Source organism: Carcharhinus amblyrhynchos, chromosome 24 (genome assembly GCF_965287045.1).
Source record: "Carcharhinus amblyrhynchos chromosome 24, sCarAmb.v2.hapA, whole genome shotgun sequence".
Lineage (NCBI taxonomy): Eukaryota > Metazoa > Chordata > Chondrichthyes > Carcharhiniformes > Carcharhinidae > Carcharhinus > Carcharhinus amblyrhynchos.
Window position 1 is genome coordinate 5,890,249 of NC_137347.1, and position 144,179 is coordinate 6,034,427.

General features: G+C 44.4%; 2 protein-coding genes and 1 long non-coding RNA gene across 7 annotated transcripts; 1 reads left to right on the top strand and 2 right to left on the bottom strand.

Annotated features, from left to right (window-relative positions):
- Window positions 1-26,954: 26,954 nt before the first annotated feature.
- On the bottom strand, window positions 26,955-52,320 carry lsm10 (LSM10, U7 small nuclear RNA associated). Of its 5 annotated transcripts, none has more exons than XR_013889388.1 (4): window positions 52,214-52,317; window positions 46,519-46,967; window positions 40,495-41,152; window positions 26,955-27,086 (listed from the first exon to the last, which is right to left on the bottom strand). XR_013889388.1 is itself a non-coding variant. In XM_080211487.1 (3 exons), exon 2 carries the CDS (start codon window positions 46,884-46,886, stop codon window positions 46,521-46,523), a length of 366 nt encoding a protein of 121 aa, XP_080067613.1. In that variant the 5' UTR covers window positions 46,887-46,967; window positions 52,214-52,320; the 3' UTR covers window positions 39,024-40,999; window positions 46,519-46,520. The 5 variants fall into 5 exon arrangements, 3 of the variants coding, with proteins under 3 accessions (XP_080067613.1, XP_080067611.1, XP_080067612.1); XR_013889389.1 differs by lacking the exon at window positions 26,955-27,086 and having other exon boundaries at window positions 39,024-40,609; window positions 40,690-41,152; XM_080211487.1 differs by lacking the exon at window positions 26,955-27,086 and having other exon boundaries at window positions 39,024-40,999; window positions 52,214-52,320.
- Window positions 52,321-52,330: 10 nt separating this feature from the next.
- Window positions 52,331-55,218, top strand: LOC145357917 (uncharacterized). The gene is made up of 2 exons (XR_013889390.1): window positions 52,331-52,574; window positions 54,313-55,218. It is a non-coding gene; the product is annotated as an uncharacterized LOC145357917 (long non-coding RNA).
- Window positions 55,219-58,927: 3,709 nt separating this feature from the next.
- On the bottom strand, window positions 58,928-111,999 carry oscp1b (organic solute carrier partner 1b). The gene is made up of 10 exons (XM_080211184.1): window positions 111,788-111,999; window positions 88,954-89,108; window positions 86,572-86,739; window positions 85,285-85,365; window positions 83,178-83,281; window positions 78,809-78,937; window positions 74,519-74,588; window positions 65,520-65,659; window positions 64,629-64,692; window positions 58,928-64,286 (listed from the first exon to the last, which is right to left on the bottom strand). Exons 1-10 carry the CDS (start codon window positions 111,897-111,899, stop codon window positions 64,170-64,172), a joined length of 1,140 nt encoding a protein of 379 aa, XP_080067310.1. The 5' UTR covers window positions 111,900-111,999; the 3' UTR covers window positions 58,928-64,169.
- Window positions 112,000-144,179: the final 32,180 nt, after the last annotated feature.

Below are 144,179 nucleotides of genomic sequence, written 5' to 3' on the forward strand. Positions count from 1 at the left end.
GCTAGCTGATAGAAGACAGAGGGTGGTGGTTGATGGGAAATATTCAACCTGGAGTTCAGTTACAAGTGGTGTACCTCAAGGATCTGTTTTGGGGCCACTGCTGTTTGTCATTTTTATAAATGACCTAGATGAGGATGTAGAAGGATGGATTAGTAAATTTGCTGATGACACCAAAGTCGGAGGAGTTGTAGACAGTGAGGATGGATGATACAGTTTGCAGAGGGACATGGATAAGCTGCAGAGCTGGGCTGAGAGGTGGCAGATGGAGTTTAATGCGGAAAAGTGTGAGGTGATTCACTTTGGTAAGAATGACAGGAGTACAGAATATAGGGCTAATGGAAGGACTCTTGGTAGTGTTGACGAGCAGAGAGATCTCGGGGTACATGTGCATAGCTCCCTGAAAGTTGGCACTCAGGTTGATAAGGTTGTTAAGAAGGCGTACGGTGTGTTAGCTTTTATTGGTAGAGGGATTGAATTTCAGAGCCGTGAGATCATGTTACAACTGTACAAAACTCTGGTGCGGCCGCACTTGGAGTACTGCGTACAGTTCTGGTCGCCGCATTATAGGAAGGATGTGGAGGCATTGGAAAGGGTGCAGAGGAGGTTTACCAGGATGTTGCCTGGTATGGTGGGAAGGTCTTATGAGGAAAGGCTGAGGGACTTGAGGTTATTTTCATTGGAGAGAAGAAGGTTACGAGGTGACCTGATTGAGGCAGATAAGATGATCAGAGGGTTAGATAGGGTGGACAGTGAGAGCCTTTTTCCTCGGATGGTGATGGCTAACACGAGGGGACATAGATTTAAATATTGGGGTGGTAATTATAGGACAGATGTCAGAGGTAGGTTCTTCACTCAGAGGGTAGTAAGGGCGTGGAATGCCCAGCCTGCAGCAGTTGTGGACTCGCCAGCTTCAAGGGCGTTCAAATGGTCAGTGGATAGGCATATGGATAACATTGGAATAGTTTAGGTTAGAGGGTCATTAGATTGGTTCCACTGGTCGGCGCAACTTTGAGGGCCGAAGGGCCTGTACTACGCTGTTATGTTCTATGTTCTATATAGTCATGTACAATGTGGTATGGCATTGGAAACCCCATGATTAACTTAACCAACTTGAGTTTAGTTCAAATGCCCCTTTTACCAGCTATTTTGAAATTGGGCGGATTATAAAAGCAAAAGCCAAACCTGAAGGTGCACCAGTCATGTAGGGCAATAGATAAAAATTGGAAATAAAGAATTGGTGTTGACTCTACATAAATAGCTTTAAAAATACCTATTCTGCATTTCCTCGGGGGTTCCCAATTCACCTTAGATTAAGCAAATCAACTTTTGTTTTGAAAATGATCTCTAATTTTAGTAGTTAAAAATATAACAAAATGAGAATTGAATAAATATTCCTGGTAGAGTTTACCTGAGTGGTCCCTGCATGACTTTGTGGGCAGGACCTTGATTTTTGTCTCTAACGAATCCAAGTTTCAATCCCAGAGTGTCTACAATTGACTTTCAGCCAAGAAAGGCAATTGAGTGTTACAGAAGTGCGGATAGCACTGTTTCAGGGATGGGACAGAAACAAACTCAGTCGAGAATCAACAGACGGAGAAAGATATCACAAAAGAATAATGTACATGGACCCTGACGGAACAGGTTTGATGGACTGTTATTATTCTGGACACTAATTCAGATACTGTAAATAAAAGTGTTGGCTGTTGATTTGTTTCAAGTTGCACTTGTTAACATCGATAATGAGACTGCCATCTGAATCAAAATAATTGCTTGCAGTTAGTGAATAGTGGAAGATCCATCTCAGCTTCCTCCAGGTTATTAGTGTCACAGATATCAGTCTTCAGCCAATTCAGTTCACTCCACGTAAAATCAAGAGATGGCTGAATGAACTGTATTGACAGTAGTGGTGTGGGAGATATGCTGGGCCTTGAGGTTATAAATTGTGGTTGAGTACAATTCTGCTGCTGCTGCTGATGGACCACATCACCCCTCATTTCTGCATAGTCTTGAGTTGTTTGATTTGTTGGAAGTCTATTCCATTTAGTACAGTGATAGTAGATGAGGGTAATGCATTTGATGTAGTCCATGTCAGATTGAATATGAAAGTAAAAGCCCATGAGAAGCAAGACAAAATAACAAGTTGGATCCCATTATTGGCTCAAAGATAGGAAGCAAAGAGTGATGTTAATGTGACTGAAAGCTGTTTGGAGTTCTGCAGGGTTCAGGACTAGATGTTTTGCTTTTTGTGGTTATATCAACCATTTGAACTTGCATGCAGGAGATATGATTATGAAGCTTGCGGATATGCAAAATTGACCCTGTACGGTGATAATCAGTGGACTAATCAGATAGGCAGAAAAACAGGAGTTCAATCCAGAGACATGTTTGATAATGGATTTGAGGAATGATAATAAGGCCAAGAAATACACAAAGTGAATGGAGTGTTAAATTGTATTGGTAAATCAATGGAGTATGAATCAGAGGAATTAATGTTGGAGCTGTAAGTATTCTTGCCAGACTGCTTTGTTTAAGCTTGTTATCAAGACAGAAAGGAAGTAATTCAAAGTCTGGATACGGAACAGCCAGGAGGTTGATGCCTAGAGTTAACATTAAAACTGGAGATATTGAGGCTGTTCAATATTAGAAGGAGGCTGAACTGTATGAAGAAAGGTATCTAAGATCTCACAGGGAGGGTAATACAAAAAGTGCTGTTTCAAGGGAAGTGATCAACAATTGAATCCAAAGATATAGGTTCAAAGTAATGAAGGATTCAAGACTGAAAGACTATAAGCAGAGGTTCCTGGGAGAGTCAGTCAGCAGCACCCAGAGGAGAGTGTGAGAGGAGGACACAGAGCCAGCCGTCAGTAGCACCTAAACAAGTGGGTGATACAGTGGCACGGTGGTTAGCACTGCTATCTCACAGCGTCAGGGACCCAGGTTGAATTCCTGGTTTGGGTCACTATCTATGTGGAGTCTACACGTTCTCCCTGTATCTGCATGGGTTTTCTCCAGGTGCTTTTGTTTTCCTCCCACAGTCCAAAGATCTCCAGGTCAGGTTGATTTGCCATGCTAAATTAGCCCTTTGTGTCAGGGTTAATAGGTAGGGTTATGGGGATAGGGCCTAGATGGGATTGTGGACAGTGCAGACTCGATGTGCTGAATGACCTCCTTCTGCATTGTAGGGATTCTATGACACCTAATATCAGAAGAGAAATATTAGTTAATTGGTTGCAGAGAGACTGCTGAGAGGGAAAGTCTTCAAATAGCTGAGAATTAGAATAAAGTATTCTTTTTAAAACGGGCTGTTTATATTTAAATAAGAAATTCAAACAAAAATGAAATAAAGTTGAGTTATCACCAAGTAATGTTTTATAAGTAAACCAAAGTAAAATAAAGTTAATATAAGGGAAGTAAATTGAAGCCATGGCAGAATGCATGTTGTGTAATGTGTGGGAAGTCGTGACATTCCTGTGACCACAAATACAATGTCACTAGAACCCTGAGCTGTGGGTTTTGGTGCTCAAGTATCACCTGGTGTCACTGCGCATGTCCAGCCAAGAGCTGCATGGATAACATGTCCAGAGAGGTGATCATACTGCCACTCAGGAGCCTGGAGACAGAAAGGGAATGGGTGACCACTGGACAGTGCAAGAAAACAAGGCAGGAGTCTCCTATGGTCGGTTTTCTACTTTGGAGACCAGTGAGAATGTCCTTTGAAGGAGAGCAGTCAGGAAGCTGTGCTGGAGAAAGAAGAGGGGAAGAGCAGTACTGATAGGGGATTCATTAATTATGGGAATAGAGATGTGTTCCTGTGGTCGTAGACATGACTACAGGATGGTATGTTGCCTCCTTGGTACCAGAATCAAGGATGTATTGGAGCAGCTGCAGGACATTCATCTGGGGAGGGTGATCAGCCAGAGGTCATGGTCCATGACTGAGGTAAGAAAGGGGATGAGTTCCTGAAAACAAACTTTAGGGTGCTAGGAAGGAGATTGAAAAACAGGATCTCTAAAACAGTAATCTCTGAATGACTTCCAATCCCCTACAAAGACAAATATAGAAATAGGAGAATTTAACAATTAAACACAAGGCTGGAAAGCTGGTGAAGGAGAAGCGGCATCAGATTTCTGAGCCGTTGGGGCTGGCTCTAGGGAAGGTAGACAGCCTACATCTGAACAGGACTGGGACGAAGATCCTTGTAGGAAGATTTGCTACAGCTATTAGTAATCGTGGGGTGAGGGGCTTGGGTTCGGGGTGGGGGAGTATATAGAAGGTGCGGATGTAGCATTATTGATGAAGGAATCAATTACAACTATGAGGAAGAATTATACATTAAATGAAGCATCAAATGAGGCCATTTGGGTTGAGCTCGGAAACAAAAAGGGGCAGCTACACTGCTAGAAGTGTACTATCAACCCCAAAATAGTGGAAGGGAGAAGAGCAACTATATAGAGAATTCTAAATGCAAAAAGAAGTAATCATTGGAGTATCCAACTACCTGAATGTCAATTGGGATGCAAACAAATAATAACGATAATGTATTTGGGGAAAGCTGTCAAAGCAGTGGGAGGCATTTAAAGGAGAAATTCTACAGGCACAATGTCGATATGTTCCCCACAAAGATAAAAGGTGACGGTTATCCAGAAGAATTCAGGGTAAGAGAAAGAAAGCTTATAACAGTCACAAAATGTTTGGTACTGTAGACTTTAGAAAGTACAATGGTGAGGTAAAAATGGAAATCAGGAAAGCAAGGAGAAGATACAAAAAAAACTGGCAGATAAAAATCAAAGGAAACTCAAAGGTGTTTTATCAGCACATTAAGAGCAAAGGAATAACTAAGGAAAAAATAGACCTTATCAGAGATACACTGGTAATTTGTGAATGGGCAAAGTTCTTAATGTCTCTGTCTTTGATAAGGAGGAGGGGAATGATGCAGATGCTCTACTTAAAGAGGAGGAGTATAAAATACTAGATACAATAAGTATAGTGAGAGAGGAATTACTGGAGGGCCTGGCATCCTTGAAGCTGGGTAAATCATCAGTAGTCATGATGTGGATGTGCCGGCGTTGGACTGGGGTAAACACAGTAAAAAGTCTGACAACACCAGGTTTAAGTCCAACCGATTTATTTGATAGTACACTCACTAGCTTTCAGGTTAGTCCCTTTGTCAGGTGAATGGAGAGTTCTGGCCTCAGACAGAACATATAAAGCACAGACAGTTTACAGATTACTGATTAGAATGCGAATCTTTGTGATCAGAGCTCCTTCCACTCACATTGTCAGCCACTTTAAGACTTGAACAGCAGGTTAGGTGTAAAGATTCGCATTCTAATCAGTAATCTGTAAACTGTCTGTGCTTTAAATGCTCTGTCTGAGGCCAGAACTCTCCATTCACCTGACGAAGGGACTAACCCGAAAGCTAGTGAGTGTACTATCAAATAAATCGGTTGGACTTAAACCTGGTGTTGTCAGACTTTTTACTAAATCATCAGTCAGATGGATTGAGGGTGGCATAATGGTTATCACTCACAGCACCAGGGACCCGAGTTCGATTCCTGGCTTGGGTCACTGTCTGTGTGGAGTTTGCACATTCTCCTTGTGTGTGGATTTCCTCGGGGTGCTCCAGTTTCCTCCACAGTCTAAAGATGTGCAGGTTAGGTGGATTGGCCATTCTAAATTGACCCTTAGTATCAGGGGGATTGATAGGATAAATGCACGGGGATAGGGGCTGGGTGCGATTGTGGTTGGTGCAAACTTAATAGGCCAAATGGCCTCTTTCTACACTGTAGGATTCTATAATTGTATCTCAGGCTGTCAAAGGAAGCCAGGGAAGAAATAGCAAATGCTCTGAGGAACATTTTCCAAACCTCACCAAATATAGGCGAGGTCCCAGAACTTTGGAGGTCTGCAAGTATGACATTATTTAAAAAAGCGTGTGATGGTCAGCCTGACTTTGGTGGTGGGCAAAATATTGGAAACAAATCTGAGAGACAGGATAAAACATCATTTAGGCACAGATTCACAGAAATCATAGAAACCCTACAGTCCAGAAAGAGGCCATTTGGCCCATCAAGTCTGCACTGACCACAATCCCACCCATTCCCTACTCCCATCTCCCTACATATTTACACGCTAATCCCTCTAATCTACACATCTCAGGACACTAAGGGGCAATTTTAGCATGGCCAATCAACCTAACCTGCACATTTTTGGACTGATTGTTCAAAATTGATCTATCAGTTGATCCATATTGATTAGCAATAGTCAGCATGGTTTTTATTAGAGGAAGATAATTCATATTAACTTAATAGGAATTTTTGAGGAAATAACTAGGAGGATTGATGAGGGTAGCACAGTAGATGTTACCTGTATGGATTTCAGTAAAGTATTTGACAAGATTCAACGTGGCAGACTGGTCAGGTGAGATCTCATGGAATAAAGGAGAAGGTGGCCAATTGGATCCAAAATTGGCTCAGTGACAGAAACAGGGGGGTAATTGTTGATGGATGTTTTTGCTAATGGCAGACAATTTCAAGTGGTGTTATACAGAGCTCAGTGTTGGGGCCCTTACTGTTTGTAATACATATTAGTGATTTAGATTTAAATGTGGAAGGCTTGATTGGGAAATGTGCAGGTGATACAAAACTGGGCTGTGTGATTGATAGTGAAGGGTTTTGCTGTCAATTCCAGAATGATATCAATGGCTTGGTTGAGTGGGCAGAGAAGTGCCAAATGGAATTCAATCTGGAAATTATCTTCCTCTAATAAAAACCATGCTGACTATTGCTAATTAATATGGATCAACTGATAGATCAATTTTGAACAATCAGTCCAAAGATGTGCAGGTTAGGTTGATTGGCCATGCTAAAATTGCCCCTTAGTGTCCTGAGATGTGTAGGTTAGAGGGATTAGCATGTAAATATATAGGGATATGGGATTTGGGAAGGCAAACAAAGAAATAAGCAGGATAAATGGGAAGGTGTTGACAGGGATTGAAGAAGTGAAAGACCTTGGAATGTACGTCAACAGGCCCTTGAAGGTGGAAGGATTAGTGGTTGGTTGTTGAGGCTGAAATGCTCAACTAATTTGAGGGGTCTACATCTGAAGTGCTGGAACCTGCAAGGCTATGGACCGGGCACAGGAAATGGGGTTAAAATGAGCAGGTAATTTCTCTTTTTTGCTGGCACAGACATGATGGGCTGAAGAGCCTCTTTTTGCATTGTAATTTTTCTAAGGGAGGAAGAATAGAAAAGCACCTGTCGCAAACTACATTGACGTTATCTGCGAGGTGAGACACTGGTTCATGGTGATGTATAGGTTTGTTCTGAAATGGTGTGAGGAGTCACATGAAACTCAGATATAGCTATATGGGAGATATAGGAGTGATGTCCGAGGTAGATACTTTAGTCAGAGTGGTTGGGGTGTGGAATGCACTGCCTGCTGTGATAGTGGAATCAGACACGTTAGGAAGTTTCAAGCGGTTATTGGATAGGCATATGGAGCACACCAGAATGATAGGGAGTGGGATAGCTTGATCTTGGGTTCGGACATAGCTTGGTACAACAGCCCGAAGGGCCTGTACTGTGCTGTACTTTTCTATGTTCAATGTTCTAAACCACCCTTGAGACTAAGCAGCCCAGTTGCAGTGTTACACTTACTAAAGACAATTCACTAAATTAAAAAAAAGACAAATAAATATGAACAGGACTATAATTCTATAACACAAATAAACATAAGTAATAAACATACACTGTTTTATCTACAAATTACCCATTGTTCCAGATAATATCCTCCATACTTGAACTCTAAGAATTCCCTGTTACCCAAACAACACGTAAATTAAACAAATTGAAGTCAAATCTGGTTTATTGTTACCACACCTCACCAGGAGGATGATCCAGTCTGGGAAATTCTATCTGTCTCGTCCAGCAAAGTTAAGTAAATTGGCTTTAAGAAGGGTTCTGCACTAACTTGGCAGTTAGGCTTTAAAAGTGGCCTCTATTGTCAGCTGGTTTGTTGGTTAGATGTTAAGCTGGCCTGTCTGCTGCTGCAGGGAATTGGCAATTATACCCCAGATTCTCTCTTTTTTGCTGCCACCATATATTGGGCAGAAACAGAAAATGCTGGAAAATCTCAGCAGGTCTGACAGCACCCGTGGAGAGACTAGAGCTAACATTTTGAGTCTGGATGATGCTTCATCAGAGCTGTATATTGGGCAGACTGTATATTTTGCATTCCTTGGCTCTTGAAAATTAGCATCTGTATGCCTTCATTGATCTCTTTGTCATTTAGGTTAATTACTTCCTGATGATAGAGCTAGGTGTCTGCTAATCTCATTACTTGAAAAAGGACACATTTCATCATTCCCTTTGAATGTTGATTACTGCTGTTGCCAGGCATATTCTCCCCTGTTGCTGGTTAGATTACATCCTATCATTCCCATTATTAATTCTGGGTCCTACGGTTGCTAGTAAAATCCATGACACAGCATAGTATCAAAATAAAAGAGATTGCAGAACACTGTAGTACAAAGGGATCTGGGCATCCTGGTACATGAATCACAAAATATTAGTTTGCTGATGCAGAAAGTGATTAGGAAGACAAATGGAATGTTGATGTTTAATACAAGGGGAATAGAGAATAAAAGTGGGGAATGTTTTCTACAATTGTACAGGATGTTGACAAGAACATATTCTGCATACTCTCCTTACTTAAAGGATCTAATTGCATTGGAAGCAGTGAAACTTCACTAGGCTGATTCCTGGGATGAAGTGGTTGTCCTATGAGTAAAGGTTGGACAGGTTGGGCCTGTATCCATTAGAGTTTAGGAAAACGAGAAGTGACTGGATTGAAATTCTGAAGGGACTTGACAGGATGGATGCTGAGAAGATGTTTCCCCTTGTGGGAGAGACTAGAAATGGAGGACTGTAATCATTTTACTGAGGCCAGTGTTCCATCACCATCACCCTTTAATTACAGTGTGTTTGAAGTGCTGCTCAGTAACTATAGAGTGCAGATCAGTCCCAAGTCTACTGACTGTTGGCGTGAGTGGAGCCAGGTGGTTTTAACCCCCCACTGTTCCTTCCTATTGGACAGGCTGTCACTCACTTCATAGGGGAGCTCACCAACAAGGTGTCCAAACAATTGAGGGTCATCATGACCTCTTGGACAGCTGGTAGTGAAACTGGGCTCAGGGACAATGGCAGACAACTCGGTGCATTGGCATTAGCTACCCGGGTACTCTAGAAGGTATTCATAAGCCACCAGTAACAAGGCCCAATGCTCTATCCAGATGGAGGCAATGGAGTTATTGCCTTGCCTTCTTTAAAAACTCCCAGTAGAGGTTTACAATCCGGTACTGTGATAAAGCACTGACCGTAGATGTATTGATGGAACATTTTAATGCCAAAGACAGCTGCCAATACCTCTTTCTCGATCTGGGAATACCTCTGCTCCACACCTGAGATGGTTCTAGATGGATATGCAATAGGCTTCTGTGTTCTATCTTTCCAGCAATGTGTCAGTACTGTCCTAACCTCATAACGGGAGGCTTTGCATGTCAAGATAAGGTTCTTTTTGGGGTCAAAATGGACCAGTAATTAGACAATAGAAGTTACTGCTTAATGCTGTTGAACGCTTGCACTGCGGCAACCCCAAAACCACCTTTGATGTTTCTGTAGTAGGATATGCAAGAGGACCAGTAAGGAAGCTAAATTTGGAATAAACTTCCCATAATAACTCACTAAACTCAGGCCTTTTCAATGACTCTTGCCTTGTCCTTCACAGGATGAAGATCCTTACCATCTACTCGCTAGCCCAAATACATCATGGCACTTGCTTGGAAGGCACAGTTTTCCCTTTTTAGGCATATTCTGACTTCTGAGACTCATCGAAAAATGGTGCATGCAGATGAGACCCTGAAGGGCAGGCAAGTGTATAGACCTTTGTGCATATTAATTGGCATGTACTTTTGGGAAGGTTTGGGCTCCACTGCTGTAAAGGACTCTGAGGTATTTTACTGCTACCATCATTCTCAGTTGAAAGATGAATGTTGCATGAGACCCCTCTCCCCAATCAGAGGATACTGTTGTCTGACGTCCCCTGTAGTTCCTGAGCTCAACAGGACCACTTTCTGCTTCTCATCCCCCTCAATGCCCAAATAAAGTAACGCATGCACTCTGCATATTGGGCCCAGCCTTGTATGCTTGTATCATAGACCTCAAGTTTACCAAAAAAAGGCATTTTTCTTACCCGGGGATTACTTGTCTTGACAGTAAAGATGGTTGAGAGGGAAGAAACAAACTCATTTTAACCCTCGTCGCCAATGTAATAATCTTACCAAGGCCAATCTTCCATTACCATCACCCTTTATTTACAGTGTGATCAAAGTGGCGTTCAGCAGTTACAGAGTGCATGCCTTTGACTGTCGGCCTGAGTGGAACAATGTGACTTTAAACTCCCCGCTGCTCCTTCCCGACTGGGTGAGGCTCCACTCATTTAATAGGGAAACTCGTATTTTACGAGGCCCAAAGGAAGATCTATCAATGTTTCTCTGTGGCCATCATAACAGGGACACTAGGGCATTAAAAATACGGGACCTCCCATTTAAAGGTGGAGATGCGAAGAACAATTTTCTCTGAGGGTCATTAGTCTGTGCAATTCTTCCGGAAAAAGCAGTGGAGACTGGGTCACTGAATATTTTTAAGGTGGAATCCAGTACATTCTTGACGGACAAGGGAATCAAAATGTATAGGGGGTTGAGAGGAAAGTAGAAGCCACAATCAGATCAGCTATGACCTTGTCAAATGGTGAAACTGGTTTGTCCTGCTCCAAATTCATGTGTTCATATGAAATACTTGCCACGTAATATGCTATGAAGAACAAGACTATACAAGTGAAGGCACTAACTACCCGTTAAGGGTAAACTAGGATCAAATTGATTTTGTTGCTATCAGCAATAACGCCATACATGTGTCTCTCTCTCTCTCTCCCCCATGACCTTGACCAGTCTATTCACTTCCCCAAGCTGATTAAAATTCCCTATTATAATAACTGAACAACCACTCAAAATAGTGGAGTAGGAGCTAATGCTTTTATTTCCCAAACCTTCTTGAAAATTCTGGTGAAATTCATGCAAGTGATACCATGGACTGCAATTATCAATGCAATTAGTCCCATCTGGGAACCATCAGTGTTCAGTTAACAAAGTGTAAATACAATATAGAATTCACAGCGGCGTACAACTGTACCTTCACTATCTCTATGAAAGCATTATGCAGCTGGTTCAACTGCCCTGCCACCTCCCTATAGCCTTGCACATTTCTCCTTTCCATTGAATTCTTGCAGTGGAGAAGGAGGCTATTCGGCCAATTGAATCTGCATTGACTCTCTGAAAGAGCACTTCACCCAGGCCCATCTCCCTGCGCTATCACCGTAAAGCTGCATGACTCCACCTAACCTATGCATCTTTTTAGACAGTAAGGGGTAATTTTAGCATGGCCAGTCCACCTAACCTGCACGTTTTTCAGACTTTGGGAAGAAACCAGAGCTCCCAGAGGAAACCCACACAGACACAGAGAGAACATGCAAACTCCGCACAGTCACCTGAAACCAGAATTGAACCCGTGTCCCTGGCATTGTGAGGCAGCAGTGCTAACCATTCTGCCACTGTGCTACCCAAATATATATCCAAATCCCTTTAAAATCCCTTTAAATTTGCCATCCACCATCTTTTCAGGCAGTGAATTCCAGATTACACCAGTTTGCTATGTAAGTTCTTTCTGGATTTGGTGTCCTCTGGTTACCAACCTTCCTGCGCAGGAAACAGTCTCTCCCCATCTGCTCGTAGCAAAATACTTCAGAACTTTCAATACCTCTTTCAAACCTCCCCTCAACCTTCTCTGCCCTAAGGAGGGCAAATGTCAGTTTCTCTCCTCTGCCCATATATCTGAAGCCCCTCATCCTTGGAACCATTTTGGTAAATCTCTTTTGCACAATTTTCAAAGCCTCAATATCCATCTTTCCAAAAGTATGGTGTGGAAAATCATACAGAACACCGTAGTGATGCCTTGCCAGTGATTTATAATGGTTTTAGCATACCCACCTTGCTATTGTACTCTGTGCCTGCATTTATTTAGGAACATTGCACATTTAGGAGCATTTCTCTCTGTTCCCAAACCCGTTTCTGAATTTTTACCAGTTAATTTATTTCTCCTTTTTTCATTTATGTTCCAAAATGTAATACATAATTTACTCTGGAATGATCCATTTCACCAATGTGCCTAATGCCCTCCTGAAATCTGCCACTATTTTCACAAGTAAGCTTTGTGTCATCTGTAAATAGTCAAATGCTCAAACTCGAGAGAGCCAGAATGGAAGCTCGGAAATGATTGGTAAATAACCTTGACATTTACATTAATACCAAGACATGTCCACTTGAACAACCCAACTAATGATGTAGATTGTTGTTTGTTGCCTTTGTCTGCCTTCATTAGTTTTAACTGCAGAACAGCTTCAGTAACATAGGAAATATAAGAATATGGGTCAAATAGAGCTTTGCGATTATTCACCATGGCAACACCTGCCTAGCATATTTGATCAAACATCAGGTGGAACAGTTTCTAACAGGCTCCATTCTGTGGTTGCAGTCGTAACTAACCTATTTGTTCAGTGGAAATTTACAAGGTCTCTCAGGGTCATGGTTTAAAGTGGGCGCACCGTGTACATACATTACACACTCAGTGTCACATCCTGTTTCCTGCACAAGGACATTGAATTTAACGTCATACTTGACATGCCAGCATTCATTTGTGTTGAGGGGGAATTGTTCACCCAGTACAAGAGCAGACCTGTCGTGAGCACTGCATCCACTTGCAGGTAGCCCAACGTGGAAAAAGGAGCCGAGGAAATCCTAACCATAATGAATTTTTTGGCGGGATATACTATCAATACAGGATCAGAAATACTGAGTACCAAGGCAGGATCAACCACCTCTTGAAACAGTTCCAGAGTCAAGGAATCAATTATCGCAGTGAGGCGGGATTATCATTGAATGAGGCCATGTGGGTAGAAGTAAGAAACACAACAGGAACAAACGCACTGTTGCATGTGTACAATTGACCCCCAGTCAGTGAAAGATAGAAAGTAGGATTTTCTGGCCACACTTGCTCCAGGACCATGAAAATTACGCTCGAGGTCAACAGACCTTTGCATGGTCCATCCCCCACCTGTTACAATTCCCATGGCAGGTGGGACAGGAAAATTCTGCCCAGAGGGTCAAATATGTAATTACATTTCAGAAATATGTAGGAATAAGGCATTAACAGTAGGGAATTTTAAGTACCAAAGTATCAATAGGAATAGTTGTAGTGTGCAAGGTTGGCGGGAAGCAAAATTCTTAAATTAGATCCAGGGGAGCTTTTTAGCTGTTACATAGAACGTAGAACAGTACAGTGGCCCTCGATGTTGTGTCGAGCAATGTCCAAACACTAGAACAAGCTATCCCACTCCCTATCATTCTGGTTACATAGAAAGTTCAACAAGGGAAGGGGCAATTCTAGCCTGGGCAGGTGGAAGGCGTATCAATAGGTGAGCATTTTGGAAATATTGATCATAATTCACTTAGATTTAGGATAGTTATAGAAAAAGATAAGAATGGATTGGAAATAAAAGTTCTTAATTAGGGAAATGCTAATTTTACTAAGATAAGATATAATATGGTCCAAGTGGACTGGGAATAGCTACTTGCAGATGAAACAGAGCAATGGGGGGCCCTCCCGGAGGAGAGAGTGAGAGTACAGGATGAATATGTCCCATAAAAGACAAAGGGTGGGACCAAGACATAGAACCCTGGATATCAAGGGGCTTAAAGGTCAGGATTGAGGAAAAAAGGGAAGTTTATGGTAAATACTGAGAGCCCATATGGCACAGTCTCTACAGGAGTATAAAAAATGCAGGGGGGATCTTATAAAGTAAATTAGGAAAGCTAAGAGAGTGCATGAAAAAGTTTGGTGGGTAGAATAAAGGAAAACTCAAAGGATTTTAAAAAAATATATCAAGAGCATGAGAATAACAAGGCAAAGAGTAGAGTCAATTAGGAACCATATGGGTAATGTGTGAATCTGGAAGACGAGGGTACAGCCCTCAATGAATACTTTGCATCTGTCTCCACAACAGAAAGGATAACGCAGATGTAGATATCAGGGTGGACGAGGGAACTAACAGAGAGAGAGAGAGAGAAATATTAGCAGTTTTCACTGCTTTAAAAGTGGATAAATCCACAGGCCTAGATGAGATGTATCTCCAGCTGCTGAGGAAGGAGATATGAGGGGCAGTGGCAGTAATTTTCAAATCCTCTCCTGCCATAGGTGAGGTGCCAGAGGAGTAGAGGGCTGCTAACGTTATTCCATTATTAAATCAAGGAGGCAAGGATAGATCAGGCAGTCTCACCTTGGTGGTGGGGAAGTTACCAGAAAGAATCCTGAGGGATAGAATATATATGCACTTGGATAGACACAAATTAATCAGGGATAATCAGCGTGGAATTGTTAAGGGAAGTTCATGTTTGACAGATTTCATCGTCTTTTTTGAGGCAGTAACCAGGGGTGTTGATGGGGTCTGTGTGGGCTTCAGTAAGACCTCTGATACGGTCTCGTATGGCAGACTGGTCGAGAAAGTAAAGGCCCATGAAATCCAAGCCAAAGTGGCTCATTGGATCCAAAATTGGCTGAGGGACAGAAAGCAGAGGGTGAGGGTAGAGGGATGTGTCTGTGACTGGAAGTCTGTTTCCAGTGAGGTTCTACAGGGCTCAGTGCTGGGGCCTTGCTATTTGTGGTGTACATTAATGAGTTGGACTTAAATGTAGGGGGGGCTGATCAAGAAGTTTGCAGAAGACATGAAAATTGGTAGGGTGGTAAACAGTGAGGATAGCCATAGACTGCAGAACAATATCAATGGACTGGTCTGGTGGGCAAAGCAGTGGCAAACGGAATTCAACTTAGAACAGTGTGAGAGATTGCACTTGGGAGAGCTGACGAGGCTAAAGATTACACTATGAATGGTAGGACTCTGGATAATACTGAAGATCAAAGGGACCTGGGAGTGCATATCCACAGATCCCTGAAGGTGGCAGAGTAGGTAGATAAGGTGATTAAAAAGGCATATGGGAAAATGGCTTTATTAGCTGAGGCATAGTAAGGAGGCCATGTTGAAACTGCTGGTTAGGCCACAGCTGGAGTTTTGGTCACCATATTACAGGAAGGATGTGCTTGCCCTGGAGAAGGTGCAGAAAAGATTTACCAGGATGCTGCCTGGGCTGGAGAGTCTGAGCTACGAGGAAAGATTGGATAGACACTTGGAGCAGCGAAAGTTGAGAGGTGGATAAGATTATGAAGGACATAGGGTGGATAGGAAGGCACTTTTCCATTAGTAGAGGGGACAATAACCTGGGGGCAGAGATTTAAGGAAAGGGGTGGAAGGTTAAGAGGGAAGTTGAGGAGAAACATTTTCACCCAGAAGATGGTGGGAGTCTGGAGCTCACTGCCTAAAATGTGTTTGAACCAGAAACTTGTAACATTTTAATAGTATTTAAATATTCACTTGCGCTGTCTGACACGCACCTGCCCCCCCCCCCCCCCCCCGCCCATTATATGCCAACCACATCAGTGTGAAGACAATGTGCTCAACGCTATCCTGGCCCAGTGCCTTAATGCACTGTGAGGCAAACTACGGAGGACTACCTGGGACTTCCACCCCTCTGGCCAGCCAATCCAATTGGTAAACTGCTCCATCAGACAGCCATAAATGGTCACTGATAAGAGAATTCTTTTTGTTTCACTCAGTAGCTGTATTGTTTTAAAATAATATGGTTCTTCTCGCTCAGCTGTATCCCATCGTGCCCTACAGTGTGATTAGCCAAGCTGTATGCTTTTAATACAGAATATAAAAATACATGTTTTGATTCTCTAACAGTGGCTATATGTGTTTTTATGACAACTGTACCTTTATAAATAGATACTTTGCACTTTTTCTGTATTGTATTGATTCTAAATTAGTCTATCTTGATCTATTAGTCTTTTTAGTCCCAGATTACCTCTAACATAAACTAAGGGGGTTGCCCCATGATTGGCAAAGGACAGCCCCCAAAGAGTGCCTTGCCCCCTTTCCTTCCCAGCTTTTAAATAATTGAGGTAGAAAATCAGGACAAATGTCATCAATGTAATATCAGGATCAACTGACTTGATAACAAAACTAATTGACACCTAATTGTTCAGTTGAATATGATGTACAGGCTGCCAATTTTGGCACTTGCCCACTCCCTATATTATGGGGGTGAGTCTGGAGATGGGTGGAATTGTAGTCAGATGGGCACTTATCCCATTTTACATGTTCCTCCCAGCACAAGACATTGCGTGCTACGGGCACATACAATGCAACCCCATGTTGCATTCCTCCTCCTCCTCCTCAGGAGGAGGAGGAAAAGGAAGGTGTACAAAAGGTTCAGGGAGCTAGGAGATGTTAAGGATCTTGAGGAGTATAAGGATTGTAGAAAGGAGCTTAAAAGGGAAATTAGAGCCAGAAGGGGTCATGAGAAGGCCTTGGCGGGTAAGATTAAGGAGAATCCCAAGGCCTTCTATAAATATGTGAAAAGTAAAAGGATGAGAAGAGAAGGGATAGGACCTATAAAAGGTGAAGGGGGAAAGGTCTGTGTGGAACCAGAAGAAATGGCAGAGGTGCTTAATGAGTACTTTGCCTCAGTATTCACGGTGGAAACTGATCTGGGAGATTTTGCTACAGGTTTGCAGCAAATGGAAAAGATTGAGTATGTGGATATTAAGGAAGAGGATTTGTTAGAACTTTTGAATTCTATCAAGATAGATAAGTTGCCGGGACCAGATGGGATGTACCCCAGGATACTGTGGGAGGTGAGGGAGGTGATTGCAGAGCCCCTGGCGATGATCTTTGCATCGTCAATGGAGACGGGAGAGGTTCCGGAGGATTGCGGATGTGGTTCCTATTTTCAAGAAAGGGAACAGAGATAGCCCGGGAAATTACCGACCAGTGAGTCTGACCTCAGTGGTTGGTAAGCTGATGGAGAGGCTTCTGAGGGACAAGATTTACGTGCATTTGGAGAGGTTTGGCATGATCAGAAATAGCATGGTTTTGTCAAGGGCAGGTCATGCCTTACGTGCCTAGTTGAGTTCTTCGAAAATGTGACTGAACACATTGACGAAGGAAGTGCAGTGGACGTGGTGTACATGGACTTCAGCAAGGCGTTTGATAAGGTCCCCCATACAAGACTTCTTGAGAAGGTGAGAGGGCATGGGATCCAGGGGGCTTTGGCCTTGTGGATCCAGAACTGGCTTGCCTGCAGAAGGCAGAGAGTGGTTGTGGATGGGTCTTTTTCTGCGTGGAGGTCAGTCACCAGTGGAGTGCCCCAGGGATCTGTTCTAGGACCCTTGCTATTTGTCATTTTCATAAATGACCTAGATGAGGAAGTGGAGGGATGGGTTAGTAAGTTCGCCGATGACACGAAGGTCGGTGGTGTTGTGGATGGTCTGGAAGGATGTCAGAAGTTGCAGCAGGACATAAATAGGGTGCAGGACTGGGCGGAGAAGTGGCAGATGGACTTCAACGTGGATAAATGTGTAGTGGTCCATTTTGGCAGGACCAACGGGATGAAAGTATACTATCAAGGGCAGGAGTCTTAGCAGTGTTGAAGAGCAGAAGGATCTTGGGGTCCGGGTCCACAGGACTCTTAAATCGGCCTCGCAGGTGGAGGATGTGGTCAAGAAGGCGTATGGTGTACTGGCCTTCATTAATCGAGGGATTGAGTTCAGGAATCGGGAGGTAATGCTGCAACTTTATAGGACCCTTGTCAGGCCTCACTTGGAGTACTGTGCGCAGTTCTGGTCGCCTCACTATAGGAAGGACGTAGAAGCTATTGAAAGGGTACAGAGGAGATTTACAAGGATGTTGCCTGGATTGGGAGGCATGCCTTAGGTTGAGGGAGCTGGGACTCTTCTACCTGGAGAGACGAAGGTTGAGAGGCGACCTGATAGAGGTTTATAAAATGTTGAGAGGAATAGATAGGGTGGATTCTCAGAGGCTATTTTCCCCGGGTTGAAATGGTCGCTACGAGAGGACACAGATTTAAGGTGCGGGGAGGCAAGTACAGAAGTGATGTTAGGGGTAAGTTTTTCACTCAGAGGGTGGTGAGTGAATGGAATCGGCTGCCGTCAGTGGTGGTGGAGGTGAACTCGCTGGGGTCTTTTAAAAGACTTCTGGATGAGTATATGGGATTTAATGGGATTGGGGGTTATAGATAGGTCTATGGATTGGTAGGTATTGATGTGATCGGCGCAACTCATGGGCCGAAGGGCCTGTTTGTGCTGTAATGTTCTATGTTAGTATCTGAATGGAGCATAAATATGTAAGGTTGTGAGGAAGGACTGCTTCCAAGTAAATGGTACAAATGGCAATATTCTGGTCCGGACCTTTGGTCATAAGCAATTCCCTCATCTCAACGCACAATAAGTAGGTGACAGACTTTGTACTGTGCAGTCCTGTAAGGTTCTGCATACTTCTCTTTTCTTGCCTCTGCTGATCAACACTTTACAGCGCTAAGCTGTCATGTGCAGTATGATATTATTCACACGCTCGCTGTACTGGCCACTTCCTACCACTGCTGTCCTGACTCAAAGCCTGCAGCCCAATGCTGTGCTTCCTGTTGAACTGGGTGAGATGAGGCAGTGAGCTTAACTTTTCTGCACATCTCTCAGACCTGCAGAGAATAATACTGAAGGTGGCTGAGAGAGAAAAAGATCGTGCTTTATTGTGCATGTAACATGAAAGTTCATGACCAACATTCTAGCTAACACAAACTGCGCATTGATAGAACCATTCAATATAATACAAAGAACAGCAATTTGACACTGTTGGTCAGACCATACCTGGAGTACAGTGCACATCTGGAGTACTGTGCACAATTCTGATCCCCTCACATGGTGGCTAATATGGTCTCCTTGGAAAATGTTCCGACAAGACGTGTTGGAACTTTTGAATTCTATCAAGATAGATAAGTCGCCGGGATCAGATGGGATGTACCCCAGGTTATTGTGGGAGGTGAGGGAAGTGATTGCAGAGCCCCTGGCGATGATCTTTGCATCGTCGATGGAGATGGGAGAGGTTCCGGAGGATTGGAGGATTGTGCATGTGGTTCCTATTTTCAAGAAAGGGAACAGGGATAGCCCGGAAAATTACCGACCGGTGAGTCTGACCTCAGTGGTTGGTAAGTTGATGGAGAGGATTCTGAGGGACAAGATTTATGAGCATTTAGAGAAGTTTAGAATGATCAGGAACAGTCAGCATGGCTTTGTCAAGGGCAGGTCGTGCCTTACGAGCCTAGTTGAGTTCTTTGAAAATGTGGCTGAAAACATTGACGAAGGAAGAGCGGTGGACGTGGTTTACATGGACTTCAGCAAGGCGTTTGGTAAGGTACCCCATGCAAGACTTCTTGAGAAGGTGAGAGGGCATGGGATCCAAGGGGCTTTGGCCTTGTGGATCCAGAACTGGCTTGCCTGCAGAAGGCAGAGAGTGGTTGTGGATGGGTCTTCTTCTGCATGGAGGTCGGTCACCAGTGGAGTGCGCAGGGATCTGTTCTAGAACCCTTGCTGTTTGTCATTTTCATAAATGATCTAGATGAGGATGGGTTAATAAGTTCGCCGACGATACGAAGGTTGGTGTTGTGGATAGTCTGGAGGGATGTCAGAAGTTGCAGCGTGACATAGATAGGATGCAAGACTGGGCGGAGAAGTGGCAGATGGACTTCAATGCGGATAAATGTGAAGTGGTCCATTTCGGCAGGACCAACGGGATGCAGGAGTACAATATCAAGGGTAGGAGTCTTAGCTGGGTTGAAGAGCAAAAGGATCTTGGGTCGGGGTCGGGGTCCGGGTCCATAGGACTCTTAAACTGGCCTCGCAGGTGGAGGATGTGGTCAAGAAGGCTTATGGTGTACTGGCCTTCATTAATGGAGGGATTGAGTTTAGGAGTCGGGAGGTAATGCTGCAACTTTATAGGACCCTTGTCAGACCCCACTTGGAGTACTGTGCGCAGTTCTGGTCGCCTCACTACAGGAAGGATGTGGAAGCTATTGAGAGGGTGCAGAGGAGATTTACAAGGATGTTGCCTGGATTGGGAGGCATGCCGTATGAAGATAGGTTGAGGGAGCTAAGTCTCTTCTCCCTGGAAAGACGAAGGTTGAGAGGCGACCTGATAGAGGTTTATAAAATGTTGAGAGGAATAGATAGGGTGGATTCTCGGAGGCTATTTCCCAGTGCTGAAATGGTCACTACGAGAGGACACAGTTTAAGGTGCTGGGAAGCAAGTACTGAGGAGATGTTAGGGAAAAGTTTTTCACTCAGAGGGTGGTGAGTGAGTGGAATCGGCTGCTGTCAGTGGCGGTGGAGGCAAACTTGCTGGGGTCTTTTAAAAGACTTCTGGATGAGTATATGGAATCTGATGGGATTGGGAGTTATAGATAGTTTTATGGCTTGGTTGGTATGGATGTGATCGGCGCAACTTGTGGGCCGAAGGGCCTGTTTGTGCTGTGTTCTATGTTCTATAAGAGCTCCAATTCCACCTTGAAGAATATCGGTTATCCAGATAAATCCAAGGAGCTGGCTCTATTATTTTACTCTGGAATAGACTCAGAGGTGTTCTGGTTGAAGCTGTGAAGCTCCAGCCATTATGGTCTGGGACAGCCTTAATGGAGCAGATGGTCTACTCTGGTCCATCAGCTCTGCACACTTGCGTGCGTCACTGACTAATGTTGTTAGAAGGATCTTACATTCTTTAAGCTGCAGCAGACATTGAAATTAGATCATAGAAACCCTACAGTAGAGAAAGAGGCCATTTGGCCCATTGAGTCTGCACCGATCACAATCCCACCCAGGCCCTACCCCCATGTCGCAACATATTTATGCACTAATCCCTCTAACCTACGCCTCCCAGGACACTAAGGGCAATTTTTTAGCAAATTCTGCAAGAGTTCACCATCTCCTGCCCCTCTTTCAAAAGCCAAGCCCCCAGTCAAGCAAAACAGTCTGGAAGCTCACTAGAAACTCAGATAATTGCAGGAAATGCCACAGGGTCAGACTGTCTCACTGGAGCAAGTCTCATTCCTATTCCACATCTTCAACTCAGGTTTGTGTGCCCAAGCAGTTAAGAAGTCACCCATGACTAAGTTTGTTACTGCCCTTTTTTGATTCCACCAGCACCCATTCACATTAGTGACTTTTTTCACTGTTGCTCAATGCCCAGTCCAAAATGCCTTTCTTAAAGTTTATTTATTAGTTACAAGTAGCTTACATTAACATTGCAATGAAGTTACTGAGAAAATTCCCTAGATACCACACTCCAGTGCCTGTTTGGGTGCACTGAGGGAGAATTTAGCATGGCCAGTCCACCTAACCAGCATATTTTTCTGATTCTGGGAGGAAACTGGAAAACCTGGAGAAAATGCAGACACTGGGAGAAAGTGCATACTCTGCACAGACAGTGACTCAAGCTGGAAATCGAACCCAGGTCCCTGCTGCTGTGAGGCAGCAGTGCTAACCACTGTGCCACCGTGCCACCTGTCCTGCCCCTGTTTAGTTGTCCCAGTGGGCATGTGAGGTTACACAGCTCTTCAAACGGGCATGTTACTCACAACTCTGCCCTCCAGCGAGGCACCAGAGAAAGTGTGGTTAGTGCTGTCTGATATCAAAGACGGGATGTTGCAGTTTGGCCATCAGCAGTTGCTGCAAGACCCAGAGCAGGCTCCTAAACAGCAAACTCCCTCAATTCACTGCTGCTACTGATCAAAATGAACCTTCTCCATGGTCCACTGTACTGGCCCCAGTTCCAAAAATGACTTATATTAGACATGGAAGGTACACCAGTAACCTCGCTTGTGGTTGTGATTCTCCTGTCCCGCTGCAGTGAATGGAGTTTTGGCTGAGTGCCAAATTCGAAATCATTGGCAGTGGGGCAGGAATGGACGAGATCAGTGAATCCTGTCTATGAATTCTGTTTCTCTCTCCCCACAGATGCTGCCAGATCTGAGTTTTTCCAGCACTTTCTGCTCTTGTTAGCACAATCCAGTATAGCTGTGAGAAAGAGGCTGTGTACATCTGTGTGTAGGTTATTAGCTGGAATGTGGGGAGAGGGGGTTCCTCTCAGATAGATATAAAGTTTATTAGGTTACAAGTAGGCATACATTAACACTGCAATGAAGTAACTATGAAAATACCCCAGTCACCACACTCCGGTGCCTGTTTGGGAAAACTAAGGGAGAATTTAGCATGACTGATGCATCTTTTGGACTGTGGGAGGAAACTGGAGCATCCAAAGGAAACCCACACAGACATGGGGAGAACATGCAGATCCTGCACAGACAGTGACCCAAGACGGGAATTGAACCCGGGCCCCTGGCACTGTGAGGCAGCGGTGATAACCACTGTGCCACCCCGATAAGGCCATGCCAGCATTTGACCATCACTGTGCACCTGATACCCTGTGACAGGGCTGAATTTTCAGATTGGGTGAAGGAAAACACGATTTGGGATTGTTCACAGGTCGCAAATCCCCCTGGGGCGAAATTGACATATGTCACTATTTTCATGGGGTTGATATGGAAACAGGTTTTCTGTCCAATTGGAGGCCACAGAGGCAGGAATGGAGTGGGTCAAAGGAGTAGCTCTCCTTTTAAACTCTCCATGGAAGTCACTAAAGAGGTTGCTGTTTGACAGAAGGAAGAAAGCAGTATATATTATCGGACCTTGGATAGTACTGGGACCATGCCAGAGGCCTCAGCAAAGCCAGAAGAATTGCACCCAGGGCAATTCTGCCCCAAAGGTTATCGGATGTGGAACTTGATCTCATGTTCAAGGCCATGGTGGAGACAGGGGAGATCCCCTCCCTGGAGAGTGGCTGGAGGAGGCGACCTATCCGGGATGTGGAGGCTTTGGTGTAGGTGGCATCTCAGTCAGTGGGTGGAACATGGTGAGAAAGACCTGGATCGAGTGCCAGAAAAAGCTCAATGATCTGATAGGGTCTGAACAAGGTGAGAGCAATCCCCTACCCTCAAGACAAGCTTCTGGCTACTCACCCTGCAACAGATGCATCATCTGAGGAGCCTCAGGACACATACTGCTCCTGTATATGGGTGGACATGTGCCCAGGGCACCTACTTATACTTCAGTATGACTGCTGAGAACATGTTCCTATTGAGACATACAGCTTCTAATGAAAAAACACCCATGCCATTGGACACAGGAGACAGCGGTGTCTAATCACCTCTGATATTCTTGCCGCAGAAACATACTCCACAGGAAAGGCTGAGATGACAGGAGAGGTGCCATTTTTCCCAGCAGGTATTGCAATGCAGGAGAGAGTGTTGTAAAAGCTACACTTTTTTAATTTTGAAAACATAATTTGCAAAGTTTCAACTGACTGCAAAGTTTGCAGTTTCAAATGAGGCAGAGCAAACTACTTAAAAATGCAAGGTCACCTTCCAAGATGAAAAACAAACAAGTCACTTTCAGGAAGAGAGAGACATTTCCTATAATTCAGAGACCCATCAAAATACGTCAATGTCTGAGGAAGAGACATTAAAATGTAAAGTATTGGATACTGAAACAATGGCTGCTACAGACAAACCTGCCCAAAATCAAATACACAGTGGGTGAAGTATAACAGGCCAGGGTGCGGCCATCGCAGAGATTACAAGAACATTCACAGCTGAGGAAGCAGGTAGAAAGCTGGGCTCTCTCCCCCTCTCCCTTTTGGAACAAAGATATCAACCAATTTGGAAGCGAACATTACTAGAAGTCTGTAAGGGAATTGAGATTTTATAATTATTGCAACATCTTCTATATCTGACCTTGTTTACAATATCAGCGAATCTAAATTGGCTGCAAAGTTTAAAAATCTATGTCTTAAGGACAATCAAGTGTCTTTTTTTATGGTACTTCTGATTTCTGACATCTGGGTGTTTGGCGTCGCCTTTCACTATTCTTTCCTTGTGTTTAGTGGTTTATAAATTTGCTGTTTTTTTTGACTCAAGAAAATCTTGTTTGATTGGCTCACAGCTTAAATAGTTAAATTCATTTGGATTCAAAACAGGCATCTCCTTGTGAAAAAAAACATTAAATCTTTGTTGTGTCCAATGACGGAGGTTGAATATAGAGGAGCCAGTTCACTCTTCCTCACCTGGTCATTACTAGAACCATGTACACAGCCAGGAGAATGGGAAAGGAGGAAACCCACTCTGGTGAGTTCAGAGCTCCTGGTGGAGTTGGTAATTAGAGAGGGCACTGTGGTCACGAAAGGTTCGGGGCACCCACCCTATCTGATAGTATGCTGCTTACTGAGTAACATTGAATAACCTCAGCAATGTAGAGGCTGTTGAATTAGGGTTAATCTACCTAATGCCCAACCTTATATCCTGTCTGCCAGCATCCCAGTTGCTCGATCATTGGTGAGCCCTGCGACCTCCTCTGCACACCTCCCCCCCGCCCCCCCCCCAATTTGTTGGCCTCCCAACATGTCCAGGCCCAGCCACAACCCCCCCCCCCCTCCCCACCTCTGACAGTTCCACCTCACCCCACAGTGCCAATCTCTCTCGCAACTCTGGCAGTCCCAACCCCAGTCAGCAGGTAGCAACCCCCCTGCCCCCAACACTGATGACCAGCCCCAATCACTGGCCTATCTCCATTTCAAGCAAATCCCATGCAGAGTGGTAGCGGGACTCCTCACGCTCCCACCCAGGCCCCATCCTCATCAGGCCCTGCCCCCTTGGCCCTATCTGATGCCTGGTAGGCACTGCCAAGATGCCCCCTGGGCATTGGCACTTTGCCCCTTGGGCAGTGCCAGGTGCCCTTCCCAGGGCCATCCCCTCTGCTGCCCAATCCTCTGGGAGCCTCAAATGCGCCACACCTCCCCCCCCCCCCCCCCCCACTCCACTTCACTCCAGCAGGGTCAGACTGCCAGCTCCCTGAAAGTGGGGTGCCACTGTAAACCCCGCTGGAGAGAAACACTCTAGCGGGGAGGGGAGACGCTATCGGGCCTGAAGACTTCAGCCCCGGGCCTGCTAATTATATTTAAATAGCTTTCTGCATGTCTAATGCAGCTCCGCGCCTATTTTCAGCATGGAACTAACAGCGGTGAAAATTCAGCACTGGGAGAGGCATTCGGGGCTGGATGCCCAGCGCGGATCGTGCTAATCTGGCCCTGTTGAAATCTCCTGGCCCGTTACGCCAAAAAATTAGCACAGCGGGATGGGAGAATCACCCCCCCATTCTCTCTCCTCACCTGTTCTTTGCTCCTTGCGCTTGTTAAACTGCGAGCTGTACTAGATCTCCTGTCCCTTTTTGGATGACTACTGCTTGACCTGTCCTTCCTATGACTAAACTTCCTTTCACAAGTTATTGATTTTTCCAGGGCTGTGATCACCATTAGCTCCACTGTCTGAACTTAAACTAAATTTGGGGCTTTCCACATTTTTATTTCCTTCTGCCGATCCATAGATCTGATATTCTGCCTCTATACATTCAGACGGTGTTTTGTGTTTCCTGCCCGTCCTACTATGATGGCTTCCCTTCGCTCACTAGCCCTCCCTTGGCAAAACTGCCACCCAAGTTCCAAGCTGCAGTAATGGATCTTTGTGACTAATGGTCTTATCCTGGTCGTCATTATCACTTGGCTTTCTTTCAGTTAGCTCCTTATCTGCCACAATCTGTTGTTTGTACAGGTCTGGTACGTATGTGTGCAAAGTACATGGTGCATCTTCAGTTTCCATCATCTGTTCAGGTTCCGTGAATGTGTAATCAATGTTAGTAAGCCACGTGGAATGTACTCTAACAGTCTGGTTGCCATGTTACAAAATTACCATTTTGCTATCAGAACCTACTACTTTTTCTGGGCTTTTTTAATTCTTTCCGCCCTTCACCGTGCACCCAGGCTTAAAATTCATTCCAAAGCTCTGCTGATTTATTACTGAAGCTTCCACCTTAACAAACACTTTCCTCCCCGCATGCACAGCATTCAGTTATTTGCAAAAATGAACTAATGATGGCCTCCACCAAAGGTGGGGAATAGTCCCACATTGTTGAAGGTATTTTAGGATTCCTACCATCAACTAATTGATAGGGGCTGCAGCCCCCCAACCATCTGAAACACGTTTTTTTGAATGTATTGCCCATGCCAGAACAGTTGTCAATTTGCAATTCAGTTAGTCAGCTAAAGTTTTTTTAGGAGTATTTCAGTCACTGTGATGATGTCTCTCGTGTACCCCTGCTGCTGCATTGCTACAATCTTCAAAATTTCACACCATGCTCCTGAATTCATCAGTGACCAATTCTCCTCTATTATCCATTAGCAAGTCCGCTGTTGCTCCTATCCCTGACCCTATCCACCTTTCCATTCTCTTGCTGATAATTGCTTTCCTGCCTTTTCTATTGACTGGCTAAACCTAGTCGCTACATCTACAAAATGTAGAAGAAAAATACTTTTTCTTTATCTCATACTCTGAGGCTGATCACTATGGCTTCATTAAAGTTAACCAGAATGATAGGGAGTGGGATAGCTTGATCTTGGGTTTGGACATAGTTCGGCACAACATCAAGGGCAAAAGGGCCTGTACTGTGCTGTACTGTTCTACGTTCTATATTCTCACCAATAGATGACTTACTGCTGGTTGCAATGGCATTCTCCTGTACTTGGCACGAATATCTTTTTTTTTACTAATATTCTCAATGAGTCTATTCCTCATCCAGTACCGCTGTATCCATTCTCAATCTTCAACCTATGGCCACGGGATGTTGTTGGGAAAGTCATTTCTTTCAATACTGTAAATTGTTGTTTAAATATGGAAATAAATCACGTTATCAGGACACTTGGAGACTAACCTGGAATATTTCTGGATCATAAGTTCACCTCAGATTGGGAGCAAGCCTGGCTTCTTCCAAGGAATCACCTGGCCTGATTGGCAGTTGAAGAACATTGTTGGTTTCGAACAGTAATCCCTTTAACTGATAGGAGATTAGCTGAAAGACGAGGAGAGTCACTTATGGGAAATCACACGGCAGAGACAACACTCGAGGTTTGAACCTGATGGTTTTCAAGTCAGTTGTGTGTCACAGTTGAGGTGTGATGGAAAAGAAAATATCAACTGCTGGACTACTTTATAAAGTATTTCTGTGATTTTCAAATTGCTGGACTGAAAGAATGTCTCCAGCCGCTCGCCTGATGCCTTGCAGCCGATTCAAAGTAACAATGGGCACGGTGAGTCTGCTCCAGCCACCTCTTAACAAATTGTCCCTAAATTGGACCTCCCTTAATCTGGCGCACATATAATTCTCTAAATTTGCACCCCTTTATTGTGGAGTCCAAGAGGCATAGACAAAAGTCATAGGTAGAGGAAGGATAGGAATGAGGCACTCACTGAATGTTAAAATGGGCGGCATGGGTTTGTAGGGCCGAAGGGCCTGTTTCCTGTGCTGTGTTCTTTGTTCTTTGTCTTAATCTCCCATAATGGGGCATCCAGCAGTCCAAACACAACAGTTTCAAAACAAGAGGGTTTAGTTAGTTACACCTAACCATGTCTCCCAAAAACAGAAAGGAATCCTGACTCCAGTGAAACAGCTCAAGACTCCAGCCATGGGAACATTGAGGAAGTGTGTCACACGACCTCCCCACAGCACATTTGTCACATTGTTCAGTAGAACTGAATTCGAGGAGTTATTGTGTGAGTGAAAATGGGGTGAATGTTGTGAAATCCCTCTTGTGGGCGTAAAAATAAAACAGCCCTTTTATTTGATCTTACCTGGAGTTTGCTGTGCCGATTATTAACAGAGGTTTGGAATGTTTCCAACTGTCAGGCTTGGGGAAAATACGTCAACATTTATAAAAGGAAAATCACAATAAAAAAAATCCCTGTGTTTAAGGGTGGGTAGATAGTGGAGAAATCAGAGCAATTTACAATGACCCCCTCCTGTCCATGACACTTGTTGGAGAATAAACTGAGAAGGGAAAGATACCCTACCAATATCTTTTTCTCTCTCTCTCTCCCTCCCTCTGCCTTACCTGAAACTGTGTGTGGTTCTCAACCTGCTGCCAGAGAATCCCATCTGAGTGTAATTTGTCTGCATCTGGACCTGCAAAGTTGAGACAAGAAGGATTGATCCAGTTCTATTGTCTCCTCTATGTCAAAGTTTTGTTAGTGAGAACTTCCAGGTATCCACTAGTGGTTTCTCACAAGGGAACTTCAAATCAACTGCATTGAGACCCTGTGGACTTTATCCTTTGTTTTATACTGCCTATCCTCTAAAACCCACTTCTACAGAGAGACCCTTGTTATTTATTTGTGTGTGTGTGTGCATGTGCTAGGGGAAGTTTTCGGAGGAGATAGATAATTATATCTCAAGCAAAATTGAGTGTTAGACTATTTCTTGTAACTTGTTAAAAAAGATTTTCCAGCATTTTAGACCATAGAATCATAGAACCCTACAGTGCAGAAAGAGGCCCTTCGGCCCGTCAGGTCTGCACTGACCATGATCCCACCCAGGCCCTACCCCCATATCCCTACATATTATATCCACTAATCCCTCTAACCTACGCATAACTGGATACTAAGGGGCAATTTTTTATCATGGCCGATCAACCTAACCCGCACATCTTTGGACTTTTCTCTTTCACTAAAAAAAATCAGTTTTGTTTCATAATAAACAATCATTCTGAATTTATTGAGAGATGTCTGCTCTTTTATTCAGGTACCAGTAGATAAAGGAAACAATTGGCCATTTTGGTGAATAGGTTAAGCTTTTAAAATGATGGTATGACCTGCACAGTACTGGGGTTAGATAATACACATCCTTCTGTCCACTTCTGTCTAGGTATCAAGGTTTTAAAAGAATACAATATTGCCCTGGCAAGTCTCCCAAAGGCAATCACTATTTTACTCCAGTCCAACTTCATTCGGGCCTATTTTATTGAAGGCTTATTTAACAGTAAAAGCTGCTTGATAAACATCAGTTCTGATAATGTGATTTACTCCTGCTATTTTATACTGAATTATTATTTGTTTTTAGTGATGTCAACGTGTTACCATCACTGAACCTGAAACCAGCAGAACTGTCATATTCTTTGACTTTATTTTGTTCTAGCTTACTTAATAAATCCATGTAACAGTTTAGCCAGTCCACTCCACACACTGTAGATGTACACCCACTATCTAGAACTGCGCAGTTGAATGAATCTGGACCAGGGTATTCATTACCAGACTTAAGCTTCTGGTCACTAATACAACAGCATCATCCATATCTTCCATATTAATGCATGATAGGACTTTGAGTCACATCTGAAGCAGTTGTTGACCACCCCTTGGTTATTCCTGGGGGTCCACCCCTCCTTCTATAATCGCCCAACTCCCATGCATGGTATAGCTCCCTACTGGGGCTCTGCCTTTGTACTCTATGTTTGCAATGTTTCTTTTGTACAAACATTTGGGCCTTATATTCGAACTATTGCAGAACGCTGCTGGCACTGTATCCTCCATCTTCGCTGTCACTGCTGAAAAGCTCATTTGCTCCATAAAAGTGACTTGAAATTAATGCTTTCCCAGAAATTCTTTTAAAGTTTCAGACATTTGATTCATTAGTATTTCCTTTCTTTGAATCTAACTCCTGTTAAAACCAAGAGTCTATCTATTTTGATATTCTCGCACAGTCAAATAGTTTAAAGGTAATTGCTCGTTTAGAAATCGTCAATGCTGGATCTCCGACGAGTTGCTGCAAGTTTGTACATAGTTGATTAAACCCTGTGATGAAGAATCATCCATTTTTCTAAACTGAACAAAATCTGACCAAGCTTCAGCAGTTTTCAGTAAGTTATCAATCAGTTAAATTTTATCCATGAAATTTGAGAGAATATCCAAGGCCTCTACATTGTCCAGTTCCTGAGCATCTCATTCCGGGGACACTTGTTGATCTTGCTCCAGTCCCATTCCTTGCTTTATTTTCCCCTAGAGACATAACCTGTGTCCATTCATTGATTTTATTTTTCCGATCATAAGGTCTGTTTCACAAATAGTGGGAGAAAATCACATCCAGCCAACCAGTTTCAGTCATCTTTCTTCAAAGCATCTCCAATTACAGTCTTCTCAAAGAAAGCTAACCCTAATTCTAACCTTCTGCCTGGAAGTAAACCTTAGTCTCCAATCTTCACTTTCCGGCAACCTTTCTCTGCCAGAGAAAACTCCCAAGCCTGATTGTGAAGAGACTAGGATGCTTTGGTAGAGACTGTTTATTGCTTGCCACAGAGCTTACTTTTCCACTAACACTCATTCTCTAGTGCCTTCTGATTCTCCTTTATACACACTTTTGAGTACAATTAACTGGTTTAGCTCAGTTGGCTGGTTGATGATGCAGAGTGATGCCAACAGTATGGGTTCAAGTCCAGTACTGGTTGAGGTTATCCAGGAAGCCTTCTCAATTTTGCCTGAGTTGCAGTGATCCTTGGGTTAAATCATCATTAGTCAGTTCTCCCCCTCAAAAGAGACTATGGCAACTTTACCTTTTTTTTAACCCAACACCCGTTCACCTTAAACTAGTAAATTTTTAACACCCATCCAAAGAACCTATTCAACATTAACATGCACCCCACCACACTAACACCAGCTTCTTCCAGCTTCACTCCTCCATGTCTCTGACCCTACCCTATGTCCTTCTTTGGATCCCTTTTGCACTCCTCCATGCCTCTAACCCCACTCCACATCTCTTCCTCACCCCTGCCGGTCCTGAGCCTCTGTGCAAGCTGCCATTCTTCTGCTCCCCTCCCTCGTGGCACAGAGCTCCATGAGGAAAATCTGACACAACTACGCCAAGCTGCCCGGTGAATGCCATCTCCAAACAAACAAGAGCTGGGTGTGACATTCTCACATGCTGCTGAGTTTAGCTGGAAAGTAAAACTTTATTAAGAAATGGTTTTGTGTGATGAGTATTCCCCACTTACAAATGTATTCCGAGTATGAATACATTACAGGACAGTACAAGTCCTGACACAAGACAGAAGTGTCGCTGGCTGAATCTTAACCCTGCTATCTAGATATTAAAATTTAACATCCTGCCTAATTCAATCACTCCACATGCCAGGTTTCTCGCTCTTGTGGACTCCATGAAATCCCCCCTCCTTCCCCCCAGTGTTTGTATAAATGTGAGAAACAGGTGGACCTGTGTTTTAAATGGTTTCCAAAAAGTGCAGGAGGCCATTTGGCCCATTGAGTCTGCACCAACAACAATCCCTTCCAGGTCCTTGTCCTACCCCCGTAACCCCACATATTTGCCCTCCTAATCTCCCTGACATCAAGGGGCAATTTAGCATGGCCAATTCACCTAACCTGCACACCTTTGGACTGTGGGAGGAAATTGGAGCACTGGAGGAAACCCACGCAGACACAGGGAATGTGATGGTTCTATTACCTGACAACATTATGCAGCCAAATAACGGTTCCATGGGTCAATTTGTCGATGGTGGAGCCTAATCACAGAAAGTGCAGAGAGTCTGAGGAAAAGGGGGGAGCCTTGCAAAAAAAAATTTATAAAGTTGTGCTTGTTTTAAAAAAAAACCTAATTTGTGTCATGTAATCACTTGAATTAATTTTGTGGATCCTTGCAGAATCAACCAGAAAGCCTTTAATATTTCCTGTTGTGCTGTGCTGGGTTGGAGTTAATCTATTTGATTGACAGCGGAGGATGTTTGATCCCTCTCAAAAACTGTTTTTGCACTATTCATTTTGCATAAAGCAATCCAAAGACAAACATCCCGTGGGAAAGATCAAACATCTCCAACCGCCAATCAAAGGATTAATCCAATAAAGTGAAAAGGGGATTGATACCAAGCAGCAAAGCAATTCTGCAACGATTGATTGAAGGCATGTTGAATACCTAATATTATAGTTTTGAAAAATAAATCTTTATTGTCACAAAATACCTTTATTTTTTATGCAGCAGAACTGTTTAGAGGTCATAATTGTCACACCATGCCATTGCTTACTGCTGATAACAGGTCCAACATTGATTATTAGTTTGATATGGGGGTAACAAGTTTGTGACCAATGCCCTCACTCTTGACTCTTGAGTGAATGAACGCTTTAAAGCTTGGCTGATGCTTTAGATGTTGTTCTGGTCTCTGTCCTTCAGGTTGTCAGTCTGACCTAACACTGATTACTCGCTGAGGGGGGAAATATTGTATTCCCAGTATACCAGCCATGACCTGCAAATGAACTCAAATGCTTTTAAATGTGACTCAGAATTTCAATCTGTGTAGGTCAATGTTATGACATGCACATTCTAATCCTCGTTATGGTTTACAAATGATGCTTAGGGGCAGTTTTGAGAAGATTGAGTGGACTGATTCCTGGGATGAAGGGTTTATCTTATAAAGGCAGGTCAAAGAGGTTGGGCCTGTACCCACTGGAGTTTGATGGAATGAGGGGTGATCTTATTGAAACATATAAGATCCTGAGGGGACTGGGCAGAATGGATAATGGGAGGATGTTTCCTCTTGTAGGGGAGACTACAACTTGAAGGCATGGTTTAAGAATTAGAGGCCTCCCTTTTATGTGGACAGTGAATTGAAGATTACAGATGAGGAGAATTTTTTTTCTTTGGAGGGTGGAATTCTCTGCTCTAGAAGGTAGTGGAGGCAGGATTTTTAAATGTATTCAAAGCTGATTAGGGTTGAAAGGATTCAAGGGTAATGGTGGATAGACTGGAAAGGGGAGTCAAGACTACAAGATCAGTCATGATCTAATTGAATGCTGAAGTGGACTGGAAGTGCCAAATGGTCGAGTCCTGTACCTAAGTCCTCCGTTCTTGTTACTATAAATTGTTGGCACCTTCCATTGAGTCTTATGATAAGCAAGTCAAAATACTACATTCTTTAGATTTTTAGCATGAACATAACTTTATAGTGTCTTTGTGCTAAATTAGGCAAAGTATAATATTAAACAATAACACATATTCCTTTGTACAAAAGTCAATATGCTGCAAATGTTATCATGTTGTATTCTTCTTGTGATACAGAAAATCTGTATCAGGTGAAGAGAATTGTATGAGAAGATCCACTACTTTCACACAGCATATTAGCATCAAAAGTTTGCAAACTGACAGAGGAGGAAACATTTGTACGTTTCCAGAACTGGAAAATGTATTTAGCACATTTGGTAAATACTTCTGGTAAGTGAATTGAAGATTACATCGGATTAGGACTCGTGACTGGGGAATAAAAAGTAAACGGGTCATTTTCAGAGTGGCAGGGTGTCACAGATAGAGGATCGGTGCTTTACAAACTGTTTTTCTGACATTGGTGAGGGGACTGCATGTAATGTATCCAAGCTTGCTGACAGTACAAATCTTGTTGGGAAAGTTAACCATGAGAAAAGTTTTAAACTTGATTAATTAATGTCACGAGTAGGCTTACACTAACATTGCAATGAAGTTACTGTGAAAATCCCCTAGGCGCCACACTCTGGCGCTTGGCGCCTGTTCGGGTACTCTGAGGAGGGATTTAGCATGGCCAAAGCACCCAACCAGTACGTCTTTTGGAATATGGAAGGAAACCGGAGCACCCAGGGGAAACCCACAGACACGGAGCGAATGCGCAGACTGTGCACAGACGGTGACCCAAGCCAGGAATCAAACCCGGATCGCTGGTGCTGTGAGACAGCAGTGGTTGTCTAAGAGTTTAGGCCAGTTAAGTTGGAGTTTAGAAGGCTGAGGGGGGATCTTATAGAGACGTTTAAGATAATGAAGGGGATGGATAGGGTAGAGGTAGAGAGATTCTTCCCGCTTAGAAAGGATAGCAGGACTAGAGGGCACAGCCTCAAGATAAGGGGGGCGGGGGGGTTGCAGTTTAGATCAGAGTTGAGGACGAACTTCTTCACTCAAAGGGTGGTGAATCTCTGGAATTCTCTGCCCATTGAAGTGGTGGAGGCTACCTCGCTAAATATATTTAAGTCACGGGTAGATGGGTTTCTGATAGACAAGGGAATTAAGGGTTATGGGGAGAAAGCGGGAAAGTGGAACTGATCCACTTCAGATCAGCCATGATCTTACTGAATGGCGGGGCAGGCTCGAAGGGCTAGATGGCCTCCTACTGCTCCTATTTCTTATGTTCTTATGTTAAGCGACTGAGCAAGGTAACAAAAAGATACAATATAGGGGAATTTGGAGGAAAGACTAGAAAAGCAGAAGTTTTTGGAGGGCCAGAGACTACACTGCTGGGATCAAATGAAGGATTTAAGTGTCCTTGTACACAGGTCACACAGTCAATAGGCTGGGAAGATGCGGTAGGTTAGCCTTTATTACAATGGTTTCAGTGTAAGAGGAAGGAATCCCTGCTGTAATTATAGGGAGCTTTTGCGAGAGCAAACTGTGTACAATTTATTCTCCTTATCTAATTCGCCCTAAGACAGAATTGAATGAATACACACCAAATTGATTCTTGTTGTGGGAGGGCTATTCTGGAATGGGCCTAAATGCTCGGAAGTTTAGCTAATTTTGTTAAAATGTTATAAAATGCTTAGCGGTCTTGACAGGGAGATGCTAACAGTCTGTTTCTCCTGACTGGACAGTTAAAACGAGGGATCATAATCTCAGAGTAAGTAATCAACCAAAAATATATTTATAAAGCTGTGCTGGTTAAAAAAGAACAATCTAATTTGTCAGGTAATCACTTGAATTAATTTCATGGATTTGCGAGTGCTAACACTGAGCCACAAATGCCAATGAGACTGAATCTCAGATAATGTCACATTTGATGATCTCTCAATTGCTATGTCTCAGGGCTGTGATAACACTTTGTCCTTTTTGAGTTTTGGAATTTTGCTCCAATTGCCACTGGTTGGTGTGAATGTGTTGTTTAAAATGTGCTACTTTGGTGCCACCTTGTGGTTGACATGCAAGAAGCAACACAAACTTAAACTTAAAATGTGCAAGTTCAACACGACCAAGGAACTCAACAAGATGGCAGCTGTGGCTCTGTTCTGTTGGCTCTCTTCTTTTTTTTGTGTTCCCATAGGATGGCAGACTAAAGCTTGATTGGGAGGTGATTGACGAGTCAGGTCATATGACTAGGGACAGCTATGTCTTCACAGAGAAATCCAGTTTTAATTTCAGAAGCTGCATGGAGCTGAAAGAAACAGCAGTGCTTCTCCCCTCTCTGGAGTTGGAGCTTTTGCTGTATTAGATGCTGCTTTTAAGTTCAGAGAGAGAAGTTTCTCTCATTTCTCCTCTCTGAAGTCTGGGAACTACCAGAGACTAAAATTGCTGTCAGGATCTCTGTCCAGAACTGTTTAAAAATGTGAAATCCAACATCACATGAGAATTCTTGTGTTTGTGTTCACCAATTCTGAAGAAGCGTGTATGTCTGGGGGATAGTTTTAAATTAGAACAACATAGATAGCTAGCTGTTAAGAATGTTTAAGTCTTGGAATTGGTAAAAGTTATGCAATATTTTGTGTTATATTCTGTGCTCTTAAATAAACTTTGATGATAAAAGCTTTCCAGTGGGTAATTTGATTTATATCTGGAGTGAAACACTTTAAACTCACCAATGCCAAAATCTAACATAAAATTCTGGATCTAACTAACTTTGTAAAATATCTTGGGAGTTTCTGGCCTGGGTCTTAACAACGTGAGATATCCCACCTACCAGGGAGGCTTATTGATGGGATGGTAACAGATAGAGATGATTGGCAACGACTGTATTAAGTTTCCACCTAAAAACACGTTGATCTGATGAGCTCCGCATTACAAAAGTGCATTATAAATAAGAAATGAAAAAATCCTAGTCTCCACGGTTGGGTGCCTGTTCAGGTACACTGAGGGAGAATTTAGCACCTAACCCACACATCTTTTCAGACTGTGGGAGGAAACCGGAGCACCCAGAGGAAACCCACGCAGGCACAGGGAGAACATGCAGACTCTGTGCAGACAATGACCCAAACTGGGAATCGAACCGTGAGGCAGCAGTGCTAGCCACTGTGCTGCCTTAGGGGATCTTTACAGTGACTTCATTGCAGTGTCAATGCAAACCTATTTGTAACACTAGTAAAGAAACTTAAAGTTTCCACCTAAAAAAGAGCATGTTGATTTGATGAGGTCTGCATTCCGAAGTGCATTATAAATGAGAAATCTGTCACAAATAAATGGCAGTCAATTTTCTGTGGATGGCTCAGGCACAGAAAACTAGTGTATTGTCTGATTTTGGACATTTATTTTGAACATATATGTTGACAAGAGGAGTTTGCCAAATACCGACACCCATTTTCTTTGTGCTGGAATATGGCAGGAATAAATTGGAAAATGGATTTGAAGTGGACCCTGTGATGTTCAATATATTGTATAATGTTAGAATAAAGTGGAAAGGTTGTATTTCATTACACATTCACATAACATGTCGCAAGGGACGGCCACGTGGTGAAAGTGCCATCCATTAGCACAATCCCCGTAGCTCAATATCAACCCTCTGCTTTGTCCTCTGGGGCTTTCCCTACTTGCTGTCAAGAGCTGAGAGTTTTATCGAGGCACAGATCCTATCAACCTCATCGTTGAGGTCATGGATAGACAGCATCATAAGAGATTACAAATCATAACTCAGCACTCTTTATTTCTGCTTGATATCACCAACATGCACTTTACAGCAGGAGACACTGATCAGCATTGAGGAATGATGGATATTTCAGTTGGACATACTGGGAGTACAGACTGCAATGTCCCTGTTGCTGAGATCAGATTGTTCCATATCACTATGTTCTGCTAGTAACTGAGCTGATACCTTGAATATGACCTGCCAGATTTTGCTTCATGTATTCCAGTTATGTGAACCCTCCCCCAAATGGCCCGAGTCACTGTTTTATCCACCATCATTGTGCTACGCACTCCCACTCCAATTAAAAAACAAATTCTGCTTAACTATCAGTCAAACAGCCTTATTCCCATCACTAAATTGTTTTAATATAGAATCATAGAATCTCTACAGTGTAGAAGATGGCCATTTGGCCCATCACGTCTACACTGATTCTCCGATAGAATATCCCACCCAGGCCCTATCCCTGTTACCTCAAACATTACCCTGCAAATCCCAACCTACACATCTTGGGACACTAAGGAGCAATTTAGCCTGGCTAATCCACCTAACCTGCACATTTTGGAGCGTGGGAGGAAATCAGAGAAAACCCATGCAGACATGGGATGTACGTGCAAACTCCATACAGTCACCCAGGCTGGAACTGAACCTACGTTCCTGGCGCTGTGAGATAGCAATGCTAACCACTGTGCTCTATAACTAATAAAGAAGTTTTCAAAGAAAATGAAAATAACTATTTTAATACTAGAGAGGTGGTGCTCGACAGACTGGAGGGGGCTGATTGTGGACAAGTCCCCAGGACCGGATGGAATGCATCCGAGGGTTCTGAAAGAAATGGCGGAGGTTATAGTGGATGCCTTGGTGGTTATTTTCCAGACGTCGCTGGATTCCGGGGAAGTGCCGGAAGATTGGAAAACGGCTAATGTTACGCCGTTGTTTAAGTAGGGTGCCAGGCAAAAGGCGGGGAATTATAGGCTGGTTAGTTTAACGTCTGTGGTAGGTAAAATGTTAGAATCCGTCATTAAGGAGGAAATTGCGAGGCATCTTGAAGGGAATTGCTTGATAGGGCAGACGCAACACGGTTTCATTAAAGGGAAGTCGCGTCTGACAAATTTACTGGAGTTCTATGAGGATGTGTCTAGGGCAGTGGATAGAGGAGAGCCGGTGGATGTGGTCTTTCTGGATTTTCAGAAGGCGTTTGACAAGGTACCTCACAAGAGGTTATTGCAGAAGGTCAGGGGACATGGAGTTGGGGGTAGGGTGTTAGCGTGGATAGAGGATTGGCTGTCAAAGAGGAGGCAGAGAGTGGGGGTCAATGGGTGCTATTCGGATTGGCGGTTGGTGACTAGTGGGGTGCCCCAGGGGTCGGTGCTGGGGCCTCAGCTATTTACCATTTATATAGATGATCTGGAGGAGGGAACCGAGTGCAGGGTGTCAAAATTTGCTGATGACACCAAGATTGGGGGAAAGGCAAATTGTGCGGAGGGTGTGGAGAGTCTGCAGAAGGATCTAGATAGGCTGGGCGAATGGGCCAGGAAATGGCAAATGGAATTTAATGTTGGCAAGTGTGAGGTGGTCCACTATGGTAGGAAGGACTATTACTTACGTGGCGAAAAACTGCAGCAGGCGACGGTGCAGAGGGACCCCGGGGTCCTTGTGCATGAGTCGCAAAAACCCAGCTTGCAGGTGCAGCAGGTGGTCAGGAAGGCGAATGGGATGCTGGCCTTCATAGCGAGGGGGATTGAATATAAAAGTAGGGAGGTCTTGCTGCAGCTGTATAGGGCATTGGTGAGGCCGCAGCTGGAGTACTGTGTGCAGTTTTGGGCGCCGCACCTGCGCAAGGATATTTTGGCCCTGGAGGGAGTGCAGAGGAGGTTTACTAGGCTGATACCGGAGTTGAGGGGATTGAGCTATGAGGAGAGGCTGAATAAACTAGGCTTGTACTCAGAGTTTAGAAGAATGAGGGGAGATCTCATTGAGACGTATAAGATGATGAATGGGATGGATAGGATAGAGGTGGAGAGACTCTTCCCGCTCAAAAAAGACAGTAGGACTAGGGGGCACAGCCTCAAGATAAAGGGGAGGCGGTTTAGAACGGAGTTGAGGAGGAACTTCTTCACTCAAAGGGTGGTGAATCTCTGGAATTCTCTGCCCGTTGAAGTGGTGGAGGCTGCCTCGCTAAATATTTTTAAGAAGCGGGTTGATGGGTTCTTGATAAGAGAGGGGATTAAGGGTTATGGGGAGAGGGCGGGAATGTGGAACTGAGCCACGGCAGATCAGCCATGATCTTATTGAATGGCGGGGCAGGCCTACTCCTGCTCCTATTTCTTAATACAAGCAGTATCCATGAAATTAATCTTGAGTTTCTGGGGTAATTTGGGAAGTTAGGCAACTCTAGTGACCGTGTGTGGGTGCTTGTGTCTATTGAGTGTGTGACAAGTACATGCTTGTCTATAGGTGTGTGACAAGGCTGCACTGCAGGCAATGTGCCGTTCAGCATATTAAATGGCAGTCAGTCAAGAACAAACCACACTAATAAGATGTAAATAACCCAATCTGCACCCTTGGTTAAACAGCTGGCATCATAAATGTGCACTGATTTCCCCATCTGAATTCTTACTACAGGGACTCTGCATCAGTGAGCACTCTGCAGCTGTCTCACTCTGTTTAACATCTAGCTTTCTGAATAAACATGCACCAACACTGTGTACAAACATGATTAGCTACAGATTTCTTGCTTACTCATGCAGACTGCAAAGTAAAGCAAGGCAATAAAAACTCAGGAAAGAGCAGAGCAGTGACAGAGATCTGTGGAGAGGGAAACAGAGTTAAGGGTTCAGTTTGCGACCTTACATCCAAATTGGGAGAAGTTGGAGAGGAACAGCTCTTAAGTCGCAAAAATGATGGGGCGGAGAGGGCAGGAATGACTGAATGTCAAAAGCGATGATGCATGATAAAAATGGATTAGTAATCAAATAAACAAAAAGATGATGGGTTTACTTTCAAGGAGGTGTAAATGGGAAATAAAGCATAAGAATTTAGAGTGCTGAAAAGGTTTACAGGGAACATTATTACAGTAAGGGAAATGTTATATTTTCAATATAAAGTATGTTTTTTTCATACACTCTTGTGTTACCAAACATATTTAAAAGCTTTCCATCCTGTCTGAATAACTTGTTTTTCCAGTAATGATGCTGCACCTTTATGAAACCTGATACATCACATTCAGATTGACAGCTAAACATCATATAGAATAAAAAAGGTAAAGTCACCATTGTCCCAGATGACCATAGACTGTTCTCTTTGAGGGGGAGGGGGAGCTGACTGCTGCTGATTTTACCCAAAGGTCACCACATCTCACGCAAGGTTGAGAAGACGGGATGAATAACCTCAGCCGGTACAGGAATTGAACCCGAACTGTAGGCATCGCTCTGCATCACGAACCAGCTGTCCAGCCAACACAGATAAAGCGACCTCCTAAACATCATGTTTTCACCAGCAGAGCTGCAGAACACCACGGTAAAGTGGTACTGGTGTTTACAGGCTGCTGATTAGGGCTGAATTTAGAGCACAGTTCAAAAAACATCCTGAAACTGCGATAAAGTACATATTTGCTGAACAGAAAATGCTGGAAGTACACATTAGACCAGGCAGTGTGTGTGTGTGTGTACATGTACACAGTTAATGGTTCAGATCAGTGATGCACTCTGATATGTGGACCCACTTTATTCTCTACAGATGCTGCCACACCTGCTGAATATCCCGAGTATTTTTTTTATTGACATCCACAGGACCTGACTCTTGTACCTTTAAGTGTGTCTGTGCCAAGGGGTACTGTGCCTCATATAAAGCAAATAAGCTGCCGTCTTCACAGGAACACTCTGGGAACCAGTAGGAAATGGTGCCACTATGTGGTAAATAGCTGTAAAAGGAAAACTACATTTTATTTAAAAATCTTGAACAAATTGCTGAATGGAAGGTGGATAAGTTTCACTCACAAACCTTTTGAAGGTTTATTAAGCCGGCTGTTCAGAGATTTCAAAAACGATTGGATTTTCTGTTCAGGAAGGCTGGATTAAAGTTGTGATGACTCGCTGTTAATCTACTCAGTGAAGATAAATCCAGTTCATTGTTGCTGTGAGTAATCTGGCAATCAGCAACATCACAACGCCATTCTCTCACTCACTGCCCATTTTATGTTATAGCCAGTGAAGTCTGATCTGAAACACAATGAAATCCTGGCAGGGTGGAGGAATTAAAAACAGTGGGTCTTGCCATTTGAACTGTGGAGATGCATTAGTCCAAAGTAGTCCTGAAAAAGCAGAATTATATTCAACCACAGTCTGTAACCGTATAGTCTGGGATATCCATCATTCTTACCATTGCCATCAAGCCAGGGATCAACTTTCTTTCAGAGAGGTGCATAGGAGAGCACATCAAAAGCAAAACGTGGTATACCTGAAAACTAGACACCAACATAATGACATTAGAATACAGGCTACATGCAAGCTGAACAGTGGAAGCAACGTGCTTTAGACAATACAAAGTGACTGCAACCAAAAAGATTAAATATCTTACATGTGTTAGAACTTTTAAACTCTATCAAGATAGACAAGTCACCGGGACCAGATGGGATGTACCCCCAGGTTACTGTGGGAGGTGAGGGAAGTGATTGCAGAGCCCCTGGCGATGATCTTTGCTTTGTTGATGGAGGCGGGAGAGGTTCCGGAGGATTGCGGATGTGGTTCCTATTTTCAAGAAAGGGAACAGGGATAGCCCGGGAAATTACCGACCGGTGAGTCTGACCACAGCGGTTGGTAAGTTGATGGAGGGGCTTCTGAGGGACAAGATTTATGAGCATTTGGAGAAGTTTAGAATGATCAGAAATAGTCAACATGGTTTTGTCAAGGGCAGATTGTACCTTACTAGCCTAGTTGAGTTCTTTGAGAATGTGACTGAGCACATTGACGAAAGAAGAGCGGTAGACGTGGTTTACATGGACTTCAGCACGGCGTCTGATAAGGTCCCCCATGCAAGACTTCTTGAGAAGGTGAGAGGGCATGGGATCCAGGGGGCTTTGGCCTTGTGGATCCAGAACTGGCTTGCCTGCAGAAGGCAGAGAGTGGTTGTGGATGGGTCTTTTTCTGCATGGAGGTCGGTCACCAGTGGAGTGCCCCAGGGATCTGTTCTAGGACCCTTGCTGTTTGTCATTTTCATAAATGACCTAGATGAGGAAGTGGAGGGATGGGTTAGTAAGTTCGCAGACGATACGAAGGTTGGTGGTGTTGTGGATGGTCTGGAGGGATGTCAGAAGTCGCAGCGTGACATAGATAGGATGCAAGACTGGGCGGAGAAGTGGCAGATGGACTTCAACGCAGATAAATGTGTAGTGGTCCATTTTGGCAGGACCAATGGGATGAAGGAATACAATATCAAGGAATACAATATCTTAGCTGTGTTGAAGAGCGGAGGGATCTTGGGGTCCGGGTCCATAGGACTCTTAAATCGGCCTCGCAGGTGGAGGATGTGGTCAAGGCATATGGTGTACTGGCCTTCATTAATCGAGGGACTGAGTTTAGGAGTCAGGAGGTAATGCTGCAACTTTGTAAGACCCTTGTCAGATCCCACTTGGAGTACTGTGCGCAGTTCTGGTCGCCTCACTATAGGAAGGACGTGGAAGCTATTGAGAGGGTGAACATAAGAACATAAGAAATAGGAGCAGGAGTAGGCCATCCAGCCCTTCGAGCCTGCCCCGCCATTCAATAAGATCATGGCTGATCTGTCGCTGCTCAGTTCCACTTTCCCGCCCTCTCCCCATAACCCTTAATCCCCTCTCCTATCAAAAACCCATCAACCCGTGTCTTAAAAATATTTAGCGAGGCAGCCTCCACCACTTCAACGGGCAGAGAATTCCAGAGATTCACCACCCTTTGAGTGAAGAAGTTCCTCCTCAACTCTGTTCTAAACCGCCCCCCTTTTATCTTGAGGCTGTGCCCCCTAGTCCTATTGTCTTTTTTGAGCGGGAAGAGTCTTTCCACCTCTATCCTATCCATCCCATTCATCATCTTATACGTCTCAATGAGATCTCCTCTCATTCTTCTAAACTCTAACGAGTACAAGCCCAGTTTATTCAGCCTCTCCTCATAGCTCAACCCCCTCAACTCCGGTATCAGCCTAGTAAACCTCCTCTGCACTCCCTCCAAGGCCAAAATATCTTTGCGCAGGTGCGGCGCCCAAAAATGCACACAGTACTCCAGTTGCGGCCTCACCAATGCCCTATACAGCTGCAGCAAGACCTCCCTACTTTTATATTCAATCCCCTTCGCTATGAAGGCCAGCATCCCATTCGCCTTCCTGACCACCTGCTGCACCTGCAAGCTGGGTTTTTGCGACTCATGCACAAGGACCCCGAGGTCCCTCTGCACCGTCGCCTGCTGCAGTTTTTCGCCTCGTAAGTAATAGTCCTTCCTACCATTTTTCCTACCAAAGTGGACCACCTCACACTTGCCAACATTAAATTCCATTTGCCATTTCCTGGCCCATTCGCCCAGCCTATCTAGATCCTTCTGCAGACTCTCCACACCCTCCGCACAATTTGCCGTTCCCCCAATCTTGGTGTCATCAGCAAATTTCGACACTCTACACTCGGTTCCCTCCTCCAGATCATCTATATAAATGGTAAAAAGCTGAGGCCCCAGCACCGACCCCTGGGGCACTCCACTAGTCACCATCCGCCAATCCGAATAGCACCCGTTGACCCCCACTCTCTGCCTCCTATTTGACAACCAATCTTCTATCCACGCTAACACCTTACCCCCAACTCCATGTCCCTCGACCTTCTGCAACTCTTCTCCCTGGAGAGATGAAGGTTGAGAGGCGACCTGATAGAGGTTTATAAGATGTTGAGAGGAATAGATAGGGTGGATTCTCAGAGGCTATTTCCCAGGGCTGAAATGGTCGCTACGAGAGGACACAGATTTAAGGTGCTGGGAAGCAAGTACAGAGGAGATGTTAGGGGAAAGTTTTTCACTCAGAGGGTGGTGAGTGAGTGGAATCGGCTGCCGTCGGTGGTGGTGGAGGCGAACTCGTTGGGGTCTTTTAAAAGACTTCTGGATGAGTATCTGGGATCTAATGGGATTGGGGGGTTATAGATAGGTCTATGGCTTAGTAGGTATAGAAGTGATCGGCGCAACTAGTGGGCCAAAGGGCCTGTTTGTGCTGCAGTGTTCTATGTTCTATCTGCAGTCCTGTCACATCCAGTCATGAATGGTGGTGGACAATTAAACAACTCACTGGAGGAGGAGGCTCCACAAATATCCCCATCCTCAATGATGAGGGAGTTCAGCATGTGAGTGTGAAATGACAAGGCTGAAGCATTTGCAACAATTGTCAGGACCAAGTGCTGAATGGATGAACCACCTCAGCCTCTTCTTGATGCCCCAGCCTCATAGAAACCAGTCTTCAACCTAATTCATTTACTCCACGTATTATCAGGAAGTAATATAATGGTACTGGATATAACTTGTGCCCTGAAAATATCTGAAGACTTCTGCTCCTGAACTAGCCTCTAGCTAAGCTGTTCCAGTTGCCACAACGCAGAACTCTACTGAATAAATTACAAAGTTGTCCAGATGTATTCTATCCACAGAAAACAGGGTCTAATCAACTGGCCAATTACTATCCCATCATTTTACTTGTAATCATCAGCAAAGTGATGGAAATTTTCGTTGACAATGTTATCAAGCAAGTTTTGTGGTATTGTTTCTTTAACTCAACTTTGTCTATGTATGTTCTCAGTAGTATACATTAGATTTGTGAACTTGCAGTTATATTGCAATATTTGCTAGAAAAATAAAAATAATGTACAGTTTCCGAAGTTAAAAAAAAACAATGTTATCAAGCAGCACTTACTCAGCAACAACCACTCACTGATGCTCAGTTTGGATTCCACCCAGAGCTACTCAGCTCCTGACTTCACTACTGCCAAATGTGGACAAAGCTGGATTCCAGAGCAGAGGTGAGACTGTACCTGATATCCAGAATGCGAGTGTGAAATCAAATCCCTAGAAAAACTGAAGGCAATGGAAAGACCATCTGCTGGTTGGAGTCATTCCTAGCACAAAGAAAGATGGTTGTGATTGTTGGAGGTCAATCATCTCAGCCTCTGGCCATTAACCTGAGGACCTCCTGTGGCAGTGTCCTAAGATTAATTATCTTCAGCCGCTTCCTCAATGAATTTCCCTCTATTTAAAGGTTAGAAGTATTCACTGATTGTTGCACAGTGTTCAGTACCATTTACAACTCCCTCAGAATTAAACAGTTCTTGCCCACATGCAGCAAGACCTGGATAACATTCAGGCTTGGGCTAGGAGATGGCAAGTAACATTCCTGCTGAACAATTACCAGGAAATGTCCTTGCTAATGAGAGAATCGAACCAGCTCCCCATGACATTTAATGGGGAGTCAGCACTGAACAGAAATGTAAATGGGGCAGACATATGCTGTGGCTACAGGAGCTGGGAAGCTAGGAATCCTGCGGCATGTTACACACTTCCTGACTCCCCCGAAACCTGTCCAGCATTAACAAGGCACAAGTCAGGAGTGCAATGGAATACTCTCCACTTGCCTGGATGAGTGCAGTTCCAACACTAAAGAAGCTTTAGGTGAAGGCTGTGACATTGCAGTAATGTCAGTGGACAAGTAATCCATAAACACAGACTAATACTCTGGGGCACAGGTTCAAATCCCACCACGGCAGATGGTGGAATTTCAATTCAATTAATAAATCTGGAATTAATTTTAAAAGGCTGATCTCAGTAATGGTGACAATAAAACCATTGTTGTAAAAACCCATCTATTAGGACGCAGCACAGATAAACAATGACAGTGTGAGAGATGGAACTGCATTTGTATTTCATATTGTCCCATCTTACAGAGACATCCCAAAATGTTTCTGTGAAGAATTGCAGTGGCTGCTCTCTGCACAGCAAGATCCACAGTCAAAGTGCGTTCATACTAATGGTAAAGATGTTGTCCTGGAACCAGTACTTTGTGTCTTTTCAATACTGCCAAAGGGCTGCACTGTCCACATCACCCACAAAACCAAGCAGATAGTACAGTGCTTTAGTGTTTCCAAGGACAGCAACTTCAACAAGGCAGTTCTCTCTCGGTGCTGCTCTGGAATGCAGGTTGACAGACTGATAGTTTGAGCTCCAGCTTTCCAGCCGAAGGGTGAGGAATCTGCCAAGTGATCCAAAGTGACAGTGCAGCTTGTTCTGATCCTCAGCCACCTCAAGTCCACACTAACTGAGTCCTCACACCCCACCCAGATACTGTCAAACCTGGTACCCCATCTTAACACCACCCAGTTCCAGAACATTCCACCCCCCCCCCCCCCCCCCACCACCCACACACACATATACCACCACCACCACCCAGTAATAAACCCCAACGCCACCCTGGCCTGATACCCCCTCAACATCCACCCTGTCCAATCAGCCCACTCCTGGTCCTGATATCTACCAACACCACCAAGACCTGATAAACCCACACAGCACCTGGTCCGAATACCATCCCAATTACCCACCCTGTTGTGACACAGCCCCAACACCATCAAGTCCTGAAACCCCACAATATTTTCCCTGCTCAATACCCCTCCATAAAATCACACCAAATACCACCCAGTCCTGAGAACCCCTCATCATCCAACCTGTCCAGACACCCCCTTCAGTCATAATAACCCCTTCCTACCACCAGCCAGTCCTGATATATTCTCCTTTATTGCCCAATTCTGCATCCAGTTCGGATGCATTATCTCCAGGATCAACCCACCGTTACTTTCTTGATGGGAACTCTCTTCTCCCTCGATCTTTCCCACCAAAGTTGCGTACTCGGTGGATTTTCTCCAATTGACTCTGGATGGTTTTAATGATATTGATCTCGTCTGGGATGTGAACGTAACGTACATTTCTGCCAGTCACAAAGAAGTTGTCCAGCTGAGACACTCTGCCCCACCTGTCAGTGTAGGTCACATCAGATAGCCGGATATTCATGAAGGCATCAACGTTAACAAAACATCCCCTGACAGAGCTCTCATCCCTGAGGTCTACGGTAGTGATGTGGCCATGCACTCCCTGGAGAAGGATGATGAGGCTGTTCTCTGCAATTGTCCGTTCTTTAATAGAGTGACTCAGCGACATGATGCTCACTCACTGAGCAATCAGCTGATAAGAGTAACTAGACCAACTCAAACGTGTCCGCTGATAGAACTGCAACAGCATCTAAAAGGAAAAAGAAATAGATCATATGGACAGTGATTCCTAATGACGTCCACTCGACCAAAGCTCATTGATATCGAAAGCAGACACTTACACCTCACCCCCCGTGCTCCATGTCGCACAGAGGCTGTAATGAGTCAAATGGCCCTGCTGGAACCCAAACTGAGCTTCCTGAATAGTCAGAGCCAGGTCACTCACACCCTGTATGATGGACAGTGAGCGGACACAGTGTCTCCCTCCCCGGGGTGGACAGTGAGCGGACAGTGTCTCCCTCCCCCGGGGTGGACGGTGAGCGGACACAGTGTCTCCCTCCCCCGGGGTGGACAGTGAGTGGACACAGTGTCTCCCTCCCCCGGGGTGGACAGTGAGCGGACACAGTGTCTCCCTCCCCCGGGGTGGACAGTGAGCGGACACAGTGTCTCCCACATTGTTTGCTGGAGCAGACGAGGAAGGAGCATCAGAGAGAAAGCTAAGACTTTACCTGTTAAAAACCTGTTTAAAATAAGTTTAAAGCACTTTGTTCTTTGTAGAACTGTTTAAAGCATTTACTTATTGTATTTACTGCTTTAAGAATTGTGAGGGAGTGATTATCAGGCAGTTGTGGCCCATCAGCTTTAAATCAGCGCCAAGTTTAAAAGGAGGCCTGGTGTAGATAGCGGGCAGCGTCGGAGCGGGCAGCGGAGTGAGAGGGAAGCAGAGTGAGCTATTAGGGCTTAATATCAAAAAGGGCTGGAAGGTAAAAGGGCCAGGTGGAAAGAACAAGGAAAAAAAAATTTTTTCAAAACTACTACAGCAAAAAACAAGGAAAACATTTTTTCCCACAACAAATTATATTGAATAATGGAGGGGCATGTGATGTGCGGTTCCTGTATGATGTGGGAACTGGTGGACCCCAGGGTCCTTCCCAGAGACCATGTCTGCAGTAAGTGCAGGTTGCTGGAGGAGCTCCAGCTCAAGGTGGATGAGCTGGCCTCTGAGCTACAGACACTGAGGCTCATCAGGGGGAGAGAGGGTGTCATTGTCAATGGGGTGCAAGTGACATCCACCCCCCCTAGACTGTCTAAATCTAAGGGTCAGGAACAAAAGGGGGCTGCTGGGAGGAGGAAGGGGGGTGAGGAGCGGGGGCCTCAGCCTCTTAATCTGCATAACAGGTTTGAGGTTCTTGCTTCCAGTCTGGAAGAGGACGAGGCAGGTGAGGTTGGTGAGCAAACTGCACACGGTACAGTGATGCAGCAGGACATAGGCAAAGAGAAGGGGAAAAGGAATGTAGTAGTGATTGGAGATAGTGGGGTGAAGGGTATTGACACTGTCCTTTGTCACAATGACAAAGTGCACAGAAGGGTGTGTTGTCTGCCTGGTGCTCGGGTACAGGATGTCGCAGCTGGGCTGCAGAGGAATCTGGAGTGGGAGGGTGAGAACCCAGTTGTGGTGGTACATGTGGGTGCCAGCGACGTAGGCAAAGTGCGGACTGAGGATCTGGGGAGGGAGTATGAGAAGCTGGGAATGGAATTAAAAAGTAGAACCGACAAGGTGGTCTTCTCTGGGCTACTGCCTGAACCGAGTGCAGACGGGCGTAGGGTTGACAGGATAAAGGAAGTGAATGGGTGGCTCAGAGATTGGTGTGGGAGGAATGGGATCGAATTTATGGGGCATTGGCACCAGTATTGGGGTAGGTGGGACTTGTTCGGGCGGGATGGGGTTGGTCTGAATCGTGCTGGGACCAGAGTGCTGGCGAATCGAGTAAAGAGGACTGTAGACAGGGCTTTAAACTAATTAGGGGGGGGGAGGGTGCGAGGGTAGGTGATGTTAGGAGGTCTACAGTTAAGGATAGGGTACAGGTAAGGGAAGAGGCTGAGGATGTCCCAAGTGGCGGCGTTATGGCAAATAGGGTCCAGAAGAAGGCTGGGATGAAAGCGCTTTATCTGAATGCACGAAGCATTCGGAATAAAGTGGATGAGCTGGTGGCGCAGATCGACACAAATGGATACGATCTGGTGGCCATTACAGAGACGTGGCTGCAAGGTGACAGGGACTGGGAGATGAATGTACAGGGCTATCAAGTGTTTAGGAAGGATAGGCAGGAGGAAAGAGGGGGTGGCGTAGCTCTGCTGATTAAGGACAGCATCAAGGTGGTAGCAAGGGATGATATCGGAGCCAAAGAGCAGAACGTGGAATCGTTGTGGGTGGAGATTAGGAACAGCAAAGGGAGGAAGACGCTGGTGGGTGTCGTCTATAGGCCCCCGAATAATGATCTGGAGGTGGGGCGGGCTGTTAACGCGCAAATAAGTGCGGCGTGCAGGAATGGAACGGCAGTAGTTATGGGGGATTTCAATCTGCATATTGATTGGTCGACCCATGTTGGACGAGGTGGGCTCGAGGAGGAGTTCTTGGAATGCTGCCGGGATAGTTTCCTGGAACAGTGTGTGTTGGAGCCGACGAGGGAGCGAGCTATCTTGGATCTGGTGCTATGTAATGAGGCGGGTAGAATTAGGGACCTTGAGGTGAAGGATCCTCTTGGAGAGAGTGATCATTGTATGGTGGAGTTTCTGTTGCAGATGGAGGAGGAGAAAGTGGGTTCCCGGACACGTGTCCTTTGTTTGAATAGAGGGGAGTATGGTAGGATGAGAGAAGAATTGGCGAATGTGGACTGGGGGAGCGCGTTGGAAGGTAGGTCTGCTGAGGAGCAGTGGAGGATCTTTAAGGAGATCTTTCTTGGTGCTCAGCAGAAATTTATTCCGATGGTTAAAAAGGACAGTAGGAAGAGAGGTAATAAGCCGTGGATAACGAAGGAGGTGAAGGAAAGTGTTAAATTAAAAGCGGAGGAATTTAGAGTAGCTAAGAGCAGTGGGCGAGAAGAGGATTGGGAAAGGTTTAAATGTCAACAAAGATTGACAAAAAAGTTGATAAAGGAGGGTAGAAGAAGCTATGAAGCTGGGCTAGCGCTTAATATAAAAAAGGATAGCAAGAGTTTTTATAAATATATAAAAAGGAAGAGGCTGGCTAGGGTGAACGTTGGTCCCTTAGCGGATGAGAAAGGGGACCTAGTGGTAGGGGATGGGGATATGGCTAAGGTCTTGAATAACTTTTTTGTTTCTGTCTTCACGGAGGAGGACGTGAATAATTTGCCGGGTGTTAGCGATGGAAAGGTGGTAGGACTGGAGGGTCTTAATGACATTACTGTTACTAGAGAGGTGGTGCGCGACAGACTGGAGGGGCTGATTGTGGACAAGTCCCCAGGACCGGATGGAATGCATCCGAGGGTTCTGAAAGAAATGGCGGAGGTGATAGTGGATGCCTTGGTGGTTATTTTCCAGACGTCGCTGGATTCCGGGGAAGTGCCGGAGGATTGGAAAACGGCTAATGTTACGCCGTTGTTTAAGAAGGGTGCCAGGCAAAAGGCGGGGAATTACAGGCCGGTTAGTTTAACGTCTGTGGTAGGTAAAATGTTAGAATCCGTCATTAAGGAGGAAATTGCGAGGCATCTTGAAGGGAATTGCTTGATAGGGCAGACGCAACACGGTTTCATTAAAGGGAAGTCGTGTCTGACAAATTTACTGGAGTTCTATGAGGATGTGTCTAGGGCGGTGGATAGAGGAGAGCCGGTGGATGTGGTCTTTCTGGATTTTCAGAAGGCGTTTGATAAGGTACCTCACAAGAGGTTACTGCAGAAGGTCAGAGGACATGGAGTTGGGGGTAGGGTGTTAGCGTGGATAGAGGATTGGTTGTCAAATAGGAGGCAGAGAGTGGGGGTCAATGGGTGCTATTCGGATTGGCGGATGGTGACTAGTGGGGTGCCCCAGGGGTCGGTGCTGGGGCCTCAGCTATTTACCATTTATATAGATGATCTGGAGGAGGGAACCGAGTGTAGGGTGTCGAAATTTGCTGATGACACCAAGATTGGGGGAAAGGCAAATTGTGCGGAGGGTGTGGAGAGTCTGCAGAAGGATCTAGATAGGCTGGGCGAATGGGCCAGGAAATGGCAAATGGAATTTAATGTTGGCAAGTGTGAGGTGGTCCACTTTGGTAGGAAGAATGGTAGGAAGGACTATTACTTACGTGGCGAAAAACTGCAGCAGGCGACGGTGCAGAGGGACCTCGGGGTCCTTGTGCATGAGTCGCAAAAACCCAGCCTGCAGGTGCAGCAGGTGGTCAGGAAGGCGAATGGGATGCTGGCCTTCATAGCGAGGGGGATTGAATATAAAAGTAGGGAGGTCTTGCTGCAGCTGTATAGGGCATTGGTGAGGCCGCAGCTGGAGTACTGTGTGCAGTTTTGGGCGCCGCACCTGCGCAAGGATATTTTGGCCTTGGAGGGAGTGCAGAGGAGGTTTACTAGGCTGATACCGGAGTTGAGGGGGTTGAGCTATGAGGAGAGGCTGAATAAACTAGGCTTGTACTCGTTAGAGTTTAGAAGAATGAGGGGAGATCTCATTGAGACGTATAAGATGATGAATGGGATGGATAGGATAGAGGTGGAAAGACTCTTCCCGCTCAAAAAAGACAGTAGGACTAGGGGGCACAGCCTCAAGATAAAGGGGGGGCGGTTCAGAACGGAGTTGAGGAGGAACTTCTTCACTCAAAGGGTGGTGAATCTCTGGAATTCTCTGCCCGTTGAAGTGGTGGAGGCTGCCTCGCTAAATATTTTTAAGAAGCGGGTTGATGGGTTTTTGATAAGAGAGGGGATTAAGGGTTATGGGGAGAGGGCGGGAAAGTGGAACTGAGCCACGACAGATCAGCCATGATCTTATTGAATGGCGGGGCAGGCTCGAAGGGCCAGATGGCCTACTCCTGCTCCTATTTCTTATGTTCTTATGTTCTTATGTTCTCCCCCGGGGTGGATAGTGAGTGGACACAGTGTCTCCCTCCCCCCGGGGTGGACAGTGAGCGGACACAGTGTCTCCCTCCCCCAGGGTGGACAGTGAGCGGACACAGTGTCTCCCTCCCCCGGGGTGGACGGTGAGCGGACACAGTGTCTCCCTCCCCCGGGGTGGATAGTGAGTGGACACAGTGTCTCCCTCCCCCCGGGGTGGACGGTGAGCGGACACAGTGTCTCCCTCCCCCAGGGTGGACAGTGAGTGGACACAGTGTCTCCCTCCCCCGGGGTGGACGGTGAGCGGACACAGTGTCTCCCTCCCCCGGGGTGGACAGTGAGCGGACACAGTGTCTCTCCTGGGATGGGCACGACCTCTCCCGGGTCTGGCTTAGATTCTCTCCCCGACATCGGAGCGCTGTCCCGAACCCGCCTCACTTACCGCCTCTCCCGCTCAGACAGCCTGTTTCAGCAGGCCCCGTGTCCCGGGTAACGGCCACTTCCGCTCAGACCGGAAGCACGCCGTCCCCGAAGCCCCGCAGTTGCGCAGTGATGTTCGCACCCGGAAGTGTGTCTGTACGTGGCTGCGGCTGGAGGCAGCTGCCGCTGTCAGTGTGGGGGAATTCTGGATATAACCCTCACCTCAACCTGCCTCAGGGTGATCACTGATGGGTGGAGAATCTCTAACATAAAAGCAAAATATGCGGATATTGGAATCTGAAACTGCTGGAAAAATCTCAGCAGGTCTGAAGAGAAACAGCCATCATTTCGAGTCAGGATAACCCGTCGTCGCAACTGAGCAGGTGGGGGAAGAGAGATACTGATTGCTGTCAAACCTGCTGAGATTTTCCAGCGTTTTTCCATTTCTTTGCTGCCTCTGGGACACTCCTTACTGCTTCAATATGACATTAAGACAGCACAGTGATTGGCACTGCTGCCTCAGTGCCAGAGACCCAGGTCCAATTCCAGCCTCATAGTACCAGGGTCAACGTCTCTGTGCAGTCTGCACATTTTCCCCATGTCTTCATGGGTTTCCTCCAGCTACTTCAGTTCCCTCGCATGGTCTGAAAGATGTGCTGGTTGGTTGCTTCGTTCATGATAAATCCACTCTCAGCGAACCTAAACAAGGACTGGAGTGTGGCAACTGCGGGGTTTTCATTGTAACTTAATTGTAGTGTTAATGTAAGCCTACTTGTGACACTAATAAATAAAACTTACTTTCTGCTCCTTGGCTTAATGCTAAACTAAGGGATTTTGTTTGACCATTGGCCCACATCCAGCAGAAAATGGATTAAGACTGCAAAGTTTATTAAGCAAAACCATAGAACCACAGAGAAAACAATCTGTACTCAATTCAAATGGCAGAGGCACAGAGGGAGGAGCTGATGGACTATTATTATTGATAGATTATTAATACAGAAACTCAGCTAATGTTCTGGGGACCCGAGTTCAAATCCCACCACAACAAATGGTGGCATTTGAATTCAATTAAAAAAATCTGGAATTAAGAATCTGATGTCCATGAAACCATTTTGGATTGTCAGAAAACCCCATCTGGTTCACTAATGTCCTTTAGGGAAGGAAATCTGACTTCCTTACCTTGTCTGGCCTGTATGTGACTCCAGAACCACAGCAATGTGGTTGACTCTCAAATGCTCTCCAAAGACATCTGGAGATTAGCAATAAATGCTGGCTAGCCAGCAACATCCATGTCCCACGAATGAGAGACTTCAAACCCACTGCTCGTGCTGTTGGTTAATACCTGTAGAAAAATCCAGCGCATGCTCATATTTCCTTCCTGCTTTGTTTTTTGGCATTTAACATTGAAAATTATTAAGTTATTATTGATTAAGTAAGTGGGCAAAGATCTGGCACATGGAATATTAATGTGGGAAAAAGGGAAATTGTCCATGTTGGTAAGAAGAATGAAAAATAAGCTTATTATCTAAATGCCAAAAGATTGCAGAGCTGTGAGATTCAGACAGATTGAAGTATCCTGCTGCATAAACTATAAAAGGTTAGTCTAGAGATACAATAAGTAATTAGGGAAACTAAGAATGTTAAGATTTATTGCGAGGGAAATTAGATGCAAAGTAGGGAGGTTATACTTCAGTTATACAGGGCATAGAGAAAACCATAACTGGAGTGCCATGTATTCTTATACTAAAGGAAGAATGCAAATCTATTGGAAGCAGTTCAGGGAAGTTTTATTGGAGAATTCTTAGAGGGTCATATGTCACTGGAACTCTTCCTCAAAATGTGGTGGGAGCAGAATCTTTCACTAATTTGAAGGCAGAGGTAGGTAGATAACCATTCATGGGGGTGAAAGGTTATTGAGGGTCAGCAGGAATGTGGAGTTGAGGTTACAAGCACATCAACCTGACCTTATTGAATGGTGGGGCAGGCTCAAGGGGCCGAGTGGCCCCTTGATCTTAATGACAATAACCTTATATTTCCATATTATTTCCATCACAGTCATTACATTCCCTACCTTAGCTCACCTACTGCTGAAATCCTCATCTGTTCTTTTGTTTTTTCCAGACTCATTCTCCAGGACCTCATCCTCTGAAAGGTCACTCAGTATGCCAAGAGATTCTTGCGTATTACTCTCTGGAAACAGCCAATTCGGATCCCGCAGATCTTCGTGCGAATTGTTGTCGTGTCACACCGCCTTCTGTACCTGCATCCTTTGACCTTACTCCATGAAGAACTGAAAGGTTCATAACTTCATTCTCTTCCCAGGGTCTAGTGCATGGATACTCCCTGAGAAAGATTCTTTGTGATAGAAAGGAACTTACTGCTGATGGAATAAACTCCCTCAGCTTCTAAAAGTTGCACTTCTGCTGCTTCTAAATAAAGGATTGGAGATTGTTGCAAGGAAAACAAAATCACAAATGTGCCAGCAGGTTAGAAACCAGCAGTGCTTCAAAAGATATTTCACAAGTTCGTTTTTGTCCACACCCTAACTATGACAGTAACACTACATTCTGAACCCTCTCCTTCTCTATGAATTTTTTTTTTGTCAGTATAGTGCACAAGAAATAATACTTTTCACTGTATACCAATACATGTGACAATAAATCAAATCAAAAGCATGCGAAACCCAATAAGATTAGCAGATTGTAAAGAGACAAAAAAAAACACATTCTGTATGTCTGAATGGTACCATCTTCTACCCCAAAGTATTCCCAATGCTAATATTAAACTGAGGGGACAGAGAGCCAAATATGCAGAGAGCATCTTCAAAGGGAAACAACATATAATTGGCAATTCTTTTGTGGAAGCAGAGAGGAGTATCCATCTAGCAGCCTGAGGGGCAGAATCCAGCTAGCAGCCTGTAAGCCAGTGCTGGTTTGCAGTACCTTTCGTGGAGGCAGTTAAAACCCATATCTTCACTGAGATGTTCCCCAGAATAACCACTCAATTAAATACAGGTAGTAACTATTACTTATAGATCTATTGGATTGGATGTTATTTGTTAAGAGGGAAGTCCTGAAAGGGTTCAGACCTTTGGCTCTGAAGGGAAATTCCTACTTAAACTGTGCTGGAATCGGAAACAAAAACAGAAAATGCTGGAAAATCTTAGAAGAGCTGATGGCATCTGCGGAGAGAGAATAGAGCCAACATTTTGACTGGTTGTCAGAGCTAAAGACAAAGAAAATAGGACGAGTTTCATAGTAAATATGGATTGGGGGGGGGGGGGCGGGGTGGCGGGAGTAGGGGATGTAATTGATCAAGATGCCATAGACAAAAGGACAAAGGAAATGTAAATGGTGGTCATAAAGGCTGAAAATGAAGCTAATAGCGTCCATTAAGAGCTCAGAATGTGTAAATGGCAGAGCAAAGGTGCAGGATAAACCTGAGGAATGCAGCAGATGGCCTTGGGTGAGGTGGGGGGGGGGGGGGGGGGGGGGTGGTAGCAGGGTTGTGTAAATAAGATGGAAAGTGAGATTTAGGAGTGGATAAATGAAACAGTAAAAGAAACTAAAATTTAAAATAAGAAGAATGTGATGTCATAAAAATGGATTAAAAAGATACAAAGAAATGAATTGAAACAAAATAAATGGAAATGGGGTGAAGCTGGAGGGGAGAGTTCATTGTTGAACTCAACGTTCAGTCTGGAACGGTGTAAAGTGCTTAATCGGAAAATGAGGTGCCGTTCCTCCAGTTTGTGTTGGGCTTCACTTGAATATTGCAAAAGGCTAAGAATGGACGCATGGACAGGAGAGCAGGGTGGTGTGTTGAAATGGCAAGTGACAGGAAGGCCTGGGTCCTGCTCGCAGACAGATCGAAGGTGATCTGCAAAACGGTCATCCAGTCTGCGTTTGGTCTCTCCGATGTAGAGTTGACTGCATTAGAATGCAATAGAACAGACTAAGGAGATGCACGTGAAGTGCTGCTTCAGCTAGAGAGTGTGTTTGGGCCCTGGGATGGTGAGCAGGAATGAGGAAAAGGGACAGCATTTGCACCTACTGTGATTGAACGGGCAGGTGCCATGGGTGGTGGGATAGGTGTTGGGTGTGATGGAGGAGTAGAGTAGGGTGTCTTAGAAGGAACAGTCCCTGCAGAATGCTGACAGAGGAGGTGAAGGGACGATGTGTTTGGTGATGGCATCATGTTGGAGTTGGCAGAAATGGCAGATGATGATCCTTTGAATGCAGATCTTGGGGAATAAAGTGAGGTTTTGGGAAGGAGAGAGGGGAGGGGGTGAGAACAGAGGCATGGAAGATCAGTCAGATACAGTTGAGAGCTCTGTCAATCACAATGGGTGGAAAACCATAGATTAGGGTGGAAGGAAGACATATAAGCAGTGTCATTATGGAAAGTGGCATTGGGACAGATGCGGAAGTGGCGAAGGAATTAAGAGGATGGGATGGAATCCTGACAGAATGTGGGCATTATTGCAAGCTGGACAAGAAAATTCATGGAGCTATTAAAAAGTCAAATGCTCTCCAAATGTGCCTGGTGTAGAGGTCAGAAAATCCCCACCACCCATTGCCTTTTTCACTGAAAGTTGAACTTTTAATGGTCTCAGCCATTAACTTCAATGGTTCCCACTGTCCAAGGATGAAGGAGCTAAGTTATTCACACCTGCATGGATGCTGCAATGAGTTTCTGTTTACCCCTTGTGGAAACACCAGTTGAATTTCAAATGTCTTCACGGATCTGGGGATAGGTTGATCTGCAATCCACATGGAGCTTGCTGGGAGTTTGATCATGTTGCAGTGGGAAAGGTCAGGTGATATTTGGCAGCCATCTTGGGCCTATATAAAAAGGAAGATTAGCATTTCTACAAAATCTATAATATCACAGCTGCTTGTCTGTGACAACTGTGAAAACTTAGACATGGAAGTGGTGAGGTAAAGCTGGGTATCAGTATACTTACAAACAGTGCCACTGAGGGGCAGCATTTAGCTGGGAATCAGAAACATGAAATACTCTTGACAATCTCTTCATAAATTTAATAATATTTTGCATCATTCCACAGTAACTAAAGAAATAATCAAATACTTTCAATCCTCTGTAGCACGGGTCAGCAACCTTGTAGAAATGACATGCTGAGACTTCATTTATTCACACACCAGTAACATATAAAGGTCTCTCTTTATAATTACACCCCAACCTCACATTCAATCCTCCCCCAACCTCCCACACATTGCCCTCCACAGCCCCCCATCCCGTCTCCAACCTCCACCTCCCCCCACGCCCCCCTCCCCTGCACGTGCACACACATACACACAAAATCTAATTGATTCTAAAGTAGTAGAGATTACACTTACCACTTTTCAATACAGAGCTTTCTCCTGATGGTTGCCGTGCTGTAACTGACCTTTGACCAGCTTTGGCTTTCTGGCATCATACTATTGCCCAAAGGTCGGAAGCAGCAGCGCAGCAACTCAATGAAATTGACAGACTGGCTTTAAAAAAGATAGTAAATCACTGGCTCTGACTGCTGAGATTGGACAATCATCTTGTGCCACTGAATATCATCTTACACTTGCCATAACTTGCTAACCCTCTCCTCCATAGTTTCAATAAAACAATGGTTAACATTTTAAACATGCATACTGCATAGAACTTGACTTTCAATAGATAACAAAATACACATATTGAGTACACTCAGTCCCATTTTGTGAGCTCCTCTCCATTGTTTCTCCATCCTTGGAGAGCAGGGAACAATGGTTCACTTCTATTCGTGGCTCAAATAGATTTTCAACCAAAGCACTTTCTTCAGCCTTTGCTGATCTTCCCATAAAGGACTTTCTGCTGCTGTTCAAAGTGGTTTATTAAATTTCAGGTGTCCTGAACAATTCATTTGCATGCATTATATCAAGCAAAAAAAACCCCCTGGAAATTCAACTTTACTGCTCCCAACATTTTTACAAGATGTTATTTTGGGGATATGGGCACTGCCAAAACAATATTTATTGAGTATTCTTTACTGCCCTGACAACTGACTTTTAACTTTTTACATAACATGCAATTGCAGTCACGTGTATGCCAGACTAGGTATGGTTGTTCTGCTCGCTGAAGGTTATTTGTAAACCAACTGTTTGTTTTATAAAAAACAACATTTTGGAGCTTTCATTATTATTTTTGTTTGCCTAATTAAGTTCCATAATTTGCTGCAGTTCAACTCACAACCTTTAGATTGCTGGTCCACTCCTATAACCACTAGGTTACTATATCTATTAAAATTAATGAACATGGATGAACACAAAATGAACTTCAAATGCTTGGCCAAATGTTCTATAATGATTGAGCAATGGGCTGGGAGAAATGGAACAGTTTGCATTTATTATCAACCTTGCATTCTGGGCACAGAAAACATCAACCTGTCCGATGACGATTTGAGGGGAATTCATCCTAGCCACCTCTCACTGTACAGCAGATGAGGATGGAGGGAATGGATTAAGAAAATTATTTCTCAAGCTCATCTCAATGAAGGAGGGTATCAAGATTCTTGATAATACTCACTCTGTACAATGTTGTCCATCAGGAGCACTGGCTGGGAAAGGGTTTCATGGAGTGGATGGAATTTAGGGAAACTAAATTGTCATAAGTAGATGTAACCCACTGAATGATTCAAAATCATTCTACATTTAATTTAGCTCCCTCTGACTTGTCAGAGTCAGAATACTTTCAATGCAATACATCAGATGATATCTTCAGCGTTTACTGTATTTGGCTTAACTAACAAGATTTAAAAATAGTTATAGGAACATTATAACTGTATCCTCTAATCATTGTTGCAAAGACATATTGAAAATGTTTCATCTTATACTCATTAGGTCAATTCCAAGAATACCCAGTTTCAAACAATCACGACAATTTATACTACATGACAAAATTTAAATAATAGTTTTTCTATTCCTAACAATGTAGACAAGCTCACATTCCTCACATTATAACCCATCTGCCAACTTTTTGTACCCTCACTTAAACTGTCTATATACTTCTGCTGACTCTTTCTATCCTCCTCACAACTTACTTTTCTACCTATCTTTGTATCTGCACCAAATTTGGCTACATTAAATTCAGTCCCTTCATCCAAGACATTAATATCGATTGGTTAGCACTGCTGCCTCACAGCACCAGGGACCTGGGTTCCATTCCCGCTTGGGTCGTTGTCTGTGTGCAGTTTGCACATTCTCCCCATGTTTGCATGGGTTTGCCCCGAGTGCTCTGACAGTCTGAAAGACATGTTGGTTAGGTGCATTGACCTGATCAGGCACCGGAGTGTGGCAACTCGAGGAATTTCACAGTTACTTCATTTCAGTAAAAATGTAAGCCTACTTGTGACCAATAAATAAAGTTTAAAAAAAAATAGCTGAGGCCCCAGCACTAATCCCTGTGACAGTCTACTGGTCACAGTTGCCAATCTGAAAAGGACCCATTTATCCCAACTCTCTAATTGCGGTTAGCTGATCAATCCTCTATCCATGCTAACATGTTACCCCAACACCACAAGTTCCTATCTTATGTAGCAACGTTTCATGTGGCAACTTATCAAATGCCTTTTGGAATTTAATTCTATGGGTTCCCCATTATCCACTCTTCTTGTTAGTTCTTCACAGAGCTCTAATAAATTAGTCAAACACCTTTTTCCTTTCACTTACTATATTAACTCTGCCTGATTGTATTACGATTTCTAAATGTCCAATTATTACCTCCTTAATAATGGATTCTGGCAATTTCCCAATAAGAAGTCTCACAGCACCATGTTAAAGTCCAACTTCCCAATGACAGATGTTAGTGTAACTGGCCTAGTTTCCTGCTTTTCGTCGCCCTCATTTCTTGAAAAGTCGTGATTTTCCAACCCTCTAGGATCTTTCCAGAATCTTGGAAATTTTGGAAGATCTACAATCCATCCACTATCTCTGCGATCACCATTTTTAAGGCCCTATGATGCAATCCCATTTAGTCCCATTAGTTTTCTCATTACTTTTTCCTCTAGTGATTGTCTTGAAGTTCCTCCCTTCCTGGTCTTTCCCTTCTTGATTTTGAACCAATCTTGGGATTTTTTTTGTGTCTTCTACAGTGGAAGACTGATGCCTGTTCAACTCTTCTGTCATTTCCTGGTTTCCCATTAATTCCCCAGTCTCATAACTTAAGGGACCAACACTCTCATTTCAGTTATCCTTTTTCTTTCTCCATTTGTAGAAACTCTTACTGCCTGTTTTTATATTTTTAACTAGCTTTCTTTCATATTCTAATTTCGCCCTCTTTTTTGGTTTTTCCTTGTGCATTTCTAAAATTTGACCAATCTTACCACTAATCTTCACAGTTTTGTGTATGTTTTCTTTCAGTTTAGTACCATTCTTAACTTTCTTAACCATAGATAAGTACATCCTTCACATAGTCTTTCCTAATGGGTTATAACCTTGTTGAGAGTTGTGACATACCTTCTTAAATGCCTGCCACTGCTTCTCCACCGTCGTAGTTTTTAACTAGTTTGGCAGTCCACTTTAGCCAACTCTGTCGTCATTCCCTTGTAATTTAAGCTTAAGATACTGGTCTTTGATCCACATTTCTCACACTGAAACTAATTGCAAAATTCTGTTATGTTTTGATCATGCCAGAGGATCCTTTACTGTGAGGTAATTAAGTATTCCTGTCTTGGTACACATCGCTAAGTTTAAAAATAACAAAGTAATGGTCTAAGAAATTGTCCCAAATACACTTTATGAACTCTTCTACCAATTCGATTTATCTAATCATAGAATCCCTACAGTGTAGAAAGAGGACATTCAGCCCTTTGAGTCTGCACTGACCATAATCGCAACCAGGCCCTATCCCCATAACCCATGCATTTACCTTAGCTAGACCCCCTTGCCACGTTGGCCTCAGGACCCCCCCCATTGGCCTCAGGACAACCTTCCCCTCCATTGCCCTCAGGACACATCCTCCCTCCATTGGCTTCAGGACACCCTCCCCCAATGGCTCAGGTCCCACCTATTGGCCTCAGGATCCCTCTCTTACTGGTGCAGTTGCTTGGTGTGCAGGAGTTTGGTGTTGGATGACCCCGGGGCCTGAAGCTGGGCCTCTGCAGCTGCCCTGACCTCAGGTTGGGCCTCGGACACTCTGGAGGCTCATCCCAGCTACCCGAGAAACCCCCAAAAATAATGAAAATTAAGATCTCCTACAAGTATTTCAGTACTTTTTTTTTCAAAACAAGGTCTTTTTTTTCCATGTATACATACTTAGTGTATTGTTTGCGGGGGGTAGTGGGGGCATAAACTACTCCCATCAGTGCCTTTGCTATTTCTCATCTCCACCCAAACCGATTCTACATCATCTTTGAAACCAAGATCATTTCTCACTACGGCACTGATCTCATTGTTTAATGACAGAGCTACCCCACCACCTTTTCCTTTCTTCCTGCCCTTCTGAAATGCCAAATATTCTTGAATATTCAGACCCCTGACTTTGTAACCACATTTCTCTAATTGCCATCGTATTTATTCATATTTGTGCGATCAGTTCATCCATCATTGTGTAATGAATGCTGTGTGCATTTAGATACCAAACCTTTAATGCTGTCTTTCTTTAAAACGATTTTTCACACTCTGCAGCACCCCGAATTACGTTTGCGCTGTCTCTTCCTATCATTTCTCACATCGCTACCCTGCTCTTTTTCCTGTTTAACTTATGAAATATACTTTCACACAATTCCCTCGCTATGGCCCAGTTATGCCATTCTCAGGCCACTTGACAAAAGCAAGGGAGGAAAAAGTGCTAATGGAGAGTGAATATTAAAAAAGTAATACTGAAATGATTAAGACATTAAAATAAATTATTTCAGCAAGCGAAGTAAATACAAGGTTAATCAGAGCCAGTCGAAAATCCAAGGTAGAAAATCAGAATTGTATGAGATGAAAATATCTTATCTGAATTTTAAAATAAGTCTAACAAACTGAGAATAAAGTGTAATTATTAGTGTCACAAATAGGCTTACATTATTAACACTGCAATGAAGTTGCTGTGAAAATCCCCTAGTCACCACACTCCAGTGCCTGTTTGGGTACACTGAAGGAGAATTTAGCATGGCCAATGCACCTAACCAGCACATCTTTTGGACTGTGGGAGGAAACCGGAGCGCTTGGAGGAAACCCACATGGACATGGACATGGACAGAATGTGCAGACTCAGCACAGACAGTGACCCAAGCTGGGAATCGAATCCGGATCTTTGACACTGTGAGGTGGCAGTGATATAAACAGGAATAGGAATGTAAGAACTAGGAGCAGAAGTAGGCAAATTCAGTTCTCGAGTCTGCTCCACCATTCAATCAGATCCTGGCTGATCTCTTTCCTAGTCTCAAATCCACTGCACCCCCCTTCCCAATATTCCTCTTTTTATTAGAAATCTCCCTCTTAAAACCATTCATCGATTCACACTCCACTGCTCTATGACACAGCAAGTTCCACAAATTCACCCTATCCGCCTGTAGTTCCATCTCATCTCAGTTTTAAATCTGCCACTTCACAACCTATACCTGTGATCTCTTGTTCAAGATTGCACCATAAGGGGAAACATTTGGTCTACATTTACTTTATCAAACACTTTTAAAATTTTATATACCTCGATCAAAGTCTCTCTCATCCTTCTAATCTCCAGTGAGTAGAAGCTCAAATTGTTTAAGCTCTCCTCATACATCAATCCCTTTATCCCGAGAATCAGATATGCTAAATACAAATTAATGCTGACACTCAATTTGGTTATAATATTTTAATAAAGTTGTTTAGAGTTATTATATAACATTTAATGGCAATTAATAGTTGACCTTTTAGAAATTCTAGGTGCAGAAATCAAAATCCTGGCACCAGCTCTGCCTTTAACATTAAAAGTAGAAACAAGATTTGTGGCTGTTTGATTAGATAAATTGTACAAATCTGAACTGTACAAGATTGGCAGATTTTCATACAACTGCTGACAAGGATTTGTAAGGTGGCCCAGTGACCCCACTATCACGTACTTTGACCTCAGGTGTCTCACACACACACACACAAGCAGGGTTTCATAGCATGACTCAGTGACCCTACTGTCATTGACTATAGCATATTGTGACCCAAGTATAACCCACACTGACTGTTTCAATGACATGAAATGCTTATCAATAGTACCATAGTGCTACAATTCAGAAAGAGGCCATTCGGCCCATTGAGTCTGCACCGACTTGCTGAAAGAGTATCCCAGTCAGGCCCTCCCCTCTTCCCTATCCCTGTAACCCTGCACATTTACCTCTAACCTATATATCTTTGGATATGAGAGGGCAATTTAGCATGGCCAATCAACCTAACCTGCACATCTTTGGACCATGGAAAATACCTGGAGCACCCGGAGGAAACCCACACAGACACTGGGAGAACATGCAAACTCCAAACAATCACCCAAGGCTGGAATCAAACCCAGATCCTGGTGCTGTGAGGCAACATATGTATCACTTTTACCTTTTGCTGCCCCCACTCTTTGGTGATTAATAGGCCAGAATCTGTTTTACCTGGTGCGATTTGATTTTCATAGATGCATATTCAAAAAAGACACTTGCATCCCGTACAAATCTGCCTCCTGTTCGTAGATATGGAGAAATTCACAGCTGAGCCAAAGCCTCTGTCTCCTTCATTGCCCATTACATTCCAAACCACAATCCAGGTTTTGACAATCATTAAGTGTTGGTGAATATAATCACATTCTGACTGGTTTAATATGTACTATGGATAGTGAATTTAACTGGATGAAACAGTGCCAAGGTGCACAAAATTGTACAGAACGTGAATTCAGCACTTGGTACAGGAACTGTAACTTGTTTGGGGAAGTAAAAGCTAGTGACTCAGCCACACATATTGTGCCAATATACGTCATGGGGAAGAGACTTCACTGTTGACTGGCAGAGTTCACAAGTCATCCATCATGGCCAGAAGGTCATCCCCTTTACTGCGGCTGTGCCTGGGCTGCTCCTGGATGCGGAACTCTCCCATTATTCTAGCCAACTCTTCATGCTGCTGCTGGTCCTGCAGAGACAGAGAGAGAGAGAATACATATCAGACCTTCTCAGCCAGTTAGAGGAGCATGACAATTGGCTGCACTGTCGCTATAGGTAATAAAGCAGCTGAGCTCTCCTCTACTGCTGTCCAGTGACCGTCTCTGATGAGAGTGTGCATGGGCACGAGACAGGATTGGGCTTGTATGTAACACCCTTTCCAACATCTGCATCTCTGAAGTGGCCCATGTGCCCATTCAGCTGAAGTAACAAAAGGCTGCTGGTATTAAAATCTTTGTTGATTCATGGAGTACATTGATTAAAGAGCAAGGTGCAGTTGTTGCAAACAGTGATCCAATGACATTCTACTCACCTTGGAGACCTCTATTTCGATCACTTCATCCAAAAGATCTGGAGGCCTTATGGCCGCTGCATGACTAGAAGGCAAAAATAGGCCAAAATATAACTTACTGTGGCTGTGAAGAACCTGCTTCATTCTTTAGAATACATCAGACTGCAATAAATAACACTTTCTTACTCACATAATATGGTATGGACCAAGCTTGTGTTTCCACTGTATCTGGTTAATTTTGTTGTGTGATGGAAATGTTCACTGGCAATGCTTTATGGTGATACTACATTACCGCTGCCTCCACTGGACTAAGATCTAAAGGCCTGGTTTAGATCGAGACCATGATCTAGCATAATGGCAAACGCCTCAGATTTCCCTCTCTCTCAAAGATACATTGCCCCTGTGGTCTTCCTGCAGGATGTAACAGCAACACAATTCCTGTGTGTGGAGGATTAAATCATTCCAAATTTATTATTTCCTGCCTTGGTTTTGGGTTAACTGACACTATGCATAATTTCCCAGCTGAGAATAAAACAGTAATACCACTCCGGGCCTCTGCAATAAGGGTGCCACTAGAACATGCAAGGCACTCGTCCAAGTTGACTCCCGCTCGTAACAGGGATACGTCAGAGGCATTGTGAGATGTGAAAAAAATCATTTTTATAGAATCTTATAGCAAGGAGTCAATTCTGCACTTCCATACCTGTGAATGTGTGCACAGGGGGGTGTGTGAGCATGTGGGAGAAAGTATATGAACATGGATGTGTGTGTGAGATCATGTATGGATGTGGGTATATGCATGTGAAAGGGGTGCAACTGAATGCACATGGGGTGTCTGTGGGAAGGGATATGTGGATGTAAATGCATGTTTTGTTCCTGCGAAAGACACACAACTAAATAAAGTCAACTTACTCTTCCTCCTCATCTGTGCCAAACAGATTCAGCCGAAACCCTGGCTCAGTACCCACAGGCTTCTTGCTCTCCACACCTCCCATTAACTGTGCCAGCAAATTCAGCTCCTCTTTAGCCAGAGGGTTGGGAGCTGCATTCTCCTGGAACAAAGAACAGGAAACAATGACATTTTAAAAAAAAAACAAACAAGAGGATGATAGATTATAGGAAGGAATCTGACACACTGAGTAAACTGTCGTGACAGCATCAATATCTCAGTGTCAAGCCAAACACGATGCTAAATGGACTGATTTGATTCCGCAGCAGACGCACCATCTGGCACTCATTGGTAACATGATTGTAAATGGCAACATAGTGAATGCATTCCAAAAACTGGCAAAAAGAGAAAACAACAAATCTTTCAGTGCCTTTTTCTGACCTCAAGGCTATCAAAGCACTTCATGGCCAATGCAGTACTTTTGAAGTGTGGTGAATGTAGGTTAAAAACCAAGAAATATGCTTAAAATAAAAGATATGTTTAGTTATCTTAAAACAAAAAGAATAATAAACAAAATACTGCATATGCTGGAATCTGAAACAACAGAGGACACTAGAAAAGCTCAGCAGGTCTGTCAGCAAATATCAGGAGAGCAACAGAATAAACAGGGTGAAAATTTTGAGCACACAGACTCTGTGTTTATTCCGTTTCTCTCCTGACAGATGCTGCCAGAACTGTTGTGTTTTTCCAGTGTCCTTCGTTCTCGTTAAAGCAAAAGAATAAGCTAGTGCTTTTAACTTCTTTTTTCCCTCCGGTTAAGGGTTCATTCTCTAGAAATAAAACTACTGGAATGAATGATCAATGTCCTGAGGGGGTGACCATTTGACCAGAAAATGAACCAGACCATCTGTATAAATACTACCAAAATAGACCACTACAACAGCAAGTCAGAGGCTCAAGATTCTGCAGAGAGTAATTTACCTGCTGATTTTAGAAAGCCTGTCCATAAGCTACAAGTCAGGAGGGTGAAGGAATACTCTACACTTGCCTGAATGTGTGCAACTCCCAACAACACTCAAGAAACTGGACACCATCCAAGGAAAAACAGCCCATTTGATTGGTGCCTGATCCATCAGCTTAAATATTCACTCCCTACACAGTACAACATCTACAAGATGCATAGCAGCAACTCATCAAGAATCCTTCACAGCATCTTCCAAATTCTCACTCTCTACCATCTAGAAGAACAAGAGCAGCAGATGCATGGGAACATTGCCACCAGAAGGTACATACCAACCAGCCTTGGAACTATATCACTGTTCCCAAATCCTGGAACTCCCTCCCTAACAGCACTGTCAGTCTTCCTATACCACTTGCACCGCAGCAGTTCAAGAAGACAATTCACCACTGCCTTTTCAAGGGATGGCTATATATGCTCATTTAGCCAGTGATGCCCATGCCCCAAAAGAGAATAAAGAGGTGATAACAGCTGTGGCAAGTCCAATAAAGGGGCTTTGGTCAGATGAAGGCTGTGCAATTATGGTAGAACAATTGGGCAGATAATTAAAACAAATAACCATATTACGAAACTAATGTTAGGCTCTTCATTTAGCCTTATCTCATTAAGACGCTTGTTGTAATGCAAAAGTCAATTAGTGTGTAGAAGTAGAGTATGAGTTATGTTAGTAAACAACACTATGTTCAACAGTTTGATAAGAAATAACAGCTTGTTACCAGTCCTTATGAAGATCTTTGGACAGAGATAAATGGTGAGAGGACAGATATGAATCAATGAAGCTTCTGTTAATTAGTTTGGCAGCTGAAGATGGAATGAACCTGGGGAGGTGCAATAAAGTGAATTTTTATAGAGCAATCCGTTTTGTCAATACTTCATCCATGTCTAGATCTGAAAAAAGGTATTAAGAAAAGATTTTGAGAGACCTGTAAAATCATGATGTTTTGAAACAATGCCTTTAAGTTTAAGTAAATGGAAGGATGTCATCTAACCTGTTCTGGAGTCTGCCTGACACAAAGTCTGAAAGGTTAAATTGTTAGAGAGCAAAAGATATCTTAGACTGTTTTATTAAGAAGGTGCAAGGTATTTACACGGAGACAATGGCAGTGGTTTCCAAGTTAACAATGAGTAGACCCTGGATCTCCCAAAAGTTTGTCATATTGGGTTGTAAACAGTGGTTCTATTACCTATCCATGTGTTTCTAAGTTGAAAGTGAGTTGGGATCAAAGATAGCTAATTAGCGATTCTTCCTAGATATCTGACTCACGTTGTCAAGGGGATGGAAGCAGAGGAAGCCATGTTTGAGATCAGGTTACAGACCTCCCTCCAAATCAACAGGTATCAGAGACAATCAGCAGTACGTTTTGGGGCAATCTGCAATCATCCAGGAGGTGGAAAGCAGGAGATAGAGGCAATTTTACTAGCATGTCCGACCCGATTTTGGGGGTGGGCGAGGCTTGGAGAATGGCATTCTCCTTCCGCCTCAGGCGGACTTGCCGGTAAATTCCATTCAAACAGCCCTGGACCAGAAGTAGAGAAAGTGCTGACTGTATTGTTCACCAATCAGAATGCGTGTGAGAGCTCAGGTTCCGAGCTCAAAACCTGAATTCATAAGAATTTCGAAGAGGCCTGGAAGACTCCTCCAGCTTGGGTTGGAGGGAAAGAGTTTCCAGTCTAATCCTCATAGTAAAAGTCAGTTCTAGAATTAGAATTAACTGGCTGGCATTGTAAAAAGGAAGCAACCATCAAAAGCTGGGAGCAATTGTGGACAGTTGCTAAAAGAACTGTAGTTCTGTGGAGAGTGCAATATGTGTTAAGTATGAAAGGGAAATGTTTCTCTGTGATTTGAAGTCTAAGTTGCCTACGAGAAGAAGATTGCACCTAGTCAATAGTGCTTTTAGTTATTCATTACAATACAAGTTTGAAAAATTTGAAACTTGATGGCTGGAATTTTACCGCCCCACCCGCCACGGGGTAGGAGCGGATGAGGGGCAGACCATGGAAAGATCCATTGACCTCGGACAAGATTTTATGGTTTTGGGGCGAATGCGACCAGAAAATCTCATTCGATTCTTTTAGTTAGTAACTAAAAGTTCAAATCTGTAGATGTTTTCCTTGATGAAGTGAAGGTTGAAAGGATATTTGATGGGTGTTTTCAAAATCATGAAGGGTCTGGACACAGGGAGAATCTTCAAACTAGCGCAAAGATTGAGGACCAGGGAATGCTGTTGTAAGTGATTAGCAAAAGAAGAACTGGTGACTATGGAAAAACTTTCTTACATCAGAGTGGTTACAATCTGGAATGCTCTCCTCAGAGTAGTTGAGACACATTCAATTGTGGCTTTCAAAAAAAGAGAAATGGTCATTAACTACAAAGGAAATATTTGCAGGGCTATGGCGCAAAACACAGTAGCACTGGTTGAATTGTTCTTGCAGAGAGCTCACAGAGACCTAGGGGTTGAATGGTTTCTGCTGTAACCATTTTACGATTCTCCAACATGCCAATAATTTAGAATCAGCAGCACTCTTGCAAAAGAATACAGAATGTAATGTTCCATATAATGCTCGAGACAACATTCTGTAGTCTTTTGCAGGGGTTGATGCACAGGTCTGAAGTGTCAATGATGGTCATTAGGAATCACATTTTACTTCCTAAATTTTTACCAAACTGAGGTGGGTAGAGGAGAGCCGGTGGATGTGGTCTTTCTTGATTTTCAGAAGGCATTTGACAAGGTGCCTCACAAGAGGTTATTGCAGAAGGTAAGGGGGCATGGAGTTGGGGGTAGGGTGTTAGCATGGATAGAGGATTGGTTGTCAAATAGGAGGCAGAGAGTGGGGGTTAATGGGTGCTATTCGGATGGGCAGTTGGTGACTAGTGGAGTGCCCCAGGGGTCGGTGATGGGGCCTCAGCTATTTACCATTTATATAGATGATCTGGAGGAGGGAACCAAGTGTATGGTGTCGAAATTTGCTGATGACACCAAGATTGGTGGAACGGCAAATTGCGCGGAGGGTGTGGAGAGTCTGCAGAAGGATCTAGATAGGCTGGGCGAATGGGCCAGGAACTGGCAAATGGAATTTAATGTTGGCAAGTGTGAGGTGGTCCACTTTGGTAGGAATAATGGTAGGAAGGACTATTACTTACGTGGTGAAAAACTGCAGCAGGCGACGGTGCAGAGGGACCTCGGGGTCCTTGTGCATGAGTCGCAAAAACCCAGCCTGCAGGTGCAGCAGGTGGTCAGGAAGGCAAATGGGATGCTGGCCTTCATAGTGAGGGGGATTGAATATAAAAGAAGGGAGGTCTTGCTGCAGCTGTATAGGGCATTGGTGAGGCCGCAGTTGGAGTACTATGTGCAGTTTTGGTCGCCGCACTTACACAAGGATATTTTGGCCTTGGAGGGAGTGCAGAGGAGGTTTACTAGGCTCATACCGGAGTTGAGGGGGTTGAGCTATGAGGAGAGGCTGAATAAACTAGGCTTGTACTCGTTAGAGTTTAGAAGAATGAGGGGAGATCTCATTGAGACGTATAAGATGATGAATGGGATGGATAGGATAGAGGTGGAGAGACTCTTCCCGCTCAGAAAGGACAGTAGGACTAGGGGGCACAGCCTCAAGCTAAAGGGGGGGCGGTTTAGAACGGAGTTGAGGAGGAACTTCTTCACTCAAAGGGTGGTGAATCTCTGGAAGTCTCTGCCCGTTGAAGTGGTGGAGGCTGCCTCACTAAATATTTTTAAGACGCGGGTTGATGGGTTTTTGATAAGCGAGGCAATTAAGGGTTATGGGGAGAGGGTGGGAATGTGGAACTGAGCCACGACAGATCAGCCATGATCTTATTGAATGGCGTGGCAGGCTCGAAGGGCTAGATGGCCTACTCCTGCTCCTATTTCTTATGTTCTTATGTGAGTATTTAACACAAATTCCTCACTTCTCATCACACTAAGTGATCCAGGGCTGTGGAAGGAGGAAACAAAACCTAAGTTAAACAAGTTCTCTGCAGCTCACCCCACTCATGGGTGAGAGGAATAATGAGTCAGTGGCAAAGCATAACAATGAGATGTCGATTGAGGGAAAATCTTTTTCTGTTCTTTCCAATCAGGCAATGGTCAAACTTCTAAATTGCCTTCTCTGTTTTGTGATAGTTCTCTCACTCTGGAAGGTCCTACAATTAGTTCATTTTTTTTGCACTTTTGAATGCTTTACATGCAGAGGACTGGCTTTCATCAAGGTTGGGGTCTCAGAGAAAATTCAGAAAGTTCTGATGCAGCATACAAGATCATCTGAGATAGGATTGAATTCAAGAGACTTGACATATTGAAAAAAACAGGTCACAGGCATTGGAAAAATCTTGGTGAAGTAATAGGCCAAGATGGTAAAACAGTACTTATCAAACATGGGAATCAAACTGTTAAGGTTCATTGCTTACGATTAATACAATTAATTGTCAGGTTCTAAACAGCTGATAGGAGTAAATGAGGCACATTGTACCTCAAGTGATGAAAGTCCTGATGAATATAATACAGTAGATTAAGGAGCTAAATAGTGGTTAAAAGTGTGTTCATGACACACAGGACACAACCGTTAAATCCAAAAGCCAATTATCCTGGGTGGGTACTCGAGTGACATTCTAGATGTGACAATTATGGGCATTCAGGAAAAGTTACTGACATGGTTGTGTGTTCAGAGGATGGAAATGAGGTCCATGGGCTGGTAGAATGGAGCACAATTACTGATAGAGTGTCCAAAAGTGATTCTTGCATCAGAAAACAATCACAAAAAGAGCCTCCAGCAGGTGATCTTTAAGTAGTAACCTTGCCAGCCACAAAGGGAAGAGGCCATAGTTTGACTGTAACGCAATAAAATGAAGGCCACAAGACAGTTTTCTAACAGAACTGGAAGCACAAGTACTCATGACCATGAAGTTTTGATAGCTGCCAATAAACATGAGGATAAACTAACAAGAGGCAAAACAAATTGAATTAGATAGTTGAAGAGAGTTTGGAGTTTATTCTAAAGTACCAGATGAAAGGCAACCAGATTTGTCACATTGATTGGGAAAGTCCTTTCAGTTGGGACTTAATCTTAGTAGTTGGGGTTCTGAAGAGTGACTAGGTAATATAGATATTGGAGGAAAGTGATCTTGAAAATCTTTCGAACTCTTTTGGCTACTAGTCATGGGAGTGTAGATTAAAAGCTATGTTTCTGCAAGTTGAAACTTTTCAGAGAAAATCGTTTCTGAAACTGCCTAAAAATACAGATGCAGAAGTAAATTTAAGGAACTGTTCCACACACGTGTTAATGGCCTAAACCATCATTTCTAGGGTGTGCTATTGTTCATTCAGATCTGTTCTGAAAATAGACTGTGTTGAACAATGAGTACATCACACAATGGTTCATTGGTATCAAAAGAGAAAATATTCACACATCTTCAGAATGAAGTTATCAGTTGGGTGGTACCGTGGAATTTGAGAAACATGTAGATTTTACATCATAGAATTTAAAATTGGGTATGTTTTAAATGTATTGGTTTAGATTTAGATATTAAGCAGAGTAGGTCTGCAATAACTTTAAATCAACAATCCTATTTTAGATGTTACTCCCATCTCTGATAATCTTAGGATCATCAACATATCTAAAGGAACAGAGCAATTGCAAAGTTTAATTGGTCATGTCGAGTTGGTTGACTCAGGCCAGATCAGGTGCTAGTTTTGATGCATTGGCATTAAATATTACAACGAAGCACTCTAAAGTAGAGAATGATTTATGGGCAAATAACACATTTAAAAATAGTTAAATCTAGAGAAATACATACTTAAATTTGTGTAGTTAGTTGATCCAAAGAACATGAAATTAATTATTTTTAGCAATGCATCATGTATATTCCTTCTTGATAGCTATTCAGATGCAGCTGGCCCAGGTCATTAATCAATGTCACAGAGGGTCAATGTTAAAGGTACTGTATAAATTCAAATTATTGATGTTGTTTTACCTATCTTTACCTTTAAATTGCAAACTGACCCAACAGGCATTCTACATTGAATATATTGGACGTAGGATTGGAGGTAGGCCATTTGGACCTTTTAGGCTACTCCCCCGTTCAATAAGACCATGGCTGATCTGGTTGTGGTCTCAATTCCACCCCCCCTTGCTCTCGTCACCTTGGACTCCCTGGTCTAACAAAAATCTATCTAACTCAGCCACACAATCTTCTTGGAAAGAGAATTCAACACTCCAATGACCCTCTGAGAGAAAGATTTTCTCCTCATCTCCATTTTAAAAAGGAGACCTCTTGTTTTTAAACAATCCCTGCGTTATAGTCTCCCTCACAAGAGGGAACATCCTCCCGGTATCCACTCTATCCTGAGTGATTACCTCTAATTTTTCTAAACTCAAATGGGTATAGGGGTTTCTTCATAAGATAAACCCTTCATCCCAGGAATGAGTCATGTGAACCTTCTCTGAAATGCTTCCAAATTATACATTTTTTTCAAATAAGGAGACCAAACTGTACGCAGTACTCCAGATATATGTTCTCAGCCATGGCCTGTACAGTTGCAGTAAAACATCCCTACTTTTATATTCCATTCCCCTTGCAATAAACACCAACATTCCATTTGTCTTTCCATTTTTCCAAATAGGAGGCAGAGAGTGGGGGTCAACGGGTGCTATTCGGATTGGCGGATGGTGACTAGTGGAGTGCCCCAGGGGTCGGTGCTGGGGCCTCAGCTTTTTACCATTTATATAGATGATCTGGAGGAGGGAACCGAGTGTAGAGTGTTGAAATTTGCTGATGACACCAAGATTGGGGGAACGGCAAATTGTGCGGAGGGTGTGGAGAGTCTGCAGAAGGATATAGATAGGCTGGGCGGATGGGCCAGGAAATAGCAAATGGAATTTAATGTTGGCAAGTGTGAGGTGGTCCACTTTGGTAGGAAGAATGGTAGGAAGGACTATTACTTACGGGGCGAAAAACTGCAGCAGGCGACGGTGCAGAGGGACCTCGGGGTCCTTGTGCATGAGTCGCAAAAACCCAGCTTGCAGGTGCAGCAGGTGGTCAGGAAGGCGAATGGGATGCTGGCCTTCATAGCGAAGGGGATTGAATATAAAAGTAGGGAGGTCTTGCTGCAGCTGTATAGGGCATTGGTGAGGCCGCAACTGGAGTACTGTGTGCATTTTTGGGCGCCGCACCTGCGCAAAGATATTTTGGCCTTGAAGGGAGTGCAGAGGAGGTTTACTAGGCTGATACCGGAGTTGAGGGGGTTGAGCTATGAGGAGAGGCTGAATAAACTGGGCTTGTACTCGTTAGAGTTTAGAAGAATGAGAGGAGATCTCATTGAGACGTATAAGATGATGAATGGGATGGATAGGATAGAGGTGGAAAGACTCTTCCCGCTCAAAAAAGACAATAGGACTAGGGGGCACAGCCTCAAGATAAAAGGGGGGCGGTTTAGGACGGAGTTGAGGAGGAACTTCTTCACTCAAAGGGTGGTGAATCTCTGGAATTCTCTGCCCGTTGAAGTGGTGGAGGCTGCCTCGCTAAATATTTTTAAGACGCGGGTTGATGGGTTTTTGATAGGAGAGGGGATTAAGGGTTATGGGGAGAGGGCGGGAAAGTGGAACTGAGCAGCGACAGATCAGCCATGATCTTATTGAATGGCGGGGCAGGCTCGAAGGGCTGGATGGCCTACTCCTGCTCCTATTTCTTATGTTCTTATGTCTTCCTCATCATTCACTGCACCTACAGACTAACATTTTGTGGTTCATGTACTGGAACACCCAGATCCCTCTGTACCACAAACATATGCAATCTCTCCCAATTTAAATAGCACACTGCTTTCCTATTCTTCTTGCCAAAAGTTCACATTTTCCCACATTTACCCTTGTTATACGAACATAAAAATATAAATTAGTTGGCTGTGGGAGAGGAATGGAAAGAAAATGGGAATAACTAATAAGAACATGAGGAAGTTAGAAACAGCAATGATCGTGTGCGCTGGAAGGAGCACTGACCTTTACGCGTGCAGTCGAGCTCTTCAACGTCCCTGACATGTGTGTTTCCACAGGCCGTGAAACGCTATACCTGTGACCGTTCAGACAATGCACGAGTTTTAGTCAGAAGCACAACATAAATAATAATAATAAAAAGTAATAGTAAAAAGCTTTTGGCTCAATTATTTAGAAGCAAAACCTATTTAATGAACAAGCACCACTGACAGCTCCCCAGAACAACAATCACCCAAATCTGCACTCACTCACTGACGTGCAGATAGGGCATTGCTCATTCTCTTTTGCTTTCTTGAATATGTAGGAATAAGTAACAGATAATATGAAATAATTGTTGTTGGACCCAATCAGTCCCTATATTAACTGCACTATTAGTAACTAGCGTGGGAGGTTGCCACCAATTTCGTCCCAGTTATTGCTTTAATGCACGCATGACACTGTTAGAAATATCATTTTTGCATCTGCTGGTTTGAAGAATGAACACTTACAAAGAAGTGAACTGATTCATATCAGTAAACAGAAGTGGTGACATTAGGCATCCTTTCACCGTCACTGCTTTCAGAATGTAAATTGCAGGCATCAGTGACTCCACTGAACAAGTTACGTTTAATATTTTCCCCTTCTCTTTTCCAAATTCAAGCTTGGGGCCATGGTATTACTCTTCCACAACAGACTGAATATTCTTCAGAAACTAGTTAAGTGGCGAGTCTGGACAGCAGCAAAGTTCTGCAGGTCATGACAGTGTCACCAGAACCCAGGCTAGGTTCTTTCCTCTCAGGGTATGGTCAACTGTAACATCACTACATAGAAATAAACTGACTCAGCATAAATATTGATGAAGCCAGTATGGTTCAATTATACATCAGGTAATACCCTACTACCTGAACCCCACATTGTAGCTCAATTACCTTAAGAACTATATAACATTTGGGGAAGAGATGCAATATAAGCTGCTGCCATTCCTACAAAGATGACAGACAAACCGGTGGTGATTCCTGAAGCACAGGCACCTTGGAATGGGAGGCAGTGAAAGTAATAGTGTAAGAAAGTTGAAGTGATTTCGTTGAAGTAACAGTTGCTGAATTTCCTGGAGTGAATGAGGACTAATGCGGCTCAATCACAGTGCTTCAACTGAGTTGTTCACTTACTGCTTCCTTCATCCTTTAAACGAACCAGATTACACTTATCATCTACTCCATGTACAGCTTAAACTTACAGCCTTGGTGCAAACATGGACAAAAGAGCTGAATTCCAGACGCGAGGTAAGAATGGCTGTCCTTGATATCAAGGCAGCATTTGACAGAGTGTGACATCAAGGAGCACTGGTAAATTGAAGTAAATGGGAGTCAGGAATGAACCTCTCTACTTATTGTACTCATACCCAGCACAAAGATGGTTGAGATTGTTGGAAGTCAATTATTTCAACCCCAGGGCGTCAATGCAGGGGTTTCTTAGGGCAATGCCTTAGGCCTAATCATCTTCAGCTGCTCCATCAATGACCCTCCCTACAATATAAGGTCAGAAGTGCGGATTTCGGCAGACGGATTGCACCATATTTAATACCATTCACAACCCCACAGATACAGTCTGTGTCCATAAGTAGCAACAACATTCAGGCTTCAGCTCATTAGTGGCAAGCAGACTTTGCTCAAATGCCAAGCAAAGACCATCTCCAACTTTACAGAATCTTTCCATCTCTGCTTGACAGTCAATAACATTATCATTAGTTATGACTCAATGAAGAGTCATCTCTTACATAATTTAAGCAAAGTGTTGGCAAGATATTCACCAGCTGGAAGGTAACTCAGTTAAGCATAACCTCATTCAACAGATGTGGACTCACACACACACACACCCAGACACACCCAATTCCTGGCCCCTGGATGCTAAGGTCAACTGTAGTGCCAAGAATAATTAATTGGTGCGCAAGAACCCCACCCATTGTAGCAGTGAGGCATACAGCTCGGAACAAAGTTAGATCTTTTGATATGCATTGCTGAGTTCTATAACAGTAACAATCTGCATTTATATTAACAGCTTTAGTGTAAAATTTCATCCCAAGTATTTCAGGACATTGCAAAATACATTTTCAAGCCACATAAGAACTAGGAGCAGGGGGAGGGCATTTGGCCCCTCAAACCTGCTCTGCCGTTCAGTAAGATCATGGCTGACCTTTTTATGGACTCAGCTCCACTTATCCACCCACTCACCATAACCCTTAATTCCTTTACTGTTCAAAAATCTATTTATCCTTGCCTTAAAAACGTTCAATGAGGTAGCTTTTACTGGGCAGGGAATTCCACAGATTCAAAACCCTTTGTGTAAGAGTCTCTCCTCAACTCAGTCCTAAATTTGCTTCCCCCTATTTTGAGGCTATGCCCCCTAGTGCTAGTTTCACCTGCCAGTGGAAACAATTTTCCTGCTTCTATCATATCTACCTTCATAATCTTATATGTTGCTAAAAGATCTCCCCTCATTCTTCTGAATACCAATGAGAATGGCCCCAGTCTACTCAGTCTCGCCTCATAAGCCAACCCTCTCAATTCCGGAATCAACCTAGTGAATCTCCTCTGCATCCCCTCCAGTGCCAGTATATCCTTTCTCAAGTAAGGAGACCAAACTGTACACAATACTCCTAGTGTGGCCTCACCAGCACCTTTTACAGCTACAACATAACCTCGCTGTTTTTAAACTCCATCCCTCTGGCAATGAAGGATAAAATTTCATTTGCCTTCTTAATTACCTGCTGCACCTGCAAACCAACTCCTTGTGATTCTTGTAAAGGACACCCAGCTCCCTCTGCACAGCAGCATGCTGCAATTTTTTACCATTTAAATAACAGTCCATTTTGCTGTTATTCCTAACAAAACGGATGACCTCACATTTAGCAATATTGTACTCCATCTGCCAGACCCTCACCCACTCAGACTATTTATATCCCTTTGCAGCCTTTCAGCATATCCTGCACTCTTTGCTCTGCCACTGATCTTAGCGTCATCTGTGAATTTTGACACACTACACTTGGTCCTCAACCCCAAATCATCTCTGTAAATCATAAACAATTGCGGTCCCAACACTGATCCCTGAGGCACACCAGTAGCCACTGATCGCCAACCAGAAAAACACCCATTTATCCCCATTCTTGACTTTATTGGTTAGCCAATCCTTCATCCATGCTAATACATTACTCATAACACCGTGCATCTTTATCTTATGTAGTAGTCTGGTACAGTACCTTGTTAAATGCCTTCTGGAAATCCACATACACCACATCCACTGGTTCCCCACTGTCCACTGCACATGTAGTGTTGTCAAAGAATTCCACCAAATTAGTCAAATATGACCTTCCCTTCATGAACCCATGCTGCATCTTACCAATGGGACAATTTATAACCAGATGTCTCGCTATTTCTTTCTTGATGATTGATTCCAGCATTTTCCCTACTACAGAAGTTAAGCTAACAGGCCTGTAGTTACCTGCCTTTTATCCACCTCCTTTTTTTAAACAATGGTGTCACATTTGCTGTTTTCCAATCTGTGGGAACCACCCCAGAGTCAAGCGAATTTTGGTAATTTACCATACTGGATTTGCTATTTCTCCCACCATCTCTTTTAGTACCCTGGGATGCATTCCATCAACCCCATTAACTTGCCCAACACTACCTCTTTCATGATAATGATAGTTTCTAGGTTGTCACCTGCCATAGCCTTCCTGTCATAAATTTTTGGCATGTTATTTGTGTCTTCCACTGTGAAGACCGACACATAAGATAGTATATGGGCAGATGACCAAAAGCTTGGGTCAAAGAAGTAGGTTTAAAGGATTATCTCAAAGGAGGGAAATGAGGGGGAGAAGCAGGGAGGTTTAGGGAGGGAATTCTAGGGCCCAACTACTGAAGGCACAGCCACCAACAGCAGAGGGACTGAAATTGGAGATGCTAAAGTGGCAGGAATGAGAGAAACGCCAATATTTCGCAAGGTGATGGGCTTTAAGAAATTAGAGGTCAAGGAGGGACTTATAAACAAGGATGAAAATTTTAAAATTGAGGTATTGTTTAACTGCGGGTCAACGTAGGTCAGAGGGCACAGACATAATGGCTGAATAGCATTTGGTGCAAGATAGGGCCTTATCCACCAAGCAAGAATGCCAAATGAATCATTTTTGAGTGAGACTTCTTGGTTCTTCGTTCATTCCACAGTGGTATATTGTAAGGCAGGTGGAGAGAGTTGGATGAGCTTAAGCCTTCTGGGATTGATACCCAAGTGACACTGAGGGGGTGGATATGGAATACTTACATATTAGTGCCAAGCTTAATGACTCTGTCACCAAAGAGGTCGAAGGATCCTTCTGTCAGCACACTGGTGTAACTGCCACTAGCTGCAAATGTTGTTCGCTTCACCTCTTCTCCATCATTATTAAACATCCTGTAACAACAGAAAGGCCAGAAGTCAGTATTTCCCTTGTGTAAAAGTTTAAAATTAAACAGCACATTATTTCTGAGCATTAAACTCCCATGTATTTTTATTACTGTGCTTTGATACATGTTTGCATCTTTTTGGATCATGAAGAATGGGTTTCATGTGGTCTGATGTTCTGTAAAAGTTGGCTTTAGACATCAAAACACATACAACTTATTCATATTCACACATTCATTGTAACAATAAATCTACCTAGGGGACAGATTTGTCAATGGTATAAGTTTTTTTTGTGGAGGTAAAAAGAAAAAGGCTGCAAATACTGGAGGCATAGAACGGCCAACATTTCAAAATATTTTGGACAAACAGTTGCCATTTTGTTAAATGAACCCAAGCCAATCGGTGAGGTGTGAAATAAGACAATTATTTTTCTTGATACTGGGTTTATTCACAAGATGCAGCTTCCAGTGTCTTTTGAGGGAGAGTTCCAAAGATTCATGACCTTCTGAGAACAAAATACCTCAATACCTATCTTGAATGGGCTTGTCTTAAAAACTATTTTTAAACAGTGATTCTCCCACAAGAGGAAACAGCCTCTCCACATCAACCTATCAAGACTTGTCAGGATCTTACATGTTTCAAACAAGTTCTCTCTTATATCTGCTGGAGTTCAGAAGCCTTGTCTGTCCAATCTTCCCTCATAAGACAACCCATCCATTCCAGGTACTGGTCTCGTGAACTGAACTGCCTCCAATGCATTTACATCCTTCCTTAAATGGGGAAACCAAAACTGTACACAATATTCCAGATATGGTCTCATCAATGTCCTGTACAATGGAAGCATAAAATCACTACTTTTGTATTCAACGAATTTGTTTAAATAAACAAGTTCAATAAACTCCAAAATAAAAGCGAAACACTGTGGATGCTGGAATGTCAAAATAACCTGAAAGGTTGAAAATCAATAGAGATTAAATAACAAAAGCCAAAGCAAAAAGCAGAAAACAGGTCAGGAAGGCGAATGGGATGCTGGCCTTCATAGCGAGGGGGATTGAATATAAAAGTAGGGAGGTCTTGCTGCAGCTGTATAGGGCATTGGTGAGGCCGCAGCTGGAGTACTGTGTGCAGTTTTGGGCGCCGCACCTGCGCAAGGATATTTTGGCCTTGGAGGGAGTGCAGAGGAGGTTTACTAGGCTGATATCGGAGTTGAGGGGGTTGAGCTATGAGGAGAGGCTGAATAAACTAGGCTTGTACTCGTTAGAGTTTAGAAGGATGAGGGGAGATCTCATTGAGACGTATAAGATGATGAATGGGATGGATAGGATAGAGGTGGAGAGACTCTTCCCGCTCAAAAAAGACAGTAGGACTAGGGGGCACAGCCTCAAGATAAAGGGGAGGCGGTTTAGAACGGAGTTGAGGAGGAACTTCTTCACTCAAAGGGTGGTGAATCTCTGGAATTCTCTGCCCGTTGAAGTGGTGGAGGCTGCCTCGCTAAATATTTTTAAGAAGCGGGTTGATGGGTTTTTGATAAGAGAGGGGATTAAGGGTTATGGGGAGAGGGCGGGAAAGTGGAACTGAGCCGCGACAGATCAGCCATGATCTTATTGAATGGCGGGGCAGGCTCGAAGGGCCAGATGGCCTACTCCTGCTCCTATTTCTTATGTTCTTATGTTCTTATGTTAAATGATTCACAATTCTGCCATTCACGCCTCCTTGACACATGTTTTTGTTTCTTTTGTTGTCCCTTTACCATTCACTTTGGCCTTCTACCATCAATCCTTCAATCTAGTCACTCCAAGCTATTGTAGACCATCCCTTTTGTTCTTCCCACCTTTCCCTCTTTCATTTGTATAAAACCAAATACATCACCAACACTTCCCAGTTCTGATGAAGGGTCATGGACCTGAAAAGTTAACTCCGGGTGAGATTTTCCGAGAAATTGGCAAAGTCCGATGGCAGGTGGGAAAAGCAGCATCGAGCCTGCCGATGGCAATGGCGGCTTTTCCTACTGTACAATGCAGCACTTAGGTGTTGAACCCATGGTTGAATGACCACTATCTCTGGTGGGATGGTTTGATTCACCCGCTCTGCCATCACCTCAATGCTGCAATCAAAAGGCCACCCCAGTGTACACCAGCCATCCCTTGCAGGTTGTCAGGAATCTCGACTGCCAGGAAATCTGCCCCGGAATTTTCCAATGCCTCCCTGGAGAGATTCCTTGATGCTGTTGAGGCCTGGTGTGACATAATCTACCCATGCTCAGAGTGGAAACCTAGCAGCAAGATCACAAACCCAGCATGGGAGACAGTGAAGGTGCTTGTGTGTGCCAACGTCCTGCAGAAGAGGACAGCCATCTAGTGCCACAAGTGGATGAATAACCCCCTCCTTTCTGTCAGAGTAAGTCACTCATCTCATTACTCTCAACTCACACGTACAAACCCAACACACATCCCATGGAGCTCACTCTCTGCCACCTCAAGGAACACCACCACACTCTCTCCCATACACGTTTTATCTCCCCTGTGGGTCATGTCCTCATCAACTCACTGGTCCTACTCATCCTTATCACCTGCTCTGAGCTTGTCTTACTTATACGCTCTCCATCTGTTTTTCATACAGGAGAAACTGGCACAAGAGGGAGAGATCCCAGTGGGTGGAGGGATGCCAGAACTCAAAGCCCTCACAGACTTCAAGGGCAAAGCCATCCAGCTGCTGGGAAGGACGTTGACAGTTCCTGTGCTAGTGGTGAGGTTAGTGGTGATAAAATAAGTGAGGATCCATCATGCATCAGAAAACAATGCTATGAGTCACATCTCCTGTTTCAAAATGTACAAAACGCCATGTACTAATTACCATTCCCTGGAGTGGAAATAGTGGATACACTGGTGGTCATCTTCCAAAATTTTACAGTAACTCACTGACACAGAATGAGATGAACTTGAATTTGGCTACAGGTGGTGGAGGTTGAACATATTCCTGTTTGTTCTACTCCTGCAGACAGCTTTCTGAGAGTGAGATAGAGTATTGCAGTAAGGAAGATTGAGAAGAGTGTGGGTGCAATGATTCAGCTTTGCCAGTTGGGTCCGTGGTGGATCTGTTGGTCGAGATAGGCAGAGGATAATGACAAACTTCTAGGGGCAGCTGAAATGGAGGAGGATGTTCTGTAATCCCATGCAGTTGACAGTGTCGAAGGCCTTTGTGAGGTCAAAGGAGATCACGTACATAGGGTTGGTGCTGTTCCCTTGCTGCAAGGTGAAGATCATATTTTGTGCACAAATTAAGGAGGATTTTATACAAAGCACAATTAATGTTTGGAATGGCCTTTGGCATAGGGTAGTGCAAACAAAAACCTTGGATTCATTTGAAGGACAACTTCAATTATATCATGGAGAAATACACAGAAAGATGACTAAACAACATTCAACAAAGACTACCCTATTATAGAAAGGATATTATTAAACTAGAAAGAGTGCAGAAAAGATTTACTAGGATGCCCCCGGAATTTGATGGTTTGAGTTATAAGGGGAGGTTGGACAGACTCGGACTCCTCCCTGGAGCTTAGGAGACTTAGTGGTGATCTTATAGAGGTCTATAAAATATTGAGGGGCATTGACCAGTTAGATAGTCAACATCCTATCCAAAGATAAGGGAGTCCAAAACTAGAGGGCATGGGTTTAAGGTGAGAGGGGAGAGATACCAAAAGGGTCCACAGGGGCAATTTTTTCACTCAGAGATTGGTGAGTGCCTGGAACAAGCTGCCAGAAGAAGTAATAGAGGCGAGTACAATTTTGCCTTTTAAAAAGCATTTAGACAGTTACATGGGTAAGATGGGCACAGAGGGATATGGGCCAAATGCAAATTGGGCAATTGGCACCAGCTTAGGTGTTTAAAAAAAAGGGCTGAAGGACTGGTTTCCATGCTGTACACCTCTATGACTCTATGACCAATAGTGAAAAATTGCCATAAAACTAAACAGATCATTTATGTGCCAATGATAGATGTGTGGAATTTGGAGACCAGTGAGGGAATAAGAAATCATGAGCAATTAAAGCAGATAGTTTTCCTTCTTCCACAATGAAGATCAAAGCCAAATTGTGTGTGTGTGTGTGTGGGGGGTGGTGGTGGTGGTGGTGGTGGTGGTGTGTGTGTGTGTGTGTGTGTGTGTGTGTGTGCGCGTGTGTGCATACATTGGGAATCGTGAATGAAAAAAAATTATAATTAATTGTGAAATTGAGACCATCCAACTTACTTAATCAGTCCAGGGATCTCTGTTCCCCATGGAATCGGCCCAGAAACTGGCAGCACAAATCGGCCATTAGAATTCTGAACTTTATCCTTCAGAAAGATGGACACCTGTGGAGATAAATTACGGTCAGGTAAATAACGATGATTACGAAACATTAAAGAGAGATATACTGCATGGGATTATATAAGATATATGACACAAGAACAGGCCATTCGACCCTCCCAGGTCATGCTGCATTTGAACCTCCTCCCATCTGTCCTCTTCTACATTTATCATTGTAATCCTCTATCCCTTGTTCCCTCATTTAACTGCCTTACTTCCCCACAAATGTATCCGTGCCAGTGCCTCCCAAATCACGTCCCAAATAACTCATTGCAACACTTGAAATTTAACACAATGCCAGATGCCAAAGGCAATTCAGTAAGAAAGCAGAATAGTAACTATTAGATTCCTCACTTGATACACTGGCGCTGGAGGAGGCGTAGAGGAGATTCACAAAGTTGATTCCACAGTTGAGAGGGTTGGCTTATGAGGAGATACCTAGTAGACCAAGACTATACTCACTGGAATTTAGAAGAATGAGGGGGTAAGTCTTATAGAAACAAAGAAAATTATGAAAGGAATAGTTAAGATAGAAGCAGGAAGATGTTTCTACTGGTGGGTGAAACTAGAACTAAGGGGCACAGCTCCAAAGTATGGAGGAGCAGATTTGGGACTGAGTTGAGGAGGAACTTCTTCACCCAAGGGGTTGTGAATTTGTGGAATTCCTTACCCAGTAAAGCAGTTGAGGCTACATCGTTGAATGATTCTTATTTTTGATCGGTAAAGGAACTAAGGGTTATGGTGAGCGGGCGGGTAAGTGGAGCCGAGTCCATGAAAAGATCAGCCATGATCTTATTGAATGGTGGAGCAGGCTCGAGGGGCCAGATGACCTATTCCTGCTCCTACTTCTAATGTTCTTTAAATAGTAATAGTTGCTGATTCAACCTTTGGAATAAATCACCAAAAGTGTTCACTGCAGTCCTTCAAAATGGAGCTGAATGACTTATGAGAATGTTTTAAATTGATTGGGGGTGGGAGTGGGTGGGCAATGTTTGGTATTATCAATTACCAGAGTTTCTTGGAGTTTATTTGATTGGCTTGGATGATGTCAGCAGGAGAGGGCTGGGAGAGCTGTTTCCCAGAATTTCCCAAATTTAGTTAATGATTTTTTTCCTGAAATAAAAGCAAAATACTGCAAATACTGGAAAACAGAAACTGTTGGAAAAAACACAGGTTTGGCGCATCTGTGGTGAGAGGAACAGAGTTAACATTTCAAGTTGAACATGACTCTTTTTCAGAAGTGCTCTGGCACTTTGTGTATTTTTTACGACACTTTCCGATATTTTTGACTCTCCTAAATTTCACAGAATCACAGGGCTGGAGGAGGCCATTTGGGCCATTGCGCCTGCTCTCCGGATGAGTAATCCAACGAAAAGGAATTCTCCTGCCTTCTCTCGTAACTCTGCGCAGTTTAATTCCCTTTTGAATGCTTCAGTTGACCCTGCCTCCACCACACTGTCAGCAAGTGCATTCCAAACCCTGACCACTCACTGTGTGAAAAGGTTTCCCCTCACACTGATTTTGTTTCTTTTTCTTCAATTATTTTAAATCTGTTTTCCTCTCTTTTTTGATCCTTTTACGAGTGGCAAATTTCTTCCAATCTACTCTGTCCAGACCCCTCGTGATTTTGAATATCTCTAGCAAAGCTTCTCTCAGCCTTCTCATCTGCAAGGAAACCATTCCCACTTCACCAATCTACCTCTTCATCCCTGGAACCATTGTAGTGAATCTTTTCTCCATCCTTTCGTTAATCTCTTCGATTTTGACCTAAAAAAGCTGGTTGATGTGTATAAATGATCAATCTAATACTGCCCATTTTATTTTGTGTAATTGGACATTATACACCTCTGGGTGCAAGGATCCTAAACCAGGCATAAAATTCTCACCTACTCTTCGACTACACAATAAACAATTGTGCAGTACAAACTGTTAAGTTGCAGACTCAGTAGGTTCCACCCATGTGTGCATTTGCTGTGTCACAGAGCAACCAAGAACTCAGTGCACTTACTCGGATATGGAGATCCTGAAAGAAAACCAGCAGCGTTTGCCTGATGAGCTGAAACTCTCCTGCTGATAGGCAGCTGTACGTCTATCAGAGAAAGGCAAAAAGTCAAGCATTATATTCCAAACCAGCAAAGCAGAGAGACCTGATCCATTTCACAGTATTAACCAGAGTTGACTAAAGTAAAGCTTATTTATTAATCACAAGTAGGCTTACATTAACTTTGCAAACTGCATGTGCCAGCTAAGCCAAAGCCCCCAAGACTGTGATACCAAAGACCTCAGGAAGAGGCAGGGATGGATCACCTACTTGGCATTTCTGGCTGAAGACAGTTACCAAATGTTTCAGTTAGTCTTTTGCACTGGATCTCCCATCATTGAGGATGAGAATAATCCAGTTAGTTGTTTAATTGCCCATCACCATTTATAACTTGATGTTGCAGGACTGTAGGGCTTTGACCGGATTCAATGTTGAGGGATTGCTTAGCTCTGTCTATAGCATAAATCCTGTGCTGTAGTTTCACAAAGTTGACATCATATTTTTAGTTATGCCAAGGTGTTGTACCCTTCAGTGAACCAGCGTTAATCCAATGGAAATGGCAGAGTGAAGGATAAGCCAGACCATATGGTTACAGATTGTAGTCGAGTAGAATTCTGCTGCTACTGACAGTTCACAGCACCAGTTTGAAATATATTCCATATTTCATGGTAGTAGTGTCACACAATATGATGTTGGATGCCCTGAATGTGAAGATGGGACTTTGTCTCCAGAAAGACTGTGTGGTGGTTACTCCTACCAATTCTGTGACAGATAGATGAGTCAGAGTGAGGTCAAGTAGGCTTGTCCCTCTTGGTTCTTTCATCATTCTGCCAGATCCATCTTTTTGCCTTGCCTACCAAGCCAAGGTTCCCCCATGCCCTCATTTTGAACTTGCATCCTTTTCTAACTTTTCTAATTTTCTGTAGTGTCAGGATTGCCTATAGAACCTATTCCCACAAATTGCTGACCACCCAACTTGCCTTGTTGGTCCCCTGCTAGCTGACATTGTAAACTGTTCTCCTTCCTTTCTGTCATCATTACCCACCTCTTCTGAAATCTCATCCTGACTACTCTCCCCAAGTGCTCCAGTGTTGTCAAACAAACTTGTACTGGAAACATTCCTCCAACCATCTATCTCAATTATTCCTGATAGATCGTGCACATAATGATGCCTGTAGACTGACATTCCATGACATTTTTATTCACATGCCTGGTCCATCATTTGCCTTAGCATCAAGTGAAGATAACACCCACCTCAATCAGCTGTCGAAATGTCTCATCTACCTGGTTGAGAATGCTTGGAGAGTCACGTATAAATTCCTTAACTGCATCCATATGATTGAATGTGACCAATAAGATATCTTTAGGTCGTGGACAGAGCAGCACTTGGTACTTGAATGCCATTGTCATCAGGTCATAGAGCTGCAGATTATAGGGAAACAAAGCACAGATACCAAATGCACATGGGGTTAAAATAAACAAAAGTCTTTTCTGCAACCACTTCCCTCCCAAGTTGTGACCCTTGACTTTGGCTATTCATGGCTTCTTCCATTTTCTAAAATCTCCAATATCTGAAACTAGTGCTGGAGGTAGGAGTATGAATTTTCATTGATTGAACATTTGATAGGTTTTTTTAATTCAAATGTGGGACATGGGCATTGCTGGCTGGCCAGCATTTATTGCCTATTCCTTAGCTGCCCTTGAGAAAATGTGATGAACTGCCTTCTTGAATCACTGCAATCCACATGCTGTGGATTGACCCACAATGCCGTTAGGGAGGGAATTCCAGGATTTTGATCAAGTGACTGCAAAGAAATGGTGATATATTTCCAAGTCAGGATGGTGTGTGACTTGGAGGGAACTTGGGTGGTTTTCCCATGTATAGAAGAAAGTTTATGGAAGCCCTTCAGGGCAGAAGGAGGCCATTTGGCCCATCACATCTGTATTGACAACAATCCCACCCAGGCCCTATCCCCACACCCCCAAAGATTTACCCCCACTAATCCCACTAACCTGCACATCCCAAGACTCTAAGGGACAATTTATCAAGGCCAATCAACCTAACCTGCACATCTTTGGACTGTGGAGGAAACCAGAGCACCCACAAGAAACACACATAGACACAGGAGAATGTGCGACCTGAGCTGGGAATTGAACCCAGGTCCCTTACGCTGTGAGGCAGTAGTGCTAACCATTATGCCACCCAATCTGTTGCCCTTATCCTTTGAGATTGAAGTGATCATGGGTTTGGAAGATGTTGAAAAGAATCTTTGATGAATTACTGCAGTACAACTGCGGGTTGTTAGAGGGGACCACAAACCATTTTTATATTCATATTTTTTGAATAAAGCCAGACCCTGCATTTAGTCCACATACTCTGATATTTCTGAGGGGATTAAGCACTGTAATTATAATAAAATAAAAGCAAATTACTAAAAATGCAAGAATCTCAATCAAAAACAGAAAACGCTGGAAAATCTCAGTAGGTCTGACAGCATCTGTGGAGAGAGAACAGAGTCAATGTTTTCAGTTTGGATAATTCTTTGCTCTGACAAAGGGTCATCTGAACTCAAAACATTAAGCATTGTAGATAGCACACACTGCAGCTGCTGAGGGTCGGCGGTGGAGGAAGAGGATGTTTGTGGATGTGGTGCCAATCAAGTGGGCTGCTTTGTCCTGGACGGTGTCAAGCTTCTTGAGTGTTTTTGGGGCTGCACCCATCCAGGCCAGTGGGGAGTATTCCATCACATTCCTGACTTGTGCCTTGTAGATGGTGGATAATCTTTGGGGAGTCAGGAGGTGAGCTACTCACCACAGTATTCTTAGCCTCTGACCTACTCTTGTAGCCACTGTGTTTATGTGGTGAGTCCAGTTGAGTTTCTGGTCAATGGTAACTCCAAAGATGTTGACGGTGGGGTACTCAGTGATGGTAATACCACTGAATGTCAAGGAGTGGTGGTTAAAATGTTTCTTATTGGTGATGGTCATTGTCTGGCATTTGTGTGACATGAATGTTTCTTGCCATTTGTCAGCCCAAGCCTGGGTATTGTTCAGATCTTGTTGCAATTAAATATGGACTACTTCAGTATCTGAGGAGTCGCGAATGGGTCTGAACATTTTGGAATCATCGGCGAACACCCCCTCTTCTGACCTTAAGCAGCTGAAGATTGTTGGGCCTAGGATACTAACCTGAGGTACTCCTGTAGCCAAGTCCTAGAGCTGAAATCATTGGTTTATTTCCATGGTACTGTTTAACACTCAGGTAACCAAAAGAACAGAGCTGGAAAGAATTATCAGCTTCCAACAGGTTAGCTCAAATCAGGGTTGTTAGAGGGGACTATAAACCATTTTTATATTCATACCTTTTGAATAAAGCTAGACCCTGCATTTAGCTCATATACTCCGATATTGCGGAGAGCATTAAGCATTGTAATTATAATAAAATAAAAGCAAATTACTACGGATGCTAGAATTTGAAACAAACACAGAAAATGCTGGAAAATCTCAGTACGTCTGACAGCATCTGTGGAGAGAGAACAGTCAATGTTTTGAGTCTGGACGATCCTTCGCTCTGACAAAGGGACATCTGAACTCAAACCGTTAAACATTGTAATTGCACTGGAGTGATCCATTCACCTTGTCCATGCTAGCCTGATTAAGTCTCATAATGGAGGCATGAGCCAGTCGATCAAACACTGTTCTTAGGGCTTTCTTGGAATACAGTTCCTGAGATTTGAACAATTCCTCCATGAACTTCTTATTAAACATAGTACTGATAATGTCATTCATTACTGAAAGAAAGCAGAAAGAATTATATACAATTTAATAAATAATTATATTGACCAATGGATAAAGGCACTGCCCTGGGTCGAGCTCATGGCGTTTGCTACAAATAAACCTGTTCGACTTTAACCTGGTGTTGTGAGACTTCTTACTGTAGAACTCAACAGCACAGACTAACATTGGACAGGTTTGGGATTGAATCTACAGAGTTAATTGAGCTAGGCTGGAGTGACAGCTGGGAGCAGATCAATTAATAATTAGCCTGGTTACAATATTTGATTTGATGGGATGTGTGCATGTGGTAAGATCAAGTACAGCTGTGATGTTCATATAAAAGATTTAGATTGTACTTTTTGAATTGGGTATTTTACATTAACTTCACTGGTTCTATAGAGTATTAAAGGCAAGAGTTACGATGGAGTACGCCAAAATAACAAAAAGCCAAGCAACAGCAAGGGTTCTGATTGGGTTGCACTGGCTTCTTGAAACAATAGTTTTGCTGAAAGGACTCACTGGGTTAATTTTGAAAGATTCCTTCCAGATTGAAAGGCAAGATTCATAATTGTTCACAGCATGCTTGACTTTCAAGGAAGAATTATCTTCAAGCTGCCCGAGAATGAAGATATAGAGAAGGGGATAAGGAAGTGGGGAATGTAGATGAAGAGCATTACCCAGCAGTGGTACAAATTTCCAGAGTTATAATACAGGAAGTTATTGAAGGGACATCCTCCTGAACCATTTTTCCCTTTCCTGGAGTACCAAAACACACTCTCCTTCCATTTGATCCAGGGCTGTCACCCCTGTGCAATGTCCTTAAACAGGCCAACCCCAATGTGCTTTTGTTACATCACTATGATTAAGACGACCAGAGCTAACAGCAAGTTTTAATTCACTGCTCTAATACTTGAAATTATTGCATGAATAATACTCATCTATAAATCATCCTCAGCCTAAGTTCTAGTGCCTATTTTGAGTGCTTGGTTAGCAATTCTATTTTCCCGACAAGATGTTTTCCAAGAACAGCTTGGGAAGTAGAAGTGTGCCGCATTTCCGTTCAGGGCACCCAAGATGGTCATACTGAGCAACCACAAACTGCAAAGCTAGAGCTGGACTCTTGACATAGTCATGCATTGTATGCCAACTCTCTGGCAGTGAGTCTGGGTGCTTGGAAAGTCCATGCATGGTGACCCCTTCATTTATTCATCTGTACCCTGTGCAGCAGGGCTTGGATGCGAGTCCCTCCAGCAAGCTATTTACAGAGCCATCCTATCGCCTTTGTTACGCTTCTGTGCTCTGGTGTTGACTGCATCTGCATGTGCAGAGCCCTGACACACCCACACTACACCACACACACCAATACAAAAATCAGTTTTACATGTGTCCAGAGTCCCAAATCAAGAAGCAACTGGAATGTAGCAACTGGAATGTTCCTTCCACGGGGAGGTTGCCTGATAGTAAAATGTTTCGGCTATTAGGAGTGAGGCTTGCGTGACAGAAGAAGGCACAAAGAATGAATTAGTTTGGAGGCACAAGTTCTAAGGTTCCAGAGGTTAGCAGGTTTGGTGACTGAGTTCTTTTTGCTGTCACAAGCTAGATAATAGACAGCGCAGGCTCTTGCCTGGAATTCTGTTCATGTTCAGAGGTCAGATGTAACTGACGTTATCATACCTCCTTGATGTTGGCTACAGGAAGGTTGAAATATAAGTGTTTAATTGGAGTTGGAGACACAGGTGTCGGGTTAACTAAGCTTTTTGTTGTTAGGACTGCTAACACTTTGTCCCTTAGCATCATTATGGAAGGTTACAACTTGTGAAGGCTTTCCTTTGTGCAGAGTTAGCTGGATGAGACACACCTTGTTGCCGTTGCCATTGTTACCTTGAAACTGATGCAAGGCATCAGATGACTAGTTGAACCATTTGTTAGTTCAGCAATTCTTCATTTTTAATAACAGGAAAAAAACTTTATAAAGTATTCCAGTTGAACATATATATTTATTTTATGTCATGCCTTGACTGTGACAACTCCAAAACTTCCCTTTTTAATGGTTGATTTAGATTGTTACTTCTAGCCTTAGCCTTCAGTACAATGACAAGTCTCACTCTGTGCCAGTATCCAAATTTTTCACACTTTTAAATGGCTCACAATTTTGGCGAAGTGCCAATTACAAAGCCTGCCAACAATAGTACTCTGGTGATTTCTGGAGATCCAAATACGCTGGAGAACGAGATAATTGTGCGTCTCAATCCACCGTCAGCTCTCACTCAATGTAAACCAGTGGAACGGAATGTGACAACTGCAGCAATGTCACTATGCCAATCAGGTGCACAAATCTAATTGTGGGAGCTGCAATCAACATTAGACATTAGAAAATCATTCTGCTCTCTCCCACTGAAGTGGCAACCCATTGCTCAATGTCAATGACAGTATGTTGCAGGCACTTATCCAACACCTCATTTACAAAACAAGATTTATTTAAATAGTTACTCACAAAACATGACAGGAAAAAGTTAGGTTTTGTGCATTCAGGAGTTAGGGAATTTTAAATACTGTGTTGAGTCATAATTACTGCCAATCAATGTAAATTAATTTTGTGTGTGGGATCTCAATCCTTCAAAATGTGAGATTTAAAAAGGAATGCAATTAATTTTCTTTTTAATTTTTCTTACTCTCTTTAACATCTCTCAATCCCATCTTTATAAATGATACAAGACCACTCCTTGGTATGAGCCTCAGGTGAGGATTTTTCAATCTGATTCTGATAAGCCTTATCATTGTACTTTTAAAAATTTATTCATAGAAGGTGTGCCTAGATGGCAAGGCAGAATTCATTGCCCATACCCAATTGCCCTTGAGAAGATGATAGTAAGTCACTTTCCAAGACTGCTGCAGAACATATGGTACAATCATAATACTCTTAGGATGGGCGTTTGAGAATTTTGACCAGTGACAGTGAAAGAACGGTGATATATTTTCGAGTCAGGATTATATGGGACTTGAGGAGATTGGAATGAGACATCTGTCTCTTGCTCTTCTGGGTGGGAGAGGCCCTGGGCTGGAGGAGCTGCTGCAGTGCATCTTGCAACTGGTACACGCTATTGCTACCATTTGCCAGTGGTGAAAGGAGCGATGTTTATGGTGGTTAGTGGGGTGCCAATCAAGCAGACTCATTGCCTTGAATGGCACTGAGCTTCGAGTGTTGTCGGATAATGAAGGAACGGCCATATATTTTCAAGTCAGGATGACGAATGACTTGGAGGAAAACTTCCAGGTGGTAGTGTTCCCAGGTACCTGCTGCCCTTGTCCTTCTAGATGGCAGCGGTCATGGGTTTGGAAGCAGCTGCCTTTGTCACCTTGGTGAACTCCTGCAGAGCATCTTGTAGATGGTACACACAGCTGCCACTGTTTGCCAGTTGTGAAGGGATTGAATCTTTGTAGAAGCAGTAACAATCAAGTAGGCTGCTTCGTCCTAGATAGTGTCAGGCTTCTCGAGTGTTGTTGGAGCTGCACTCATCCAGGCAAATGGACAGTATTCCATTACACTCCTGACTTGGCGCCTTGTAGATGGTGGACAGACTTTGGGGAGTCAGGAGATGAGTTACTCTCCAAGCATTCCTCGCCTTTGACCCAGTCTGGTGGCCACAGTATTTATATGGCTAGTCCAGTTCAGTTTCTGGTCAATGGTAACCCCAGGATGTTGATACTGGGGAATTCAGCATTGGCAATGCCAAGGGGACATGGTTAGAGGTCATTGCCTATTTGTGTGCTCAAATGTTGTTACTTGCCACTTGTCAGCCCAAGCTTGGATATTGGCCAGGTTTTGCTACATTTGCATATGGACTGCTTCAGTACCTGAGAAGTTGTGAATGTGCAATAATCAGCATCAATCATCCCCACTTCTGACCTTACAATGGAGGTCATTTATTAATTGGAATGGTGCCATGGAACCTTCTCCATCCACCTGAGAGTGCAGTCAAAGCCTTGGTTCAACATCTCATCAAAAAGTCTGCACTTCTGACCATGCAAAGTTCCCTCAGTACGGCACTGTTGTGAAGTTGCGTAGAGTAATTGTAGATTGAGAAGTAGAAAGTTAGGATTTGGTGTTTGTATAATTGTAAAATGCTAAAACAGCAAACATTGCACGGTCCCTTTAAAAGGTGGTGCTTTTTCTGTGCAAACAATGTAAGTACATAGAATACCCAAAATGAAACATTGGTATCAAAAGGTCAAGCAGCAGTTTTTTCCAAAGCAATAAGCTTTTGAACTTAACCAATCAATTTGAATCAGGCACTTAGATACCAAGAACCTATTAAACATAAATCTGATGGTTTTGACAACCTAGGACCAATCCTATTATGGAAAATATTGATATGTCATCACAGGTATAAAATAAGAGGGGCAGTGGAACAAGAGAGAGCAACAGCCAACTGCCAGAGATAATAACTTCAGAAAGACAGAGGCTTGCTGCTCTCATAGCTTCACTAAGACAAAGTACCATTGAGATAGCAAAAGTACCGAAGAAGAAAGAAGTTCCAGACAGAAGAATCAACAGAGAAGGCCCAGAACATTCAAGAAGACACCAAAACTAGTTGTAAATTTTGAGAGTGATTAAGTTCTATTTTGTTAATGAGTGAGAATTGTATTTATTTGAACAGTATTTCATTAGAATTGCGTTTTATTCGGTGCGTTAAGAGTTTAATTTGTTCACTGTTAGTTAGATAAGTAAATAGTTGGCATTGATTTTAGAGTGTCAGGAATTTGTTTGGTATTTAACCACTAGGAGTTGCTGAAGAGCCGGTCATACCACTTTACACACAGTTTTTACAGATTATAAGACGAGGTACTCCTCTTTGGGTATTTTCTCGAAGCACAGGGTGGCGGGGGGAATCAAACTCTGCTTTGTAACAATACCTAGCATTAGCGTTGACTTTTGTGCTTATATCCTGGACTGACTTGAACCAGAATCCACCATTTAAAGCTGGGATACACAGATTTTTGGTTTCTCAGGTATACCAGGAGCAGATGAGAAAATGGAGATGAAGCCCAAAATCAATCACGATCATATTGAATGTAGGTTTGCCAAACCAAATGGTTTATTCCTACTTCATTAATTTGTCTGGTTCAAGAACAAGTGCGCCAACAACTAATCCATGGCTGCCACTAGAAACTGTAATAGCCGTTCTTCCTGCACCAATAGAGACACATCAGAAGAAATCCCCACTTCTGACAAATCAATGCATTGCTCTTTGTATTGCATATGTGAAAAGGATATATAATCTCTGAAGTTTAGAAGTATATTTCATTGAAAATATACAAGATTATCAGAAGGACGAACAAAGCAGATGCTGAAAGGATTCCCCTGACTGGAAGAACTAGTCTCAGTACAAGGGGTTGGTCATTTCAGAAAATTCATTTTCACTCAGAGGAATTTGAATCTTTGGAATTGGGGTCTATGAATGCTCAGTCATTGAGTATATTTAATGTTAAGTTTGAGAAATTTTTGGACTTAAGGCAATGATGGGACATGAGGATCAGACAAAGCGGAGTTGAGATTGAGAATCTGCCATGATCTTAGTGAATGGCACAGCAGGCCGGAAGAGACTGAATGGCCTATTCCTGTTTCTGATGTTAATTCATGCAAATAGAATTAATGAAGAAACAAGTTACATTTTGACAGTATTTGTATTGAACAATGGGTCCTGGCAGAGAATCCCTACTCATTCTACAAACTGGTCAGAGTCTCTTGAAGAGATGTGGATTGTGGTGTAGCATTGTTATAACAATATCTGACACCAACACATCACATTTGGACAGTGCTGCTCATTTAATAATACATCATTCAGTGATGATTTAAACAAGCTCTTTCATTATTTGTTCATAAATTATGACATGTCAATTTGACAATATTTGTACAACACACTTTTGAAGGGGCAGAAGAAAGATTCCTTTCTGCCCTGGGAATAAAGACAACCATTACGGAAGTTTCAATTCCATAATCCACTACCCTCTTGAAGGAGGCTACCAGGATCACATGTGAACAAAACAAAGAGGAGTATGATCTGAAAGTATCAAAATTACACCAGACTTCCAAAACATGCTTTGTAGATTAACAAATGAGTAGCAGCCAGCAGTAGCGCTTCAGAACATAACATAAGAACATAAGAAGTAGGAGCAGGAGTAGGCCATCTAGCCCTTCGAGCCTGCCCCGCCATTCAATAAGATCATGGCTGATCTGAAGTGGCTCAGTTCCACTTTCCCGCTTTCTCCCCATAACCCTTAATTCCCTTGCCTACCAAAAACCTATCTACCCATGTCTTAAATATATTTAGCGAGGTAGCCTCCACCACTTCAACGGGCAGAGAATTCCAGAGATTCACCACCCTTTGAGTGAAGTTCCTCCTCAACTCCGTTCTAAACTGCGCTCCCCCCCCTTATCTTGAGGCTGTGCCCTCTAGTCTTGTTGTCCTTTCTGAACAGGAAGAATCTCTCTACCTCTATCCTATCCATCCTTTTCATTGTCTTATATGACTCTATAAGATACCCCCTCATCCTTCTAAACTCCAATGAGTACAGACCCAGTCTATTTAGTCTCTCTTCATAGTCCAACCCCCTCATCTCCGGTATCAGCCTAGTGAACCTCCTCTGCACTCCCTCCAAGGCCAAAATATCCTTGCGCAAGTGCAGCGACCAAAACTGCACACAGTACTCCAGCTGCGGCCTCACCAATGCCCTGTACAGTTGCAGAAAAACTGCAACTGCAGAACTGTAATCTCCACTCTGCATATTCAGGTGTGAAGCTTAGGTGCAGAGATACAGGAGCTTGAAAAGATTTAAAACCTAAAATAATATTTCCCTTTAATTCTCTGGTAAGACTAGACAGCTCAGAAGCCCCGCCACTTTATTTTCAGGTTAATAGCTTCAGTTTACAAACCTACAGAGTCAGCCTTGTTGCTTATCAATAACTCCAATAAATCTAATGCACACTGAAATCAAAATGTGTCATGTACAATATGTTCCTGGATCAGGAAGCCTTCTTTGCTTCTAAAGATGCAACCTCACCAATTGGATGGGGCTGATGTTTCATGGGCCCATTTCTGGATGATACAGTGGTGTTCCCACATGAAATCACTGTGGGTCCCAACATTGCCTCTCAGAGTCAAGTTCGAGCTCACCAATAAGCATACCCATCTCACAACTGACAATGGAAGGACAGGTGGCCATGAACTTGGTTGTGTAGTAGCTCGCAGGCATGATCAGTGTGTTAGTCTTATTCTACTTTCAAAGCTGAACAGAAAACAGGGTTTCTTTTACTCACGATTATCAGCCTGTCCCCTTCCTCTGGGAAAAAAAAGGATAAAGTCCAGGGCTGAGAGGGTAATTTTTTTTCTGTGATGCTACGTGCTTATTTGAAAAGAGGCGAGGTGGGTCAGCACAATATGCAATTATGCAGGTAAACGGAATAAAGTACAATACCTCGTTGTCGGTCTGTCTCTGGCCAATCATCTACAAGATGCACAAGAGAAAAATGACAATTTTTTAAAGTAATTATGATTATTTATAAGTTACAGCACCTGGTTGTTTGTATTTCACAGATTACTAACACTGGAAAATATGTGCAAATAAACTTTTTTGCAACACATATGTCAGTTGGACTGTGAAAAACACCAGCAGCATAATTATAGACTTCCTTTCAGATTGGAAAGGGTCAAGAGAGAGCCATTTGAGCTGTGTAAAACTATGGTTAAAAGAACTGGTGTTCAAATCCATTCTCACGCAATGTCCACTACTCCAATCAACAACAACCATCCAGCATCCCTAACCCTCACCCTCATTGCATTGAATTCAAAATCTTCATCCTGGTTTTACAAATCTTTCCTGTCTTTGCCCCACTTAATCTCCTCCGACTGGGTGTCTGAAATTGTATTCTATCTTCCAATTCTCACCTTCTCTTCACAACAGTCAATTCTACCCCTGGTAATTGAGCATACAGCTAACTTGCCCTTAAACCCTCACTTCATCAGCTGTCAGTTTCAAAAGTCTCCTTAAAGGCTTTCTGTTCAACTCTGCCTTCCACCACATCCTCTAACGCCTTTTAAAATATCTTGAAGTGCTCTGCAATTCTTTGGTTAAAAGTGTAACTTGTTGGTGAGAAGCGCTGCAATGGTGCTATCATATGGGGAGTAATTAAAAGGGAAGGGTTAAAGACTATCACAACATTGAACTGTAATGGCCAATGTCTTACTCCATAGGTATCGGTATAGTTAAGTTCAATGACACCATTATTTGAAAAACAAAGGGAGCATCGCAATTTCTAGGTCGTCAATGTTTAAAATGTGTGTCAGGGTCAAATAAATATGCTTTAAGGAATAATCTAAACTAAATGGTAGATCATAATGAGCTGCCCATAACTAATTCAACATGGTTTGTCTATTATTCTGAATATCCATGAAGTGATGCATTTTGGTCACACAAACAGAAATATCACCTACATATTGGTGGGACAGAACATCAAAGGGATTGAAAAATACAGGTGATCAAATTATTAGAAATAGATCCATAGGTCAGGGGATAAAACTAAACTAGAGGCCACAAATATAAGATAGTTATTAATAAATCCAATTGTGAAGCAAGGATAGATTTCTTTCAGAGAGTGATTCAAGAGTACAATTCACTACCACAGAAAGTGATTGAAGCTAATAACCTAGCTGCTTTCAACAGGAAAGTGGACAATTAAATAAAAAAATGAATAGAAAGGTATGCAGAAAGGTTGAAATGAGGAAAAATACAATAAAAGGATACCGGAATGAAAAGGCTAACTCAAGAAGTTAAAGATAGTATCAAATTGAAAGAAAAAGCATATAATTCTGCAAAGGTGAGTGGGAGGTCAGAAGATTGGACTGAATGACAAAGAATGACTAAAAGTTTAATAAGTGGGGAGGAATTAGAGTATGAGCTAGAAATACAGCAACAGATCATAAGAGATTCTACAGGTATTTTAAAAAAAGAAAATATAAAGTGACCACTGGTCCTGTAGAGTGAGTCTGGGGAATTGATCAAGGAAAATAAGGAAATGGTAGATGAATTGAACTGATATTCTGCATCTGTTTTCATTATAGAGGACAAAATTAACATTTGAGAAATAATCAGAAGGTGGACGGGAGGGAAGAACTTAAAACAATTACCATCATCAGAACAACTGTAGAGTAAATGATTACAACTAAAAGCCAACAAGACGCCAGGTCTTGATTTGATTTATCATCACATGTACTAGGATACAGTAGGAGTATTGTTTCTTGCACACAATACAAGCAAAACATACTGTTCAGAGTATATAGGAGAGAAAGAAAACAAATGGTGCAGAATATAGTGTTGCAGTTACAAGTAGGATGAAGAGAAGTATCAGTTTAATATATGATAGGACCATTCAAAAGTCTGATGGTAGAAGGGTAGAAACTGTTTGAGTTGGTTGGTACGTGTCCTCAGGCTTTTCTATCTTTTCCCAACCAAGAATGTGGAAGAGAGTATTTCTGGGGTGCATGGGGCCCTTGATTATGCTGGCTGTTTTTCTGAGGCAGCAAGATGTGTATACTAGGTCAATAGATGGGAGACTGGTTTGCCTGATGGATTGGGCTATGTTCTTTGTAGTTCCTTGCTGTCTTGTCAGAGCAGGAGCCATACCAAGCTGTGATACATTTGGAAAGGATGCTTTCTATCATGCATTGTAAAAATTGATGAGAGTCGTAGCAGACATGCCAAATTTCCTTAGCCTTCTGAGAAAGCAGAAGCATTAATGAGCTTTCTTAATTACAGCGTCGGTGTTGAGGGTCCAGGGCAAATTGTTGGTGATCTGGAAACTTAGAAACTTGAAGCTCTTGATCATCTCGACTTCATTACCATCGATGTAGACAGGGGAATGTCTTCCACTATGTTTCCTTAAGTTGCTGACTAGCTCCTTTGTTTTACTGACACTGAGGGGCAGATTACTGTCTTCCACCATTTCATCAGATTCTCTCCTCCTTTCCTGTCAGATCTCATCGTTGTTTGAGATCCAACTTGCTATAGTAGTGTCATCAGCAAACTTGAAAATGCAGTTGGAGCAGAATCTGGCCAAGCAGTCGTATGTGTATAAGGAGCACAGTAAGGAGCTGAGGATGCAGCCTTACAGGGTATGAGTGGTTTGGATAGACTTTATAATAAGTCTTAAAAGATGTGTCTGCAAAGATAATAAATACAATAATTTTAATTTTCCAAAATTCCCTAGGTTTTGGAAAGGTCCCATCAGATTGGACAAAAGCAATTCAAAACACGAGGGAGTCAGAAAGCAGGAACCTACAGGCTAGCTGGCTTAACATCTGTTAGAGAGAAAACTGGAAATAGAAAATTGCAGCGCAATCAAGGATTCAATATGATTTGTGAACCAGAAATAATTTCAACTCAGTGAAGTTTTTTGAGGAAGTAACAAGCAGCGTGGATAAAAGAGAACCTGTGAAATGTGTTGTACTTAAATTTTCAGAAAACATTTGACAGAGGTTACTACATAAATAATGAGCTCATGATGTAGGGGGTAACATATTGCAATGGATAAAGGATTGGTTAGCTAACATGAAACGGTCGGCATAAATGGGTCATTTCGGGTTAGCAAGACGTGACAAGTGGGATGTCACAGCGATCAATGTTCAGGCTTCAACTACTTACAGTTTATATCAATGACTTAGATGAAGGGACTGACTGTATAGTTGCTAAATTTGCCAATGACACAAAGATAGGAAAGTAAGGACATAAAGATTCTGCAAAGGGACATGGATAAGTTATGTGAGTGGGCAAAAATTTTGCAGAAGTAACACAATGTAGGAAAGTGGAGATAGACTGCAAAGCTTTGAGTTATGGAGGGATCTGGGTATCCTGCTACATCAATCATAAAGAGTTAATATAAAGGTGCAACAAATGATTAGGAAGGCGAATGGATTGTCATTGATCGCAAGGAGAGTAGAATATATAAGTAGGGATGGTTTGCTATAGTTGTAAAAGATTGGAGACACCACATCTAAAGTACTGTGTACAGTTTTGGTCTCCTTACTTAAAAGGATATAAATGCATTAGAAGCAGTTAAGGAAGGTTCACGTGACTTTTTAAGAATTCATTTACAGGATGTGGGCACCACTGGCTTGGTCTACATTTAGCGGTCATCCCTAGTTGCCCTCAAGGTGGTGGTGGTCGGCTGCCTTCTTGGACCTTGCAGTTCCTGAGCTATAGGTACACCCACAGTGCTGTTAGGGAGGGGTCTCCTAGAATTTGACCTGGCGACAGTGAAATAATGGTGATATATTTCCAAGTCAGGGTGGTGTGTGACTTGGGAGGTAAATTCCAGATGATAGAATTCCAAAATATCTGCCGCCCTTCTCCTTCTATATGGCAGCAGTTGTGGGTTGGAAAATGCTGTCTAAGGAGCCTTGGTGAGTACATCATATAGATGGTATATATAGCTGCCACTGTTCATGGTGGAGGGATTAAATGTTTCTGGTTGAAGTACCAATCAAATGGCTGTTTTGGCCTGGATGGTGCTGGAGCTGCTCATCCAGGCAAATGGAGACAATCCCATCACAGTCCTGACTTGTGCCTTGTAGATGGTGAGTTACTTGCTACAGGATTCTTAGCCTCTGGTTTGCTCGTAAAACCTGGTGTTGTCAGACTTTTTACTGTGTTTACGCCAGTCCAACGCCGGCATACCCACATCATTGCTCTAGTAGCCACAGTGCTTACATGGCTAGATCAGTTTCTGATCAATGATAAACCTCAGGATGTTGATAGTGGGGTTTCAGCAATGGTAATGTCATTAAATGTCAAAAGACGTTGGTTACATCCTCTCTTGTTGGAGATGGTCATTCCATGGCACTTGTATGGGTATGAATATTATTTGCCACTCAACAGCACAAGCTTGGATATTGTCCAGGTCTTACTGCATTTGGACATGGACTGCTTCAGTATCCGAGGAGTCACAAATTGTGCTGAAAACTGTACAATCATCAGCAAACATCTCCATTTCTGAACTTATGATGGAAAGAAGGTCATGATGAAGCAGCTGAAGATAGCTGGGCCTAGAATGCTACACTGAGGAACTCCTGCAGTGATGTTCTGAAATGGTGATGATTGATCTCTTTGTGCCCTTAATGAATCCAACCAGCGGAGGGTTTCCCCTCTGATTCCCATCGACTCCAATTTTGCAAATAGTCCTTGATGCAATATTCAGTTCAACGCTTCTTGATATCAGAGCAGTCACTCTCACCTCAAAGTTCAGCTCTTTTGTCCATGTTTGAACCAAGGCGTTACTGAGGTCAGGAGCTGAGTGACTCTGGTGGAACTCACACTGAGCATTATTGAGCAGGTTACTGCTGAGTAAGGGCTACTTGATAGCGCTGTTGATGACCCCTCCCAAAACTTCACTGATGACTGAGAGTAGACTGATGGGACTGTTTTTGGCCGGGTTGGATTTGTCCTATTTCTTGTGTGTAGGACATACTGAGGCAATTTTCCACGTTGCTGAGTAGGTGCCAGTGTTCTGGCTGAAGATCGTTGCGAATGCTTCAGCCATATCTTTTGCACTGATGGGAGGGGCTCCTCCATCATTGAGGATGGGGATATTTGTGGAGCTGTCTCCTTCAGTGGTTATTTCCTTGTTTACCACTATTCACGGCTGGATGTGGCAGGACTGCAGAGTTTAGATCGAATCTGTTGTTTGTGGAATTACTTTGCTCTGTCTATTACTTGCTGTTTGGCAATGCAAGTAGTCTATCTGGTAGCTTTACCAGATTGACACCTCATTTTTAGGTCTGCCTGATGTTGCTCATGTCATACCCTCTTGCACTTTTCATTGAACCATGATTGACCCCCTGGCTTGGTGGTAATAATAGAGTTCAGGGGATATATACTTGGCCGTGAAGTTATAGATTACGGTTCAGCGCAATTCTGCTGCTGCTGATGGCCCACATACCTCATGGGTGCCCAATCTGTGAGAAACACAGCTCACAGTTAAACAATTTAGTCAAGTCAAGTTCTGAAGGAGCAAGATTTTATTTGACGTTCTTGCAAGACCGGGTGTCTAGCGAAATAGGCACACCTCACATAAATTTGCAGCACATTTTATACTTTTTTTACAAGCATTGTAATGGCTTTGCAATGTGATGTTCTCCCCTAATTGGTGGTCCCTGTCCCATCTATGTGTTGTCATTCCCCTATTGGCTCAAGGTGCCCCAAGTTCCCATCACCTCTGCTCCCCATCTAACAATGTCTCCTGTTATCACAAGTGTGCATTAGCAAACTCATCCATCTTATCCAATACTGTTACATGTCCAGTTCAGATTGGCAGTAATCAATCCTTTGCCAACTTAATCACTGCTGTCCCGACTATCTCAGTGACCCCTTCCCCCTTTTATGCTTAGTTGTATAAACAACACATCTTGCAGACCATTTGCTTTTTATAACGTGGGCCTCTTACATTCCTGCAGGATGTGGTGTATGCTTCACAGCACATCACATCTCTGATGTTATCTCTACATTACAGGCAGTCTTTTTATTATCCCTAATTATTGCTGTGTTAGCAGCATCGAACCTTATGTCCTATGTTTGTGACTAAACTCTCAGTTGTTTCCATAAAGTGGGTTATCAATGTGCCTGACTATATCCAATCTATTTAACTTTAAGCTATTTCTCTATGCTCTACAGATATATGTGTTAACAGCATCTTTACCTATTGCTCACAAATCTTCAGTTGCTAGATCTGTTCTAAATCTATCCCATTTAGCATAGCGCTAGTGTCACACAATGATGGAGGGTATCCTCAATTTGAATAAGGGCCAGGTCTCCACAAGGACTGTGCATTGGATGTTCCCTACCAATGCTGTGATGGGCGACGGATGCAACTTTGGCAGAGAGGTTGATGGATGAAGTAAAGTATGTTTTTCCCCTCTTGTTGGATTCCTCCCCAACTGCTGCAGAGCCAGTTTATCATGGATGACCAGCCTGGTTGGGGAAGCAGTGGTGTTGTGGTATTGTCTCTGAACTAATAATCCAGAGGCCCAGGGTAATGCTGTGGGGCTCCAGGTTCATATCCATCCATGGCAGATGGTGAAATTTGAATTAATTAAAAATATGGAATTAAAAGTCCAATGGTGACCATGAAACTATTATTGTGAAAATCCATTTAGTTCACTGATGTCCTTTGGAACCATAGAATCTCCACAGTGCTTTAAGAGGCCATTCAGCCCATCAGGTCTGCAAAAAAGCATTCCGCCTAGGTTCTCCCATTTGCCCAATTCCCAAAGACCCGTATATTTATCATGGCTAATCCACCTAACCAGCATATCTTTGGATGATGGGAGGAAACTGGAACAGCCACAGGAAACCCATGCAGACATAGGGAGAACATGCAAACACCACACAGGCAGTCACCCAAGGCTGGAATCGAACCCAGGTTCCTAGTGCTGTGAGGCGGGGTGCTAACCACCACCCTTAGGGAAGGAAATCTGCCACCTTTACTTGGTCTGACCTACATGTGACTCCAGATCCATAGCAATGTGGTTGACCCTTAACTACCCTCTGAAATGACCTAGTAAATGACTCAGTTCAATGGCAATTAGGGATGGGCAATGAATGCTGGCCCAACCAGTGTCACCCAGATTTCTGAACAAATGAAAAAACACTCTTGCTGATGAACAATGAAAACCCCACACAAAGTATATTCTGCACTCTTGCCACCTCAATGCTTCTCCGTTAACATGGTGGGATATTAATTCATCTGCTGAAGTGGGATGGTTCATGGCAAACATCAGGAGGTTTCCTCACTCATGTTTGATCTGGTGCCTTGAGACTTCGTGGGGTCCAAATCTGATGATGAGAACGTCCAGAGCAATTTCCTCCTGATTGTATACCATTGTACCACCACCTCAGATCTATCCTGATGGTGGGACGGGACATACCCAAGGATGGGGCATTATCTGTAAAGTATGATACCATAAGCATGACTATGTTGGGTTGTTCCTTGAGTAGTCTGTGAAACAGCTCTCCCAATTTTGGCAGAAACTCCCAAATGTTAGTACGGAGAATGCGCAGGATCAACAAGACTGGGTTCGCCATTGTCATTTCCAATGCCTGGTGTCCATCTGGTTTCATTTCTTTTTGTTTTCTTTGTAGTGATTGGATACAACTGAGTGGTCTGTTGGACCATTTCATCTGGCATTTGAGTCATTGCTAGGTCTGAAGTCACATGTGGGCCAGATCAGGTAAGGACGGCAAGTTTACTACCCCTAAAGGACACTAGTGAACCACACAGGTTTTTCTGACAATCAACAATGGTTTTCATGGTCATCGTTGAACTTTTAATTCCAGATGTTTTATTGAAAACATGTTGTTTTATTGATATGATGGGATTCCAAACCAGCTTCTCAAAGCATTATCCTGGGTCTTTGGATTACTAGTCCAGCAACAATACCAATGTGCCACTGCTTGCCCTTGATACTTGGGGTGGGAGTTATCTTAGGAGGAAAGGTCGAACAGGCTGGGCCTGTATCCATTCGAGTTTACAAAACTGAAGGGAGACCTTACTAAAACACAAGTTCCTGAGGGGACTTGGCAGGGTGGACGTTGATTATTTCCCTTGGGGGAATAGGCTAGAACTAGGGGCCACAGTTCAAAATAATAGGTCTCCCATTTAAGACAAACAATGAGAAATCTTTTCTCTGAGTGGGTCACGAGTCTTTGCAGCTCTCTTCCCTACAGAGTGGTGGAGGTAGTATCATTGAATGTTTTTAAGGCAGAGGTAGATGTTTCATTAACAAGGGAGTCAAAGGTTATTGGGTAGGAATGTGGTGGAGTTGAGGCCACAATCAGAATCAGTCATGATTGCACTGAATGGCAGAGCAAGCTCTAAGGCCAAATGACATACTCTTGCTCCTAATTCATATGTTTATGTGCGCATTCATAAATATAAATACCAACACAAAGGGATTGGGTCAAATGGCCAACTCTTGTGGTGTTCATTCCATTTAATTCACTGTAAAGCAGGGTAATAATTTGCATTCATAAAGAATTCTTGACATTTTAAAAGCACCCTAGAGGTTTTATAGATGTATCAGCATGTATTTGACATTGGCTGCATAAAACAGATCTAAAACAAGCATTTGGTCAAAGGGATGAGTTGCAGTGAACATCTTAAAAGAGAGATCAGTTGAGAAGTAGAGAGCTTTAGAAAGGACTAGATCCTGTTTCTGTAGTTTTCTCCTGTCTCTTTGTTTTGTTTTGAAGACAGGAGTTCATCTACTCAAGTTAGTGGCTCTCTCTCATGTGTGTGCCCAAGTGGCATTCATGATGTGGTGATGTGGCCAGGTATTTGACCAGGAGAACGTGGAGGGCATAGCTCATCCTCATTCTGTTCTTAAAGTATTCACACCCAAAACACTTCCAATTGGATCAGGGAGTAAGCAGAGTTGTGATGTCCTTGTGAACAGCATTTGTTGACTTGATGATCTGCACAAATATATCCACAATGCAAGGTAAAAGCTTAGAAGAAAAGCAAGAGGAGAAAACCAGTAGGGAATACTCGCAACTACATAAATACCACAGCCAAACAGTTTCAGTGTCTGCATCAGACATCAGATGGTTCATTTCACAACATTGCCACATCGAACTACTCTTACATCATTGTCATAGACAGCGAAGAGAGTAGCAGATGAAATATGATGTGGAGAGATGCAAAGTTATTTAATAATTTTGGTGGGTTAAATAAAAGTTGGATATCTTTTAAATGATGAGAGGCTGGATAATGTTTGTTTTCAGTGTGATTTAGGTGTCTTTGTCTCCAGAAAGCTTACAGGCAGATACAGCAAACAATTCAGAAAGTAAATATCACATTAGCTTTTATTACAAAGGGAATGGAACGTAACAGAAGATAAGTTTTACTACAATTGTACAGGGCCTTAGTGAAACACACCTGGAGTACTGTAGTACAGGTTTGGCCTCCTTACCTTAGAGGGAGAGCAACAAAGGTTCACTCTTATGAATAGCTGGGATATGGGGATTGCTCAATCAAACATTGAATAGACCAGGTCTATTTTCCTCATGTAGAAGAATAAGAGCTGACCTCACGAAACATAAAACCCTTGAGGAGTTTGACAGTAAATGCTTGGAGGATGTTCCTCTGGCTGGGAAAGTATAGAGTTAAGGAGTAATGAGTTGTAAGTTAAGGAGTCAGAGTTAAGGAGCCATTTAGGACTGAGATGAGAAGAAATTTATTAAATCAAATAATTGCAAAGCTTCGGAATTCTCCATAGCAGAGATCTATCAATGCTCAATCATTGATTATATATAAACCAGACAGTGAAAGATTTTTTCATTACAAGGATGGCAAGGGATACGGGGATAATTGGAGGTGTAGCTGAGTAGAAAGTCAGTCATCATCTTACCGAATGGTAGGCTGCCCAAAGGGCTGAAAGGCTAACTGCTGCTCCAATTTCAATGTTTTTATATCCTTATAAAAAAAGCAAATAAAACGCAGTGGCAAAAGACACCATACAACATGTGGTAAACGGAGCTTATTTTCATCAATGGAATGATGCACATTTGTTTGTGATAGTCATGGGGCATGTGAACATATTACAATACACATTCTCCACTTCCTATTCACTCTGTAACATTAGTCTCCTTTCAACTTTAATGTAAACTTCAATTGAGTGGGTTTGTCTTTGGCTTTGTGGTAATATTCACTCCTGACACAGGTAGGGTATGAACTTTGTAGATAGTCCAGACAGTGACAGCCAGAGATGGTACTCACATCTGGTGGGCTTGGATACCCTGGAATATCGCATGGACTGTGCAAATCCACATGAGCCTCCCACCAGAGTTCTAAGGCAGAAGGAATTCTCATGTTGTGACCTGTCAAACTTAATCCTTCCTCAAATTCGCAGTTCTCTCCAAGAAGGTTGCACGATTGAAAATAGAGGTGACTTCAATGGGGTTAACATTAACACATACAGCAAGAGGGGCAGGGACAGTATAATCTCCCAGGTTTCTACCATTGCTGCCACAAAGTAACCAACACAAAAATGCCAGAGTCCACCCAGATCCAAGTTAACTTCCTGAACTTTCCCACTCACTGCTGGCTGGTCTGGCTCTTTTTGTCCCTATTCAGTAATGTGCTACAGTTTTAAAGCATCTTCAATCCTGTTTTCACTCAGTAGAGGTTTCACATGACAGAAATAAAAACGAAAACTGCTAGCAATGTTTACGAGGCTGCCCCTTCCCTCGTTCAACAAAGATGCAAAGTTATAGAATTATAGAATCCTATATTGCAGAAGGAGGCCATTCAATGCATCAATCTGCACCGACCACAATCCCACCCAGGCCCTATCCCCGTAACCACATTTAGCTACCCTACAAATCCCCCTGATACTAAGGGGCAACCGAGCATGGCTCATCAACCTATCCTGCATATCTTTGGTCCTCTTTTAAGGTCAAACCAAATAAACAAACACAAACTAAATTAGGACAAAGGGGCAGCTCCCCAACAGGAAGGGGAACAGCCCGAACAAAAACAAAGTACAAAGGAAACTTAAAAACATCAAATTAAAATGTAATTATTAGGGTCAATAATGCACCCCAGCCCCTGCTGTGCCCAACAGGCACAGAAGGCGTCAACTGCACCCGCAGACACCGCATTGTCCCTCTCCAGGGACACCTGGCCACGAACGTAGCTGCATTTTTTCATGTAGGAGAAAACCAGAACACTGGAGGAAATCCTCGCAGACACGGGGAGAATGTGCAAACTCCACACAGACAGTCAGCCGAGGCCAGAATTGGACCTGGGTCCCTGGCACTGAGGCAGCAGTGCTAACCGCTGTGCCACCATGTTGCCCAAAAATACCGGGATTTAATTAATAGTAAATCAGGAGCAAAAACCCTGATGGACATTCTTTTCCCAAGCTCGTGAACACTAAAGCCCCCACGCACCCTTACAATCCTGGTGGGTACAATCCCACCATCAACTAACAACACAAGCATATATATAAACGACCTGGAAGAGGGCATACGTGGTGTGATCAGCAAGTTTGCAGATGACACCAAGATGGTAGGATTGGCGAATGGTGAGGAAGATTATCAGGTGACACAGCAGGATATAGATAGGCTAGTATACTGGGCAGATAGATGGCAGATGGAATTTAATCCTGACAAATGCGAGGTGATGCATTTTGGAAGGAATAATGCAGGGAGGAGTTACATGATAAAAGATAGACCAATTAAGAGTATAGAAATGCAGAGGGACCTGGGAGTGCAAGTGCACAAGTCTCTGAAGGTGGCAACCCAGGTGGAGAAGGTTGCGAAGAAAGCATATGGAATGCTAGCCTTTATAGGAAGGGGTATAGAGTATAAGAGCTGGCGTCTAATGCTTCAGTTGTACAGAACGTTGGTTAGGCCACATTTGGAGTACTGCATCCAGTTCTGGTCACCTTACTACTGGAAGGACGTGGAGACCCTGGAGAGAGTACAGGGGAGGTTTACCAGGATGCTACCTGGTATGGAAGGACTGGGTTATGAGGAAAGATTGGGTAAACTGGGGCTCTTCTCCTTAGAAAGACGGAGATTAAGGGGGGATCTGATAGAGGTGTATAAAATAATGAAGGGTACAGATAGTGTCAACAGTGGCAGGCTTTTTCCTAGATTGGAGACAAATATCACAAGCTTAGGGTGACGGGGGAGAAGTATAATTTGGATACTAGAGGGAGGTTTTTCACACAGAGGGTCGTGGGGGTATGGAATGCGCTACCAAGTAAGGTGGTGGAGGCAGGCACGCTGGACTTGTTTAAGGTTTACTTAAGTAGGCACATGAGTGAAACAGGGATGGAGGGTTATAGCAGACAGTTTTAAAAAGGGTCAGAGCCTCGGGACGATACTGGAAATGTAATACTACATGTTAATGTTTTGTCTCTTTTAATCCGCAGGTGTGTCGGTCCACCTTGTTGTCAAACGAGGGGCATGCACAAAGTGGGTCGTGCGTGGGCTGCTCTTGCATGTTTCGAGAGTGGCCTAGTACTTTGCGTCGTGGTGTGTGCTTAAACCTGGACCAGCAGATGGGCACCACAACAGCTCAGTGACTATCGCTGCTAGCTGTGCAGATACATGGATTTGGGCCAGTGTCTGTGGGAGTTTGCGCAGGTTTCCTCCGGGTGCTCCGGTTTCCTCCCACACCCCAAAGATGTGCTCTTAGGCTGATTGGTGTACCAAATTGACCCTACACTATTCTCCCCTGAATCTGGTTACAATAGGGGTACCATTCGCATACACACGGGGCAAGGTAGGTGTAGGAAAATGCTTTGTTAAGATGGCGGCGCGGGCTCGTTGGGCCGAAGGGCCTGTTTCCCATGCCGGGTTGTTCTTTGTTCTTTGTAAAGGATCAATCCACAGCCAAATGAAAGGCCAGAAAAGACAGGCAAATCAATGGCACCATGTCGACTAAACAAAGAGTATACAGATAAAGCAGCAGGAACCATTGCAGAATTTCTCTCCAGTGCAAAAAACAATGGAATTCAAGAACACATTAACTCAAGTGAAATACCTATGTGCATTTACACACCAACACTGCTCCACTCATCATCAAAATCAACTAAAGCACTGACCAAAATCACAGCACTGCTGACAATGGGAATCTTTCAAGGAAATGTAAAGCGTATGAGGCAGAGTGCAAATCCATTGAAACAAAGAGCTGCAGTTTGAGAAAAATTTGACAAATCCTTAGAATCAGAGCTGAGACAATATCCAATGAATTGAAAAGCAAGATTAGATTGTAAAATGGGATACTGTAAATCTACATGAGTGAATGTAGGTGGTTAATATTTCTCAGACAGACTCAAAATAAATATAGATGCAATGAATGGAATACAGCCACAAGTTTGGCTTTTTACTGAATAGATTTGATCACTTTTCATTTCACATTAGCCCATTTATAGCAAAACTCTACAAATCCCCCTGATATTAAGGGGCAATTGAATGTGGCCAATCAATCTAACCTGGACATCTTTGGTGTGTGGGAGGAAACTGGGATGTCAAAGGTTGGCAAGCCCAGAATTGAGTGGTGGCAATCTCTTAAATAGCTCTGGGGAATATAGCCTTGTTTACAATCATTACTATTAACTTAACCAACTGTGGAATGTTTCACTGAGTTACATTCAGCGCTATTTGTTCAAATAGGTTACAATTTGCTTGGCCTTTTCTGATCAAAACCAGCCCTAAGGTTTTGATAACTATTAATAGTACCAAAGTAGTCCAACGGCAAATTCAGGGAAATGGTGCGAAGACTATATCACAAAGTTGGGGTATTGGGGAGAGGAGTGTGTATGTTACAGATGTTATTAAGGAGGGCAACACAGGCTAGAAGGGGGCAAGGAACGTTGTTGGGTTCAGTGATGACATTGGGAATTCACTGAGGATTATGGTTGGTTCGGGATTAGGTTTGGGAGGGGGTTAGATTTTGGGAAGGTTTGGGGGTAGGGGGCATTAAGTTTTGGGAAGGCTTGCGGATAGGAATTAAGAGTAGGGGGCATTAGGATGTTGCGGGGTTTGAGATTAGGGTGGGGTTTAGGGAAGACTTGGGGGGTAGGAGTTAAGGGTGGGGGGCATTAGAGTTTTGGGAAGGCTTGGGGGTGGGGGAGCATTATAGGGCTTTGGGGGTGGGGGTTAAGGGAGGGGGTACATTTGGGTTTTGAGGGGCTTGGGGTGTGGGTTAAGGGTGGGGGAGCGTTAGGGTTTTGAGGGGCTTGGGGTGTGGGTTAAGGGTGGGGGGGCGTTAGGGTTTTGAGGGGCTTGGGGTGTGGGTTGAGGGTGGGGGGGGCGTTAGGGTTTTCAGGGGCTTGGGGGTAGGGGTTAAGGGTGGGGGGGCGTTAGGGTTTTGGGGGGCTTGGGGGTAGGGGTTAAGGGTGGGGGGCTTGGGGGTAAGGGTTAAGGGTGGGGGGCATTAGGGTTTTGGGGGGCATTAGGGTTTTGGGGGGCTTGGGGGTAGGGGGGGTGTTAGGGTCTTGGGGGTGGGGGGGCGTTAGGGTCTTGGGGGTGGGGGGGCGTTAGGGTCTTGGGGGGGGAAGGGGGGTTACGGGCGGGGGGGAAGGGGGGTTACGGGCGGGGGGGAAGGGGGGTTACGGGCGGGGGGGGAAGGGGGGTTACGGGCGGGGGGGGAAGGAGGGTGGGGGGGTAGGTGTTAAGCGTGGGTGGGGGGGGTAGGTGTTAAGCGTGGGTGGGGGGGGTAGGTGTTAAGCGTGGGTGGGGGGGGTAGGTGTTAAGCGTGGGTGGGGGGGGTAGGTGTTAAGCGTGGGGGGTGGGTGGGGGGGGTAGGTGTTAAGCGTGGGGGGTGGGTGGGGGGGGTAGGTGCTAAGCGTGGGGGGGTGGGTGTTAAAGGTGGGTGGGTGGGGGGGGTGGATGGTTGGGTGGGTGGGGGCGTGGATGGGTGGATGGGGTAATAGGTGTTAAGGGTGGGTGAGTGGGGGGTAGGTGTTAAGGGTGGGTGAGTGGGGGGTAGGTGTTAAGGGGGGGCTAGGTTTTTGGGGGTAGAGGTTAAGGGTGGGGGGTGGTGGGGGTTTTCGGGACTGGGGGTGGGGGTTCTGGGTTGGGCCCAGTCCTCTGCCCCGCTCTCTGAGCCTCAGTCCCCGGCTCCCGGTACCTTTCTTGGCCTTGTCTCCCGGGATGTTCTGGGCCCGGAGCCGCTGGTCCAGGATGTAGAGCATCTCCCCGCCCAGGTTAATGAAGAGCAGCGGCAGTGTCCGCAGCGACATGCCGAACCGGTGGCTGGGTGGGTGGCTGTGTGCCACCCTCTGTGTCACTCTGTGTGTCTGGGTCTCTGTCCCGGGACCCGCACCGACCGTTGCCTTGACGCTCCGGTTGCCATGTCAGTGACGCGACCCCGCTTCCACCAATCAGCATCACCCTCACTGCCAGGTGCGATTAAAGGGATGGGCGGCCTCTCAGATTTCTCGTCCGCCGACCAGAAATCTCCCTTTGTAGGTGTTTGTGAAACTGCTGCTCCTGTATTAACTCACATCAAGTCTCAGCCCTCTCATCCCCCTGTGCTCACCGACCCGTCCCCCTCACCCCCTGTGCTCACTGACCCATCCCCCTCACCCCCTGTGCTCACTGACCCATCCCCATTACCCCTCTGTACTCATCGAACCAGACCCCTCACCCCCTGTGCTCACTGACCCGTCCCCCTCACCCCCCTGTGCTCACTGACCCGTCCCCCTCACCCCCCTGTGCTCACTGACCCGTCCCCCTCACCCCCCTGTGCTCACTGACCCGTCCCCCTCACCCCCCTGTGCTCACTGACCCGTCCCCCTCACCCCCCTGTGCTCACTGACCCATCCCCCCTCACCCCCTGTGCTCACTGACCCGTCCCCCTCACCCCCTGTGCTCACTGACCCATCCCCCTCACCCCCCTGTGCTCACTGACCCATCCCCCCTCACCCCCTGTGCTCACCGACCCATCCCCAGAGCAGGAATCAGAGCCAGCCAAGGGCAGACAATGTAAATGTTGGTTGACCTTGGGTGGGAATTTCAGGTCTCGCTCAAGCGAGGCTGTAAAATCCCACCCATTGAGTTTTACAGCACAGGAAGAGACGCTTTGGTCCATTATATCCATGCCAGCCATCAAACACCTATCCAGTCTAATCCCAGTTCCAGCACTTGGTCTCTAGCCTTATTTGCCATGACATTTCAAGTACTCATCTAAATTCTTCAGTGAGTTACAGATTCCCACCACCCTCTGGGTGAAAATATTTTTCCTCAAATCCCCTCTAAAACTCCTGCTCCTTAAATCTATGCTTCCTGATTGTTGGTCCCTCTACTAAGGGAAAAAGTTTCCTTCTATCCACCTCGACACCTTTAGAATCTAGAAATCTATCTATTTCCTTCTTAAATATATTCAGTGACTGAGCCTCAACAGCCTGCTGTGGTACAGAATTCCACAAGTTCACTGCTCTCTGAGTGAAAAAGCAGAAGATGCAGAATACAGCAGTGTCCAGGCTGCACAGGAAGAGGGTCAGGTCCAACTCAGGGGGCAAAGTCTGGTCAAGATACTGTGAACAAAGAACAAAAGTACAGCACAGGAACAGGCCCTTTGGCCCTCCAGGCCGGCGCCGATCATGATGCCCCAACTAAATTGAAAATAAAATCCTCTGTCTTTACTCAGTCCGTTTCCCTTTATTCCAATCAAGAAGATACCTCAGTAACCATTCAATGCTGAGCATAATGCAGTGGCCTCCATGTTCAGCTCTCTCGAAAAGCTGTTCCCCTTGTGTGGCCTCGCTTTCCTCATTGCCAATTTTGGCTGCGATTCTCCCATCGCGGGTCAGAGTGGGAGATATGCATCGACAGCCTTGTTCCAAGATTTGTGCGTGCGCCAGGAATGCATACACATCTCCCAGAGCTGGCAAACAATCGCTGGTCAGACCACACTGGAAACCAGCGGGATGGCAGGTCAGTAATTTGAATCTTTTTAAATGTACTTTAAGTATGTTTTCAGTCTAATTATCGGGAACTTTCAGGTCCGATTGACTCTCCCACCGCTCCAGGAGTACTTCATTCCGGCAGGGTTTAGACTAGCTTCCCATGTTCGGGGAACTAGCGAGAGATCCCGATGGAATGATGGGGGTCAACCAGGGCTGGGCAGTGAAGGGGGGGTGATGCCCCTGGACATGGTCACTCTGACAGTGCCAGCCTGTGCCCTTGGCTCTGCCCAACAGAGAATCTTGGCATTGCCCATTGGGCACAGGCAGTGCCAAGAGGGCAGGGCCTAATGATGATCGGTGGGGGTGGGGGTCCCGGTGCCATTCTGCATTGCGATCAGTCTGGGATGGAGGGAGGGCAGTGATTGGGGGACGGGCTGGGTGGGATGGTCTGCTGGGAGGGGGGGGTCCTGCCTTCGCAGGGGGTTCTGATTCTGGGGAGGGGTCAATGGGCGGGGTCTGCCAGGGTGATGGGATGGTGGGGGGGGATCACCACTGCTGGGGGAGGGGTGGGCTGGACATCTGGGTGCTCCAGGGCGGGGAGGGAGTTGGGGCTGGCCTGGGAATTGTTGTAAGGGCCACAATCAGGCCTGGGGGAGCGGGGCAGCTAGAGTGGCTGCACTGTGAGGCTCCAAGCTGGATCAAGATGGCCAGCAAAGGAGAAGACTGACAAATTGGGGCCGCTGCACATACGCAGAGTTCCAGAACTGTCAAACTCCGGCACAAATAGACCCCCCCCAGTTTTTAAATGAGATTCACGACTGGGACCTTTTCAGTGCACAGAGTGGGGAGATTCAGGTGAGAAGCTGAACTGATGAAACAGTTGGGATCTGGAACGGTTTTCCCGCCAATTCAGTGCTTTTGGGAGAATCGCGGCCTTTCTTTCTGTAATGTCCTAACTGTGTTAGGGATTGTGGATTTATATAGTGTGGATACAGCGAAGGAGGGGAAAAACTCATCAATTATAATCATTTAAGATAATATTTAAAATAATTGAAGAAATTACTGTACCCTGACTATGATAGGATTAAAACCTCTACGGTGGGAAAGCATTAAATGGTGGACAGGCCCGCGCAGATAATTAAATGATCTGGAAAATAAGGGAGATTGGATAAGCTGGGGCAGCTTTTCTTCGAGCAGCTAAGGCTGATTGAGGGATACAAAATTATGAGGGATATAAATAGAGTGGATAGAGCACGGGAGTATGGTGTTGAGATGGAAGATCAGTCATTGCCCCTTGAAGGGCTGAATGGTTTACTCCTACTCCTATTTTCGATGTTCCTATGTTTCTTCCTTCACTCTCTGCCTCCACTTCCTCTTCCTCTTCCCCTCCCTATTGCTAAATCTCCCCGATGAGCTTTCTTGATGCAGAAACACTTCATTTTCAAGACCGACTCACCTTTGGAGGGCTGTGTTATGGAGCATGGAGGAGATCATTGCAGTGATTGAGACCCTTGCAGGAATGGACATAAGGCACCACTCAACCGATACAGACACTGGATTCTTCAGGAGCCCAGTGTCCTGTTCAGTGCTTGTCCTAGTGAGCTCTTGGCTTCAGTTACATCTTCTCTGTCACAAGCTCACGTATGGGGACCAAGTAGCCATTTCTTCAAGCAATATCCTTTATCACTGAGAATTCACCAGGATGCCGCCTGGGATGGAACATTTAAGAGAGGTTGTGTAGACCTGGGTCATTCTCTGGAGCAGAGAAGACTGAGGAGTGACCTGATCAAGGTCAACAAGATTATGAGAGACGCGGACAGAGTGGATAAGGAGCAGCCATTCTCCTTAGTTGAAGGGTCAGTCATGAGGAGCAGGAGGTTTAAGAGGATTGTGAGGAAAACCCTTTTTACCCAGAGGGTAGTAATTGCGCTGCCTGGGAGGGTGGTAGAGGTGAGCTGCCTCACATCCTTTAAAAAGATTCTGGGTGAGCACTTGGCACATCATAACATTCAGGGCTATGGGCCAAGTGCTGGTAGATGGGATTAGGTGGAAGGCCAGGTGTTTCTAATGTGTTGGTGCAGAGTCGATGGGCTGAAGAGTCTCTTCTGCACTGTATGATTCTATGAGAATCCATCCACAGAGTTTGAGGTATTGGAGTGAAGATTTTAAGCAGGTTGGACTGTGGGGTGGTGAAGGAGCCATGGCAGCTACCAGGAAAGCATGTGCACACACAGAGGAAGCTTTTGTTGCGGTCACAGTCCGGTAAATGTTGAGGGACTAGTAACCCTGCTTGTTGATACATCTGTCTGGATGGTCACAGGGCACCTTGTTGGCCAAATGGATGCAGTTGATGATGCTCTTCACCTGGGAATTCAGAGGAGGAAGTCAGATTGACTGCCCTGGTGTCTGCTGTGAACTGAATGCACTGTCCAGGGCTGAAAAAGAGTGACAATCTGTGAAAGGAGCTGCAAGCAAAGAGCTTAGCTTTGATATCACCTGGAGCAGCATTCTAAGCAGTGTTGCTCAGTGTAATTACAGAATCACTACGGAACATAAGAACATAAGAAATAGAAGCAGGAGTAGGCCATCTAGCCCCTCGAGCCTGCCCCGCCATTCAGTAAGATCATGGCTGATCTGTCGTGGCTCAGTTCCACATTCCCGCCCTCTCCCCATAACCCTTAATCCCCTCTCTTATCAAAAACCCATCAACCCACGTCTTAAAAATATTTAGCGAGGCAGCCTCCACCACTTCAATGGGCAGAGAATTCCAGAGATTCACCACCCTTTGAGTGAAGAAGTTCCTCCTCAACTCCGTTCTAAACCGCCCCCCCCTTTATCTTGAGGCTGTGCCCTCTAGTCCTGCTGTCCTTTCTGAGCGGGAAGAGCCTCTCCACCTCTATCCTATCCATCCCATTCAACATCTTATTTGTCTCAATGAGATCTCCCCTCATTCTTCTAAACTCTAACGAGTACAAGCCTAGTTTATTCAGCCTCTCCTCATAGTTCAACCCCCTCAACTCCGGTATCAGCCTAGTAAACCTCCTCTGCACTCCCTCCAAGGCCAAAATATCCTTGCGTAAGAGCGGCGACCAAAGCTGCACACAGTACTGCAGCTGCGGCCTCACCAATGCCCTATACAGCTGCAGCAAGACCTCCCTACTTTTATATTCAATCCCCCTCGCTATGAAGGCCAGCATCCCATTCGTCTTCCTGACCACCTGCTGCACCTGCAGGCTGGGTTTTTGCGACTCATGTACAAGGACCCTGAGGTCCCTCTGCACCGTCGCATGCTGCAGTTTTTCGCCACGTAAGTGATAGTCCTTCCTACCATTATTCCTACCAAAGTGGACAACCTCACATTTGCCAACATTAAATTCCATTTGCCAGTTCCTGGCCCATTCGCCCAGCCTATCTAGATCCTTCTGCAGACTCTCCACACCCTCCACACAATTTGCCGTTCCACCAATCTTGGTGTCATCAGCAAATTTCGACACCATACACTCGGTTCCCTCCTCCAGATCATCTATATAAATGGTAAATAGCTGAGGCCTCAGCACCGACCCCTGGGGCACTCCACTAGTCACCAATTGCCAATCTGAATAGCACCCATTGACCCCCACTCTCTGCCTCCTATTTGACAGCCAATCCTCTATCCACGCTAACACCCTACCCCCAACTCCATGCCCCCTGACCTTCTGTAATAACCTCTTGTGAGGCACCTTGTCAAACGCCTTCTGAAAATCAAGAAACACCACATCCACCGGCTCTCCTCTATCCACCGCCCTAGACACATCCTCATAGAACTCCAATAAATTCATCAGACACGACTTCCCCTTAACAAAACCGTGCTGCGTCTGCTCTATCAAACAATTCCCCTCAAGATGCCTTGCTATTTTCTCCTTGATCATGGATTCTAACATTTTACCTACAACAGACGTTAAACTAACTGGCCTATAATTCCCTGCCTTTTGCCTGCCACCCTTCTTAAACAACGGTGTAACATTAGCCGTTTTACAATCTTCTGGCACTTCCCCGGAATCCAGCGATGTTTGGAAAATAATCACCAAGGCATCCAGTATCACCTCCGCCATTTCTTTCAGAACCCTTGGATGCATTCCATCCGGTCCTGGGGACTTGTCCACAATCAGTCCCTCCAGCCTGTCGAGCACCGCCTCTCTAGTAACAATAATGTCATTCAGGCCCTCCACTCCTACCATCGTTCCATCGCTAACACCCGGCAAATTATTCACGTCCTCCTCCGTGAAGACCGAAACAAAAATGTTATTCAAGGCCTCAGCCATTTCCCCATCCCCTACCACTAAGTCCCCCTTCTCATCCTCTAAGGGTCCAACGTTCACCCTAGCCAGCCTCTTGCTTTTTATATATTTATAAAAACTCTTGCTATCCTTTTTTATATTAAGCGCTAGCCCAGCTTCATAGTTTATCCTACCCTTCTTTATCAACTTCTTTGTCATTCTTTGTTGACATTTAAACCTCTCCCAATCCTCTTCTCGCCCACTACTCTTAGCTACTCTAAACACATCTGCTTTCAATTTAACACTTTCCTTTACCTCCTTCGTTATCCACGGCTGATTATCTCTCCTCCTACGATCATTTTTAACCATCGGAATAAATTTCTGCTGAGCACCAAGAAAGATCTCCTTGAAGATCCTCCACTGTTCCTCAGCAGACCTACCTTCCAACGCGCTCCCCCAATCAACATTTGCCAATTCCTTTCTCATCCTACCGTACTCCCCTCTGTTCAAACAAAGGACACATGTCCAGGAACCCTGCAGAAGGAGGCCGTTCTGCCCATCGAGTCTTCACGGACAACAATCCCACCCTATCCCCATAACACCATATATTTACCCCACTATTCCCCCTGACATCAAATTAGCATGGCCAATCTACCTAACCCGCACATCATGTGGGAGGAAACTGGAGTGCCCAGAGGAAACCCATGCAGACATGGGGAGAACGTGTAGACAGTGACCCGAGGCTGCAATTGAACCCAGACATCTGGTGCTGTGAGGCAGCTGTGCTAACCACAATGCGAACCACTGAGTCATCATGCCGCCCTTGTGGCAATGTCTTTGGCAATGTGGGCACAGTTGTTCGTGACTACCTGCCTGAAGAATCTGCTGCAGCACTGAATCTGCAGCTAGTCATCTCCGGCTAGTTCTGTCTTCAGCAGTAGATCCTATGGAGAAGATTTAATAGTGCTGGTTCCAGCTCTTCAGCCTGACTTATTTGATACATTCTGTTTTGGGTGGCTTTGCCCTTCGATATAGGCACTACACACTCTGCCTGTTTTGTCAGCCATGTTTGGGGTGGGATCCCTGGCTGCTTGCACAGTGTTGTTGTGCTTGCTGCTCCCTAAACTGTGGGACTCCCTCACATCCAGTGCCGGGATTTCCTGGTTCCTTGCTTGTTTGCTTTTCCTGGCGCAGGACTGGTTGTCATGAGTATCTTTATCTGGGGACCTGGGCCTGCAGTAGGGGGCTCACCTGAGTCCAAGGACATTCTTCTCCATGGATCCTTGGACACCTTTCTTTGCATTTTCATGAGATAAGGCCAGCCTTATAGCATTTTATTAAACCTAGGATTGGCTTTGTCAAAAGCCTTCTTTGGATTGCTAGATCATTTATGCCGCTAACTAGACGGTCTCTCAGCATTTCCAGTAACGTTGGGCTATACTCTCAATGCTCCGCCAGTTTTCTTAGTTGTGTCAGGAATTCTTTCTCCCTTGCAAATCTAGTAGTTGTTCTGAACCTTTAGCGTTGCAAGATCACAGAAGGCTTAGGATTGTAATGAATTGTCACCATTTCCACTAATTCAGCTTGGAATCTGGTGTTGCTGGATACATCAGACTTTTTATGATGCTGAATGTTGCAACCACACACGCAGTCGTAAGGGTGACCTTTTGCCGATTATCTCCTACTTCGTTAGCTTGAAAGAATATCTCATTCTCTCAGCATATTGTGGCAAATCCTCAGTATTCACATCGCATGGCTCCAATTTCCTAAAAATTGGCATTGCAGAAACGATGCAGGTTACCACGATCTGATCAGCAAGGTTACTGAAATGTTCCTTTTACCTCGTCGCCAGTGTAATAACTCCAGGGGTCAACTGTAAAGGAACAGTGCTTTATTGCACAGAATAAAGCAAAAACCACAAGTCTGTGGTGAACACAAGGAGTCCCAACTGGGACAATAGGCTAATGGACCCACTCAGGGGTCTGCTTTATACAGAGTGTATATACAGGTATATACAAGCTCCACCTGGTGAGTTAGTTACCAGAGAGAGAAAGCAGGAGTACATAGGGAGAGTAGGAACACAGAGAGAGCAGGCAGACAGAGAGAGAGAAAGCAGGAGCACAGAGAGAGAGAGAGCAGGAGCACAAACAGAGAGAGAGGGTTCTACAGGGAGGTCAATCAGTGATTTCCCCATGCAAGTTATGGACGCAATCATGTTGATAGGCAAACAAGGCTCCAAAATGGTTGCCTGCTCTTGCAAAGCACAAACCATTGGGAAGTGATGCTACTAGATTCGCTTTAACTGTATTTACGGGTTAACTTCCTCTTTCTGTCCACAGTGCGTGGATTCCTATCAGGGATAGTGTCACATTGACTTGTACCGATACCAAAGTCACATTCATGATTATGGTTTTCACATTTGCAGCCGGCTGCTCATCTGTGAAGAACAAACAAAATGAAAGAAGTAAAACCAACACTTCTCTTTACAGGGTGTTTCATAACCTCAAGATTCATCAGAGAGCTTTCCAGCTAGTTAAGTAGCTTTTAAATGTAATCACAGTTTAAATTTAAAGCAGTGGTTCTCAAATTGAAGTCCAAATGGTTTGATGGGACATGCTGTCTCTCACTCCCCGTGCTCCTGCTCCCTGTGCTCCTGCTCTCTCTCTCTCTCTCTGTTCTCCTGCTCTCACTCTCTGTGCTCCTGCTCTCTCCCCATGCTCACAGTCCAGATAGATAGAATGTACAGTGAGAAGCAGACACTCTAATTTTACTGGTATTTCTCTGTAAATACCTACTTTCTCAAGAACGTTATTAAAATTCTCATTACACAATATTCATGTTCAGAATATTGTGTAGTGTTATAATTTGGCTAGAGGTTTCATGATTGCTAATTATCGAATCCCTACAGTGCAGGAGGAGGCCATTTGTCCCATCGAATCTGCACCGACCACAATCCCACCCAGTCCCTATTCCTGTAATCCCACTTATCTACCCTACCAATCCTTCTGACACTAAGGGGCAATTTAGCACGGCCAAACCTTTGGACTGTGGGATGAAACTGGAGCATCCGGAGGAAATGCAGACACAGGGAAAATGTGCAAACAGCCACCTGAGACTGAAATTGAATCCAGGTCCCCGGTGCTGTGAGGCAGCAGTGCTAACCACTGTGCCACCATGTCGCCCACTTCTAAAAGAGATACTTGCACCAAAATATTTGAGAACCCCTGATGCAGAATATGCCTTGATACACAGCAAGATCCCACAAACAATGAGATAGATAAGCTGTGTTGGTGATGTTAGTTGTGAGGTGAACATCAGACAAGGCACTGGGGAGATAGTCCCCCAAGTTCCTTCAAATTGTCCTTCGGGATCTCTCAAGAGAACCTGTGAGAGCTTAAACATCTGAAGTAACTCGCACCTCCTAACTTCCAACTCGCAAGCAGGAGTGCTGCCCTTGAGCCATTGCTGGACCATAGGGTGGAGTTGAAAGTATTAAATATATGTAGGCCAGTGCTGTAACTACCATGACCCCATATTGTAACTCAATGTCAGACTCCTATGAATGGCACAAAGATTTGAGGCAAAATCAGATTAATTTTATTGTGTATTTATCCCTGAGTATTTACTTTTACCTGTTGCACAAGCATGAAATGGTAAAATGAATAAGGTAAAGCTTGCATTCTGAAAGCTTAGCATTATTTGTGAAATAGAAAGTATTCAGGTTTGATATATCAGGATACGTATCTGTCTTGATGTGGAGAAGCATTTCTTCAATCTGTAATAAATATAAAAATAACATCAAAGAAGAATGTCAGTTTTCCTCATTTTCATCCCTCCTGGGAAGCTGACTCATGCTGGACTGTCTCCCTTGGTATCTCCCTGTGTTCTCTAAGAATCCAAACAGGATAGTGACTAGACTTTCTGGATCACAAGGTCCAATTTCAGTTTCTCAGGGGAGTGTCCAAGGCCAAGCCATCTTCAGCTGCTTCATCAATGACCTTTCAATCATTAGGTCAGAAGTGGGGATGTTCGCTGATGACTGCACCATGTTCAGCACCAATTGCCACTCCTCAGTTACTGAAGCAGTTCATTTCCAAATGCAGCAAAACCTGGACAGTGTCCAGGCTTACGCTGACAAGTGGCAAGTAACATTTGTGCCACACAAATGCCAGGCAAAGATCATCTCCAATAAGAGAGGATCTAACCATTACCATTGCTGAACGCCACACCCCCCATTATCAATATCTTGGGGTTACTATAGACCAGAAACTGAACTGGACTAACCATATAAATAATGCAGCTGCAAGAGCTAGTCAAAAGCTAGGAATCCTGTGGTGAGTAACTCACCTCCTGACTCCCCAAAGTCTGTCAGAAGCGCAATGCGATACTCTTCGCTTGACTGGATGTGTGCAGCTCCAACAGCACTCAAGAAACTCAACACCTTACAGGACTAATCAGCTTCCTTGATTGCTACCCCTTGCACAAGTATTTAATCCCTCCACCGCTGAAGAACCGTGGCAGCCGTGTGTAACATCTACAAGATGCACTGCAGAAATTCACTAAGATTCCTTTGACAGCACCTTCCAAACTCACCATCACTGCCATCTCTAAACACAGAGACAGCAGATACCTGAGAACACCACTACCTGGAAGTTCCCCTCCAAGTCACTCACCATCCCAACTTGGAAATATATAAAGTAAGGTTTATTTATTACTCACAAATAGTCTTACATTAACACTGCAATGAAGTTACTGTGAAAATCCCCTGTTCTTTCATTGTTTTTTCACTGTTGCTGGATCAAAATCCTGGAACACCCTTCCTAACAGCACTTGTGGCACTTTGCAAGGAGGGAGCACCATATTCAACTCTATAGTCCAGCTTGCAGACACACATTAGTCTGGGTCACCTTTTACGAATGGCAGTTTGCTGGAGGGCCGGGACCACCCTTTGCCAGGAAAGTTTGAAAGTCAATATCCTGAGAATTCATAGAATCCCTACAGTGCAGAAAGGCCATTCATCCCTTCGAGTCTATACTGACTCTTTGATAGAGCATTTGACCTGTCCCCATGAATCCCCCTAACTTATATATCTTTGGATGCTAATGGGCAATTTAGTATGGCCAATCTACCTAACCTGCACATCTTTGGACAATGGGAGGAAACTGGAGCACCTGGAGAAAAACAATGCAGAAACGGGGAGGACGTGCAGACTCCACACAGCGACCTGAGCCGAAATTGAATCCGGGTCCCTGGCACTGTGAGGCAGCAGCGTTAACCACCGTGCCGCCCCAGGGAGGGGAAAAAATAGGGTTGACTTTCTTTTCAGCAAAAGAAGCACCTTTTATCCATCATCCCAGTGCTAATGATTGCGTTTACGCATCTCACGAGCCATTCGACAAAGTTCACACGTGCCACAGCAGCCCATCATCAACGCGTCTTTACAGATGGTTCCCTGTAATAACAGAGAAGAGAAAAGCCTTAGAAGAGCAGCCAACTGAGCAATCTGAATACTGAGCCATCCATTCAGAATGATAGATTACTGATCAGAAGAAGTCAGGCTTTGGTCACTGAGACTCAGGAGAGCTTTCCTAGCATTCAACGTAACTCAGAGAGCAGAGAGCGAATAGCAGACTGATCCTGGGAGATGGAGGGGGCTGGGGTGGTGGGGAGGGTGGGGTTGAATAATGATTGGAAAGATGGTCCATTGGGTCAGTGAGAGGAGGCTCAGTGTTGTACCCACCTCCTAACTCTTAATTTGCTGATCTGAGCTGATTTTGTAGAATGTGGGAAAACTCGCTCCCATTCTGTAGCAGCTGATGGAGGTTTGCTACAAGGGGGTTGTGAGGTGACAAGAAGCCATTTGAAGTTGTTAATGTGGTGGTGGCAGGAGGCGAAGACTGTCAGAGTGGAAACATGACAAGTGTGGCTTGTGGGGGGAATGAATTTGGCAGGTTGCAAAATTTAGATGTTCTGGCAGCGGGCTGCGATGCAGAAATGAAGTAGGTGACACATTTTGAACTTGTCAGGCCTCATTCCTTCCTGTGGCAGGTTCAGTCTCAAAGTACATTTGTGTGTTGTGAATACTCATTAGTGTAAACTTTTTTTTAAAAAGTCCTTCTTTCAAGAAAATCCTGACACGCCTGGTACAAGTTTATTTAAACATGGTGCGCACACCACTTTGTGTATCTGAGGTCAGCAGTTTGCAGGGAAGGGAGTAGGAGAACAGCAGCTCGCATGAGGATTGGGATGGGTAGGCGTGGGAGGAGTGTGCTCAGCAATATGAAGGCGTGGGACAGATGTTGTATCGAAATAGTGAGTCAAGGTAACAAAATGAGTCTCCAAAAGGACAGTAGTATTGTCGAAATGTGTGTCTATCTCAGGACATTGGCTGGCAGAGACCTTATATGGTTTTGAGTTCACCTAAACCATTTCAATTATCCCCATTGAGAGTATTCATGGACAATGTCCCACAGGAATGAGAGTCAACTGAGAGCGACAAACATCAATATTCAATGAAGAATGAGCGAGAAAAACCACAACATTGTTTCCTCCACTGTAAACTCCTCTACAATGATCAGGTTGTGCCAATGATGAGGCATGCCACACACTTAGCTCTCTGACTGATGAGACACATATGAATAAAGTATAACCAATGTCTGTGAAATATTTTCATGAAATTTGAATTTAATAAACAACCTCTGAGCTCACAGTACGCCTTTTGTGAACAGCAATGGAGGTGGGCAGGAAATTTGTGGTTATGATGACAAGTCTCCCTGTTTAACCAGGGGCCTGTCCACCATGTCTGTGGTCTGTGGACTCTGCTGTTAGTTCTCGTCTCTGAACCACAATTTTCTGGGTGTAAATTCAGTTGAGCATAAATATTTGAGTTAACTCTGAGGGAGTGCTGTACTGTCAAAAGTTTCAGATGAAATATTAAACCAAGGCCCTATCTACTCCCTCAAGAGGATTTAAAAATCTCACAGCACTATTTTGAAGAAGAATGGGTGGCTTACTCCTGGGACAGAATTTTACTGTTACCTGCCTTGCAGGGGAGAGCAAAAATACCTTGTGTGGTCTTCCCTCCTGCCTGCCCCATATCTGTCTGATATTTAACTGGGTGGGTGAGGCCTAGGGCCCATTTTTGCCCCTATTCAAGCCCTTCAGTGCTAATAATTAGGTCATCAGCAGGTCATCTTCCCTGGGCCTCAGACATCTCCCTCAATGCCCCCATTCCACACCATGGAATTCCCCCAAGATTCCTTCCCCTCACCCCCAATCCCCGTAAGAACTCCCTCTACCAAGCATTTCCACCGAGACGCCCGAGCATCTCTCTCCAACCTTTTAGCCTCACTGACCGTCCAAACCACGAGAGCCCCCCACACCTACATGGTCCTGGACTGCTTGGAATCTGAAGACTGCTTGTTCTCACTGCAGTCCTGGTCACTGTTGACACTGCTGGGATTGCATACTGGCCAGCGCCTTGCTAAGGTAGGACTTCTGCCCAAGTGTGGGGTGGAAATCCCATCTCCCAGCAAATTAATAGGAATTATAGGAAACAAGGAATTAAAAATGCCTGTAGGATTGCTGTGATAAACAGGAATGTGTTCCCCACCGAACCCAAACGATGGCAGTTTGCGGAACTCTAAAGAACCCTAGCCTTGCTATCCGATATTGTTCCCTCAATCAACACCACAAAACAGGTTGTTCAGTCATGATCACATTGCTGTTTGTGGACCCTTGTTACATTTACTGCAGTGAGTGGTTGTGATGCGCAGGGATGTCAGATTTATGAAAGGTGCTATGTGAATGCTGGTAATTCTCAAAGCCAGCGGCAGATATTCTCCTGGAATCAAAACTCTGAGAGTGGAATCTCACCTATCAATAGCTGCTGGCCAATCACAGGCCAGCAGCCCTAGTGGGAGGCTGCTGACAGACACCAGAATCCCAGGATTGCAGAGTGAGCAATGTGGGAGATGGGAAGGGTTCATGGAGTATTAGTTGTGGGGAGAAGGATTGTGGGAAGGGGGAGGCTGTTGGCAGCAAGGGCTGGGGATGGCTCTCAATGGGGCCTTCAGAGTGGTTAGCACTGCTGCCTCAGAGTGCCAGGAATTCAGGTTCAATTCTGGCCTTGGGTGACTGTGTGGTGTTCTCCCAGTATCTGCATGGGTTTCCTCTGAGGGCTCCGGTTTTCCTTCCACACTTCAAAGATGTGTGGGTTAGGCTTGCCGATAGTAAATTGCCTCATAGTATCAGTGGGATTAGCAGGCTAAATATGTGGGGTTACAGGGATAAGGCTTGGTTGAATTGTTGTCAGTGCAAGCTCAATGGGTTGAATGGCCTCCTCCTGCAATGTAGCGATTTTAAGATTCTATGACTACCTTCTGCGTGTCCAGTCTCTCAATCAGGCACTGAGAATGGAATGGGCCGAGGCTCATGCATGTGCGGTTAGTGGATATTTAAATCATCCGTTCCTTTTGCCACTGCATCTTTTCTTCACATTCCACAAAGAATAAATGTAGTGGGAGATTCCCACATTCCTGAAACAATGGCAGTAAATACCAGAACACTCGGTGCAGAGATTCCTGACTAGCTGAACACTAAGTGGACAGGGGAGACCATTCAAATACAGGTTGTGGGAGTCGAAGCAAAATGCAGTGATCCAGAAATATCTTGCAACAGCAAGACCTGTGAAGGGGAGAAAAGCTGTGGAAAAATAACAGCAGAACATGGGGAAGCGGTAGCCTGGCGGTATTATTGCTAAATTATTAAACCATAAACTCAGCTAACGTTCTGGACACCCGGGTTCGAATCCCAGTATGGCAAATGGTGAAATTTGAATTCAATAAACGATATCTGGAATTAAGAATCTACTGATGACCATGAAACCATTGTTGATTGTCAGAAAAACCCACTCATGGTTCGCTAATGCTCTTAAGGGAAGGAAATCTGCCACCCTTACCTGGTGTGGACTACATGTGACTCCAGAGCCATAGTAATGTGGTTAACTCTCAACTGCCCTCCAAAGGCAACTAGGAATGAGCAATAAATGCTGGCCAGCTAACGAAGCCTATGTCCCATGAATAAAAAAAAGAATAATATCCATCTACCTGGATGCCATAGGAAAGACGCATGTGAGTTCTCAGTGCAGTCATACCACCAGGCAAACAACCCAAACAGCAATTCTCTCCATAAGAACTGGCTAGGTAGCATGGCATGAAAAATGGGCAGCAGAGACCACCAAGGCCTGTGAAAAGAAACATAATTTTTATATATTTTTTCATTCCCGAGATTCGTCCACTGTAACATAGCAATACAACAGTGGTGTTCTAACTTGATAACCTGTGGTGGGACTTTCCAGCCTCTCCCACGGGTAGCATCTTCCAGTCTTTCCAGAGTCAATGGCAATTAAATTGACTGCAGGAAAACCCACTGGGGCGGGACTGGAAAGTCTCGGCTCTCGAGTCTGTGACTTTGAATCCCACCTTGCAGCCTGAGGATTGAAATTCATGTTTACGGATTTGAAAATAGTAAAAAGCCTGTATCAATTGTCAGGGCTTGTGGCCAAACGGGCCATCTAAAATGGCGATTTGTGAAGCACTCTGGGACAATTGGGCAAGAACTAAACCGACAGGCTGCAGTTTAAAGACAGAGACAAACAGACTGCAACGCTAACGAGTGAATAAACAGGATATGGGTCATCTCCAGGATGAAAGGGACTTTGTAGTCACACTGGCTTGTTTCATCTCCAGAATGAGAGACTTTCTGGTCACACTGGATTGTGTACCAGACATAAGGGCACTGTGAACCCTTATTTAGGAGGGAGGTATGTGACCAATGTGCCTCCAGCACCTACAGACATCGCTGTTGGGGACACACCCAGAGATCGGCTTGGTAGCACCTGATTGGATTCTTATTGATCAGGGTGATCAAGTCCTGAACAATTAGAACATTACAGCGCAGTACAGGCCCTTCAACTCTCGATGTTGTGCTGACCAGTGGAACCAATCTAATGACCCTCTAACCTAAACTATTCCAATATTATCCATATTTCTATCCAATGACTATTTGAATGCTCTTAAAGTTGGTGAGTCCACTATTGCTGCAGGCAGGGCATTCCACGCCCTTACTATCCTCTGAGTAAAGAACCTATCTCTTACATCTGTCCTATATCTATCATCCCTAAATTTAATAAATCCCTTGTGTTAGCCATAACCATCCGAGGAAAAAGGCTCTCACTATCTATCCTATCTAATCCTCTGATCACCTTGTATGCCTCAATTAAGTCGCCTCTTAACCTTCTTCTCGCCAACGAAAACAACCTCAAGTCCCTCAGCCTTTCAAACTGATTGGCAATGGCCAAAAAAGGGCGTGAAATCAAACTGGGTATAAAGGGTGCTGCGCAACTAGGAATCACTACCTCTGACCCCACGAAAGAGCTACAACAATGTTGACTACCACCAACGAAGACCAAGTGGTATATATGGATTTTAGTAAGGTGTTTGATAAGGTTCACCACGGTAAGCTTCTGCAGAAAATGCAGATGTATGGGATTGAGGGTAATCTAGGAAATTGGATCAAGAATTGGCTAGCAGATAGGAGACAGAGGGTGGTGGTTGATGGTAAATATTCATCATGGAGTTCGGTTACGAGCGGTGTGCCTCAGGGATCTGTTTTGGGGCCACTGCTGTTTGTAATTTTTATTAATGATCTGGATGAGGGTATAGTTGGGTGGATTAGTAAATTTGCTGATGACACCAAAGTCGGAGGTGTGGTAGATTGTGAGGAAGGGTGTCATAGTTTGCAGGAAGACTTGGACAGGTTGCAGAGCTGGGCCGAGAGGTGGCGGATGGAGTTTAATGCGGAGAAGTGTGAGGTAATTCACTTTGGTAGGAATAACAGATGTGTTGAGTATAGGGCTAACGGGAGGACTTTGAAGAGTGTGGATGAACAGAGGGATCTAGGTGTATGTGTACATAGATCCCTGAAAGTTGGGAATCAAGTAGATAAGGTTGTTAAGAAGGCATACGGTGTCTTGGCATTTATTGGTAGGGGGATTGAATTTAGGAGTCGCAGCGTCATGTTGCAACTGTACACAACTCTGGTGCGGCTGCACTTGGAGTACTGTGTGCAGTTCTGGTCCCCACATTACAGGAAGGATGTGGAGGCTTTGGAGAGGGTGCAGAGGAGGTTTACCAGGATGTTGCCTGGTATGGAGGGGAGGTCCTATGAGGAGAGACTGAAGGATTTGGGGTTGTTTTCGCTGGAAAGAAGGCGGCTAAGAGGGGATCTTATTGAAACATATAAGATGATTAGAGGTTTAGATAGGGTGGACAGTGATAGCCTTTTTCCTCGGATGGAGAAAGCTAGCACGAGGGGGCATGGCTTTAAATTAAGGGGGGGTAGTTATAGGACGGATGTCAGGGGTAGGTTCTTTACCCAGAGGGTGGTGAGGGATTGGAATGCCCTGCCTGCTGCGGTTGTAAATGCGCCTAGTTTGGGGGCGTTTAAGAGATCCGTGGATAGGTTTATGGACGAAAAGGGATTGGTTTAGGTTAGTGGGTCATTGTTTTACTCGTCGGCGCAACATCGTGGGCCGAAGGGCCTGTTCTGCGCTGTAATGTTCTATGTTCTATGTTCTATGTTCTATGTAAGCTAACTTATTGTTGGTGGGGTGGGTGAATATTGATTGTGTGGGTTTAATTTAATATTGGTTGTACTAATAAGATGTCTACTTGTAGTTATTTGTCCTCCGTATAAGGGTTAAACAGACTGTGCAGCAGGCAACAGGCTTTAAATGTAATTTATATTTTGATTTGTTTTGGGTGTGAAGGAAGGTTTTATCTTCATTCAGAGGTTTTTGTGAACTGGGTGCTGGGAAGTCCTGGGTCCTCTTTGCCCACATGTATTTCTTATGAGGTTTGACAACTCCTGAAGTAGAGAGGTGGGTTACCAATGGATTGTTAGATTAGTGAAGTTAAAAAAAAGGACAGAATTTTCCTGCCCTGACAATGGGATCTTCTAGTTCTGTGGAAATCAATGGATATTGGAATGGCTCGCTATATCCACTGTGAAGGAACTTGTCGTGTTGGGTGGGGTGGTGGACTGGAACTTGCCAGTTATTATTTAGAAAAAAAAGGGCCGTTGCATAGCAACAGGGATCTAGAGACACATGGAGAGTTGGGGAAACACAGAAGGGTGGGCAGTTAGAGTGTGTGTGTGTGTGTGTGTGTGTGTGTGTGTGTGTGTGTGTGTGTGTGTGTGTGTGTGTGTGTGTGTGTGTGTGCCTGTAAGTGTATGTCTGTCTGTATCTCTGTGCGTGAGTGTGTATGTGTCTGTGTGTGTATCCCAAAGACTGCAGACAGAAGGTCTAATCTCTCTAATAAGGAATCCTACAAGTCTGCTAGGGAACTGAGTTCAGGGAACTCACGTGATTTATCTGAAGCTTTTGATTGTGGTTTTTGGGTTTCTCAGGAAGAGACCCAGCTGAAAAAAAGGAGCTAGCGAATGCTGAGAAATTCACTGGAGGATAATTGTTTGAAGCTGAGTTAACCCATGAAAGAGACTTTGGTGCTGAGACAGCGGTAAATCTTCAGCGGGTTTTTTGTCAGTAAGGGCTCCTGAGATAAAAGGACTAATGGGAATCTGAATCATTTTCTGGTATCTGTATTGAGATTTTTCCAACCTTTTTGACTAGAATAATATAATTGATTTTTTTCTTCTTTAAAAACCACTTTATTCTTTGCGTTAATGGTAAACTAGCCGACTCTTGTAAATGTGTTCAGTAACTGACTTCTAAAACAAAATAACGTTAAAATTGAGGTTTCACTCTAGGATCTGACTTTCCAGTTTTAACATCAGCTGCGATTATAAAGCATTAAAAGTCATAAAAACCCACACGTTTCACTCATGCCTTTCACAGAAAGGAACTTGCTGCCCTTTTCCAATCTGATTTTTATCTGACTCTAGACCCTGATGTGGTTAACTCTCAACTTCCCATTGAAGCGATCCAGCAAACCATTCAGTTGTGTCCAAACTATTAAGAATGCACCAACGACATCAGCTTATACCTTTTCGGCATCAAGAAATGACTAATAAACCCCATTCTTGACAGTGATGACCAAATTAATTAATAAAATAATTGCAACATAATGAGAACAAATGACTTTCAAATCTTTGCTGTTGATGCTTTGGATGGAATCTTCTTGAGGCTTTAAGGGTCTCTCTTCTGGCTGGAGAGCTGGTGAGAGACTCACACTGCCACTTTTCAGGAGACCCCCTGAACCACAAGCTGACCAGGCAGTAAAGAGGTCTTCCCTGGATTCATGATTGTGAAGGTGGAAGTCTCACCAACTGAGAGCTGCTGACCAATCTGAGGCAGGAGCTCTGGTGCTCAGCGGTATCACAGGGAAGGCAGCGGTATCTACCGAAAGGACAGGCACTGGAGTACCAGGACTACCGAGTAAACCAGGCCACGGCTAATGTGGGAGATGGGAGTAGGGAGCGAGAGGAATGGGGGGGTGAAGTGAATCGGGGGGGGGGGGTGGTGAAGTGAATGGGGGGGGCGGGTGAGGGGAATGAGGGGAGTGATGGGAATGAGTGGTGCGAGGGGAATGAGTGAGTGAGGGGAATGAGTGAGTGAGGGGAATGAGTGAGTGAAGGGAATGGAGAGTCAGGGGAATAGAGGTGAGGGGAATAGGGGTGGGGGGAATAGGGGTGAGGGGAATGGGGATGGGGGAATGGGGGTGGGGGGAATGGGGGTGAGGGGAATGGAGCATGAGGTGAATGGGGGGTGAGGGGAATGAGGGTGTGAGGGGAATGAGGGTGTGAGGGGAATGAGGGGGTGAGGGGAATGGAGGATGAGGGAATGGGGATGGGCGGTGGGATTTGTGGGGAGAAGGATGAAGGGCAGTTGGCAGCAAGGACGGGAGCTGGCTGTCAATGGGCTAGTCCCTTCTGGATGTGCAATCTCATGATAAGGCATTGGGAATGGACGGGAATAGAGTCAGACCGGAGTTAGTTCATGCTCAGTTTTGCAGAGGCAAGTGGGTATTTAAATCATCAGCTGCCTCCACTGAATTGGGTCTTGATAGACCAGGAGTGTGAAACCGGGAATGTGCAGATTTGACCAGGTGAGGAACAGGTCTGAATTTAGTGGGTTACTATTTGTTTATCCAGGGTTAGGGTTGAACAGTTCAGATAGCGCTTTAAAGACCTGCTGGTTAAGTACTCTGGCCTTGCTAAACAATGTACCTGAACAAGTGCCAGATTGTGACAACGAGAGAATTTTCGCAATAATTTCATTGTTAATGTAAGCCTACTTAATTAAGTTCAACTTAATTAATTGCAACTGTCAACTGACCTGGCACAATCAACTGTGCAAACTGTCAGAAGCACCTGTCAAAGGATCCAGTCAGGATTGTCAAGTGGATCTGTCAAAAAGCACTGTCAAAGGGACCTGCCAAGCTGTCAAGGCATTTAAATAACCTTACCTTTAAACTTTTGAAAAAATTGTCTTGGAATGTTAAAAAGAAAATTGTTACAATGAGTACAGAGATATAGCTTGATGTGGAGGGTAGGGGAGTTATAGAGTGGGTAGGAGGCATGGATGCGGCTTGGGATATAGGTTAGGGCTGAAGGGTGAAGGCTGGAAGAATGTTTTTGCTAGTGCACAGAAGCTGACCTTCTACCCAGCAGCCTCGCACCCAGTCCCAGGTCAGTAGGCCTAATGTTTTATCCAACCTGCACTCCCAGAATGAAAATCCCAATTTCCAGACCTCGTTGTCCTGGGTCAGGTTCACAGGGCCGTGGAATGTCCCAATGTTGCGCTTCCAATTCAAGGGCGAAAATTCGGGCCCTAATTGAGGGTTTGGCAATGCTTTATCCAATTGCCCTCTTTGACCTCATTCCAGGCGGCCACTATACCTATGTTAGTCTTTGACTAAGATTGTCAACGGGTCAAACAGTTAACACGCAGAAAGCCAGTTATTGTCCCCACACATGTGCAAGCCCAGCAACACCCCCTCCCTGAAGGACATGCGCCACATGAATTAGGAACAGTAGCTGGCCATTCGGCCCCTCCATTCATTAAGGTTGCGGCTGATCTAATTGTGGGCGCAACCGGCTGGAATCAACTAATTGGACATTGACAGGGAATCTTATGGGCAAGGCTCAATGAGCCCGGGGGGCTGGATTATTTTGAGTTGTGCCCTATATCTGGATATAACCTGGATATAATCTGGATAACCTTCAATTAATTCATGTGCAATGTGGACCAGATTTGAATCCAGATCTCGAGGATCAAAGTGGGGCAAGCTAACACTGCACGACCCCCTGTCCCCCACCTCCCACCCCCACCCCCCCACCTCCCGCCCCCCCACCTCACCCCCCCACCCTCCCCCCACCAAACCCCCCTCCCCCCCTCCCACCACTCCCCCCAACCCACCCCCTCCCCCACCTCCCCCTCCCCCCCAACCCCCCAATCCCCCCTCCCCCCACATCCCCCCACCTCCCCCCCTCCCCCCACCTCCCCTCTCCCCCCACCTTCCCCGTTTCTCCCCTCCCCCCCACATCCCCCCACCTCCCCCCCACCCCCACCTCCCCTCCTCCCCCCACCTCCCCCTCTCCCCCCCACCTCCCCCCACCCCCCTCCCCCCATCCTCCCCAACCCCACCTCCCCCACCCGCACCCCACCCCGCCTCCCCCCCCCCACCTCCCCCTCTCCCCTCCCACCCCTCACTTACCCCACCCCCACCCCGAAACACCAACCAATTCCACCACATCTCTCGGCATGGGAGAATGGAAACCAGATATTTTACAGAGCTGGAGGGACAATCAATGCAAAACAAAAGAGACAAAGAATTATAATTTTAAGAAAAGAAACCGAAATATGCAGCTGTTTACTGACTTCCTCTTTATCACTGGAAGTGAAAGCTGATTGATAGTTAATTTCGACCCAAGTGCTCCCAGATTAGAAACTGCACATCAGGGAATAGGCAGCAAAGAAAATGCCCATCCTATCCGTTACCTCATAGTATGTGACTGTCATTAACTATTCAAAATTAACATTGTTATTTCCCAAATTCAGAACTAGAATCATAGAATCCTACACTGCAGAAGGAGGCCATTCAGCCCATTGAGTCTGCACTTACCACAATCCCACCCACACCCTGTTGCTATAACCCCATGCATTTACCCTAGCTGGTCCCCCGACACTAGGTGCAATTTACAATGGCCATTCAACTCAACCTGCATTTCTTTAGACTGTGGGAGGAAACCCGGTGCACCTGGAGGAAACCCATGCAGATATGGGGAGAATGTGCAAACTCCACACAAAAGTGACCCGAGGCTGAAATCAAACCGGGCTCCCGATTGCTGTGAGGCAGTGGTGTTAACCACTGTGCCACCATGCTGCCCAGTAACGACAATTTGCATTTATAGAGCACCTTTAGTGTGTTAAGATATTTCGAGGCACTTCACAGGAGTATTAAAACAGACAAAATGTAGTACTGAGCCCCAGAAGGAGACATTGAGATAGATACCAAAGGTGTGGCCACAGAAATAGGTTTACGGAGTGTCTTGGAGAAGGGAGAGGTAAAGAGGCTGAGAGGTTCAAGGATAAAATCTCCTTTCCAAGCACTCTCAACTCTGTTAGAACATGGTTAGATACAGGAAATATCTCAACAGGATAATAAACTAGCATCTTCAGCTGTCTACATGCTATTTTCCATTTTGGTGAAGAAAAATAGACTTGAATCCCGACACTTTTGGCTAAGATCAAGTGTAGTATCAACATGCTGCACTTGGTTGAAATCATTAGGTAACATTTCAGCTTCATTTGAAGCAATTTTTTCAAGCGGCATTTCGGCCTTTTGGCTAAGATGCAAATTAGATCAAGCCTTGGAGGAGGAGCTACACCTACTCCAATCAGCTTGGATCATGTAGATCAAGCCCAAGACGGGAGGTGAGAGCCCTGTCTTGTCAGCTTGGATCGGGAATGTCCCAACTTGTTGGGACTCTGAATTGGCTTTAATTTGACTTGATTGGGTTGGAATAAAGTAAACAAAAAAAAATTGTAATGTTTATCATGTAGCAAGAAAATCCCTTTGTCTTTGGCACAAACTCTACGGCTCAGAAGCGGCATGGGTGGGGATAGTGGGGATTTAGAAATGGAAAAAAAGTATCAATAAAGAAGAAAGGAAGATACTTCCAATCGCAAGGCTGTCACAGTGCTTCACTGAGTTAATTATTTCTTGAAATGTTGCTGTTGCTCTGTAGTTAAATGTCATAGCCATTTGCAAGTTTATAAAAAGCAACCAAATAATGAAACAAAAACAGAAAATGCTGGAAAATCTCAGCAGGTCTGACAGCATCTATGGAGAAAGAATAGAGCCAGCGTTTTGAGCTTGGATGACCCACATTAACAATGTTACTTGAAGGATAAAATGTTGATCAGGGCAGGAGAATTTCCCTGCTACATACTCTTCAATAGTGCTATATTATCTTTTGTACCCACAAAAACAGATCCCCATTTAATGTCTCTTGCAAAATTCCACAGCCCCAGCAATACATCTCTCCAGAGTGGCAGTTGTTGGCACTGCTGCCTCAGTGCCAGGGACCCAGGTTCAGTTCCAGCCTCGGGTGACTGCCTGTGTAGAGTTTGCACGGTCTCCCTTTGCCTGTGCGTGTTTCCCCCTGTTGCTCCAGTTTCCTCCCACAGTCCAAAGATGTGTGGGTTAGGTTGATTAACTAGGCTAAATTGTTCCTTAATGTCAGGGGGATTAGCAGGCAAAGAAGGGGATTCCGAACCAATAAGATTCTTAAGTTCTTAAGAGGACAAAGGATCAGTAAAGAGTTAAATGATCATTAGGCAAGCTAACACCAACAGTTTACACATATCTGAATGCGTTGAACAAATAGTTATGAATCTAAAACATATATGCTGAAATTTTAAATGTATTGTTCACATTTGTCAAGCAAAGTTACCGAAAGGCACGGTGGTAAATCTCAATAGTTTAAAGCCAAAGGTCTGGGAACCGGTTAGTCAGCATTAATCGTATCGGGATTTCCTACGAGGGTACGTATTCTGCAACTGACTCAGAGTAAGACCTCTGAGCCTTTGAAGGAGCGAGATACAGCCTTGTTTGCTCTATTTCCCCTCAGTAGAGAGGTCAATAACCAATGGGAAGATTAGAGCTAGGGAGTTGAGATGAATTGTTTTCACTCAGAGTGGTAAGGATCTGGAACTCAGTGCCTGAGAGGGTGTTAAAGGAAGAAACCCTCATCACATTAAAAAACTTGGATATGTACTTGAAATGCCATAGTCTACATGGTTACAAACTAAGAGTTGGAGAGTGGCATTAGGGTGGATGGTTATTTTTTTAAACCAGGACTTTAAACCAGGGTGTGGAGAGTCTGCAGAAGGATCTAGATAGGCTGGGCGAATGGGCCAGGAACTGGCAAATGGAATTTAATGTTGGCAAGTGCGAGGTGGTCCACTTTGGTAGGAATAATGGTAGGAAGGACTATTACTTACGTGGCGAAAAACTGCAGCAGGCGACGGTTCAGAGGGACCTCGGGGGCCTTGTGCACAAGTTGCAAAAACCCAGCCTGCAGGTGCAGCAGGTGGTCAGGAAGGCGAATGGGATGCTGGCCTTCATAGTGAGGGGGATTGAATATAAAAGTAGGGAGATCTTGCTGCAGTTGTATAGGGCATTGGTGAGGCCGCAGCTGGAGTACTGTGTGCAGTTTTGGTCGCTGCACTTACGCAAGGATATTTTGGCCTTGGAGGGAGTGCAGAGGAGGTTTACTAGGCTGATACCGGAGTTGAGGGGGTTGAGCTATGAGGAGAGGCTGAATAAACTAGGCTTGTACTCGTTAGAGTTTAGAAGAATGAGGGGAGATCTCATTGAGACATATAAGATGATGAATGGGATGGATAGGATAGAGGTGGAGAGACTCTTCCCGCTCAGAAAGAACAGTAGGACTAGAGGGCACAGCCTCAAGATAAAGAGGGGGGCGGTTTAGAACGGAGTTGAGGAGGAACTTCTTCGCTCAAAGGGTGGTGAACCTCTGGAATTCTCTGCCCGTTGAAGTGGTGGAGGCTGCCTCGCTAAATATTTTTCAGACGCGGGTTGATGGGTTTTTGATAAGCGAGGGGATTAAGGGTGATGGGGAGAGGGCGGGAATGTGGAACTGAGCCACGACAGATCAGCCATGATCTTATTGAATGGCGGGGCAGGCTCGAAGAGCTAGTTGGCCTACTCCTGCTCCTATTTCTTATGTTCTTATGTTCTTATGTTCAATTGGGGGCTGATTCAAGTCCTGGAGCTCAAAGCAGACAGATAGAGAGGTCCAAAATTTGCAGTGTTAAATTTTCATGTATATTATGACGGAAGTTCTGCAAATGTCCTGGCGAAATGGCATTGATATCTCTTCTCCAGAATTTTCAACAATTGCCTGTAAGGTCAGGTTGTATGATTGAGACAAAGCACTGGTAACTCAACCGATTGGTTTACTAAGTGTCATTGGCCAAAGGCAAGTGTAGGAATAATGCTGCAGTGTCTCTTTAGTCTATAACATCTAGAATTAGGCAGCAAATCAATAGATTCTATGCCTAGCCCTTAAAACCAGGAATTCTTTTCCCATCTCACTCTTTCCATAAGACCCTCCTTCACGTCCATTTTTTCATTCATCTGTGCCAATCTCTCTTTCACTTTGACTCTGCATTAATTTTAGCTTGAAGTACCTTTGGGTGTTTCATTAGCTGTTGTTTGTTTCTTAAGTTCACACAATCTTTTTCCCCTTTGGGGGATATTGGAGGAGGATTAATTGGTTGATGGTCAGCCTGCCATGAACATTCCCTCCATCAACAAATCCTGGAGTGGGACTTGAACACAGAGCTTCTGGCTCAATGGTAGAAACATTGCTTACTGAGCCACCGGACCTCCTGGGCAGCACGGTGGCACAGTGGTTAGCACTGCTGCCTCACAGCGCCAGGGACACCCGGGTTTGACTCCTGGTTTGGGTCACTACCTGTGCGGAGTCTGCATGTTCTCCACGTGTCTGCGTGGGTTTCCTCTGGGTGCTCAGATTGCCTCCCACAGTTCGAAAGATGTGCTGGTTAGGTGCATTGGCCGTCCTAAATTCTCCCTTGGTGTACCCGAACAGGTGCCGGAGTGCGGCGACTATTTCGCAGTAACTATTGCAATGTTAATGTATGCCTACTTGTAACACTAATAATTAAACTTAAACTTAAACCTATGAGACTAATGTTGATATGTAACTGCTGTTGTTGTTCCACAGAGTCAGATGTTTCTGAATCTGTGTACAGAGTGAACTGAATTTGCTGCCATCTGTCAATTATTGAGTATCTCTGGGAAGCATCTTGGTCAGTAATGCCACTGTGGTGTCTCAGAAGGACTACAACTGTCTCTAATGGGTTAAAAAAGGGGGCTACAGAGGCTGAGGATATGGCTGCACTATGAGGTGAAGGAATCACTGATACACAAGAGGCCAGAGTTGGAGGAGCACTGAATTCTTGAAGAATTGGAAGAGGTTCCAGAGGACTGCTCTTTGTTCCTGGGAATGTTGTTAACTCAGTCATCAAAGGATATTTTAATCAAGCCATATTTCTGCCCTTTTATTGAAGATCAAATTGGGGAAGAGTTTGAATGTAACATTTATCCCCAGGACTGCCAATTTCTTGTGAAAAAACTCACCAGAACTTCTGCTTTCTTCCCTGATTAGAAGTTGGTGGAGAGTGTGGTTTATAAAGACTTCAACTCAACTTGCTATAATTACACAATAAAGAATGAACTGGTCTTACAGATAGTCATATCATCAAAGATGTCACATAGGCCTGTAGACCATTGCCCACTAGCCCCTCCGATGGCAGGTCCTGGCTGCTGAATAATTGCAGTCGTTGATGACATGTTTCAGAATGCTGGCACAATGTCTTCAGGCAGCAGATGAGAGATTCAGGCAGGCTGCAGAAGAACCCAAGTTATTATGATGAGTAAACAGTTAAATCCCCCCTGAACGCTGTCAATTCAATCTAATTTTGAAAGCAAAACAGAGAGAATTTACAAAATGGCCTCTTTTTTTTTGCTGGAACCATTCAATGTAACTTTCTTCAGTCCTGAATGTGCCAGGTTTGATCATCTGTGCTGTGTTAGGCGATCTACATGAGGAGGAGGTGAGTTCTTCTGTTGCAGGAATCGTAGTGGGTTGTGTGGGGTGGGGGGGGGGGGGGGGGGGGGGGGGCGTGGGCAGACCACACAAAAGTCCACTGACCTCAGGTGGGATTCGCTGGTTTTGTGGCCAGCGCAGCTGGAGAATCCCACCAGAGGTTTGCAGCTGTGATCATGAACACCAGCATTGACCTGTTGGTCCAAATGGCCTCTTTCTGTGCCGTACGTATTACATAATTAAGGGTTTGATAGGAATACATTCAGCCTGGTTTCCCATTTCTATTCCACTTGGATCAGGCAAGGACATAATGGCTGTGATTCTCCCATCACACCCTGCAACTTTCCTGGCAGGTTGTGTTGGGAGATGTGCATCGCCAGCCTTGTACCAGGATTTGTGCATGTGCCGGGAACCCATGCGCATCTCCCAGAGCCGGCAAACATTCGCCAGTCAGACCACGCTGGAAACCAGGGGGAAGGCAGGTAAGTCATTTGAATCTTTTAAAAATGTATTTTAAATATGTTTAGCAGTTCATTATCGAGAACTTTCAGGTGCCGATTGAATCTCCCACCCCGCAAGGAGTATTTCATTCCAGCAGGATTCAGACCAGCTCCCCACATTCAGGGAATTAGCGGGATATCCCACTGGAATAAAGTGGGGGGCAATCGGTGACCCCCAGGGGGTTGGGTGGCAAGGGGGTGGTGCCCCCTGGGCATGGGCACCCTGGCAGTGCCAGCTTGTCCCTCTGGCACTGCCCAAGGGGCAAATGCCCATGCTGAGGGGGCACCTTGGCACTGCCCACTGGGCATTTGACAATGCCAAGGGGGTGGAGCTTATTGTGGGCAGGATATAGGGGCGATTGATGGGGGGGTGTGGGGGTCCCACTGCTACCCTGCAGACAGGATTGGTCTGGGACGGAGGGAAAGAGCAATTGGAGCAGACTGTGTTAGGGGAGGTGATCTGCTGGGGGGTTTCTGCCTCGGGGGGGGGTGGCATCTGGCCCCAGGGTGGGGGAAATCAGCAGGGGGGTCTGCTGGGGTGAAGGGGTTAGCGGGATAGCCGCTGCTGGGTGTGAGTGAACTATACATCAGGGCATTTGGGCTGTAGGGGTATCTGGAGGGGCAGCATTGTTGGGGGTCCCAGGCTGGCCAGTGATTGAGCTGGCCAGTAAATGGGGAGTCTGACAGATGGGAGCCAATGCGCATGTGCAGAGTTCCAGAACTGTCAGATCCAGCGTGAATAGGCCCCACCCTGCACCACCCCCTCCCGGGTTTTTAATGATATTCATGACTGACACCTCTGGAGAGCACGGAGTGGGGAGATTCAGGTGAGAAGCTGAACTGACAAAACAGTCGGGATTTAGAACAGTTTTCCTGCCAATTTAGCACTTTTGGGAGAATCGCGGCCAATATTCCAGGCTTGAATATTTTGCCAGTGCTTATTGTTTGGGCTGGTACATGCAAAATAACTGGGGGAGTTATCAGTTGACATCAGGGGCAGAATTTTCCCATCCTACCCCCCATGGGAATTGTAGCGGGCAAGACACAGACCATGCAAAGGTCCATTGACTTTGAGTGGGATTTTACAACCTTGGGGCAAGCATGGTTTGAAAATCCCAGCCCAGGTGTTAGTTGTGGCTCAGTTGGTCGCTTACCGATGTGAGGTGAGCACAAGATCTATGTTGACACTCAGGTGCTCCATTTAGCAAGCACTGCACTGTCCGATGAGATGTTAAACTGAGGGTCCTCTCAGCTTTCTGAGGTGTATGTAACAACGATGTGGATATGCTGGCGTTGGACTGGGGTAAACACAGTAAAAAGTCTGACAACACCAGGTTTAAGTCCAACCGATTTATTTGATAGTAACCTCACTAGCTTTCGAGGTTACCCCCTTCGTCAGGTGAATGGAGAGTTCTGGCCTCAGACAGAGCATATAAAGCACAGACAGTTTACAGATTACTGATTAGAATGCGAATCTTTACACCTAACCTGCTGTTCAAGTCTTAAAGTGGCTAACAATGTGAGTGGAAGGAGCACTGATCACGAGTTAAAGAGATGTGTATTGTCTCCAGACAGTACAGTGAGTGAGGTTTTCCGTTCACCTGACAAAGGGGGTAACCTCGAAAGCTTGTGAGTTTACTATCAAATAAATCGGTTGGACTTAAACCTGGTGTTGTCAGACTTTTTACTGTATGTAACAATTCCATGGCACCATTTAAAAGAAGAACGGGGAGGGGGAGCAAATATTTCCCTGGCCAATATTTAGCCCGAACCAATGTAACCAATCAGAGTACCTGGCCATAAAACCAGAAAATGTAGGAGCAGAAATAGGCCATTCAGCCCATCAAGTCTTCTCCCACATTCAATACAATCATGAGCAATCTGATGTGATAATCCTTGACTCCACTTTCCTGCCTTATCCCCATAATCCTTGATTCCCTTATCAATTAAAAATCAGTCCATCTCAATCTTGAACATAATAACCTCTGCAACCCTCTGCGGTAAAGAATTCCACAGATTCTTCCTCATCTCTGTCTGAAATAAATGACCCTTTACTCTGAGATCATGCCATCTGGTCCTAGATTCTGCCACAGGGGGAAAATGCCTTGCTGTGCACAATTTGGCTGTTATATTTGCTGAGGTGCCATATGGGCAGGATATTGGTTCTGATAGTGTTTGGTTCTCAGAGAAAGAGACAGAGGGAAATGGTAACCCCCTCCTGTGGACTGGTGTACAAAGATAAAGTCGTCAGAGTCCCAGATGACCACTGGCTGCTCTCTCCTTTGAAGACTTAACCAGAGGGTCACCAAACCTCAGGTGAGGGGCAAGGTTGAGAAAGTGGGACCTTCATGAATAACCTCAGCAAGTACGGGAATTGAAGTGGTACCGTTGGCGTTGCTCTGTGTCACTAACTAGCCAGCCAGCCAACCGAGCTAACCGATACCACTATGATAGCCAATCCTGAATAAAACGGCCGACAATGACACTTGGTCGCTCCATTTGCTTTAATTGTGGCAGAACTTATCTTTCAAAGGCTGCCCTCTTCAGCCATCAGCAAAAGACACCTCATCTGAAATGTGTCCACCATCTTTCATAAGAACATAAGAACATAAGAAATAGGAGCAGGAGTAGGCCATCTAGCCCTTCGAGCCTGCCCCGCCATTCAATAAGATCATGGCTGATCTGTCGTGGCTCAGTTCCACATTCCCGCCCTCTCCCCATAACCCTTAATCCCCTCTCTTATCAAAAACCCATCAACCCGCGTCTTAAAAATATTGAGCGAGGCAGCCTCCACCACTTCAACGGGCAGAGAATTCCAGAGATTCACCACCCTTTCAGTGAAGAAGTTCTTCCTCAACTCCGTTGTAAACCGCACCCCCCCCCCCTTTATCTTGGGGCTGTGCCCCCTAGTCCTACTGTCCTTTCTGAGCGGGAAGAGTCTCTCCACCTCTATCCTATCCATCCCATTCATCATCTTATACGTCTCAATGAGATCTCCCCTCATTCTTCTAAACTCTAACGAGTACAAGCCTAGTTTATTCAGCCTCTCCTCATAGCTCAACCCCCTCAACTCCAGCATCAGCCTAGTAAACCTCCTCTGCACTCCCTCCAAGGCCAAAATATCCTTCCGTAAGTACGGCGCCCAAAACTGCAAACAGTACTCCAGCTGCGGCCTCACCAATGCCCTATACAGCTGCAGCAAGACCTCCCTACTTTTATATTCAATCCCCCTCGCTATGAAGGCCAGCATCCCATTCGCCTTCCTGACCACCTGCTGCACCTGCAAGCTGGGTTTTTTGACTCATGCACAAGGACCCCGAGGTCCCTCTGCACCGTCGCCTGCTGCAGTTTTTCGCCACGTAAGTAATAATCCTTCCTACCATTATTCCTACCAAAAAGAAGGGTCAGGTATTTGCTGCCTTGAAATAACTTATTTCCTTGAACCTTTATGGAACAAACGATTCATTGTGTGGTGACACAAAGAGGAACCAGCTGTTGGCAGTTTTCAAATTGTCTAGATAGTGGACACAGGTGTCGATACAATGGAAAGATAGAATGAGGGTGAAAGCACCTCTGGCATATTTGGCTATGATGTGGATGTGCCGGTGTTGGATTGGGGTAAACACAGTAAAAAGAGATGCAAGAAAGCATCGCATTCTAATCAGTAATCTCTAAACTGTCTGTGCTTTATATGCTCTGTCCGAGGCCAGAACTCTCCATTCACCTGACGAAGAGGGAAACCTCGAAAGCTTGTGCATTTACTATCAAATAAATCGGTTGGACTAAAACCTCGTGTTGTCAGACTTTTTACTGTGTTTACCCCAGTCCAACGCTGGCACATCCACATCATGACTACTATCGACATCGCAAACTGCCGGATCCAAGTAGAGAGGATCTCCAAGAAGATTGCGCATATTGACACAGACATCAAGTTTTTACAGAGATGCAAGAAAGCATCGCATTCTAATCAGTAATCTCTAAACTGTCTGTGCTTTATATGCTTTGTCCAAGGCCAGAACTCTCCATTCACCTGACAAAGAGGGAAACCTCGAAAGCTTGTGCGTTTACTATCAACTAAATCGGTTGGACTAAAACCTGGTGTTGTCAGACTTTTTACTATATTTGGCTATTACAGCAGGACATTTGTAATTATTCCTATATCTTTTTGGACGTGTATGTGCTTTATATTATTTATTTATGTACTACGCATGTTATGTACTATTTATGTGCTCATAATGTCATAAGAACATAAGAAATAGGAGCAGGAGTAGGCCATCTAGCCCTTCGAGCCTGCCCTGCCATTCAGTAAGATCATGGCTGATCTGAAGTGGATCAATTCCACTTTCCCGCTTTCTCCCCATAACCCTTAATTCCCTTGTCTATCAGAAACCTATCTACCCGTGACTTAAATATATTCAGCGAGGTAGCCTCCACCACTTCAACAGGCAGAGAATTCCAGAGATTCACCACCCTTTGAGTGAAGAAGTTCCTCCTCAACTCTGATCTACACTGCCCCCCCCCCCACTTACCTTGAGGCTGCGCCCTCTAGTCCTGCTATCCTTTCTAAGCAGGAAGAATCTCTCTATCTCTACCCTATCTATCCCCTTCATTATCTTATATGTCTCTATAAGACCCCCCCCCTCAGCCTTCTAAACTCCAACAAGTACGGA

Excerpts from the sequence above, each read along its gene's own strand:
- oscp1b (XM_080211184.1), bottom strand. The coding sequence starts at position 111,899 with ATGTCGCTGCGGACACTGCCGCTGCTCTTCATTAACCTGGGCGGGGAG. Across the intron at positions 74,589-78,808 it reads ATTAAGCTTGGCACTAATAT|GTATAGCGTTTCACGGCCTG; the intron begins GTAAGTATTCCA and ends GAACGGTCACAG. Across the intron at positions 64,693-65,519 it reads GGCACAGATGAGGAGGAAGA|TCATGCAGCGGCCATAAGGC; the intron begins GTAAGTTGACTT and ends TTTGCCTTCTAG.
- lsm10 (XM_080211487.1), bottom strand. The coding sequence starts at position 46,886 with ATGTCGCTGAGTCACTCTATTAAAGAACGGACAATTGCAGAGAACAGC.